This window comes from Amblyomma americanum, chromosome 4 (assembly GCF_052857255.1).
Source record: "Amblyomma americanum isolate KBUSLIRL-KWMA chromosome 4, ASM5285725v1, whole genome shotgun sequence".
Lineage (NCBI taxonomy): Eukaryota > Metazoa > Arthropoda > Arachnida > Ixodida > Ixodidae > Amblyomma > Amblyomma americanum.
Window position 1 is genome coordinate 66361632 of NC_135500.1, and position 144179 is coordinate 66505810.

General features: G+C 47.1%; 3 protein-coding genes and 1 non-coding gene across 4 annotated transcripts; 1 reads left to right on the plus strand and 3 right to left on the minus strand.

The window, feature by feature from the left end:
• Positions 1 to 22689: 22689 nt before the first annotated feature.
• Positions 22690 to 104885, minus strand: LOC144130148 (uncharacterized). Its single transcript, XM_077664160.1, has 6 exons — positions 104378 to 104885; positions 94239 to 94342; positions 79830 to 80022; positions 51119 to 51301; positions 45127 to 45233; positions 22690 to 23051 (listed from the first exon to the last, which is right to left on the minus strand). Exons 1-6 carry the CDS (start codon positions 104477 to 104479, stop codon positions 22763 to 22765), a joined length of 978 nt encoding a protein of 325 aa, XP_077520286.1. The 5' UTR covers positions 104480 to 104885; the 3' UTR covers positions 22690 to 22762.
• LOC144127660 (uncharacterized) lies at positions 59108 to 67115 on the minus strand. Its single transcript, XM_077660606.1, has 4 exons — positions 66754 to 67115; positions 62071 to 63643; positions 61548 to 61713; positions 59108 to 59228 (listed from the first exon to the last, which is right to left on the minus strand). The coding sequence occupies exons 2-4, from the start codon at positions 62126 to 62128 to the stop codon at positions 59108 to 59110; spliced, it is 345 nt and encodes a 114-aa protein (XP_077516732.1). The 5' UTR covers positions 62129 to 63643; positions 66754 to 67115.
• On the plus strand, positions 85688 to 85760 carry TRNAW-CCA (transfer RNA tryptophan (anticodon CCA)). Its single transcript has one exon. It is a non-coding gene; the product is annotated as a tRNA-Trp (tRNA).
• A 4250-nt stretch (positions 104886 to 109135) lies between the features above and the next one.
• On the minus strand, positions 109136 to 110061 carry LOC144129546 (uncharacterized). Its single transcript, XM_077663693.1, has 4 exons — positions 109795 to 110061; positions 109544 to 109723; positions 109279 to 109460; positions 109136 to 109145 (listed from the first exon to the last, which is right to left on the minus strand). The coding sequence occupies exons 1-4, from the start codon at positions 110035 to 110037 to the stop codon at positions 109136 to 109138; spliced, it is 615 nt and encodes a 204-aa protein (XP_077519819.1). The 5' UTR covers positions 110038 to 110061.
• Positions 110062 to 144179: the final 34118 nt, after the last annotated feature.

Consider the following 144179-nt stretch of genomic DNA (forward strand, 5'->3'; position numbering starts at 1 on the left):
TGATACTCATTCCCTTTACCAGATTCTGCAGGGATATTTGGATGCTCTTGGAGTATGGTTGCAGGGTATTAATTTATCCATGAATGTAGACAAATGCGGCGTTTTGGTATTCCCTCCAGACACGCCTTTGTACATTTCATTAGTCCATCGTTATAACCAGATTCCACAAGTGGAATCCGTAAAATATCTAGGTGTTGCTTATCACCCAGCATTAGAATGGAGCCTTCATATAAAGAACAGTGTGTTTAAAGGAGAACGCGCTCTAGGCCGGCTGACAAGAATCGCGAATAAAACGTTTGGGAGGCGCCGCGACACATTATTATTAGTATACAAAGCCTATGTAAGACCTATACTTGAATTTGGTCTCATTCTGTTCTCTGGTAGCGCAAACTACAAGATTCAACCCTTCATTTTACTGGAAAGGCGCGCTCTACGTCTCTGCGTTGGTCTCCCAAAATCAGTTTAAAACGCCCTGCTTTATCTGGAAGTCCGTATCCCTGATCTAAATTCCCGCTTTCAAATACGGTGCGGACCTTCCTACCAAGCAGCGCAAGTATTTGGCCCAACATTGAAACTGTATTGGCAAAGCTGGCCCTACAAAGGACCAGGATGGGACCATCCTCTTGCAAAATTGGGCTGATGACCTGTGCTGCCTGGGCTGAGGTCGATGGACCCGGTGTCTAATATCAGCACTGCTATTTTTGTGTATCAGCCGGCCTTATTCTTTTCTCATCATTGGCCACGGTATCAAATGCCACAAGTTATATTAGCACAGAACATTTTAACACCGATTGGTGATGATCTCAGTTCTTTGCAGTGGGTTGACTACACGCCGGCAGCAGTGGAATTCCATTTTTACCACATCTTCGCATCTCATGCATAACACATGCCCGCAAACATTTTAAACGGCCTTCTCTCTGAACACATAGAGGAATACCCCATCATACGGTGCTTTCTACCGACGTCTCCGTTAACTGCCAAAAAGCTGCAGTTGGCATCTTTTCACAGGATTTGGCCTGGAGCTATTCTGTCCGCATCCCAGATTATATTGCTATATACTATGAGAAATTTTGTCTCTTGGAATGGCCCTGCACAAAATTCTATGTCATGTGTCTCTCGTTATCCTCGCTGATTGTTTGTCAGTTTTAGTCTCCCTTGAAGCTGCACAAAAAAATTTTTTTAACCGTTTTCTGCTGTTTTTTGCCCCATGCCTTTTGAAGGAGGTCTCTTTTGTTTGAGTCTCTGGCCATGCAGGTATTCATTCAAATGAGGTGGCTGATTACTTAGCGAGGTCGGCTCTTGACGGCTGAGTAACACATCTCGTCCAGAATGTCAGTCTGCTCGCGATTTCCAGGTTTCAGCGGTTCCAACACATATCAGCCAGGCTACGTGATCCCTTACTAAATACCACTGATTATCAGCACTTAGCATGTAGTTGGAACGTCGGTTCGTGTAAAACCAGGCTGTTTGAGGTAACAATGACGCGGTTGCGGTGCAGGATTCCCAGTTTTAATTTATATCTATGCAGGTTTGGGTTAGCACCGACAAACCTATGTGACGCATGCGGGGAAGTTGAATCTGTAGACCGTTTTCTCCTCTACTGTCCAAAGTTCGCACTTCAGAGAAAGATTTACCTGGAGGTCCCTCTCTCCAGGTTAGGGCTCCCGTTATATTTACCAGTGTTATTATCGTTTGGTGCGAGCGCCAAAGAATTTGCATTGGGTTCAATTTGTGAGATTCTCCATGGTTACATAATTGCAACTGGTAGGTTGATTTGGTAATTCTTTTAATATTCTTCGAACTCTTCTTTTTCACCAAAATTATGTCTGTTAATTAACTTTAAATATTCTTCTTATATTCTCCTTATTCCGTAACTTGGAAGGGAGGGCTTTGCAAACCCTACTTGATACTTTTAACGAAGTGTGGCTTTCTGGCGTCATGCCGGGAGACTGGAAGCATTATATTGTGGTTCCAATACCCAAGTCAGGTCAGCCTCCAGTATCTCTCTCGGCCCTTCGTCCAATTTCCCGTACGTCTACCATCTGCAACCTTTATGAAAACATTCTAGCCGCACGCTTGTCGTGGAGGCTGGAATCCCATGATTGTTACCCAGATTCCCAAATTGGTTTCTGCCCACAAATTGGAACGGAGGACGGCCTTGCTACTTTGGCTGCTGACGTGCTTGACCACTCTCCGCAGAGTCACCTTGTACGAACCGTAATCGCTACAGACATAACAAAGGCATATGATAACATCCTTCACTCTGCCATTCTTGCCTCCCTTCAAACTCTTGGTCTCCCTCACCGGTTCCTCCTCTCCATTCACGCCTTTTTAGCAAATCGAACCTTCAGCGTGCGTTCCACGGAAAGCCTTTTGGTAATTTCACTTCCAATAGTGGAGTGCCGCAGGGCTCCGTTCTCGCCCCCACATTATTTAATGTGGCTTTAATTCCTCTTTTTCGAGCCCTAGAGACCATCCCTTCTATCCGCGTGCTTGCATATGCCGATGATATCACCTTGTGGTGCTGTCATCCATGCAGATGCGTCTATTCATCAGTCGGTCCTTCAACACGCGCTGGATGTATTGACATCTCGCCTCCCACCTCTGGGTCTAACACTCTCTTCTACTAAATCATGTTTCATTCGAATTGGAAATAAAGCCGCCTTACGGAAAGCTTCCCCTTTAAATTTTACGGTACATAACTCTCTGATTCCTCAGGTAGAAACTGTTCGTATTCTTGGTCTTCTCCATACATCTGGGACTGGCACCCCGTGGCTGACAGCCACCCGTAAATCGGCTCACGCTACTCTAGGTCTGATTCGTCGCGCCGCTATGCGCTCTGGTGGCGCACGTGCTCATACGGCCCGCCAGCTTGTGCGCTCTATCCTTCAGCCACGGATAGTATATCAGGCACAATTTCAACGTCTCACCCGCAGACAGTGGGACTCTCTTGAAGCTATCAATCATGAGGCTATGCGCGTCATAACATATCTGCCTCGTTTAACACCCATACCAGTGCTACAGGAGTTCGCCAATTAATACACTCAGTGAAATCGTCGACCAACGGGTGGCAAATAGATCTCGAAGACAGTCTCTCAAACTTCATCTTTTAAAGTCACTTCCACCGTGGTCCTATTGCCAGCTCACTGACAATCGCCCCACTGTTTTCTCGTCGGTATCAGCAGCGTATCTGCCTGAAGGGTGCATATTATACACGGATGCATAACATTCTGCAGAGAGGGGTGTTACTGCTGTGTATAGTCCATCTCATCCGCATCTCAACTCTCGCGCGACGTATACTGCGGATACGTGCACTCCCCTGGCATTGGAACTTCAAGCCATTTATAATGCCATTGCTTCCCTTCCGCTCGTTCCAACATTCAATACAGTTCATATTTACACCGACTCCCGCGTCGCCCTTAAACAGCTTAAAGCTGTTCGACGAACGTTCCAGATTTCACAATCTATTCATGTGCTCTGCGCAAAGTATCTATGTCCTGTGCGCATACACTGGATTCGCGGCCATGCCCAGGATCCACATAACATTCAAGCGGATGCTATGACTCATCTTCATACATTAGACGATCCGCCACCTTCCCCTCTTCTCCCATATCCGTTCCTGTCCCATGTTTCCGATTCCGAAGTTCTGCGCCAGCGAACACGCGCTCTCATTCCTCCGTGTTCGCACCCTCTCCCCCGTAGTCTTACTCGGCAGGAGGAGGTATCCGTGCGCCGGATTCGGGCAGGGGCGGCTCTGACACCATCTGTCCGTCATCGGTGGCGTACCAAAGATCTGCCAGTACCTGACAGGTGCCCTCACTATAGCGCTGCACCGGACATTTGTGATGTGCGGCACTTGTTGTGGACGTGCCCAGCGACGGCTGCTATCAGAAAACGGCTCCTCAGGGAGGTGGGCCTGCGGTGGAACCGCGAAAGTGACTACGTGAAGGGGACTATGGACAACCGTTTCATTAACAACCTCTGCGACTACCTCAGCGCAACGGTTCTTCACTCCTTCTTTTAACTTTCAATCCCGTGCATTCCTTCCCCCCCCCCTTTCCTTTTTAAACTTATGCCTCATGGCACACTTCTCGAATAAAAAAAAAATATTCTTCTGTCGTTTTTATTGGTACATTTTTCAAAATTCACGCTTAGTGCTAAAATTTTGTCGTAACCTCCTATGGAAATTTCTTTGTTTATGCCACTACACGTTGGCCAATCACCCCGCGTGGGTATGTGCCATGTTTACTGGGGTAAAGAAGAAAAAGAAGCTCCCCTAGTGTCGGTATATCTTGGCCAATCCCCCCCACGTGGGTATGTGCCATATTACTTGAGGAGAAGAAGAAGAAGAAGTGTCGGTATGTGCCATGTTTGGAAAGGCTAACAACAACAATAACAACAACTAGCGCCTACCGAGCAAGGACGAGAACCTATTCCCACGCAACAACGCACCATAGGCTCCTTTAGTTCATCGAAGGATCAAGATATATAGCGCTGGTGGTCGGCAGGCTAGGAAAGACTGCGCAAACTGCATGTAGGCATGTCATAGTGGTCAGATCTTAAGAGCTGCCAATGCTGTCATTCCAATTCACTCTGCATTTGTGTTCACTTCGACACAGCGAATAGGCTTTATGTCGACGTCCTTCTGCCGGTACCTTCCCATAGTCTAAAATAGGGGGAAAAGAAGCGAAAAGAGTTAAGAAAGAAGAAAGTGACCCATGCAATATAAAAAAGCATAGTGCAAACATGGAAAGATAGTCGACACCGGAAGTGATGCAGCGCATCGAAGGGAACAGAGTCGTCACGATGACGAGTGGGGGTACCGCGCGCGACAGCCCGCGCAGAGCTGCCAAGGCGAACGGGCAATCCAGCGGCAGGAAGCTCGTTCGCTGAGAGCCGCAGGTAAAAGGCTGGATTTCTGCCTCTGAGGTTCTCTGAGGCGCAGGGGACTAACTGCAGCCACTTCAGGAACCGCAAGCCATCAGCGGAGTCGCCCCCACCCCGACGACTCCCACCGCTCATAAAGGCTGCTGGGAGCATGCCGCCGCTGCGTCAACCTCGACGAAAAGTGACCGTTAAGACGAAATTTGGTTAAGGACTGACAAATAGCACAGCAGTAGGAGTCGAGCAAAGAGAGAAAGAATAAAGTTTATTGAGAAACTGGACTTGACAGTTGGTTGACGATCAGGCGGGTGGGGTCCTCATTCCAAAACTCCAGTGGCCCGAGCTGCTTTCTGAACCTGGTAGATTATCTTCAGCTGGTCTTCCAAGGATACGCTAGCCATGAATCTCCCACTGCTTGTAAGACGTAAGTGTCGTTTTTAATGGTTCACGCTTGCCCGCGCACCTACGAAACATGAAAAAGTGCCCTGACACCAGGGCAGGTGGGGAAATGAGTAGAACACATTTTTCTGTACTTATGTAGGTTTCGAAACTACTTTTTCGGTATTTGGCGCCAGGCTGCAGCGTTTGCTGTGCTTAAGTAGTGAAGGGTATATCCTGCGGTTGAAAACGTAGTGTTTCTAGTAGTTCGCTATATATGGGCAGAAGGGACTTGAGGTGAGGATGGGAAGGGCCCGCTCGGCTAATTAGAGCCCGAAGTTTTGTCAGGTCATCCCACGCTTGCCATATGCAATCTGCTATTTAAATAGTCACCGCCTGGTTATGGCCAATCCCCCTTGTGGGTATGTGCCATTTTGTGAGGGGAACCACAACAACAACAGTCTCTCGCCTCGCTGGCTTGTAGATCACGTGTGCTAAGGTCTTCGTCGCCGGCGCTTCCAACGTGCCAATAAACCACTCAACATTTGGTGGAGGTTGCTGCGTTCTCCTTTTCCACATCACCATGGACCTTCGCAGCCGCACCATACTGATGTCAACGACCAAGGCCAGTCAACAGCCCGCCGCCCCGTCGCAGCCAATCACCTGCTTCGGTGCCATCCGGCAGCGGGACCCCGCTGTTTTCAGCGGCCACAGCGACCAGGATGTGGAAGATTGGTTGGAATCGTACGAACGGGTGAGCCGTCATAACAACTGGGACGACCGCGTCAAGCTTACCAATGTCATCTTCTACCTCAGCGATGTCGCGAAGCTGTGGTTCCGCAACCACGAGGCCGACATTCCCACTTGGGCCGTTCTAAAGAGCACACTTGCGGAGGTTTTCGGCCGTCCTGCCGTGCGGAAACTGCGCGCTGAGAAAAGGTTGCGAGCCCAAGCTCAGCACACGGACGAGTCTTTCAACAGCTACATTGAAGATGCAGTTGACCTCTGCAAGCATGTTGATCCGGCTATGTCAGAGGCTGACAAGATCAAGCACATCATGAAGGTTATCGACGACAATGCTTTTCAGATGATGTTGGCGAAGAGTACCACCACCGTTGCCTCGGTGTATACCATGTGCCAAGTTTCGACGAGTTGCGCAAGCAACGTCTTTGCGCTCGTCGGCCTCCCCCGCCTGCCGACATCTCCGGCCTGGCCATCAACCCCGATTTACTTGCTACCATCAAAGACTTCGTGCGGGACGAGGTCGCCCGGCAGCTCTCGCTTCTATCTCGCCAACATCAGACACCGACCCCCCTCAGCGCTTAGATCCGGCACGCCATCACGCAGGCGGTCGCTGACGCCCTCCCTCCTCTTCCACAACCAGCCCCCTTGGATCCCCAGGTCGGCATTCCCCCGACCCCGCCACCGCCTGTTGCTGCTCCGCTGAGCTACGGTCCTCCAGTTGAAGTGCCGCCTGCCCCCACTCCAGTGCCTCTCACTTATGCCGAGGCTGTCGCGCGACCACCGCGACCGCCGGCTTATACGTACGTTCCTCAAGTGGTGCCTGCGCCTGCTGCTCCACGGACCCGCTTCACGCCCCCTACCTACAACCCTTGGCGCACGGCTGACAATCGACCGATATGCTACGCCTGCGGTCTTCCGGGCCACGTCGCGCGCCTCTGTCGACGTGCTCTGCATGCGCCTGTCCACCCTCTGCCAGACTACACCGATGTAGACCGCACCTTTCGCCCACCTTTCGGACCACCACCTCAGGAGATCTCTCTGACCGCGAGCTCGGTCGCCAGCCCTACGTTTCCCACCGCTCGCCTTCCCCTCGCCGCCGCTCACTGTCACCCATGAGGCGTCGCAACGTCCCCACCGATTCGGGAAACTAGCAGCCGCAGTTCCTGGGGCAAGAACTGCGCACTCATCGCCCTGCTTAAGTCCTCGCCTTCCTCCGCCGATTCTTCTTGATGTGTTTGTAGACGGTGTCAAGACACTTGTGCTTGTGGACACTGGGGCCACCATTTCTGTAATTCACGAAAACTTTTGCCGCTCGTTTCGCAAGGTTACCACCCAATCTTCTTGACTTTCACTCCGTACAGCCAGCGCCGAGCCCATTCCTCCTTCTGCCGCTTGCACAGCACGCGTCGTCATCGCCGTGTTTTATATGTTGTAGAATTTTTAGTCCTCCCTGCAAGCTCCCATGACGTCATCCTTGGATGGGATTTTCTATCCCTCCACATGCCCGTGCGTACATCGTCTTCTCTCCGCTCTGCGATGCGCCCTTCGACGAGCCCCCGATTCGCCGTGCTGCTAAGCTTGTTGTCGCTGAGGACACTAACATACCCCCCCTCCCCCCACAGTGCCATGCTCGTCCCTTTATGCGCCGCCTCTGTTTCTGACGCCACTGTTCTCTTCACGCCTTCGCCCGTATTTGCCTCTCGCCGACACATATCTCTTCCCTTCGCCGCCCTCGACATTCACCACGGTGCTGCCGCCATCCTCGTCTCTAACACCTCACTCTCCGCGCTCTCCCTGCTCCGTGGCAAGTGCCTCGGCCATATTGAAACCGCTGACACTACCTCTTCCTTGGACACTGATGTGACCTCCTCCAGTGCCGACGTCGCTGCCCGCACCCCATGTCGCGCTACTCTAGATCGCCCGCCGTCTTCGGACACTTTCGACCTCTCCATTGACCGCGCTCTCGACACGGCTCACCGGACGCAGCTCCTTGCCCTGCTCTTCGTTCGTTCATCGTTCGTTTGTTGAAACCAAAACATCATAAGAGAATAAGTTCAGTTTTGAATCATTTAGCGGTCGGAGGTTAATACCACGCTCTGGTCCCTGTATTTCACCGTCTTATAGATCATTATAGAGAAGAAAATACGCAAGTAAAGTTAGTTCTCCATGGTTCTCTCTTGCCCTGCTCAACCAGTTTCGCTCATCGTTTGACTACCAGTCCACTTCTTTGGGCCGTGCGACCACTGTCGAGCACCACATTGACACCGGCACCCATGCTCCTCTCCGCCAGCGCCCCTACTGTGTGTCGCCTCCTGAGCGTCGCGCCATAACTGAGCAAGTTGACGACATGCTACAACGCGGCATTATTCAACCATCCGCCAGTCCTTGGTCATCCACAGTGGTCCTGGTGAAAAATAAGGATGGCTCGATGCGATTTTGCGTGGACTATCGCCGGCTTAACAAAATTACGCGCAAAGACGTCTACCCGCTACCACATATTGATGACGCCCTTGTCTGCTTGCAAGGCGCCGAGTTCTCCTCCCTAGATATCCGTCCCGGCTATTGGCAAATCCCGATGGCTGAGTCCGACCATCCTAAAACGGCGTTCGTCACCCCCGACGGACTCTGAGTTCAACGTGATGCTATTTGGCCTGTGTAGCGCACCCGCAATCGTTGAACGACTGATGGACAGCATCTGGGCAACGGACAACAACATCTGGACAATGATGGACAACGGCCTCAAGTGGAACGTTTGTCCCTGCTATTTAGATGATGTCGTGTTTTCGCCCGATTATCCGACGCATCTCAAGCGGTTGCGCCACGTACTGAGCTGCCTCACCAGTGCTGGTGTTCAACTTAATCTCAAAAAATATCAATTTGGCGCCCGGCAGCTGACAGTACTCGGCCACCTCGTCTCCAATGACGGCGTCCTGCCAGATCCTGACAAACTCCGTGCTGTGGCTGACTTCCCTAAACCGACTTATACAAAACAGGTGCGCCGATTTTTTGGTTTCTGCTCCTATTTTTGGCGATTTGTCCCCAATTTCGCCTCTATCGTCGCGCCCTTTACGAAACCCCTTAATGGTCCCGCCTACCTGTCTACGTGGTACTCGGCCTGCGACGACACTTTTGCTGCGCTTCGTCGTTTTCTAACCTCACCACCTATCCTTCGACACTACGACCCCAGTGCCCCTACTGAAGTGCACACCGACGCAAGCGGAATCGGCCTCCGTGCTGTCCTTGCCCAGCGCAAGCCCGAATTTGCTGAATACGTCATTGCGTACGCCAGCCGTGCCCTCAGCAAGGCTGAGTCGAACTACTCCGTGACGGAAAAGGAGTGTTTCGCCGTAGTGTGGGCTCTAACAAAATTCCGCCCATACTTATATGGCCGCCCGTTCACCGTCGTCACTGACCACCACGCCTTGTGCTGGTTGGCCTCATTCAGATATCCCTCAGGGCGCCTTGGCCGCTGGGCCCTCCGTCTTCAGGAATTCGATATTACCGTAGTTTATCGGTCGGGCCGCAAGCATTCCGACGCAGACGCCTTGTCACGCCGCCACTGCCCTCTCCTGCGACCTTTTCGCCAATATCATATTCTGTACTCCCAGCGCTCACTACCATGGACATTCCCCTTCAACAACGCCAAGATCCATGAATTTCATCCTTGCTTGACGTACTTCGTGCACACTCTACGGCCTCCTTCCCTCTGGCCCTTCGTCGCCAAGCTTCCCATTTTGCCCTCCGCGACGATCTTCTGTACCGCCGTAACTATCGTCCAGACGGCCGAAAGTGGCTTCTTGTGATTCCCCGACATCTCCGATCTGATATTTGTGAACACCACCATGCCGAAACTCAGAGCGCTCACGCTGGCTCGCTGATAACGTACGAGTGACTACGCCAGAGATACTATTAGCGGGGCATGTACAACTTCGTTCGTCGCTACGTTCGCTCCTCCACTGCTTGTCAGCAGAAGGAAGTCGACACCTCGCCCTTCGACTGCCCCCTTACAACCAATACATGATTTGGGCCAGCATGAACTTTGGGACACAAACGAAGAGAGACACGTGGAACACGGAACACACTGCTGACTAACAACTTTAATGAAAAGGCGCGGAAATATATACAGTGGTAAAGGTGGAGAGAAGGATGGAGAGAAGGCAAAGCGCAAGGCGAAAGAAGGCCGCACCAAAAGCAAATGTAACAACAATCCTTAGAACAGATGACGAAACAGCCGTTACCGGGAAAGCGAAATCACTGAGCCACCCACAATCTTAGGCCGAGTTTCAAAGCTGTGCGCACGTGATGGGAACCAAAGCATGATCGAGAATCAGTTCTAAGAATAGTCACAGGATAAGATCTAGGCCACATCAAAGACAGTGAAACAGCAAAAGCCGCGTCATAAAAACAAAACACGAAACAACTGAAAGAATATATGAATGAAAAAACGGCAAGACATCACGCCAAAACAAAGCTAGAAGTTTAACATGAAGATGGACATGAGGCTGCGAAATCATGAAAAGCTCCTTCGCCTTCAGGTGAGACGAGAGTTGAATAAAAACCAAAAACTCCCAACACTAAGAGGGCTAAAACAGGGCTAAAAAACTAAAGTTGAATTAAAACCAAAATGCCAACAATAACACGATTAAAACAGGGCTAAAAACCTAAAACATGATGTGGGAGATTAAAAAAAACAAAAAGCACAAACACGGTGCCGAACAGGACGGGCTAATAATTTGGCCGGTTCATGGGACAGAGCAAACATCATGGAGGAACGTTTTTTCTTTGGTTGAAAGTGCAATTGACGGGGTGCTTACGCAGTCCTTCCCTTTCTTGTGGATGGCTACAGCTTCGATGATTTCCCTGGCCAGCCTATCTTTTTTTCTTCCAAGGATCGAGATGTTGTCGAGGTTGGCCGTGCATGGGTGCTTAGGCTGGCGGCAATGCCAGAAAAATGCCATTTTGCAGTATCTTTCTTGTTCGCTGGGCGCCCCTCTTTTCTTCTCTCTTCTTAAAGCCCCACCTTCTACTTTGACGCTCTTGATTGCGGAAATCACCTGCAGGGCAAGACTGCTATCGCGCCGCATAAAGAAGAAGCTGTGGACACAGGACGTCAGGCAGCTGTTCGGTCTCATCAACCCGTCTCTTGGCCATGGCAAAAGGGTCACGAAGATAGCAAGATTGGAAATGTGGCGGCAAGTACGCTTGCTGAATGATTTTCTGCGTGTCAAGTCCACATCCTTCAGCGCCTTTCAACACCTTTTAGCACTAGCCAAGCACTCAGTGGAGCTCCTATGAACTAGAAGGTACATCCCTGTCCTAAAGCAGGGTAGACCGAAGAACACACCTCCCAACCAAGGCAAGATCCCTGTAGTAACCCTCGGGGAAGTTCAACTCACTTCCAAGTCAAGACAGGTCTTGGAAAATGGCCCAAAATACGCAGTTCAGCCTCGGCAGGACAGAGTCGACAAGGTAGCAATTGTTCGGCGCATTGCGGGAAAAGCTCCGACGGAAGAAGCGCCACGGATCATCAGCGAAAGCCTGGACAGCATTTCTCGGGAAAAGGCCAACGTCATGCCTCAGGTGGGATTCCGTTCCACGGTACTAGAACTTCGCCGTAAGAACCTCAAGCTTTGTATCTTTGACAAAGATGGAGGTTTCGTCGTTTCTGACCTCCAGACATACCAAGTGAAGACCAACGAAGCCATGGAAAAAAAACTTTCGGCCTGCAAACCTCAAGAAGGTCAAAGAAGCAAAAAGGAAAGCCCTCTCCATTCTAGACAGGGAAGGCCTCAGCAGTTTATGCGCGAAAATCAAAGAAACAAAGAATGCAGAGCTTGCGGTTTTTATCACTGCAAAAACGCACAAAGACTGCGTTCCTTTTCGTGCCATAATTTCTGAGAGGGCCACATGGCAGATCAGGCTATCTGATTTCCTGGCAAAGCAGCTGAAACGTCTGCGGCTCGATGATCCTTACAGGATCCCAAACTCGCTCGCCTTACCGCCTTTCTTAAAGAAAAAAGCAGTCAGATATCGTACAGCTTTTCCATCGACATCCAAGAAATGTACTATGCCATTCCTCATCGGGAACTCATGTCGGTTTTGCGATCCACCATCGAAGAAGACGGTGCTGTTTCCTTTCAAAATTCAGCCGGCATTTCAACGGACACCTTCCTTGAACTGTTGACGGTGTACCTTGATTCGACAGTTGTAGCCCACAATCAAAAACACTGCGTACAGAAGAGCGGTATCTGCATTGGATCGAAGGTGGCACCATACCTTTCCGAACTTTACCTTGCATCTTGTGATAGGAAAATCGACAGCATCGTACGCGGCTATCCGGGGACCACAATCTTTCGGTACGTGGACGACTTTCTAATCTCTTGCTCAATAAGTGCTCATGAAGCCGCCGAGAGCAACTTTGTAGGACGAATGCTAACTTTATTTCAAGAAAGCATGCCCGAATTCACTTTCACCCATGAAATCCCCGAAGGGAACCAAATTAGGTTTTTGGATCTCCGGCTTCTGCTCGAAGAAGGACATGCGTGCTGGCGCTATGAGCCTCGCAGCAACAAAGGTTTCCTTCCCCATGAGTCAGCTCATTCTAAGACCGTCAAGAGGGCAAATGCGAAAGGGGCACTGAGGTCAGCGCTTGAAAAATCATGCCCGCACCAAATGGGCCCCAGCTTTTCGAAGCAGATCACTAGATTAAAGGCAGCTGGTTACCCCCAAGAAATGCTGATCACGGTAAGCGAGGCGCCGCTTCACCGGTTGCCTCGCAAGGAATCTGCAACCACGGGGGAAGAAACGTGGACCAGCAAGAACATCGTTGTTGCACCCTACGTCCACGGCTTTACTCACAACCTCAAAAAGATCGCCGCAAAACAAGCTGTCAAGGTGGTTTGCTCTGCACCCAACAAAGCATACAAGATGTGCCGCCAAGTTAACAACGAAGAGCGAAGGATGAGGTGCGCAGTAAACCACCAGACAAGATACGCAGATTGCGACGAAGGTGTAATTTATCATTTCCCTGTCGCATGCGGTAAATGTTATATTGGACAGGCAGGCAGGTGCGTCAATGAAAGAGCTAGAGAACACGCAAATTCATTAGGAGCAACTGCCACATCAGGTTTCCTGGCTCTTCATTGCCGCAAGCCTAAGCACCCATGCACGGCCAACCTCGACAACATCTCGATCCTTGGAAGAAAAAAAGATAGGCTGGCCAGGGAAATCATCGAAGCTGTAGCCATCCACAAGAAAGGGAAGGACTGCGTAAGCACCCCGTCAATTGCACTTTCAACCAAAGAAAAAACGTTCCTCCATGATGTTTGCCCTGTCCCATGAACCGGCCAAATTATTAGCCCGTCCTGTTCGGCACCGTGTTTGTGCTTTTTGTTTTTTTAATCTCCCACATCATGTTTTAGGTTTTTAGCCCTGTTTTAGTCGTGTTATTGTTGGCATTTTGGTTTTAATTCAACTTTAGTTTTTTAGCCCTGTTTTAGCCCTCTTAGTGTTGGGATTTTTTGGTTTTTATTCAACTCTCGTCTCACCTGAAGGCGAAGGAGCTTTTCATGATTTCGCAGCCTCATGTCCATCTTCATGTTAAACTTCTAGCTTTGTTTTGGCGTGATGTCTTGCCGTTTTTTCAGTCATATATTCTTTCAGTTGTTTCGTGTTTTGTTTTTATGACGCGGCTTTTGCTCTTTCACTGTCTTTGATGTGGCCTAGATCTTATCCTGTGACTACTCTTAGAACTTATTCTCGATCATGCTTTGGTTCCCATCACGTGCGCACAGTTTTGCAACGCGGCCTATGATTGTGGGGGGCTCAGTGATTTCGCTTTCCCGGTAACGGCTGTTTCGTCATCTGTTCTAAGGATTGTTGTTACATTTGCTTTTGGTGCGGCCTTCTTTCGCCATGCGCTTTGCCTTCTCTCCATCCTTCTCTCCACCTTTACCACTGTATATATTTCCGCGCCTTTTCATTAAAGTTATTAGTCAGCAGTGTGTTCCGTGTTCCACGTGTCTCTCTTCGTTTGTGTCCCAAAGTTCATGCTGGCCCAAATCATAGATTCATACCAACTGGCCCAGAAAAATGCCATTTTACAACCAATACCATGTCCGGCTCGCCCTTTCGATCGTGTGGGCATCGACCTATATGGGCCACTGCCCTTCACGACCACTGGGAATCGCTGGATCGTAGTCGCCGTGGACCACCTCACTCGGTATGCTGAGACCGCTGAACTACCTGCGGCTACTGCTGGCGACGTAGCCTTCTTCCTTCATCACTTTATCCTGCGGCACGGTGCACCTCGAGAACTTCTTAGTGACCGCGGCCGTGTTTTCTTGTATGAAGTTCTTCGCGAGCTTCTCGCTGCGTGCCACACAGTCCACCGCACCACTACTGCTTACCACCCTCATACCAACGGCCTCACCGAACGATTCAACCAGACTCTTGGGGACATGATGGCCATGTACATTCGCTTCGACAACTCTAATTGGGATCAGGTTCTTCCGTCCGTCACCTATGCATATAACACCGCCTCTCAAGCAATCACTGGCTTTCCCCTTTTCTTTCTTTTATTCGGGCGCGAACCTTCTTGTATGTTGGATACAGTCCTTCCCTACAACCCCGGAAGCTCGAAATATACTTCCCTTTCTGACATTACCCGCCATGCTGAGCAGTGCCGCCAGTTGGCTCGTTCCTTCACCGCCGAACGTTAAGGCCTCCGCAAACATGATTCCCATCAAGACACGCCCAGTATTCATTTCTCCACTGGCTCACTGCTCTGGCTCTCTGTTCCGGCCACGCCCAAATTTTCGGCCAAGCACATCGGCCCTTACCGCATCTTAGAGCGTACGTCACCTGTCAACTGCATTATCGAACTGTAGACTCCTTCTTCGGACCATCGCCGCCGTGGTCGCGACGTCGTTCATGTCAGCCGCTTGAAGCCTTATTACAGCCCCCTCGTCGTCTCCTCGCCTTGAGTCGCCAGGATGGCTCCCTTTTTCCGCCGGGGCAGTTGGAACGAAGATGACCCAGCATCGACGACAGTGACGACAAAGCGCTTGCGCCTTTGTTTACTGAGGTAAAGAAGAAGAAGAAGCCCGTCGGATGCTCGTGCTGGAACGCTGCCGCTTGTGTTCGTCTCTCGCCTAGCTGGCTCGTAGATTACCTGTGCTAAGGTATTCGTCGCCGGTGCTTCCAACGTGCCAATAAACCGCTCTTCAAAACGAATAAAAAATTTCTGACTAATAGCTCGCAGTTTGTTATAGTTAACAATTAAAATTCCAGTTCCCTGCCAGTAACATCAGACAGCCCTCAAGGTTCTGCACTCGGACTGTTTTTAGTCCCAATATGTAAAAAATACTTCCCGACCAATGTAACACTAGCAAGTTCGCTGAATCGTATCTGATTCGTATCTTATCGCGCAGTTACTAAGGTCTCCGACCAAGAATTGCTTCAAGGCACCCTAAACCACATTCAGGAACGGTGTGAAAATTGGTTCATTGCACTTAGCCCTCATAAATATAAGCGCTTGTTGTTCTACTGCCACCGTAACACTCTTTATTTCGCATACGTAATCGCTAATGTCCCTGTGTAGTCTGTTCTTTCATGCAAGTACTTGTCATCTTGTGTAATATCTTGTCCTCGAGTGGGCACGTTACCAACATCTGTTCGACTGCTGGCAAAAAGCTTCGATTTTTACGACGTCATCCCCGCTACGCCTCAAACGAGTGAAATTATTGCCATATAAATTTCTTGTCACATCTAATATAGAATATAGATCACTATCATTAATTAATTAATTCACATTGATCAGTCCAAATTCGAGCAGCCAGATACTTCCTTCATATTCGAACGTCACCAGTGTGTTAACGCGGAATGCGGTTTGTTCCACCTTCGAATTCGTCAACGCATGGCCAGCCATTGCTTATTTGATATTTTTCTAGTTTACTGGGTTACACCGTATACATTTCCCTTCCAGCCGCCGTGTCTCACCGCAGTCGTCATCATTTTCAAGTTTCCAGACCATGCGCACACACTGTCACCTTTGCCGCTTGATTTTTTACTCTTGCTGCTGACTGGAACGATCTACATATATCGACATCGCTACTATCACATGCTCATCTGTAGTTTGTGATGCTGTTACCAGTGATTATTGTTGTGTAAGCGCTTGATAACCATTATGCTTGTGCCTATCTCTGATGTAATATTGCTCAGAAAATCTTTAAGGTGGTAGAATGAAAAATGAAAACTCAGAATTAAAATACGAGGTGAGGCACAGGACCAAGCGCACGCTCGAGGGCAAGGATGGGGTAGCTTAGGAACATTGTATCGCTGTTGAGTTCTCCTGAGGTTCTTATCGAATAAATAGGATGTAATGTCGAAAGAAACTGAGGTTTTTAGAAAGACCTCTATTTAAAACCCCCGAAGCGTTTTATGTGGTTTTGCAATAGAAATTGAGCTCATGGAAACTCGTTAAATATCTTTATGTAATTTAAGTACCAAAATTAATTTTAATATAAATTCCTGAAAGCGGTTGATGAGGTTTCAAAACGTTATTTCTGTCGCATTAAAATTTTAGTTGTCAGTCAGCCTTTTTTCGGGTCTTTCCTTTCTCCTGTGTTGCGTATTTTGGCTGCTTTTAAAATTAAATTCCCCAACCATTTGGGGCGCAGCTTCCCTGCAGAAATTCAGTGTGCAAAACTGCACAATGTTCTTTCATTAAATAAAATTTTTCAAAATTTGTTATGTTTCACTATAGAAAGTAAGTCCGTACAAACTCCTTAAACTTGTTGAAGCAGTTTCCGAACAGATGTTAATTCCATACAAATTCCTCACATATTTTTGATGAGGCGTTACTACAGAAATTCAGTCGGCACAAACTCCTCAAAGATGTTGATGCAATTTCGCGGAAGGAATCTATTTCATACAAAGTCCTCAAATATTTGTGATGACGTTTCACTCTAGACATTCATTCCGCACAAGCTATCCAAATATGTTTACGCTGTTTCAGAACATAAGGGCATTCAATTCAAATTCCTCAAATAACGTAACAGAGAAAAACCACACACCTGGGAGGAATTATTCAGCATCATTGAATAAGAAATGAAAATTCTTGTGGGAAGAGAGCTACCGACGGGACGCTGATGCTCATATCATTTGTTTAATTGACATTGTAGGCCTCTGAGCTGAGCCTCGAGGTCTCACCTGTATACCTGGGGGTGGCTGCGGTTCGATTCAAAACCACTTAACAATTTTAGCATTCAGCACAGTGTATGAGCCAGATGGCCTCGGTGTGACCTGTACTTTATATGATTTTTGTGCTCACTTCCTCGATCGCTGATGGAGCGCCCGGTCTTACCGATATAAAAGTGGGCGTATGATGCTGGAATATGAGATACTACACCAATGCTGCAGTGACCAAACTTTCATTGCTTTTACTGAAAGCTTTTTTTTCCTTGTTTACTTCTTTTCAAAGTCCACCTAGCTTTATGGACTTGGGTAGCCTTGAAAACATCTTCATAGGGTATCCTACAGCGCTTAGCTTTTTCACCTGTGCGGGGACAGTGGTTTTCGTTTTATGCACACATGACGTTTGCAACGCGACTTTTATGCACGATTTTGTGATCCTGCGCTTGACAACACTGAAGTGGGACGACTCAAAAAGCAGTAGGCTTCTCCATGACCACAGCGAGTACACTCAATACGCATGGTCATTAGAAATTACGACTTCTAGATCTGAGTCTATCTTTAGTGGAAAGCTCCGCATTCAATTGTAAATAAAGACCAGTACAGTACACGTCAAAACAAAGGAAATTAAAACAGAACACCATGGAGAATGAACACCTTAATTCAGTAGATTAAGTCAAAAGATGTCTACCTTTCAGCGCATCGAATGCGTGCTGATGCCAGCCATTGGATTTATCTTTCCATGAATGCCAGAATATTGCAAGAAAATCTTCTTGCACACTGCAAAAGCTGTGCGTGCTGACCGATCACTGATGAAGTCGCCAATGTCTATCAAGCAGCAGAAAGAGCAGAAAAGGAAATGAAGGCCTTTTTCTTTTGCCTGGAGAGTTTCTTATATACCAGGTGTTTCAGGGAAGGTGATCACTTGTATTTAAATATAGGGTTTTTGAGATAAGCAGAAGCTTTTTTCGGTATAGTAATGCCGGCGTTGGCGGACGTCAAAAAACAGGCGAATCATCTTAGCTAGGTAAGTGATGAACTAATTTCTAATTACCTTTTTAACTATTACCAATATGCACCTGATTGGAATTAGAGATTTGTAGCCGCTCGTTATTAATAGCCATATCAGCTTTTAGAATTTCGAAGATGGCATTACTCTCACCGCTGTGGCATGAGAAAATTTGGCTACATCGTGCTAAAATACACGCACTTTCGAAAAGTATGCAGGCAAAGCAACCCCTCCACTGGTCGTAATTAGTCGAAATAGCCAAACTTTGTCTTGCCGCAGCGGCGAGAGTAATGGCGTTTTCGGAATTCTAAAAACTGATATGTCTGATTACTAACAGCCGGCTAGAAATCTCTAATTGCAATCAGGTGCCTATTGGCAATAGTTAAAAAGTTTACTATTAGAATTAAGTTAATCGCTTAGCTAGCTTAGATGATTTGCCTATTTTTTAACGTCCGCCAACACTCATATTACTGTGCCGCGAATTTCTTCTCGTTGCCTCAAAAATGCTATTCTTAAACACGAGTGATCACGTTCCCTGAAGCACCCGGTATAAATGATCAGCGAGGAAACAGTTCCCAGTGTACTGGGAAGGGAAAGAGCAGTCTAGGCTTTAACGCGCAATCGCTATTGCTGTAACGAATATTACATCGAATTGAATGAGCAGCAACATTTTTGTGGAAATCTGACAAACCGCACCTTTAGTTACACATCACCATGTTTAAATAAAGGTTTAGTCATGGATTGATCTCCGGCAACGTGACTAACCGTGTAGGTCGTGAAAAGATGTTGCAGGACAGAAATCGGGTAGAAACTTAACTAGTTTTCTTATTGAGAGGGCGAATATTTGTCTGAGCTGGTGTTTACATGAACACATGTTAGCCGCTAATTCCTCGTGTCCTGATGAGGCTGAAAGATTCTTCGTTCCTGTATGAGTGGGTACGAGTATGAGTATGTGATGTCATTAGCTATAGTCCATGCTTGAGTGAGCCCGGCTCACTTCTTAGTATAAAATGTAGGAAGTGTGCATAAAGCTGAAGGAAAATGAATGACTATTTACCAGCTAGTATTGCATGCTGATATGAACTTGCGAACTTAAAATTAAAAAAAATTGTTTGCATGAAATTCTCGACAAGCTTAACAAATTCATCCTGTGCAGAACAGTGCGCGATTAATTGTTCCAGGCTGTTCTGTTCCCTTGCTGCAACTCAAAGGAATGAGTATTTAAAACAGATTCGTATAAAAATTCCTACAACCGGCTGTATTGCTGTGGTTGGTGTGAGAGAGTAAGAGTGAGTTTTGTTTATTTTACCGAAATAACACTGGGGAAAATAAAGCACCTGTAGTCAGCGCTATAGTTCCGATGCGTTCGCTATAGAAAGAGACTCAGTTTTTCCTCAAAGCTGCATGGAACGCTTCCAGCAAAAGTCAGGAGATATTGCTTTCAGTCGTTGCAAATGTGATCAGGTGTGTTAATTTTCTTATAAAGCAAAAAAAATATATATAGCTATGGCGTTAACAACTGCAGCAAGTTTTATTTCGTAATCTTTTTTTTCAACCTTCATTATGCTATGAAAACAGAAGAAGATTTTTTGCGAAAGCAATTACGTTGTATTGCATTGCTACAAAGAACGAGGCAAGTCGTTTGGCGTGTACGGGAAACCTGTGGCGGGGCGACTTCGGAAGCTGGTTAAATCATACAGAATACATTAAAAATGTATATCAAGATTGAATATTTTATTTTGGAAGCCAAAATTCACTCTTGTTATCAATAAATCAAGCTCAAGCATACTCTATTTCACCCGTAACCTGGAAAGATGAAAGGAAAATAAATTAATGCGTTAAGAATGCAGCATGCTTCAAAAGTCATGCAGTTTGTAAAATTTCTGAAACTTTTTCGTGCGAAGAGATAGGCGGTCAACTGGCTATGGATATTGCCTGAGACTGCATTGCAAAGCCTACAATAAATGTAGGAGTGAAATCGCTGCCACTAAAATGATAACGATACAGCGTCGCTTCCAATTATATTCTTCTCGCGGGTGCACTACGGCGATGTCTGTTCTAGCGTATCACGGAACAAATCGAGGCGAGCACTGTTCTAATTATACAGCAGTAGCAATCGATAATATTTTAGCAAGATATTTCTGCGAAGCTGCGCTTACGTGAACCGTAAGAAAAAAATCTCCCCCCCCCCAGGTCAAAATTCACTGCTACTGTTAAACCACATCTGCGCAATCTGCTGCAAGATAAACGAGAATGAATAGCTCTTGATAACTTGCTAAAAAAACAAACAAACTTGGAGGACACTAAAGCAGCATTAAGGGTAGAATGTGATATCATTAGAGATCTCTCTCTCGCAAGCACTCCTTTACTCTGACTTAGGTTACGCCTATACTGTCGCATTGAACGGATGTTGCTCAGTGGTTCAGAGGTAGAGCGAACGCTTCGTGACCTAAAGACAGCGGTTCGATTCGCGCTTGGCCGCCTTTTTTCTTTCGAGGAAAAAGCACCTTTTTTCGGCGGTACTTCCGAATGGTGGTTGGATGAAGTCACGACACTCTCGACCAATCAGAGTTGCCATGACGTCACTACTACATCGCGATTTTCTTGACCTGTTGACTTTTTCGTGACATGGACGGACGAGGTCCGCTTTTTTAGAGAACGGATCTTTTAATGCTATCGCTCTGCTGTAGCTGCTGCAAGCCTTTGGTACATTGTTTCGTTTTTTTATGCTAGCCTTTTTTATATCTCACGTCTTACTTGCGGCGCACGTATCGCTGCAGTTTTTTCCCCACCCCTGCAGCTATTCGCCACGGGTAGCTGCTGCTCCATTTCCCCACTCCCCACCGCCTCCCTCCATCCGGGTCGCGTGGAAGGTGCGCCGCCGTGCGACCTTTGCCTGCGAATGTGGCTTTGCGCGCACATCAGCCTGCGCAGATGGATGCGGCGAACCAGGCAGGTTAGAATTTGTTCCGTTGCAGCGACGAGCAGGACTTTGAATCTACAAAACTCTCATTACAAGTAGGCGCCTAACAGTAATAGTTAATATGTATATCAGCTAGCGATCTTGCAAAAAGTTAACAAAAGGCCCCTGTTTTCGAACGTCTGCCACCAATGACATTACCATGCCACAAAAGCTATGTTTAGACGTAAAAAAACCTACTTTTTAAATTACTGGCTGAATTTCCTTAAGTACCTTGTATAACAGTAAAGGATGTTGCTGGGCTAGTTGGTTTAGCATCTTAAAGTGTGGAAAACCCTGGCACGAGAAAATTCACACACACAATAAAGACGAAGAGACGGCGGACAGACGCCTACTTCCTGCTGATTATTGCACGAGAAAGGCGAAAGTGAAAGTGGGCGAAGCTTGAGGCAGTAAATGTATGTGCTTTTCTCATGCAATAGACAGCTGGAAGTTGGCGCCTGTCCGTCGTCTCCTCCTCTTTATTGCGGGTGTGAATGTTTTGCGCCAGCGGTTTCCGAGTTTCAAGGCCTTGTGTAATTACGCCTTACGTAAATTCCTGACGAAGAAAAGAGGACAGCAGGAAAGGACGCGTTTTATAACAAGGAGCAGACAGGACGATGCCGAAAAGGCTTGCACGAGATAGGGTGTCAGCGTTGTGTTTTCTGCGGCCACAAACTGTCATCCCTGTGCGCCGATAACTCTGCAAATAGGAGCACAAAAAAATGCAATCTCAAGCACCAGAGCATGTTTACCACATGTACAACCATTGTTGTATACTATCCCCTCGTCCTGAGGAAAGGCCTGCATCGCCCCGACTGGATAGTGCATCAACGACAGCTCAAGACAGAGCCGCACATCGCTGCAACCGTATAACGACTTATGTGCCTAAACATTACGACCTTGTTAAACACTGTACCCCCGTTTCGAATACTGTCAGGATCATCGGCCGCGCAAAAACACACGACGAGAAATCAGAGCAACATTTAATATCAAGAAGTTAGGCACTAAACCGGACAGGTTTGTTGCGAGAGAATACACTTTCATGAACGGCACATAGATTGACAGGAGCAAGATGTCAGCACCTGCAGTATAATATGTTTTTGTTGATTTTTTATCGGCGTTGTTTTTGCTTACGCGCTAGTGCGCCCAACTCTTTCATGACAATTTTCACCCATTAATATTCAGTTATGTTTCCAGCTTCATCCTGTCTACTCTTTTGTATTGTGAACGCGTCTTCTCTTTTTTTCAGCTAAAAGTTAGTGACTCTTGCTTCGTATTTTTTATGGAATAAAGCAATAAAGACGCCTGAAACCTGAGGTATAATATGCCGCTTGGTGCCGGACGACGGGCGAAAAGCTGTTTTCACTGAAAGTGATACAGTAAAGAATGGGCGAGAGCCATCGGGAAGCCGTTGCACGACGAGCCTCCAGCATTCGGCCATCGGTCATGAAATAGGCTTTCTCTTGCCCACTTCTTTGGCGATTATGTAAAATTCTACACAAAAGATGAACGCATAAATTTGTATAATATCATTGTCCACGAAATGCACGGCATATTTAACAGGCCACAGAACATCATGTCAACCGTGGTTTTTAAACGAACGTTTTGATGACGCTAACCGCATGAAATTTAGGCCGCTTATAAGTTCTGATCACCACTGGGATGCTCACCGCTTTGTATTCGAATATCTTATCAAAGTTAGAAATTGACAGCCGTACAATAAAAGTTGGCGCTGTTTGGTGAAATTGCGAAGGGTTGCTTCCGCCGTCTTGATAGGTGACGCTGATGCCGTTGAGATAGGCCTTTATGAGAATCGTCATACGCCGTTCTGGTGGGGCGGTGTGCTTCATAACCGTCACTGCGCCCCGCATAACGGTGACTCTGGGGAAGAAAATGCAAAAAAGGAGAGGATAATTGTTACATGTTTGCACAATAAGGGGCTCCACAGTTGTGATCAACAAGTAGCGCCGGTGGTAAGCGGAAAGCAGAAGACGCTGCGAACTTAGAGGTTGGAATGGCGATGAAAACATTTTAATTTGGTCTTTAATTGGTGGTTGGCTCCCCAATTCCGGGAGTCCACTGGATAGTGCAGCCGCTCTTGCCCTTTCGGTCCGCTCCCTCTCAAGATCTGAGCTGGGCAGCAATTCCTCTCACCGCTCAGTTGCCGGTTGTTTTATCGTTTCAACTTCTGTGTTGTAATGGCCTGCCCAAACCATGTGGTATAAGACCACATCGGCGCCATGGTGCGTGCATTGTGACTTATAGCTTTCTGGCTAGATTACGAGAAGTTAAAACTTCTCGGAGGACCGCATGTCTCCGGTGCGAGGTAGGCCCGCCATAATGCAAGGAAATTAGCGACCCACCCACTTTTTGCCAGCGAGGCGAATTGGAATTTCTCTGTAGCGAGGACATTGAATATACTGCTGTTCAGACTTGCCCGTTTTACTTCCATCACTCGAAGGAAGCGCGAAAAGGGACGAGCCCGCAGGTAAGACGATGGCAGAAGATTGCATTTAGAACGTTTGTTGTCTTTTTTCAGTCAACTTATTACGAAAATTAATAAAACTTGTGGTAATAGGTTGCTTTTACTTTCCTTTGGCAGTGGCTGAGGCAGCGGTAGCTTGCACTCAAGCACTGATATTTCATCGTCTTGCACACTACTTGCACACCTTCATTGCTGTACCTTTCAGCAGTCCTTCGTTGCTGCACCTTTGAGCAACTCTTCGTTGCTGAACATTCGTCGACTGCTGCTGCCTCTCCTATTAAGAAGTGATCATCTCCTCTCTGACGTCCCTGTATGCGTAACTTGCCTACTGCATTCTACCGCCAGGGGCAACGTGGCTTAAAAGAACAAGCAAGCACCAGCCCTGTTCACTTTCTAGGCGGCTGCGGCAACTGTAGCTTGCACGCAAGCACTGGCATTTGATCGTCTTTCAGGTTGTGTGTGTGTGTGTGTGTGTGTGTGTGTGTGTGTGTGTGTGTGTGTGTGTGTGTGTGTGTGTGTGTGTGTGTGTGTGTGTGTGTGTGTGTGTGTGTGTGTGTGTGTGTGTGTGTGTGTGTGTGTGTGTGTGTGTGTGTGTGTGTGTGTGTGTGTGTGTGTGTGTGTGTGTGTGTGTGTGTGTGTGTGTGTGTGTGTGTGTGTGTGTGTGTGTGTGTGTGTGTGTGTGTGTGTGTGTGTGTGTGTGCGTGCGTGCGTGCGCGTGTGCGTGCGTGTGCGTGTGCGTGTGCGTGTGCGTGTGTGTGTGTGTGTGTGTGTGTGTGTGGGGGGGGGGGCAGAGGAGGCCTGCGCTTGCACTTCGCCCCCGTGACCAATGATCTTTTGGCTCTCAATGTTCGATTTCCGCTCTTTGGAAGTGGCGCCTCTAAATGGTCAGATTGCAAAGATATACCACGGCACTTTATTTTTCGCAGGCGTTTCGAATCTGAAAGGATTTCGTGACTTTCATTTGAACTTTTCTCAGCAGCGCAGCCACCTTTCCGCGGATTGCTCCCGAAGAATAATCTATGCGTTTTTCCTAGTTCATTCCAGTTTAGTGTCCCTTTAAAACTCTCAACTAGCACCATGAGTGTACTTCTTTTCCCTGGCCGTGTCAGAGTGGCGCTGCTCCTTTCCGTGTTCGCACATGAGTACGGACTGGTCACAGGCTGCCCCAAATAATTATTTGGCCGTTTTCAATCCAGACCACGTCACCGCAGGACTGGGACAGCGAGGAGCCATGATTACTTGTGTTGTTAGTTTTCTGAGTGGCCATTGAGTGGCTAAGGCGCGTTAGTTTTCTTCTGGCGTCACATATTAAGTCAGTATAGTACCACATCAGGAAAGTGACGCGAAAAAAAAAGCGGATGGCAAGTTGAGCGCATTGAGAAGGTCTGCGCGCTCTAGGTCACAAAATGCGGCGCGCTTATTCAATTATGTTGTGCTAGAATTTGCATAGGGCTTTCGTTTTCTCAACAAGCTATGTGGCCCAGGGGTCCGCACTCAGCATTATCATTTACTGCATGCCTGATTGACTCAGTGCTCTTCAGTCATGCTGCTAGAAATCGCAAACTACATCAGTGTTCACGGACAAGGACCTCTATTGATCCGCGCTAAATATCAAAAACGTAGTTTTATTGATCCGCGTAAAAAGGCCGAAGGAAAGCACTGGAGTCAAAAGGGTGTCTTAAAGAATATCGAACAAAAAACTCAGAAGCTTTAGAAAGGGCGTACGAGTTTTGCGACATGGCACAGGCGCGCATTTTGGCACCGATTCACCAAATAAATATCTGCCAAGCAGCGGCACGCACTTCCAGACGAGCGCTGTGGCACAGGCGTGCTATTTGGGCCGAACCGCATACTACTTGATACTCTCGCAGGCACTTTGATCCGCCGCGCTTTTGAAAAACATCTCGAAAAAGTCCCGCAGCTTCCGGAGGAGCATGACACGCCTGTATCGGCAGTTGTACTTCGCCTTCGGGCAGGGATCATTGTGCAGGTCCGCATCGACGTCGTACGCGGCGATGCCGAAATCGACGTCGACGAATTTCGCCTTGGCGGCGCAGAGCTGCGGGAACCAAACAAAAAATACAACATGATCAGCTGTGCACACACTACACTCACTGCGCATTTTTTAATGAAGTTATTTTGCTAAGTCAGTCCGCTGCATGGCCCAAGGAAAGCGGCGATTTTCACGACCTCAAGGGGGACCTTAATTGATTAAATAAGCCGCTGTTACAGAGGACTGCTTCCAGGGTCAGCCTAGAGAAAATTTCTCTTGTTTCATTATGTCACAATAAACTCGCGCTTGCTTTTAGATCATGGCAAACCTCATGTAAACCAAACAATTGTTTTTCTCCAGAGTAGGAAAGAATGAACGACATGCAAGAACTGATTCAGAATATTTTTTGCTTCACTGGCGCCTAAGCAGTTGCTAATACTGTGGCCAAAAATGTTTCTTGTATTATTCGATATGAATCAGGAACAGCGTAAAGGACTCCAATACGTTAGATACGACGTAGAACAAATTCGGGCTTCTCTCGAGTCTGAAATCAAAATATAACACGAGGACAAAAGGAAGAGCTTAGATTTTTTTGGCAACAAATTTGAGGAAATGACAGCTGAACTGCCGGCCATTCGGGAAGAAAATGAGATTCGTGCTCATAATTCCTGACTCGCATCCGAATACGAAATACACAAGACACGAGTGGTAGAAAGAAAGCAGAGGATTTTGCGACTACAGCAATACTACATAAACAAGAACCATGAAATTAAAGGCATCCCGGTGTCTGTATCAGAAAAAGTTGCAAAAATCCTAGGTAAGTTTAGAATGGCAATAAATCAGAATCTGCCACAGAGTGCAAATAAAGCAATGGGAACGAGTCTAACATTAATCTCCACTTCGTCATCCGTTCACGATGAAGTAAAGCAAGGAAAGTACACCTTTCTACCGCTGACACTGGTTTGTAGACTCGTCACAAGCTTTCGTAAACGAACATCTGTGTACAAAACAGGAAAAAAATTGCTAGTAATGACTGCTACAATGAAAAAAGGAAAGGACAAAGAGAAATATTGTTGCAAGAGACTGAATCCTCATGCACTGTCTTATGGGACAATTCACGATGTGTGACGCAGCATAACAGATTTACGTCAGCGCGCCCTTCTAAAGCAAATGGTTCGGGAGAGTTATACTCACCGTGAAGCTGCCGCGACTGTTCGGAAAAAGGGTTCTCGCCGCAAGAAGAACTCAAGATAGTCAATTGAAAAAAGCAACCACACCGACGCGCCCACGGCACCTCCTTCTCAACCTTCTCCCGTGCCGCCACGTCCAAGTTTGTCCACTCAGCGAAATATCGCCAAGGATAATCAGACCTCTTCGTGTCTGATTATCCTTCGTGATGCCTGGCCAGCGCTTCCGCCGCAGCGGCCTGCTGAGCCTCCTCAGAGCAAGCTCCCATCGCCGAGCTCAGCTGGCGTTAGAGAACGGCTCCAAGAGCAAGATCGCCAAGCCCTCGTGATCCTTCGGACGGTGCTAAACTCCATTCGCCCTCTGATACAGGCCCTGCAGTCGTCAACCGCCCGAAGCGTCTTACTGGTGCTGGACTCTCTGGTTCCAGCACTACAAGATCTTTAAAACAGAATGGCTGGCCAGCTTTCCACGTTTCGTGCGGAAGTCAAGGGCGCTGCGGTCTTCCAGTGGAACGCAAGAGCCTAAAGTCACGAATCGCAAGTTTTCGGCAATATGTTTTCGACAAGCACTTCCCGATATTAGTCATCTGCGAACCTAACTTATCCCAAGCAATCAGGCTTTCCAGGTACGAGCCCTTCTTTGCTCCGACATGCGGGGAGCGCAGCAAAATTCTGGTCAACATCCCCACCGGCATTAACGTACGTTTGCTGCCCAGTTCAACCCCACAATGAGAATCAGTACTTGTGTTTCATAGTCAAAAAAGGCTCCAAAGAGTTCACACTTATTACGGCGTATGTCTCCCCCTCCTCTCAATTGGACTTCGAGAGGTTGAAAACCATTATGAAGGCGACCCGGGCTCCTTAGATTAATAGCGGAGATTTCAACGCCCACCGCCTACTGTGGGGAAGTCCTATAGTCAACGCCAGAGGGAGGAATCTGGCCTTTTTGCTTCAGAAAATGAACTTTTCGTAATGAATGACGGCAGCCCGACATACCTGCGAGGCAGATCATCAGCCGTTGCCTAGACTTGACGCTTGTTTCGCGGTCTCTGCGCCGGCGTGTATGTGGCTTTGTGATGTGGAGACCCACGGGAGTGACCACATACCCACCTACCTCAAGATTCCAGGGCTTGGGCCGTCCGCCCAAGCTAAACACGAGCACATCGATTTGACGGCATTTAAAACTCGAATGTAAGAGGCGTGTAAAGAAGCCCTCACTTCTAGTCTGGCGGACATTATAGCAACAGCAATGAAGGCTGCTAGAGGCTTCCTCACATCATCTGAAATGTGCACCGAATTTGGTAGCGAATTAGACCACCTACGTGCTATTCGTCGGCTTGCAGAAAGACGTTAAAGACGGACCAAATGCGTAAGGGACCTCAGAGAGGCGCGTCGTGTCCAGAGGAAAATCAAGCGACGAATGGACACGCTGGCGGAACAACGGTGGCAGTCCTGTCAATCTCTGGATCCTCGAAAGCCCATGTCCCTCACTTGGCCGAGAGTGCGGGGGCTTCTAACGCTCCCACAGCAAAGACAGCCTTTCTATGCGTTGGCTCTACTTTAAAACCGTCACGAGATTGAAGTTTCAACTGACTTCTGCAGGACAGTCGCGGGTGCAGTGACTACCTCGGGTTCCCAGCGTGCTCTTCCTGCATCACGGGATTCAGCGATGAATGTTGTCTTTACTCGTGAGCAGCTTGATGCTGCCCTTGCAGAAAGTGCGCGTTCGTCTGCACCAGGTCCAGACGGCATTACATATGCTGCGCTGTGCCACCTTGGCCACGAAGCGCGTAGAGAGATACTCAGCCTTTACAACCACTCGTGGCAAGACGGAGTTGTCCCTCCCAGTGGAAACCCAGTCGCATGATACCATTACTAAAAGCAGGGAAATCCCCGCTCGACCTGTCATCATACAGGTCAATAGTTTTGGCCAGTTGTGTGGGAAAAGTCATGGAAAGAATGCTTCTGGCGCGTCTTGAGTGGTACCTTGAGCACAATATCGTGTATCCTAATGCTATGGCGGGTTTCCGACTGGGTCGCTCCTCTATAAATCACGTCATTGATCTTGTGTCCACAGTACAGCAACAAAAACGCCAGAAGCGCATGTGCGCGGCAGTTTTTCTTGATATCAAAGGTGCTTACTATAACGTGACACATGAGGTCATCATTTATGCGCTAGAGGCTGTTGGAATCGGTGGACTGATGTATAGGTGGATCCAAGCTATCTGACCAAAAGGACATTTTTTATTATCTGTGAAGATTGCTCCACACCCGTGCATTACACCTACCGGGCGTGCCCCAGGGCGGAGTGCTCAGTCCTACTTCGTTTAACACTTATAAGACTGCCAAGGTACCTACCTAATACCGACCATATCTTTATGTATGCCGACGACATCTGCATCTGGGCCTGCTCTGTGACGCGTCTCCAGGTGCGAGCAAGACTTCAGAGGGCAGCAACAATAACTTCCTCCTATCTCCGAAAGCAAGGTCTGAGAGTGTCGGCCCAGAAGTGCGCTATAGTAGCATTTACGCGCAAAAGTATGACTCGTTATCCACTAACTATTGACGGCCATGTCACTACCTATCGTGCATCTCATCGTTTTTTAGGAATTGTTATATATCTGAATTTATCGTGGAGCAGGCATTGCAGCTTCGTAAAGAAAAAGCTAATCTCCATCACACACCTGCTCAGATTACTTGGCGAAAAATTATGGGGTTTGTCGATTCCAGCAATGATGCAACTGTTTAGAGCACTCTTTCTGGGATTTTTGCGGCATATTCACTAGTGCTTTCAAGCACATGCAAGACGAATTTGGGTGCCCTCCAAACTATACAAGGTCAGGCACTTCGCACATGCCTGGGTCTCCCTCGCAGCGCATCAACAGTTGATACCATTGCAATCGCCCAGGACTACCCACTATCGACGTATATAACCCGTGACACCTTGCGGATCTATATACGGCATATAACAAGGATTCGCCAGCACCACCTTGTGTCAGTAGCGAATAAAAGACCACACGCAGCGTTTTCAAAGGTTATAGCGGCCCACCGGTCCTCCATCCCATCACAGTTCACCCCTGAAGCACGGCCTTCCTCTGCGCTGTGGTGTCTGCGGGAGCCATGCGCGCGCTTACAATTCCGGGCATAACGAAAAAATCGAACTTATCGACATCGGCCAAGTTAATTTTTGCTTGATGTTGAGTGATTGATCGATCGATGTTGGTGACCGACAGATCGATGGTGTTGATCTTGAAGTCTTCTGATGGTTCGGTGATCCGGCGACACGTTGCGGAACAGACTGGACAACTTCTTCGGGACACCAGCTCTTTATTGTGCGGGCGCTCACAGGCGACCTGCCCTCCGATCTCCAATCCTCCGTTCGCGCCAAAAACTCGCCCTTAAATCTCTTCGCCCAGCATTCTGGGGACCCTTTTTGTAACCAATAGGAAATGCGCTTCTCAGAGCCAATCAGGAGAATTTCGTTCCAACTGAAGGAGCCAATAACACGCCGGTGCTCACGTTGTTGTTGTCGCGCGGGCACCGCGCGAATTCCACGAAGACGTTGCGCATTTCCGCTTGGTTACAGCACAGAGACACAAAATCACTAAAAACGCCAGCGGAAGCTCAGGGAAACCGAATACCCAGTCCGAAACACGCACACTGCCCTGGTCGCGCTCCCCACTTCTGCTGCCTGCTCCGAGGCGTCCGGCCCGTCCCGCGGCCGGTCCGCCGTTGAAAGCAATAAATTTACACGCGACCCCCTCTCGAAACGCCAGGGGTCCGCGCGTCGGCCGCGTCTTGCGGCCCGAGTGCGACTTTACCAGGACAGGCCTCCTCACTGCCGGTTAACCGTCGTTGCCGCCATCTGCCGCGTTTGTCTCAAAACAAACCCATTTCGGCGGCGCCTGGATGGCGGCTTCTCGAGGAGCTCTGAAAAACATCCAACACACACAAAACCAAGGGGGCCAAGCCGCCGGCTTCGGGGTGCGCGCGCGATCGGTCCCTGAGCAACAGCTCGACAACTTAACTCCTCCTTACCGAGAATGTTGTGCGTACACTCGCTGTACGCAAAACACTACGCATGTTACAACAATGAAAAAAAAATGCGAAGGGATTTACAAAACAAGACATGCGCAAAAGCACACCGAAAATACACGCAGCTACCACATCTAACAAGAAAAACTCGGGTCTTAACGACAGACTCGACTCTTCGTGCACGGTCACACCCTTCACGAGGACAATGCTAATGACAATGCTAATGACAATGCTAATGACAGTGCTAATGACAAATACTCTCAAACTTGTAACTAAGACAGCACATCGTTCTCGGGGCACCCAAACATCTGTAATATGCAAACAAAGACAATTCCGAGCAGTTTATACCACACTGTCCGTAATCACTGAAGCACGCAAGGTAAAATCGGCATAACTGCCGCACAGGAACATTCGGTCATGTCCATGTCTGTAGTCCCTGAACACTGTGAGTCCTTCCAACTCTCGATCCCCCACACCCACCTACTGCATCCGCGCTTACTCGAGCCTTTTGTTTCATCTCGAAACCTGCTACCGAGGCTAGTTGCGTTGCATATCTAGCGCATGGCTCCGTGTTGCGACATTGCGAGGCGGTTAGGGGTGGAGTGGGCATGGCCAACGCAGCCTACGATTCAGCGGCGTCCTCCCGGGTCGAACACTTGCACTTGCCGTCTACGACCGAATATCGGTGCGGCACAGGCGGTCCGCGCAGTGACCTTCCGTTTGCGCTGCTGTCTATCCAGCTTACGACGCTCGTTGGCGGTCAGCGCACTCAGGCCACTTGCCATCACGATGGACAGACCCATGTTTTCTGAGGGCGTCTTCGTGCTTTGCGTGCTCAGCGGTGGTAGCGTGTTTACGCCAGACGCCAGCCCCTCGAGCTGCATAGGCAAATCCACTCCAGGATCTTGCCGTGATTTGAGATGTTCCGCAAATTTCCACCGTGTTTTCGTGCTCTGCTCACGAGAAATGACGCAGACACTGTCCCTCCCAGCTGATCTGCTTTCGTATGGCAATCTCTCCGCCGTAGCACTGCCCGTGCCTCTGTCCGCTGTCTCAGAGCCGCCTCTAGTCAGCTGCGACCCCTGCGCCTCAAGCGGCGCCGCTACCGCTGAGCTCGATGTTTCATCCGCGTCATTGGTGAAACACCCAAGACGCACTGCTTCCACGTCGATGCGCAAAGAAAGTTCACACTGGACACCTGTGCCTGGCGAGCCGCCTTTCTCCTCATGCCCATGAGGTTCAGCGCAAACACCCTTCGCGCCCTCGCGTGCATCGCCCACCGGATTGGTTTTACCGACGATCTGATTGTTGGCATTCCCGTCCACGGCACTCATCTCCAAGCCAGCAGGTAGGAACTGCTGCTCGCTTTCAGCCTGAATTTCTGACTGCGCAACGTCCGGCAACACAGCGCCAGTGATATCTACATTGTTTGCCGGAATTTGCGCTTCGCTCGAAGCGCTTTCGATCCCCACCGGCTTCAAGCTGCAGCAACTAACCAGCTCCTCTGTTACGCCGCTCAGAGATTCGCTGCCATCTCCTCTACCCGGAGGGGGTGATCGGCTCTGAGCTCGCTCTAGCGGTGCCACCTCCTGCTGCGCACTTTGCTCTTTAAGCAGAGATTCTTTCATCTGCCTGTACTCTTCTTCGGCTATCGCCAGTTCGCGCTCAAGAGATTCCAGGCTGACATCGTCCAGCCTGGACCGTAAGGCGCGCCTGGCGTAATGTCCACTCGAACACCTGAATGCGGCAGCGATCTCTACGTTGTTTTCCGGGACTTGCGCTTTGCTCGAAGCGCTCTCAATCCCTACCGGCTTCAAGCTGCAGCAACCACCCAGCTCCTCCGTTACACCGCTCAGAGATTCGCTGCCATCTCCTCTACCCGGAGGGGGTGATCGGCTCTGAGCTCGCTCTAGCGGTGCCACCTCCTGCTGCGCACTTTGCTCTTTAAGCAGAGATTCTTTCATCTGCCTGTACTCTTCTTCGGCTATCGCCAGTTCGCGCTCAAGAGATTCCAGGCTGACATCGTCCAGCCTGGACCGTAAGGCGCGCCTGGCGTATTGCCCACTCGAACACCTGAATGCGGCCATCACACCCGTTGCTCCCTAACCCTGCGGCTCGAGCGCTACGGAGGCAAGCAAATGGGAAGGGGGACTCACTCTGCCGTCGCGTCGCTGCCCATGGCTCCTGCGACCTCTCCGAACCTCTCAGTCAGATGCCGCCACGTCCTTTCCAACGGCTGCAGCACTCTCTTCCTCGGAGGCCTCTTGTTGCCTCCTCATTGCTCCGCAGATTTGCACCAGTCTTCGTCCAGGACTCTCCTCAGCTGCCGTCCCCTCTTCGACTCCAACAGCTCCAGAGACTCCGCACCAGGATGTCGCCTCTCTTCACTCCCACCAGCCTCCGAAGCCCGTCACCAGGAGCTCGCTTGCCTCCTCCGCAACGGCGCCCACTTCTCGCGATGATCAGCCGCCGCGCCGGGGCCTCTCACCAGGGTGTCGCCTTCCGCTGGTGTCCCATAGTGCCCGTGTCCGTGTCAGCTCCGCAGAAAGCCGCCGGAATCATCCTGCCGACTGCGCCAGTTAATTTTTGCTTGATGTTGAGTGATTGATCGATCGATGTTGGTGACCGACAGATCGATGGTGTTGATCGTGAAGTCTTCTGATGGTTCGGTGATCCGGCGACACGTTGCGGAACAGACTGGACAACTTCTTCGGGACACCAGCTCTTTATTGTACGGGCGCTCACAGGCGACCTGCCCTCCGATCTCCAATCCTCCGTTCGCGCCAAAAACTCGCCCTTAAATCCCTTCGCCCAGCATTCTGGGGACCCTTTTTGTAACCAATAGGAAATGCGCTTCTCAGAGCCAATCAGGAGAATTTCGTTCCAACTGAAGGAGCCAATAACACGCCGGTGCTCACGTTGTTGTTGTCGCGCGGGCACCGCGCGAATTCCACGAAGACGTTGCGCATTTCCGCTTGGTTACAGCACAGAGACACAAAATCACTAAAAACGCCAGCGGAAGCTCCGGGAAACCGAACACCCAGTCCGAAACACGCACACTGCCCTGGTCGCGCTCCCCACTTCTGCTGCCTGCTCCGAGGCGTCCGGCCCGTCCCGCGGCCCGTCCGCCGTTGAAAGCAATAAATTTACACGCGACCCCCTCTCGAAACCCCAGGGGTCCGCGCGTCGGCCGCGTCTTGCGGCCCGAGTGCGACTTTACCAGGACAGGCCTCCTCACTGCCGGTTAACCGTCGTTGCCGTCATCTGCCGCGTTTGTCTCAAAACAAACCCATTTCGGCGGCGCCTGGATGGCGGCTTCTCGAGGAGCTCTGAAAAACATCCAACACACACAAAACCAAGGGGGCCAAGCCGCCGGCTTCGGGGTGCGCGCGATCGGTCCCTGAGCAACAGCTCGACAACTTAACTGGCCATTAAACAGTTGACACTCTACCTACTCCACGCTCATATAGTGGCCACACTAATGTGTATAGAGATGGTTTGGTAACAGGAACAAGTTCAGCCTACGCCGTGGTAATTCCTGCTACACAGACCAGTATTATCTAGCAAACTTTGCATCGGACAACCTCCACCGGGTCAAAATTCGCCTCTCTTCGTGCGGCTGTGCAGTACATCAGTGCACAAACACCCCACAAATGGGCTGTGTTCTGCGACTCAAAGCAGCCCTGCGGTCACGATCAACTCGTAGCTTAATTAAGATATCTTGAACACGAGGCGCAGGAAGAGGGTCAAGACATCGTCTTCCAGTGGATACCGGGACACTGTGGCATTGTCGGAAATGACGCAGCTGACGCTGCAACTCGGGCGGCTCACGGCAGTGCCAACACTGTCCAGATACCGTTGACAAGAGCAGACGCCGCAAGACATCTGCGAATGCTTGGCCGAAAAGAGATATTAGCGTCATGGTCTTCTCCTGGCAACTCCACATGCCGTCTGCACCGCCTAGACGCCTTACTTCAACTCGGTCCTCCGTCCGGCCTCTCCCGCTGCGATGCTAGCTGTTGTGTCGCCTGTGGCTGGGAGCGGCGTTCACAAATGCCTACTCCCACTTAGTCGCAATGGCAGACTCTTCAGCGTGTGAGACGTGCGGGTGCGACGAAACTATAGAACACCTTCGTAACTGCCCTCGGTTTCTGCGTGATCATGCACTCCTGGCTGCAACACTCTGCCGTTTAGATTCTCGGCCCCTTAATGAAGCCAAGATTCTGGGTCCTTGGAGTAAGCCTCCATTGCAGAGAACAGCTTTGAAGGCACTTTTAAAGTTCTTGAAGGTATCAGGACTGAGTGCAAGGTTGTGGGCTATCTGTGTGTGCCCTGCGCACCCTGAAAGTAATGGCCAACGGACATGTGAAGAAGTGCTCATCTCCCTTTGTTCTCTTCCATTACTATCTGTCCCTCCGTTCCCCTTCCCACGTGTAGGGTAGCATACCGGGCGCTGCCTAGTTAACCTCCCTGCCTTTCCGTTTGTCGTTATCTCTCTTATCTTCGCATACTTCCTAATATCGTCCTTCCACCTCACCATCTGCGCCCCTACTGCGCTTTCCTTACATTGGCTTCGCATCAAATGACCTGCCCATACACATTTCTGCTTCATTTTGCACTAGAATATCATCAAATAACGTTTGTTCTGTAAACCAACTCTACTCTCTTCACGTTTCTCAAGATTAGACATATCATTCTGCTTTCTGTAGCTTACTGCTCTGTTTTTAGTTTAAGTTCAGCCCCATTCATCAGCCTCCACGTTTCTGCCCTATAAAGTAGTACCGGTAACGAAGTGCTGTCATGTATATACTTTCCTTCTCAAAGATACGGGTAAACCGCTATTCGTCACCGGACAGTGAATTTTCAATGCACTTCACCCCATTATTCTTCTCGCGGTTGTTTCCTTCTCATGCTACGGGTTTGCGGTCACTATCTGCACTAAGCAGAAGTACTCCGTGACCACCTCCAATGGTTCGCTGTCTATCGCAAACTGTTGTTTGCCCTTCCGAGACTACTGAACACTGCTTTCGATTTCTTCACAATACATTTTAGACGCACCGTTCTGCTTTACATGCATAGGTCCTAGATCATTCTTTGCAGTTCGCCCCGTGAGTTACTAGGAAAGGCAATGACAACCGCAAATTGGAGATTACTAAGGTATTCTACGGTCGCCATGTAACCGCCATGCCTGTATGACTGCTGATGTATGAAATTAGTCTAACGCTATTCGTAATGTTCTACGCCTATTTGTAACAGGGGTAAGTCTCTTATATTTTGCGCATTTATCTAAGACCCGAATGATGTTGTGGATACGGCCCCATGTTGAGTAGTTCCACAAGTCAACCTGGTGCTTTAGTTGACTGAAATCTAAGGTGGATCTAATTCGATTTGTGATTACCTCTTGGATTCCTTTTTTGCCGGTGCTGTCTATCGGATTGCTTGTGGTGGCTGCTGCCAGGTTTATATCGCCGAGGCGCGGAAGTTCCCGTGGAGACTCAAGGAGCCCGAGCATGGCGTAAGAAACGTCTATTATGCTTCAAGTGTTCTTGATGAGCACGCGAAAAAGTCAGGGCATAAGAATGAAAGGGACAACAAACTTCATTAGCCAGCAAACGACTACTACTCCTCGAATTATCGTTGACCTGATCGACGACGGGGGCCATTAATTGCACAGCCGGAAGCATGGCACTTATCTACATGAAGTCACTGCGCCACAATCTTTGGCCCTAAATTTTCATCTGCTCGTCTTGCCTTCCAATTGTGATCGATTTCCTTAAGAGATTCGGAACGAGCCTCATTTCATGACTGCCAGGGACTCTAAATCTTAGTTTTCAGCTTTTACCTTAATAAATACTTTGCAAACAACAGACTGTAAGGTGATTCGTCAGAAATTTTTCAAGCTAAAGAATTCGGTTTCTACGGATTAAGATTAAGCTAACGTCCTTCAAATATTGAGGTATCTACCGAGGTGTTGAAGCACTAAGTGCAAAGGGTGGCATATTTTTCTAGCACAATCTCCCAACTATCCTTCAACAAGCCTACAGGTACCTGATCCTCATCAGCGGCTCTCCTCCTTTGCATTCAGTAGATACTTTATTTACTTCCTGTCTCATTACCCAATGTATGTCGAATTCTTCTTCAACACTTTGCTTTGCTTTATTGAAATTTTAGCAAATACAAGTTTGCCATGAGACCGGGGCTAAAGATGACGTAGAAGTCACCTGACAGGGCCTTCGGCGCCACAGAATACATGTGCAATGCAAGATGGCGGGCATGGAGCAAAACAAAACTGTCAGTCATTGGTCGCGGATACGTTGCACATACAAACTCATTTAAAAAAAATGCAACACTTTACGTACATCAAACAAAGAGATTCAGGATCAGAAAATGTGAGGACACAGCAGGAATAGGGCACAAATAATCACATATATTCCACAAAGTATAGTTTAGTTTTTTTCCTGAGAGATGCCAAGGATGATGATTGTTCAAGAAGATCAAATATGCAAGGGTAACTGTTCAGAAGGTTCGGGATTTGCCAGTGAATTAACTGCTCACCATACACGGTTCTTATACGAGGTTTTGGAAAGCTGACTTTTCTTAAACCATAGTGTGGATCTCTATTGGTAAACGTATTTATAAACGCACTACAATCAGTTTTGCATTGCATGTGTATAAATTCGGACAGTCGTTGATTATATAGCGCTGTTATACTTAATATCTGGCTTATTTTAAACTACGCAGAAACAGAGTCATATTTTGATAGATTTTAAATGAAACGCAAGCCTTTTTTGAAGAATATAAATCTTTTGCATGCTTGTTTTCGTGCCTACTTCCCATACAAGAAACAGTACTGCATGCGAGACTGGACCGTGGAAAAATATAGTTGCTTCCTCAGATGTGTTGGGAGAAGGGGAAGAAATTTATTTAGTATATTAATGTATCTTGCAGTTTTGCTGCGTACAAGGTCTACATGGTAACACCAACGGAGGTTTTCGTGAAACAGCACGCCTAAATATTTATGCACTGAAACACGTTCTAGGAGACTAGAGTGGAAGGAAAGTGGGAGAGAAGTAACTATTGGTTTATTGACAGCTGAAAAAATTACACATTTCGTTTTAATAACATTTAACATCAGCCGGTTGGCACAAAGCCATTCCGACAGATCTTCAAGCCGTTTGTTTGCCACAGACATTAGAGCGGGCAAGTTTTGCGACGCAAAAAAATGCACTAGTGTCATCGACATGCAGCAATAAAGTAGAAGTTCCAGGGATAGCAATGATGTCATTAATATATATAAGAAATAATACAGGGCCTAAGATGGAACCCTGAGGAACCCCATATTTTATGAACTCCGAATCCGAAGCAATATCATTCAAAACGACCAATTGAGAACGGTTGGACAAATATCTGCGAAATAGCTGGAGTGCGATGCCTCTTATTTCGTAGTGCGGTACTTTTTGTAACAGTATTTATGTTTAATTGAATTGAAAGGTTTGTTAAAATCCAGAAAAATTCCCATTGTAAACAATTGCATTTCTATGTTGTATGCTAACTTATTTTTAATGAATACTAGTGCAGATTCAGTTGATTTCCCTTCTGGAAACCATACTGGGCGGCAGAGAGCGCCGAATGTTCAGATAAGTGCCTAGTTAACCTTGTATTAATTACTTTTTCTACTATTTTGGAGTTATTGATAAATTCGACAGCACCGCCTTTGTGAAGAACTATGACTTTAGCGATTTTCATTTTATCTGGAAATATTCCGGTAGATAGTACCTGATTTGTTAAGCGGCGTAGGACTTCAGAGAGAATATCAGAAACAGCTTTGATTGGCACTGCTGAAATGCCATCAAAACCAGAAGAACTGCTATATTTAAGCCCATTGGTTAGGCAAACAATTTCAGTTTCTGTGGTCGGGTAAAGAAACATGGAGTTGGATGGGTTACATTGAATATACTTTTCGAACTCATAAGAACCACGAGCAGTAAAATATCCAAAGGTTAAAAAATGTCTATTGAACTCATTGCTCAGAGCAGCACCGCCAAACATATGGTTATCGATATTTAATTCAGCGGGTATAAAGGTATGACATTTATTAAGTAAACTTTTTACAATGCGCCAAGACTTTTGAGGATCTTAGCAAATGTCAGCAAATTTGTTGGCATAATAGCGAATGCTTCCTTTAAATAGGTACCCTACTTGTTGCGTTTTTTTTTTGTATTCCGCGAACAACCCATTATATCTGCATGATAAAAATTTGTGAAAAAGGGCATTTTGAGCTTTTATTCTTAGCAGTAGCTCGCAAGTGATCCAAGGTTTCCTGGCTCTTTTACCTTTCTTTACTGTTACAAGGGGGAATACGATATCATATAATTCTATTATTTTTCTAGGAATCGTTCGTACAAGTCATTGGGGTTTTGGAGTGCTAAATGTTCGTGCCAGTCTACAGCGGCTACAAGAGATGAAACTGTTCAATACTTCTCTTTGTTATCATTCGAGTCGTGCGTGCAGTATTTGTGCATCGACAATCTGTACACCGCCCTCTTGGTATAAAACAGAAAATAGATAAATGGTCGCTGATGCCACTGGCAAGGACACCAGCCATTGTTTTTTCGTGATCGCAACTTAACAAATAGCGGTCTATTAATGACTCAATAATGACAGTGACACGGGTTGGGGCATCGATAACATTGGAGAAGCCATAACAAGACAGAATATCAACGAAAGTGCCAGATGCATGTGAGGGGCGAAACAAGTTAATGTTAAAAATCACCCATAATTGTAACAGGAAGTCCTAGTACAGAAAGTTTTTCTAGCATTAATTCAAGAATCCTTAAGAATTCTTCGTAAGAACATGACAACGGTCTGCAAACGACGCCACACATGAATGCCCTGGATTTGAAAAAAGCGATTCAATGTTCCGGTTCAAAAGTGTGTAGTCAGATGCAACTTCATAACAAAGGCCTTGTTTAATATAAATTCCAACACCACCGCCTATTTTAGCTTTTCAGCACAAAGCTTCACATCTATAACCATCAAAATGCACTATATCATCAGAATCTCTGAACCAGGATTCTGAAAAACCCAAAACATCAAACTCATGCTCTAACGAAGATAAAAAACTGCAAACCTCTTCATCCTTGTTACGCAAACTGTGCGCATTTAGGTGGTAAAAGGAAAAACGCTTGGACTGCTTTTTCAATGATTAAGAAATGCTGCGAAAGAATTCTATGTCATGATAGAGAAGACCAGCATCAGGACCTGCCATTCTGCTGAAAAACCGGCCACAGCAGTAAACACTCGCCGCTTATCAGTACATTTTTTCCAGATCGTGTTCATCGTAGATCGCCTTCTGCCCTACGAGCGAAAATGCGCCCGTCTTTCTGCCACACGAAGGCATAGTTAAGTTCGGTTCCTTTTGAGCGGGCTAGCCAGAGTAACCGTTTGTTTTCTGCGGTCAAGTTGTCCAGAAGCTTCACATCCGAGTCCTTTGTCATGACAGCATTATGACATTTCATCCATTTCTGTTTTAGAGATGCCAGACGAAATCTAGCAATTATCAATGATTCCTTTTCAACTTTCGCTGGCAAGCGATGCAGGGCTTCAAGATCCGAGTCCTCTAGGTTTGGGAGTTGTAGCGACGCAGCTAGGCTATTCATTACCTCGAGAAGGTTTTCATGCTGTTCCTTAACGATTCCATGCACTTCCATGTTCAGTCTGCGGCTGTACTGCTCTAATTCATTAATCTGAAGACGTATGTGCCTGCTTGCTGGGGATTTTCCAGTTTCAATGTTTTCTACCATTTTCTTTAGGGCAGCCATGCCGTTCTTTTGTTTCTCAAGATTTTCTAGCACGGTATCATACTGGTTGGAAACCAGCTTAATTGAGCTTTCAATTCTATAAACTTTTGCAACAAGTTCACTGAGTGCGTCTACCTTTTCCACAAGAGGAAGAAGCAGAAAAAGTTTGTCATTTCGATCCTTTAGCTGGCGCTCAATGTTAGCATTTTCAGCTGGCGAAAGAGCAACTGGGCCAATTTTCTTTTTCACGGAGTCACAAGTTGGGCATTTTCATGGCGACTTAATAGAGTCACCCTTGTTTCGAAAGCTCGACGCAGACACACCCGAACATTTTCCAAGGTGATAAGGATAGTTACATGTGGAGCATACTAACCACTTTTCATCATCATTCACATCCTCATGGCAGGCTAAATATTCCGACATGATTCTCAAATGAGGGTTGACTGAAGAATACAGCAGGAACCAAAACAGCAGCGGAAGCAGCAGCGGCAGGAGGTATTCTAAAAAACACCAACCTGCAAGAGTGTTGCGTGGCAGTTAGCGTAGATCCGCAGTGTGCTGCCTGCCGCCGCTGCTGTGTGCAAATGTGCTGTGTGCAAATGTCCTGACTCCATCATTACCGTCATGATCATTTTGGCTACTGTAGAGATGTGGTTGTGTCTGTAGGGAGCTTTTCGTCTATTCTAACTCTCTTTTTCATACTAGTAATGACGTTGCCGCCCTAATTTTTGACAATGGCTAATTTCCTATTCAGACCACTTATGCTACCTCGGTTCTTTATAGCATGCTAGATTTTTAGCATTTTACACTTTGTCGTCCTGAGTATTCCTCTTTGTATATGTGCCACAGTTCCCGACAGAATATTATTTTCAAGCTCTCTTGCCTGCTCGCAGTCGCGTGCTCCTCTCTGCTCTCGTCCTCATCCTCCCAACAGCAGCTGTGCACTGGTGGCGATGTCGGCGGGATGCCCAGACGAATCCTTTCAACTTCGAAAGCAGCTTAGCCTCTTGTGAAAGAGGGACACTTAAGGCGATGTATTATGCATTAGTGACTTACTACATAATCTCCTCCACAAAGATGCGTGCAACGCCGATCACACGATGTTTGTTTATGGCAACGATGAAATACGGGCACGCCCCTTAGCTTGCCTTTCCTTAAAAAATTGTTTACGCAATCTGTAGATTGTCCATAGCCTTCAGTCAATAAAGTCTAGATTTTCTACCGGCAAATCTTATAGACTAGTGTGTAGAGAAAATAATACTGTAGACAGTATATATACAGTCTATAGATTTATGGTCATACATATTTAGCAGACATATGTCGATAGACAAGTCTATATAATATGAACATACAAAATTAATGATCTACATGAGGACAACTGAGTGTATAATAAGTCTACAGGCCATTTATATAAGGTTCGGAATGTGCTCATCTGTATATTACGCGTCAAAGCTGCACCCAAGACTGGACCATCTTCTCAGGAAAACGAATCAAGGGAAGCGACAAAGTGGTGGCCTGTTGGGCCGGCCTCGGCCGCCACCTTCGAATAGCTGCACTCACATGGACTACGTAAACGAACCCGCTTTAAGGCACCCTTTGACCCTGGGTGGGCCTAATGACTCTTGCCCGCGGCTACATCATGTTGTGAATCTTTAGAAAGTGGGGTGACTTGGAAAACATTTCCGGCGTTTTCATAGGGCTCCACTCACCGCTCATTACCCCTTTCGTCCTGAATGCGTAAAATGTAAATTTTAGTGAGCTTGCACAACAACCCTCAATCTCAGATGTCGCCGATGATTGTTTTTTCGAAGCCTCTTCGAAGCCTTGTTTTAAGCCAGCATCGCCAGCTACATTGCGACTTTCTGCTTGCAATGACAGCTCGTACAAATCAAGTATGATGGTAAGGCCCCGCACATGACGTTATCAGCGTCAACCGAGGAGACGGCCCCACATCCGGAAAGAGTCAGCAATGGTTCGTTTGAATCTATGCATTCGCTCGGACGCAAACAGTGCGCTAATATTGTGCGAAAATAACAGTTACCGTTTAGGCAGATGTACAAGGTGCAACTATCACGACAGCGAATCGTTCAAAGCCATGTCAGGCAGCGCTCTTGATTCTGCCGTGCAACTATTGAGATATACTCGGGTAGCGAGTGAGCTTGACCAAGCAGTGTTCATGGCCGCAGCCGTAAATTGTGAGCCCGTTTGTTCACGAGCTGAAGGCGGTATCCTCAGAGGTGTGGTGATAGATACGGGATGGGACAACCTCGCAGAAAATATTTACTGAGTGAGCAGTAAATGCCTTTTTCGCCATAAAGGTTATGTTTGCGTGCCCTTGTGAAGCCTCCCCCTTCCAGAGAGCCTCCGGATCCAGAATGTGCTTTCTCCACGGCACCATATCGTGCGTGTATCTTCGGGTAGAGGTAGGCGTACCCCCTTACACCCTTCGCAGGCCCTACGTCCACAGCTCAGCCACCCACGCACGTTCGCATTCCGGAAGCATCCACCAAACATTCACCGACCTACACCATCGAGAAGCCTCCACCTAGCAGAGGCTCAACGTGAAAGCAAATTCAAAGACGCAATGGGAAGTCGATGAACGTAAAGGCGAAATGTAAATCAAATATTATTAACGCAGATTTGTCGCATCGCATTTGCCTCGCGCCAAGCTATGATTTCGAGTCAATGAAGAGCAACGCAGTTTCAATTAAGAAAAATTGCAGTGTGCCTGTTCTTCTATTTTTTCCCCAAAATACAGTAAAATGGTTCGAAAGAGCAAGTATCTCTGAAATGCTGTGAAAGTTTATGGGTACGATAAGAATTAGTGATATCATTTTTTCTGACCATAAAACGTTGAGGCGACAAAACCGGATTCGTTCATTAAATTCTTCGTGGAAAAACATTGTCTTGGAAACTGAGAAATTAGTTGGAAACATATAGACTGGGAAGGTAATGTCAGTTATCTTAAGCGAAACGAGGACCTTACACCAATTATAACTCTGCATGATGCACTGTTAAAGTGAGGTGTATGAAAGTCCTCCACAACTTAGCGGCTGCCAGTCACGGGTCGCACAGGTAAGCATTTTATATCAAAATATTTATCAGTACGGTGAATAGAAAACTGTATTTGATGACGAAGACTAATAATATCATATGTGTGCAATTTAATTGCTCAAAACGCTTCCTTAAGCTCTACTAAAAGAGTAAGTGTAAGCTGAGAATTTCATTGAATATATGAGAAAACTTTGACACGCCGACCTTGCATTTGCTATATGCACAGGTGTCCTGAATATCACTCTATTACTGTCATAGTGGTGCTCTTTCATTACACAAAATTCTTCGTTAAGCTCTCTGCTGAAAGAGTAAGTGTAAGGTGAGCATTTCAATGATTTTGTGAGAAAACCGTGAGAGCCCGACCTTGGATTTGGTATGCGCGCCGCTGCCTAACAATATAACTCAAATACTGTCATAGTTGTGCGCATTCCTTACACAAAATTCTTGCTTAAGCTGTCTGCTGAACGAGTAATTGTAAGGTGAGCCTTTCAATGAATTTGTGAGAAAACTGTGACAGCCCGACCTTGGATTTGGTATGTCACAGCTGTCTTCAATATCACTCTATTACTGTCATACAACTTTAGTTGTGCACTTTTATTGCGCAAAATTCTTCCGTAAACTTTCTGCACGACGAGGAAGTGTAAGGTTAGCATCTAAATGACATTGTGAGAAAACGGTGACAGCCTGAACTTGGATTTGGTACTTGAAAAGCTTTCTCCAATATCACCCTAACACTGTCATAGATGTGCACTTTCATTACACAAAATTCTTCGCTAAGCTCTCTGCTGAAAGATTAAGCGTAAGATGAGCATTTCAATGACTTTTTGAGAAAACCTTAACAGCTTGACCTTGGCTTTGGATTGGGCACAGCTGTCTCCAATATCACTCTATTACTGTCATAGTTCTGCTCTTTCATTACACGAAATTTTCTTTATGCTCTCTGCTGAAAGAGTAAGTTTACGGTGAGCATTTCGATGAATTTGTGAGAAAACCGTGGAAGCCCGACCTGGCATTTGGTATGTGCACAGCTGCCTCCCATAGCACTTTATTACAGACTTAGTTGTGCACTTTCATTACACAGAATTCTTCCTTAAACTCTCTGCTGAAAAGAGTAAGTATAAGGAGAGCATTTAAAGGAATTTGTGAGAAAACCATCAGAGCTTGACCTTCGGTTTGCTATGTGCACAGCTGTCTCGAATGTCACTATACCTTCTTCATGGTATGGAACGATGGCAAAAGTAGGAAATTCAGGAAGAAAGCGAGGAAACCACGCATTCCACAAGACCGTTAAGGAGTGTCATTACATACATTTCAAACTTAAATTCATGCTTGGATTTAATTATAACTCTTATATGACAATGAATGCAATTTCGTCACCTCGATGACATGCAGCCCTACTTACTCTGAGCCTGGAACCCACTCTCCGTCGAATAGTATGAATCCCCCTCTCCCAAGGCGCACCCACTGTGAGAAGAAGAAATTCGGTTTGTACTCGGGGATGCCCACAGCCTGCATGTGAACGCACGCGCAAGTTTCACACTGGTGAGCTTGTTCTGTTTGCGGCAAAAGATTTATCTTGTATGCAACCATGAAGTAGATGAAGTTTTGAGAACACTGAAACAATTTGGCGTTCTGAATGCACGGATTTCTATGCAACAAGAGCAAAAAGCGGCAAAACGTTGCATGCATGGGCAGGGGCCGCTTCTTAGTCACAATAATCGCATTTACACTCTTATCTTAGCATTCCCACTGCGATGCCATAGAGGCCCCACTACAGTGCCAAACTTTAGGACCTCTTTTTGTAACCTTCTTTAAAAACATAACATTTGTATTTATTTATGAATAAACTTTGAAACTCCGGTTCTATATACATTTTATTGGCTCCTCGTAAGCTTGAGCTAAATATTCCTTCAGCATATTTTATTTGCATAAAGATTCGCAGCAGCTTTCAGCGCATCAGATTCACATGAGCAAGACAAGCGTTTGCTGATTCTTTCTTGCCTAGTTAATAGGAACTTAAGTGGACGGCTTTGATTTTAACTGCAAAAGACCTTTCACCGTTTTTTCCACGGTTAATTTATGCGGAACCCACCAGGCTCAAGTTAATTGATGAAAAAATTGTTTTGTGAGAAGGAACGGTGTAGTAACTGTTTCACTTCTCGGTGGAAACATCAACCTAGCCGTGATGGAAGCAAATAATGAGTCAGTGAAAGAAGGAAAAGAAAAGCAGACGTGGTAGTAGAGGATTCTTTTACGTGCAGCGACATGGAACAGCATCCTCGCCAAGAGCCAGACTACGCCCACTGTAGGGCTTCTCCGATATCTCTCCTTGCTCCTTGGATGGATGCGACAATAGAAGCTAATTTAGGCAGTTTTTTTCAGCACCTGACTCTTTCTGGAACCGTTTCTTTAAAAAGAATTAAGCAAAAGTTTAATACGGCTAAACCTAAGTAGAGAAAGTGAAAGCTTAAGGTTATGCGCAGTTATACTTGGCTAAGCTCGGTCTTGCTTTAATGATTTTCATGTCACTTAGTCAAGCCAGGTCGCTTAATCAGGTATACAGCCTGCCGCCTATTCCAAATTTGTCTCGCAGTCACTTCGCGGGGCGTCTATACTGCCGAATCCACGGCAACTGCTCCCGTTTTATGGCGGCACGCTCCTTTTATACTAACCGAAGAGTCTTTAGCGATTGCAAGGCTATGACTCAAGCGCTGCAAGAAGAAAGAGCGCGGCGACGACGGCAGCATGGTGCAGCTGGAGCATAGTGACGTCATGACGGTCACGCTATGATGAAACACACGCCGAACAAGCTACGGAAGGGAGCAGTAAAGCTTCCGCTTTAAAACAAACCTCGCTCGAAACTGTGTCCTCATACGAGAGAAAGAAGTGGGCCACGTTATGTCGAAGTGACCATTCAGGGCACATTCATTGTGTGGGACAGGATATGTCCCAGCATCTACTTCGGGCGAGTTCCCAGCGGCATTGAAAAGGACCAAAGCAAGTACCAGAAAGTGGCACATTGCCCAGATTGCAGCTTTGGTATTTGGTGCGGACTTTCTTCAGAAAGTTTAATGGCGCAAGAGAACGAACACAGGATGACACAGAGACAGAAAGGCGCCCTTTACTTACATTGTTTGCTTCTATGCCAGTTGCAGAGACATACCATTTTTTGTTTGTATTTATGAAGTGCTGCTTTATGCTTGTTTTTATTTACATTGTTTGCTTGTCTGTCAGGTTTCTGTTTCTGTATTTATTCAAGACCACCTCTGCCATGTGCCATAACATCATTTTTTTATTTCCTGTAAGTTCTGCAGGCCCGGACGCTTCACACTGTTTATTTTCTTCCAGTTATGTAACTTAAGCTCTGCCAGGTGTGGATGCTTCCTATACTTTTTTATTTTCCATTCCTTTCAAATGTTTACCTGCAGCTGTGGCAGGTGCACAAAGTGCAATTTCTAGTGCTTGTTTTCTTTCATTGCAATATGTGGGCAAGTGCAATATGTGGGGCAAAGTTGTTCTGAAGTGACTGTAGTTATGAAGGTCATCATAATATGGGGATTATGAATAAATTTTGAACACTTCGATTTTGTGCCTGTGAAGTTTGTTTGCATGTTCCTGAGTCGTTTTTTTCGCATTACTTTTCCTGCTTTTCCGTTCAGTGTCCATTATGTGCATTGTAACATGTTCTATCCTCAATGGACCCGAGGAAAAATGAGGCTTGCCAACATTCGTACAAAGTCACTTCTGAACTAGTGTTGAATGCAGGCAAAAAAAAAATTGGGGGGACGCTTGAGCTCCGCCTTTAAAGGTATGATGCAACAATGTTAATGGCTCTCGTTTGTGGGTCCCTTTACAAGTTCAAACGCAGCCATGTTGGCGTCGTTGTCTGTGATACTTGTGTGCCTTGTACACTTAAGATGGTTTTTTAGTCCAGTAAAATCTACGAAGAGCAATGTCTTGTGTAGCACCTGCTGTGCATTCCACCAGTTATGTAATGTGCTTCAGCAAAGTGCAGACCAGGGCTACATTGGGCCTACAAGTATGTACAACATGCCAAACCTGTGATACTAGCAATCAAGCTGGCAGTCAAGATGAAGCTTTTTTTTTTAAGGGCAAACAGCGCGTAAGACTTAGACGGAAAGCAAAGAAAACATAGGATGAGCGCTCATCCTGCGTTTCCTCTGCTTTCCGGCTATGTCTTTCGCACTGTTCGCCTTAAAAATGCACAGCCAAATCGCCCGTTTGGCCACAGTGTAAGATACAACTGTTCTTGTGCAATATCTGCGGAGCACTCGACAAGGCATATGCAAATCACTGTTGATGCTGCATGCTTTTGTTTCCCTGCTGTATGTTACAGTTGGGAAACTGGTATGAACAGCTGTGGCGAAAAAAAATATTGTGAGCAATGAATAAACGTAGTGCAAAAACAAACGGTTTACTGGTGCCTAGCAGTCTCCACACCACACTTTTTCCTCGTGCACATTCATCAAACACATAGTGACCACAAGCAACTGATTGCCTAATTATACAGATCGACGTAAGCAACGGCAAAAGACGATGTACGAGGATGCATTTCGCTTGTTGGACGAGCTGTTTCGGCGTGTATTTTGACTTGAGAAGGAGAAAGTGCAGTAGCTGTGCGGCAAGCTTGCTGATGCACTGAAAGGCATACTGGTGACCACTGTCGGTGGAGCAGCAGTTGGTGTGTGCACTTGATATCTTGCCACTAGAGGCTTTCAAGCACACGTAAGAAAAAGTAATTTACAAATGCTGGAATGTGGCTACCAGTGGCCAAGGGCATCATATCACACGGGCTCACGCATTAACACAGGGCAATGGCACTGCCCGTAGCAAGAGTGGCTGCGACAACTCGCCACGCCAGCACGGTGAGTCATTGCAGCCACAGCTGCCAGATGGTGTAGGGCTTACTGCCGGTGGAGCTGCTGTTGCCGCTGCTGTTGCTGTCGCAGCACCATCTGCAAGTGTGCTTGCCTCTGCGGACGGGTTGTGCCAAAGAGACCAATGATACGGTCTCGCGTTGCTCTACCACGCACGTAGATCATGCGAGATCCTGTCCCCGCCAAGTACCCGGCAAGCAGAGGTGACCCATTGTTGTCAGGGTCATCAGTTGTGTCGTCTTTGTCTGCTTCCAGGGCTTATTCTAGACAGATGTTGTGCAACGCAGCAGACGCTGCAATGATGACCACCGCCCGCTCCGGCTCGTAGTGGAGTGTCCGGTACCCTTGAAAGCACCGGAAGCGGCTTTTCAGAATACCAATGCAGCGTTCCACAACACATCGCATTGAGGCATGTGCCCTTCTGCAGTGTTTGCACCAGGATGCCCTGACACTGGTGTGAGCAGCCACGGCTCCAGTGGATATCCACTGTCTCCTGCACGACCAAAATTTGCAGTGAAGTGTGTTGTTGCTTATATGTAATAAATGATTCATACCAAGCAGCTCAAAACCAGTATGCTGAACCAGAATTCATAGGCATGCAGAAGATTCATGACTAAGGGGTACCTCTGCAAGCGCAGCCTTCTAGGTTAATGATGTACTTTGATATCCTACACAACAATAACGATGTGCGCACCTCTTTTGCCCGGGTGTTTTACGCTTGAAATACGTTTCACTTTATAACAATGTTTCTTTTGCCTCTGCACCAGCAGTAACAGTAAATACACAAAAATAAATACGATACATCATACTGATGCATGTCATCCATGTTATAACCTGCCTCATTTAGGTATGAGCCACTGCTGTAGCTTAATACGTGCTGTCGAAGTGGCCCGATGATCAATACGCTGCTTACCCAGAAGAAACTCTCCATCCTCCAGCAGCCCGTGCTCCACCTTCCGACGCAGCCGTGAGTAGCGCCAAGACCAGGCATCGTGACAAGACCCCGGGCAGCGAGTGTCGACCGCAAGGATCTTCATGTTTGGGTCGCAGATCTGCGAGAAACACCGGCAGAAAATTTTGGACGTGAACTTCCACTGTCGAGGTAGCGGCTTTCGAGCACATGCGCTCAGAAAACCAGTCTACTCACGATCATGGTATTCATTGCGTATTATCCTTTGCGGCTCCAGAATGCTGCCCGGTTTGCTGGGTCTCCCCGCGGCGCTTTTATGGCAATCAGCGTGCCGTCAACGCAGCCGACGACGCCGGGGATGGTGCCGCGGGGAAGGAAGGTCGCCTTCGCTGCTGCGTTTTCCTCGGGGTGCGCCGGGAAACCCACCCATGCCTTCTGTGTGCCGACTTTGCAGATGGCCTCAGCCACACGCCGCACGCACTTGCTCACCGTCGGTTGTGCGAGGCCGACGGTCTGCTCGTTGCCGACACACACTTGAAAGCCCCCGGAGGCAAAAAAACGGAGAGCGCACAGCACCTGCGGCCGCACCGACAAAGCGCTCCTCCGTACGCCTCGCTGTTCGTCGGCAAGTTTGCCGCACAACCACTCCACTTTCTCCTTATCCAGTCGAAATAACCGACGGAACAGCTCGTCCGGCAAGTCATACGCGTCCTCGACACCGTCCTTCGTCGTTGCTGGCGCCGACGTTGCCGCCTCCGCCACCAATAAATAGCAGACGCCGCCGCAGCCATTTTCCCTCTAAAACTCTTTAGACCGACTCATCGCGCTCGCAAAAAATAGTCTAAAACCGCGGGCACAATTAGGTGTGCACCGTCATGCGTTTTTTCTTGTCCGTGACGGCATTGCAGCTTCCCGTGACGCAACTTTTCAAAATGGCGCAGGCGACCAATAGAAGCGGGCATTTTAGAGCGCTCTCAATTGTAGAGCGGTCGGAGCGAGTTCACTCGGCCAAAGCCCACGGCCTACAACTGAAATTTTGGACCCGCTAAAGGCCTAGAGGAATTCCGCATGTACCAAATGGGCTTCCCGTGTGTTTCCGAGCTAATGCAGTTCACTATAGGCACGCACGCGCAGCCACGTTTTGATGGAAGCGAAATGCGAAAGGCTCCCGTGTACTGTGTGATGTCAGTTCACGTTAAAGAATCCCAGGTGGTCGAAATTATTCCGGAGCCCTCCAATGCGGCACCTGTTTCTTCCTTTCTTCTTTCACTGCCACCTTCGTTTGCTCTCTCACGGCGCGGTTGAGCTGTCCATCGAGAAGTAAGACCGTTACGGCACCATTTCTTTTATGCAAAGATCACTCATTCACAGGTTAATGCTGTAATATCATAAAGTAAACCTTCGGGCGTGCTTTTACACTGAAGCGAGGAAAAAAGGGCATTGAAAATTGTGTTTCCGTTTTCTTCGATTGAGCTGCCAAAGGTGAATATTATAAAATATTATAAATTATATTATAAATATTATAGAATATTATAAAAGGTGAATATTATAAAATTCTCGAACCTCGCCCCTCCTGAGTCGCTTACCGCAGATCTTCTAACGCTGCCTCCGGGGTCAACCATGGTGTAGTGTAGCTCGTGAAAGACAAAAGGGCCTCTTTTATCATCTGGGAGATCTGCCGGAGCTGGGCCAAGAGAGAGGACGATGTGCTCCCAGATGTTATCTTTGATGCTATCCGCAGGCACGAGCAGCGCTCCGTCTAAGTGTACCTGCGGATACGAAACAACTGTAGCGAGGGGTAGGACACTTCCATGTACACAATTTTCTAGCAAATGCAGACTTTGACGCCAATTCCTCCAGTAGCGGTCAGAGGCAAGCCAACTAGGGCATCGTAATGTCGCCACGACAAAAATATCCTGCAGAAAAAAACATCTTCGAGCAGGAATATCAACCACCGCCTTCAAAAAAAGAGTAGCTTCAGATCGCGGTCACTCAGAATATATTCGGTCACTGCCGCAGCATAATCGCGCTACGTGCGTGGGCAGGAATGATTCAATTTTAAGCATCAGTTCACCTTCAGTCACCAGGTGCGCTGATGTAGTTGAAACCAAAACTAACCGGAATTTCCTACCTCTGCTGTAGCTTTTACCGGACCTAAATAAAAGGAGCAGCACCAAAGCATGCAACCACAGACGCAGAAAGAACAATACAGAAGCACTGACTTTTACCTGAACTTTATTGAAGGAAGGCACACCTTAAATAAGGCGAAGAACAGAGGTGAAAAGGCGGAGAGCGAAAAATCGTGAAAGATAACAGCAAGTTCAAGCAAGCAGCAAGACATAAAAACTCATAAGTTAGCTGCTTCGAAAAAGTGGACCTCGGCCGCGAAAAGCGATAATGAGGAAGTGCTGATGGAAGTTCCGCCATTTCTCTTAATATAGTGTGCTTCCAGGCTAACACGCGCAGTCTTGTCAGCACTCTTACCCAGAATCCTAGTCTCACCCAAGCGATCGACGTATCCCCTGCACTTACCTACGTGCGCAACCAAATGCGCGTACCTATTAACTGACTTAAATATCGGGCATGTTCCCCCAATCGTTCGTTGATGCAACGGCTGGTTTCGCCAACATAAACCTTTCCACACGTCATGGGAATCGCATAAATCACGCCTGTTGAGCACTTGACAAACGGAGTGTCATGTCGTATCTGGCATCCTCTTTTTCTTGGAGCCGCAAATGCTGGGAATAACTTTCCCAGCTTGTTGGGTGCCGAAAATACAATAGTCACACCATGCTTGTTAGCCAATTTCTTGATGTTGTGCGATGTGCAAGCATGGCAAAACCACAGGCTTATCGGCCTTCCGACGATCACCATCCATTCTTCTTGTCCCATTCTTCAGCTTCTGAAGCAGGGTTTCAGCGACAGCAATCAAGACAGAAGGGGGAAACCCGCCGCCAAAAGTCGGCTAATCTGATTCTGAAAACTCCTTTGCATCTGATGCGGGCACGATTTTTTTTAGACAGTATTCCATAGAGTGGGACGCAATGGCTCTTTTGACAGTCGTCGAGTGTGCCGAATTATAAGGCAGCAAACCCTTTTTCTTCACGAGAGTAATAACCCCAGCGAACGTGTCTTTCAGAGAAAGTTACTTTCAAGTCCGAAAACTGTAAAACAGTTGAGTCAGGTAGTTGATGCGTACATTTTAGCCAGAGTCTATGTTTGTTAAAACCGCCTAAAAGTTATCTGCTTTGGTGCTGCTCCTTTTTTTAGGTTCAAAATACACCAACGACCCCAAAAAAGGAGTTTTAATGAAGCTTCATAAAGGAAGGGGAGAATGGTATGAGCAAACATCTTCATCATCATCAATCTAGTTACGCCTATTGCAAGTGAAAAGTCTCTCCCATATACCACGAATTAGACGAACCTGCGCCATCTCTGACCATGCTCTTGATGCAAACTTTCTAATCTCATCAACCCACCTGACTGTCGCTGGCTCCTGTCATGCTCACCTTCTCAGAAAACCTGCACTATTGTTCTACCGAAGAACCGGCTATCTCAGCTTCGATTACGTTACCGCTAAGATGGCGAACATGAATGTGAGTAATGTCGAAAAAATTGTGGCCAATCAAGCCAAAAACAACGCAGAATTTTTAAGGGATATGCACACAAAATGACGAATGCAAACCAAATGATGGTATCTTTTCATTGGCGTAAGAAGATCCCTTCTAGCAAGTCTCAGTCACAATCTTTGAATGGAATGTAATTTAATATGATTTAGAAATTTGTCCGAGAAGCCGCTCGGCATTCCCCACACATCGAGTGATGTCAAGCTGCACTGTACCTATTAATTGTGATGTCAGCGAACACAGTGGTTGTTCACGTGAACAGCCAGTGCTTCCCTGTGACGCCGACTTGATCAGGAATGTGGCTGTTCAGGTTGGCCAGTCGACTGTGACGTCAAGGTGCGCATCAGTGCTTGCACTGACCGAGACTGAAGCTGCCGGTGCAAAATCGTTTGTAATGAATTATTAAATCTGCACATTGGTATTTTGAGACCCAATTTTTTTGCGCCTCAAAACAAATTATGGGTCTCAAATTTTTGGGTACACACCAAAAAATTTGTGTCTGTACCTCTTTATGAGATCTTGGCCTGTTTTTTTCTCTTGGTAATATATTCCTTTACGCTTTGCTCTGAAAAGTAAAGCCAGTCAAAAGTACACCTCAGGAATAACGAATTTTGTCCCTCCTACTCCACGGCATCATCAACATCAGTCTGTCTGCGCCCACTGCACGGCGAAGGGCTCTTCCACACCTCTCCAATTAACCCCGTCCTGTGCGAGTGGCAGCCTCCGTATCTCCGCAAACTTGTTAATCTCATACTGCCACCAAACCTTCCACCGCCCCCTGCTACGCTTGCCTTCGGTTGTAATCCACTCTGTTACCCTTAAGGACCAACAGTTATCTTGTTATCGCCTTGCAGCCTCTGCCCAAGTGCATTTCTTCCTCTTGATTTCGACTCGGATATCATTAACAAACTTTTTTCCCTCACTCACTCTGTCCTCTTCCGGTCTCAATGTTACGCCTATCAGTTTTCTTTTATAATCTCGCTACGTCGTCCTCAACTTAAGTTGAACCCTTTTCGTTATCCTCCACGTTTCTGCCCTATAGGCGTGTGCCGGTAAGATATTATATACTTTTCTTTTCAAAGAGATTTCTAAACTGCCACTCATGATCTGAGAGAACCTGCCAAGTGCTCTCCATCCCATTCTTACTCTCGTTATTTCGCTGACGTGATTCCGATCTAGGGTCGCTGCCTGCCCTAAGTAGACGTATTCCATTACGATTTTCGGCACCTCGCTACAAATTGGAAACTGCTATTTCTCTGCTAGACAGTTGAAAATGGCTTTAGTTTTCTGGATATTAACTTTTAGACCCACCGTTCTGATTCGTCTGTCTAGCTCATTGATCGTGCTTTGCAGTTCATCTCCTGAGTAAATTTGCAAAGAAATGTCATCAGCGTATCGCAGATTACAAAGGTATTTTCCATTACCTCTTTGTCCCAACTGTTCTCAATCCAAGGCTCTGAATACCTGCTGTAAACAGGCGGTAAAATAACATTGGCGTGTCATGTTTCCCTGCCTGACACCTTTCTTTACTGAATTTTTATCGCTGTCTTTACGAAGAAATATGGTATCTCTGGAGATGTTAGAGATATCTCAGTATTTCTAACTAAGGCTCTTCTGCACACTAATTTCGCATTGCTTGAAAGACTGCTGATTTTTCTACTGAGTCAAATGCTTTCTCGGAATCTATGAACGCTATATGCAAGGGTTGGTTATATTCTGCACATTAGTCTATAGTCTGATTTATAGTGAAAATATGGCTTCTTATCGTGTATCGTTTACGAAAGCCTGTCTGACCATTTAGTTGATTGAAGTCTAAGGTTGTCCTCACTCGAGTAGCGATTGCTTCAGTAAATACGTATGGGCAAAGCGCAGTGAGCTGAACGGCCTGTAGTTTTTCATAGCTTTGACGTTTCCTTTGCTATGCATTAAGATGAACTCTGGTGCACTCCAGGTCACAAGGCATTGCGTATACAGGGTTGTGGAGGGGAGACTTTACAACGGGCGGATACAGAGGAGCAACCCGAAGCCGCCCGCGGCCTAAACGATGGCCGCTATCCCGTGTATGCAGGGTAGCTAACTTTCCTAGTACAATCTCCGCTTCGCCCTTCAAGAGATGTGCTATTACTTGGATCTCACCAGCTTCTTTCACCCTTTGCATCGCTCCTAAGGCTTTTTATACCCTCTATCGACAGTGGCGGGCTGTACCACTGATGTGTGAAAGTACCTGTCTGACTTACGTCTTGATTACATTTGCTTCTGCATAGATTTGGGCCAAAATCTTGGGCTACTATCTAATCTATATTGCTAATGAGATTGCCATATTTTTCTTATAAGGCATACGCCTGATTTTTGCCTATATCTTCTTATTCACCGGTTTAAGGCTGCCTCCGTTCTTTAGAGCAATATCGTATCTCTCCATAATAAATTTCCTTATGTCGATTAATTTGCGCTTATTGATTAACTTTTTATAGCTCTGCCGGTTAACTTCACTGCACTTCAGAGCATAAGCACAGAAATTGTTGGAAACAGGTAGGCATGTGAAGCCCCACGAAATCTAGGGGGTAAAAGTACGCGCACCACAACTTAGTACGCGCACCACAAATGCGGTTCTTACAGTATTTAGTACTATGAAAAGCAGTGGACAGGACAACGCGTTGTGCACTTGCTTTTGCATATGTATGGAGAACACGCTTCGTCTGAAGTGACAAAGCTTGTAATGCATAGATCTTTGATACCGATGTTTATAGCCTTCAAGGCCAAGGAAAAGATAGCAGTCAGTCCTGTGTAATTCGTCTGCCGTCGGTGTGGAAAGAAAGCGATGCAGAAAAGAAAGGCATGGGCGTCTACTAGCGATCGTGTTCAGTCGGCTACTGTGAACATAAGCACACAGGGGGGGGGGGGGGGGGGCGGAAAAAGCATGAGGAATTATTTTATGGACATCGTTCGTCTTCAGGCGGGCCCACCAATACGAGGAAAATATTTGTTCCTTATAAATAGACCTCCATTATGCCGTGACGTCTCGAAAATGTGGTGGCACTGATGGGAGTTCTGTGATGGTCAATTTTCGAACGTTGGCTGTTATTACCTCGTTCCACTGTTCCGCGTCGTCGTTGTCGTCAGTGTCCGCTACGCCACCTGCGACCGGCGCACTAGGGCAGATGCCAAAACGGAGAGAGGGAAATCCCTCTCCGCTTTCAGAGAAAGGCAGATAGAGGGAAAGTGCGGAAGGACATCGGGTAGGAAGCGGCGAGTTTTCAAAGTGGCTTGGGCGTTCGCCTCGGCTGCGGTAAGTGGTTGGTTCGAACCGCACCGAAGAACAAGGATCGGTACTAACGTCTCCCGGCCCGGCTTATTTCTTTGTGGTCGCAGTAGAGCTAACGCTCAAACATTCGCGTGACAGACTCGTGACCGTCCTGTGAATTCACGGATTTCACCTTTTGTAACGAGATGGCGTTAAAGGTGTCATTATGCAGAAAATCCAGCGCCGGCGCTCTGAGCGAAAAGTCACGAGCATGACTCTGGTAGTTAGGGTCCAGGGAGCAAAATAAGAGGCAGTTAGGTCACCAAGGTCATGTGACCTTGCGACTTCATCACAACCCGCACACCAGATTGTGACCAAACTGCCCACCGCGGGAGGTGGCAGTTAAATCAATGATTGGTCTCTCGGGAAGAGCAACCTGAGTCGCGCAAGGCACCCCTCTGGGAGCACCTGTCATGAGAGGGCAGAGGGGCATCGCTTAACCGCTCCACCGCTGCGCCAGGAGGGGTATGAGTACTTCTAGTGATCTTTGGACGTTAAACAGGGAATGACCCGCGTATGTGTGAACTACCCATTACGTTATCTCGTTATACCAGTAAGGCGAGGCTTAAGTGAACCCTCCACTTTTCGGCCGTGTGTACCACAGCTTCCATGCATGCAGGCTTCGTGGCATCTAATAAAGCATAGGAAACGGAACTCCAATTACAACAATCAGCAGCCTCGACAGCTCCTTCTTCTCCTCACAATATAAAGGCCTTATTCCTTTCACTTTTTCGCCGTTGAACTTTGATGCTGAAGCCGAAGACGTAACTGCTGATTGAAAAATCTTCGGGACAGAAGCATGCAGTTCGCAGCAATACCCACTCTTAATTTAGCGACCGAACAGGCTGCTATGCCACTGCGCACCTCTTCGAATAACATTCGTTGTTGTCGATTGGGACGCGCGGTCGTAAGACGGCACCAAACGCCCTGACGTTCGCATGCCTCCATCAAAATTCGACCGCCGTGGCCGGGACGCGGGTTCGATCCCGACTGCGGCGGTCGAATTTCGATGGAGGCGAAATTCTAGAGGACCGTGTACTGTGCGATGTCAGTGCACGTTACAGGACCCCAGGTCGTCGAAATTTCCGGAGCCCTTCACCACGGCGTTCCTCATATCCTGAGTTTCTTTGGGCCGAACACTTTTAAGAAGTCTTTCTTACCATTGGCCATTGATGACCGGAAATCGATTCTCGAACCCGTCATGAACGAACGCGAGAAGTTTAAATTTATGCAGTCGATACCAGCGCGCATTGCTGCATTGAATATTGACACAGTACCAATCAATCCAGTGGCGCCATACCGCGGCCGAACTGTTTTAGATGGGACTTGCCATGCCTTGCGCACTCGAGGGGATAGGGGATTGTCATCTTCCTCGCTCGAGCTCCCTGCTGTCTTGCACGCCCAGCACGTCTCATTAAACCTCGTCTGTGTGCTTCGACCGTTTATCGGTGACATATTTCCTGGAGCAGGCGAGTAGCGTCCCATATACTCTGACTGCGAGGACACTCTTGACGCCTGTTCTCCACACGTGGACTAAACACCCGTGCACAAGATGAGCCGCCGTCTGCGAGGCCTACAACCGGAGTTCGGCCAACTGACAGCACCGCTAACGGACATGCCATCTACCACGGCTAGCCAGAAAACTCAGAATTCCAGGCATGCCCTGTCATTCCTCCTCCACGCGCCTCGGTCGCCACCACCATTCCACGGGGACAGGTTCGAGGACGTCGAAGACTGGTTGGCCAGCTCTGGCCGAGTGGCGGGTTTCAATGACTGCACTGTAAAAAATTTTTTCCAAAAAAAACAGACATTTTCTGGCAGCTGTCCTGCCAGAAAATGTCTGTACAGTTCTGTTTTCCGTTTTTCAGTTTTTCGGTTATTTTACAATGTTAGATTTTTATCATTTACCGAAAATCCCTGTAAAATTTCTGTGAAATTTCATTTTCTGTTTCAAAGCAAGTCTGTGATTTTCAGGTTTTTCTTTCTCATTATTTACTGAAAGCTTGTAAAATGTCTGTGAAATTCATTTTTCTGTTTTCAGTTATTCTGTTATTTTACAGTGTTTCTTTTCTGTCATGTACAGAAAATCTGTGAAATTCACTTTTCTGTTTTCAGTTATTGTTATTTTACAATGTTTCTTTTCTATCATGTACAGAAAATCTGTGACTGCAAATTGAGTTTAGTTGTCTGTTTTTGGCTGCCCTGTTAATTTACACACAATTTTCTTTTTGGTTTGCAGAAAATATATTTGAAATTCTTGCAATGTTCTGTTTACTATTAGTTGTTCTTTAAATACAATTTTTTTCCCCGCACAAAATACGGTTTCTGTGCAAGCACAAGGGCTCATTAAATTACAAATACGATCTTTGCGTCGTTTATGCCAATGAAAGTGTGATATCACATAATTCGTTGCTCGAGGGAAGTTGCGTGAAGTAATTTAAGAATATTTAAATATGAAACGTTTGCACAACACTGATTTTCATCAGTATAGCATTGCCTGAGAACCAAAAGCCAAGCAGCTTGATATGAATGAACACTTTATTAAATCGAAAGTCACATCAGCATCAGCAGTCTTCTATAGCTCGAAGACTATTTCTGAGCCCAACATAATAAAATGTTATACAACACAAGCAACAGAAACTAAAAATCTAAAGGTCATAGTATTTCAAAGCCGTTGCGAGTGCAGCCACTCTTGGTGACAGGCAGTGCTGCTTCCCGCCATTCTTTCGCACCTTTGTTCCTCTTGCAGGATTAATACCTGCAATAGCCCTGAAACAAAGAGCCACGAGCTATCACTAACGACCAGGCACAAAAACTTAATTTTTATAGTTGAAAGACAAAAATATATTCGTTCTACACTTGCACAACCACTCTGACAAGGGCGGATGTGTTAAAAAAATCAGGTCTCATATATGATCCGCTACGTTGTGAGGGGTAAAAGCTAAGTAAAAAAAAAACACTAATATCTTACCTGTTCCCACCCAGAAATAAAACTCTAGCTTTGTGAGGCATCACTTTGCTGCTCAAACCTTCTTTTCAAGCTCCTCATAGCGATAAAGTAGCAAGATTCGTTTTATCAACAACCACAGATCAGCATGACTCACAGGCAGTGCTGGGCGGAAAGAGCATACGATGCTTCTACAATGTCATTGTTTACGAGGCATGTGTTGGAGTTTCCGGTCATACAGGTACCATTAGAAACAGAAGTATCTAGGATGCTACTGAAGTCATTTAAGCACCTTGCTTCTCAGTGATCACCTCATTTTACTACCACATATTGAATTACTTGAGATCGACTTTCATCTCCACAAGTGAGGTTTTGATCCAGTGGGTAATGATAAAAGTGTCGGACTAGTTCGTAGCTTATGCGCCCTAGGAACTCATAGCCACTACAGTACATGTGGCCCTATGAATGCAGGAGGATTGAACGGATAAAACAAGGAGAAACGTGCTTTAATAAAACGTTAGGTCTCTTTTGCCTACCTTGCTACAACGGTTTGCCATGTCAGGACGCACCCCTCTCTCATAAAAAACAGCCTGAAATCCGTACCCCGATTCCATTACCTTAAGTGTGTGTGTGTGAGATGCGGCAGAAAAAGAGTGGGAGAGACATTTTTTTCCTTCCGATTGATATTTTATATACAGGGTGATTTTTGTCACTTTTGAAGATATGTTTTAAATACTTAGCTACGTCGGTGTGGTCTTCTGAGCTGGACTGTACAGCAAGGCAGACATTAGGTGCCTCAAATGTATCTGTAGTTACATAATTAACTTTGACTGACTTTTCTATTTTTCATCTCAGAAGCAAGGTAGGTTATGTTGCAAAATTGATGGTCGTCAACTTTGAATATGAGCTGTTTTTAAATACTCCTAAATGGCAGTATCATTCCAGACATCGACCAACAAAAATACACATACGAAAGCTCGTTGAGTCAGCTTTCCACCATTGCATATTCATAGAAAAATCGCTTCTCACACTTCTAATGCATGCAGCAAGTACAGGCACAGTTAGTGTATTTTTATGATGTATAAGTTAACTAGATTTCGGCAAGAATACGATGCGCAGTTACGGCATTGTATAGATAGGTAAAGTGGGCCAGCCAATTGAACAAGGTTTCCTCCGATACTTCGAAATACATTGCCGAGTAACAAAATTTAAAAATAAGCTTAACCTTCGATGTTGCCAGATAAATTTTGCAATACAACCTTCCCTTTAAAAAGCAGAAATAGTAAAGTTTGTAAGCTAATTTAAGCTGATTAATCGTCGAATTATTCATCCTTATGAGGTACATAATGTCCACTTTGCAGTACAATCCAGCACAATAGAAAGCACCGGCGCATTTCTCACACTTTTTAAAATAGAAGGCTGCAAAGGTTAAAAAAAAATTAACGTTTATAATACAGTTGCGTGCTTGTCACTTGCTTTGTTTTTGGTGTTGTGCTTTATTATAACAAAACAAACAAAATACCTGATCTCAGACCTCCACATTTACTAGAATGCATCCTTGTCTGTATGCTCTTGCATTAGCCTTCCAGCAGAACTAATAGACAGCACACAGGCGTGATCCCAAGCTGCTGCTGTACTGTTAACTATAGAGATAAAAGGTTTCTTTATGACGTCTCGCTGTTTGACACATATTTTCAAAAATGAGACTGGATAATGAGGGCATGTTATTACGTCAGTCAATGGTAAATCAATTATTAATTTCTTGTACTACAATGTTGCTAAATCTCCCTACCTTAAAGCAAATTTTCTTCGCAGCGGCTCCTATACTACAGCACACTACCAAATATCTTTAGCATTATTGCGTCCCAGTGCTAGTTCAATGCCAAACTGAAGAAATGCCAACTTTCACCTCTATAAGCAAACTTCATTGACAGTATGATATTCTCGATGAACACGCACACTGTTCAAAAAGCTTTTCAGTTGAAGTGCATTTTCTTCACGTACACTCAGTTTAGCAGCGTAGTAACCGCTTTTCTAAATAAGGTTCTGGAAGATTGGCAGACTGCAGTATGCATTTGCACAGGGCGTGCTGTGACGTCAGGCGAGTGTACAGGTGAGTGAACATTGGCTTCAGTTCTTACCTCTGTGTGAATTCCAAGCACAGGCTCGTCTCCTTCTGGTACTGGATGTTAAAAGCAAAATGGGCAAAGAACAGCAGCTTGAAGGCCTCGTCTGGCTTCGATGCATGAAGCACTGGATGGGTGTCCACGCAGATTGTGTATGAATTAGCAGTGAGAAAAGTCCATCCTGGAAAAGAGTTGGAAGGAAGCATTATTATTCGCTTTGTCCTTTTTTTATTATGTCTTTCAGTTACACGTAAAGTCTTTATTCAGAGGGGTGGGTCCATCACCATTAGGTTTAGGAGGATAAGTGAATAACGAGGAAGGGATAACGACGAAGATTGCATTGACCTATATATGATAGGCACATCGAGCCAGCAATACTCATTAAGCATTTCAATCAGCGGGAAGTGTATTTTAATAAATTGCATACATTTGTCTAATAAAATAAAGATTTGCATTTCGGACAAGGTAGCACCATTTAGTGCATTTTTTCAGCAATTTTTTTAAGAACTGCCCCTTTAGTCAGTCATCAGTATCTTACCTTTCACGCAGATGAAAGGACAGCTTGGCAGATCCCCCAAGTCATCGTCGCTGGCCATCTCTTTATATGAAAAATCCAATTCACATGTGCATTAGCATTAGGATCAGTCAATGGCATGTAATAAAAGAAAAATGTTGCCTTAAGTCCTCAACACAGACGCCATTTCACTTAAATATGAGTTACCATTGCGTCGCACGCTAAAACACACCGCAGCAAGTCTGCTGGCTTTGAGGATAAATTTTTGTTTATGGGCAAGGTTGACATAAAACTTCCAGATTTTTCTGTTATCTCAGTACAAATGTTAGAGACGTGGGTAAAACAATCACTGCACTACTGTTATAAAAGGCAGTGCTGACTTGATTATTGGGAGGAATAAATTAATGGGACACTTCACATTGTGCATTAACGTGCGACGACTGCAAGGAAATAATGCAAACTACATTTATCAGTTTTTACCTCTGTTAGCTTGTAAAACAGCTCTTTGTCTTCTGAAGATTGCGAGCAGTAGTAGTGGCATGGCTCCGTATTCAACTGCCATTGACTTCCTGTTAGTTTTGGCAGCTTCTATTTCTTGGAGACAAGACTTCACACATTCTTTTTTTACTTGGCTGTGTGCGTAACGAAAAACTTGCCGTCCAACAGTCTTTAGTCGGTCATCGAAAGTCTTTGCAACATTTGAGCCTAGCAAGATGTTTACGTGGTTGGTCAGGTGCTTTGCCTGAAACAGAAATGGCCAGCTTCGCTCAATGTCTCGAATATTTTTGGATGCATTGATAAGCTGACGTTGTGATGCATAAGTCTCTGACATGAGCTGTGCAACCATGGTCTCATCTGGAAACGCAAGCCTGAACTGCGACAGCAAGTCGTCTTTTTTCTTCTCCTGTGAGTCAGCAGTCTCCTCAGATGGAAGCTTTGGCTGCCATGCCACACACCCATATGAGTCTCTCTGAATATTCACTCGTTTGACACTCAAGTCCAGTTCATCGTCCGGTTCGAACTGATGTGGCTGCTCAGAGCTTGGCCTTCGTTTGTTGTTAACACAGTTTTCAAGTTTCCACAAGAGTGTCTCAATACCCGAGCCAATTACTGCCCCATTTAGGGTGTCCTCGAATGTCTCCGGGTAATGGCTCACAATTTCAGCTGCGATGGCCCTCAAGATCTTGCGACCTGGCTTCCTGTTTATGGCAAGAATATGGTCACTCACAAGTCGTACCATTTCATTCAAGTCGCTCTTTACTGGACGCTTCCCTTCTTGGCAAGCCTTCATAAGCTGTGGTGGGAAAACCTCCCAAGGTGTAGAAAAGCTTGCACACTGTGTGCTTGTAGGCGATTGAATGTCGTTGGGAGAAAGTGACACTGGTGGGTTGGGCGTAGCCGCTGAGTGAAACCTTTCAAGAAGAATCCTTCTGCTGATGGGCTTTAAAAATTGCAAATCCTCTTCAACCACATACTTCAGATGTTCCAGGGACTCTACACCACATTGCTGCAGCTTCTGGACTGTCAGCTCTACAATCTCCTTGTCCAGGGCTGGCAGCCAGTTGGAAATTCGTTGTTCCAACTCCATTGCAGCAATCTGAAACACAGTTCAAACTCCATCAAGTAATCCATGCTTCAAAACACAAACAGGATAACTGCAGCGGGCAAGGTTGTACTGGATTAATGGTGTGTTGTCAAGCAAGCTGTCGAGCTCAATGCACTTGATTGGACCGTCATTACTTAAGATGTTAAAATACTGCATTCCTGGTTCATACGATGTACTAACAGTTTTTACAAGAAAAAAATGCCGGGCATCTTTCGACAGGATCAGCTGTATTTCCCCAAACTTTAGTTCGCCATTCTGCCGTGACATTACAACTAGCATTTTGCACTCATACAACAGACCCCGAATAGTTGCTTGCTGTGTTGAGAAAATTTCCCCTTCATCAGAAACAACTTCCCGAACTTCGTTCTGAATTTCAGGACTGCAAAGGCTGATCATGAAAGTAGATGCATTGTCGAGAACGTCAGTACTGCTTCCTGTGTTCTTGTAAGCTTGGAAAAGCTGATGCCGCTGAGATAAAGTCAACGTCAAATTCTTGAAATTTTGACAATTTCTAGCACATTTCTTGAAGTAGCTGTGTTTGCTCTCGCATCGCATTGTCCACAATCTGATCAGGGGACTAAACTGCATAATAAGCATTGGATAGTGAAGAAGGTAATGGTGTTTTGGCCTCAATGGAATATTTGGGAACAGAGCTGCTCTGCTTGTCATGTAATCTTCGATGATATCTTGGAGCCTCATAGCCATTGCACTTGTAACTGCTGGCGCAGTAACTAAAAGAACAATTTCTGATCAATCATTAATTGGGAGACGCCTCGCATGCTGACTTTCAACCAATTAGTATAGCAGCACCGTAGATACTAATTTGTACTGTGAACAGCATGCATTTGAATACATAAGCTTGAACACACCTGTCCTGAACATGGTAGAAGTCGTTTTCTTTTTTTATACTGAAACCCAAACAGTGCCTTACATAGGAGCTGTTATTTAGGCTTGTTCTCTGATATATGCATCTGTCACGCAAAGTAAATGGATGATCAGTGTTAGCTAGTCCACGTTGTACTTCTATCGTCGCATTTGCTTTGAATACCGCGGCCATGCACTAGTGCGTGATGATTGCGGTTTTATTTTGGCTTAGTTACAGGCTCTCTTGACTGACCTGCAGCGTGATTGCGGATGCCTTAAGTTAGTATCTACTACTTTACAAAGGCCGGGAGCCTTCCGCTCAGGTTGTGAATGCATTTCTGCCAGTTTTATAGCGCGAAAGCACTAATCCGGAGGTTCCTACCCCAAGAAAATTCTGCTCTTGCTTACTTGTGAAGCAGCTGCATAGCAGCAGCTGCATAGGAACACTATAACAGTTAGCCAAGCATAGTGATGACACTGTGCCTATACATGGTAGCCATAACAAGGGCAACCATGACCCGAACATGAGTTAACTTGGAATTTGGTGCCCGGGCCACCGCCAAATTTCAGCATGGTTCACCCAAAAATTGACCTCAGCCAAACTGGACCAAAACTGATTATAAGTAATCAGTTTTATTCAATACAAGTATATTTAGTTCTCTGCAATGTCCAGTTCAAGTACTGTTAATTTGATTACATTCGGAGAATTTTGGTTATTTAAGTCACTAATTACTCTTCACTAATTAGCAGTCACTAGTCAGGTACTACTAATTGTTAAATTATTATGTCAAGTTCAAGTACTGTTGATTTGGTTGATTTTCTGGTAATTTAATTCCCTAATTGCTTTTGACTAATGAAGGGTCACTTATCAGAGGTCACCATTTCTCCTTTACTACCTTTAGGTCAAATACCGTTCGTCTGATTACATTCGGAGCATTTATAGCCATTTTATTCACTAATTGTTTATCGCCAATTAAGGGTCGGTAATTAAGTGTCAGTATTTAGTCCTTTACTACCTCGAGTTCAGGTAGTGTTCATTTCATTGTAATTTAAGCATGCTGTCAAGCATCTACGCCGTTTGCATTTCTGCGCCAGCCTCCGAAGAGAACTGACACGTGCGGGTGACCGACGACCCGTTCCCCGCATAACATGCATCTCACCGTCCAGAACTGTCCGTAATACGTGATATAGTCCAATATGGTTGTTCTCATTACCCGGCAAACAGAGCAAACAGGATATTCAACATTAAAATTTTCAGATTATATTTCACAGCCATAGCAAAAGCCGTGTGGAATCTATTTGACGCTTATGCCGATACAGCGGCGGCGACCAGGCCGCCGAGCCTACTGAGGCGAAGACATGCTCCACCGCAATACACGGGGGAGCGCAGGCCGCGTAGCAACCGCAAAGCTGGAAACGAACGATCCACCTCCGGGTCGACGTTGCTTGTCGACAGCTAGGCAAGGGCCAAGACCGCAGCTTTGTTTACTCGAGAAATTTCGCGTACGCATGCAGAGTCTGAACACTCGTGAGTTCAAAGATACCGTGAGCCGAACGGCCTCCGCTCAGCCGTAGCTCCGCGTGAGCAAGATGCGATGCCGCTGCATTCGAAACGACAAGCTGGTTCGGCTCGCGCGAGTGGCCGGTGCGCCGGCCGAATGACGACAGTTGGCGCGGCGGCCAATGCCGCGAGTCGAAGCTCAAGCGAGAACCCGAGCCCTGGCAGATCTCAAATTTAACGCACACACCACGTTAAAACACGCTGCAAAGATTTCAGATAGCCTTTAGATGCTATCGTGAATGCGATGAAAATTAAGGGCTGCGTGGTTGCGGTAGCGAGGCCGCGGCACGATTTAGAAGCTAGCACAATGAAATATGGAATAGACACACGACGCTTGCCGCTACGGCGGCGTCCGCGGCGGCAAGTGATTCGCGCGTGAGCGCTCGTCCTGTTCGTTTTAACTTTTAACTGCGTGTCAAAGCTGCACCTTCACCATGAACAGTTTACGGAGCGTAGGCAGCTTGAAACCGCAAGGCGGAGGATGAAAGTTACGCAGGGCTAGGGCTTTCCCGCTATTTAGTGAGATGCGAGCTATGTGCCCATGCCTTAATATTTCGCTACAGTAATCCACCTCCATCGCACGCAACATCTACAATATAGTTTAGAGATTTCCACCGGTGACACAAAGCAAATCACACTCTCTGTATCAAGTGGCAGAGGTTGTTTGTTCACTCACCTTTCCAAATGAAACGAATAAATCGATGCACGAAGACACCAAGCCCCTCTTCATGCGGAAGTCATCTTGCGAAGTGCAGCTCCGCATCAAAAGCAACCACATAGTACTAGTTGTGCGAAAAATTTAGTTTACTACACTCTAGGCTTTAAAAAATAAACGGATGTTTTTTAAGGTGTTCAGGTGCATTATTCGTAGCTTACTTCTTAATAGAGACGCACGTGACTAGACCACGGCGGTCAAAAACAGAAAATGTCTGTTTTTTTGCTTGATCACCTTTCTGTTTTTTCCAGTAACAGATTTTTTCCGTGCGGCAACAGTAAATTTCTGCAAAAACGCCTGTAATTTTACACACTTTTTTTACAGTGTGGTGCGGATAGCGCAAGTTGCGAAACGTCTGCTTTGCACTGCACGACTCGGCCAAAACCTGGTTTGAGAACCACGAAGCTTCATTTACCACCTGGGAGGCTTTTCGACGAGAGCTGCTAGCGACATTTACCAGTAGCGAAAGAAAAGAGAAAGCTGAAATCGCCCTGCAGTCGAGATCACAGCAGCCGAACGAGAGTGTCGCGATGTTCATAGAGGACATGACCCGACTGTTCAATCGGGCCGACCCTGCTATGCCCGAAGCCCAGAAGGTGCACCACTTAATGCGTGGCGTAAAAGAGCAGCTGTTTGCCGGACTGGTCCGTGACCCGCCACGAACAGTGTCCGACTTCACCAAGGAGGCAATGAGTATCGAGCGCTCTTTACAGGAACGGGGCGCCCACTACGGACGTCAGCCTACTGTAGCAGCCGCTTCCCAGTACACGCCTACGTCGCTGACCGCCGAGGAGCTTTGGGAGCTTGTAAGAATCCTTGTGCGCGAGGAACTGGCGAAACGTCAACTTGAAGCTCCACAGGCCAGCGTCGCTGCCGTAACGGACGTGGTCCTGAAGAAATCCGACGAGTTGTGCAGCCGCCCCCAGCTCCACACCCGGCGCCCTCCGTTATGACGTACAGCGACGTACTCTGAAGTCCTGGGCCAGCGATGTGACCCTTTTCCCCCGTCGCTCCTGTGCCATCTCTGCGGTACCCAATCGCAGCAGTACTCTCCGTGCCGCCGGAGTCCAGGCCCCCCATGAGCAAAGCGCACGCGTGGCGTGCGCAGAACAATCGGCCGCTCTATTACCACTGCGGGGAGCCCGGCCACGTCCTCCGCCACTGCCCCTACAGCAGAATGGGTTTAAGGGTGTTTTCACCTGACGCACCTCGGCCGCGCTACGGTGAACTACCACAGCATATCGAGCAGTACTTGGCTGATAACGTGCAGTCTTCGACCTTGCAGCGACGCCAGTCCCGATCACCATCCCCAAGACGGCTCTCTTCGCCCAGCCGCCCGTCGTCCTCTGTCCAGTTCAGAGGTACATCCCCACGTCGGGAAAACTGAAGACGGCGTCCTCCGGGTATAGGTCTGCGGTACTGGACCGAGTCAAGAGCCGCAACCCGACGATTCGCCGCCACGCTCCGACCGACGATGACCATACCCGTCCACGTCGACGACGCGCTGCGACCGACTAGTCTCCGCCGAAATTCCGGTATCCGCCGACAACCACGACGTTAACGCACTCGTGGATACCGGCGCTGATTTTTCTGTAATGAGCAGACGGTTAGCCACGGCCTTAAGGAAGGTTCCGACCCCTTTGTCGGGGCCGCAGATCCGGACAGCCGGTGGCCATGTGGTAACTCCGATCGGTGTCTGCACTTCGCGAATCCAGATCCGCGGAGTTACTTTCCCTGGTTGCTTTGCTGTGTTACCTGAGTGCTTCAAGTACCTCATACTCGGTTTGGATTTCCTTCAGCAGTACGGTGCCGTTATCAACCTTCAGAAGCTAATCGTGTCTTTTTTGCACACAAGGTCCTGTCGACGACGATGCCGAGCCACGCAGAGCTAGGTTATGCGTCTTTGACGACCACGTATTGATCCCGTCAAGAGCGAGCATGTTTGTTACCGTAGAGTGCGATAACAGCCCAAGCCCTCGTGGCATCGCTGGAACCAACATCTCGCTGCTCCTGGGTGGGCAAAGTATGTGTGGCTCGCGGAATTATTGAACAGTGGGTGAACCGAACTTTTGGTGACCAATTTTGGTTCTCGACCTCAGTGTTTGCCTGGCAAAACACCTATTGCGTATTCGAATAACTTAGCGCATTCGCGCGACAGCACGCGTTGTCCGGAATCCCGGCATACGTGGAGGCACCAACCACTCCCATAAAAACCGCCGTGAACCCGAACCTCTCGTCTAATCATAAACGCTGCCTAGGGAGAATTACCGAATCTCTCCGCGACTGTTTTGCCTCGGCCTCCAAGTTTAGGCAGACTCCGCTCACAAAGCATCGCATTACAGTTGACGCCAACCAGCGGCCGTTACGTCAGCCGCCTTATCAAATCCCTTCGAAGGAACGGGATGCCATTCACCGACAATTTCAAGAAATGCTCCAAGACGACGTGATACAGCCGTCGACAAGCCCGTGGGCATCGCCTGTTCTAGTGGCGAAGAAATATGGAACCCTACGGTTCTGTGTCTATTCATCATCATCATCAGCCTTACTACACCCACTGCAGGGCAAAGGCCTCTCCCATGTCTCTCGAATTAACCCTATCCTTTGCCAGCTGCATCCACCCTTCGACTACAAACTTTTTAATCTCATCCGCCCACCTAACCTTCTGCCGCCCCCTGCTGCGCTTACTTTCTCTTGGAATCCACTCCGTTACTCTTAAGGACCAGCGGTTATCTTGCCTTCGCATTACATGCCCTGCCCAAGCCCATTTCTTTCTCTTGATTTCGACTACGATGTCATTAACCCGTGTTTGTTCCGTCACCTACTCTGCCCGCTTGGTATCTCTTAGCGTTACACCTATCATTTTTCTTTCCATGGCTCGCTGCGTTGTCCTTAACTTAAGCTGAACTCTTTTCGTTAGCCTCCACGTTTCTGCACCGTAGGTGAGCACCGGTAAGATTTTGCTGTTGTACACTTTCCTCTTGAGGGAAATTGGTAAACTGCCACTCATGATCTGCGAGAATTTTTCATATGCGCTCCACTCCATTCTTATCCTTCTAGTTATCTCCCTCTCATGATCCGGATCAGCTGTCACTACCTGCACTAAGTAGACGTATTCCGTCACAATTTCTAGTCTCTCGCTGCCAATTGTGAACTGTTGTTCCCTTGCTAGGCTGTTGGACATTACCTTGGTTTTCTGCATGTTAATTTTTAGACCCATCGATCTGCTCTGCCTGTCTAACTCATTGATCATGATTTGCAGTTCACCTCCTGAGTGACTCAGCAAGGCAATGTCATCAGCAAATCGCAGATTATTTAGGTATTCTCCCTTTATTCTTATTCCCAACTGTTCCCAATTCAGGCCTCGAGATACCTCCTGTAAACATGCGGTAAACAGCATTGGCGAGATCGTGTCTCCTTGCCTGACGCCCTTCCTTATTGGAATTTTATTGCTGACTTTATGGAGGACTATAGTAGCTGTACAGTTATATATACCTTCCAGTATTTGGACATAAGGCTCTTCTACCCCCGATTACGCAATGCCTGTATGACTGCTGAGGTTTCCACTTAGTCGAATGCTTTCTCGTAATCAATGAAAGCTATATATAGAGGTTGATTATATTCTGGGCATTTCTCTATCACCTGATTGATAGTGTGAATATGATCTATTGTGGAATATCCTTTACGAAAGCCTGCCTTATCATTTGGTTGATTAAAGTCCAGCGTTACCCTGACTCTATTAGCGATTACCTTAGTAAATACTTTGTAGGCAACGGATAGTAAGCTGATTGGCCTGTAATTTTTCAAGTCCTTGGCGTCTCCCTTATTATGAATTAAGATAATGTTTGCATTCTTCCAAGCTTCTGGTACAGTCGAGGTCAGAAGGCATTGCGTATACAAGGTGGCTAGTTTTTCTAGCACGATGTCCCCTCCATCCTTCAACAGATCTGCTGTTACCTGATCCTCCCCAGCTGCTTTTCCCCTTTTTATTGCTTCTAAGGCTGTCTTTACTTATCTTTCGTTACTGGCGGGATGACGCATTGCTGTGCACTGCTGTCTTTCTCATTAGCGCTCTGATTACATTGGCTACTGTACAGGTCTGTGTTGAACTCTTCGGATACGTTAACTATCTTATCCATATTGCTAATGACATTGCCCTGCTTGTCTCTTAATGCATACATCTGGTTTATACCTATGCCTAGTTTCCTCTTCACTGCTTTTAGGCTACCTCCGTTCTTTAGAGCATGCTCGATTCTCTCCATATTAAATTTCCTTATGTCGGCTACCTTGCGCTTATTTATTAACTTTGAAAGCTCTGTTAGTTCTATTTTATCGGTAGGGTTAGACGACCTCATGCTTTGGCGCTTCTTAATCAGATCTTTCGTCACCTGAGATAGCTTCCCGGCATCTTTTCGAACTGTCCTACCGGCTACTTCTACTGCGCACTCCGTAATTATTGATGTCAGATTATCGTGCATTGAATGAACATCAAGATCGTCTTCCTCAGTTAAGGCCGAATATCTGTTTTGCAGCGCTATAAACTCCTGTGCTTTCCCTCTTATGGCTAACTCGTTAATGGTCTTCTTATTCTTTAGCTTCTTCCGTTCCCTCTTCACGTCTAAGCTAATTCTAGACCTTACCATTCTGTGGTCGCTACAACGCACCTTTCCGAGGACTGCCACATCCTGAATGATGCCGGGTTTAGCGCATAGTATGAAGTCGATTTCATTTTTAGTCTCACCATTGGGGCTCTTCCAGGTCCACTTCCTGTTTTCTCGTTTGCGGAAGAAGGTATTCATGATCCGTAAATTATTTCTATCCGCGAATTCGACTAATAACTCTCCCCTGCTATTTCTAGAGCCTATCCCATAGTCACCTACCGCGTGGTCGTCAGCCTGCTTCTTGCCCACCTTCGCATTGAAGTCGCCCATCAGTACAGTGTACTGCGATTTTACTTTATTCATTGCCGATTCTACGTCCTCATAGAAACTTTCAACGGTCTGGTCATCATGGCTGGATGTGGGTGCCTAGGTCTGTTCTACTTTCAGCTTGTACCTTCTATTCAGCCTAATTACTATAGCTGCTGCCCTCTCGTTAATACTATAGAACTCCTCCACGTTGCCCGCTATATCCTTATTAATGAGGGATCCCACACCTAGTTCTCGTCTATCCCCTAATCCGCGATAGCACAGTCTGTGTCCGTCCTTTAGTACTGTATACACCTCACCTGTCCTCCTAACTTCGCTAATCCCTGTCACATCCCATTTAATTCCCGCTAGTTCTTCGAACAGCACTGCTAGGCTAGCCTCACTAGATAAAGTTCTAGCGTTAAACGTTGCCAGGTTCAGATTCCAATGGCGGCCTGTCCGGAGCCAGAGATTCTTAGCACCCTCCGCTGCGTCACAGGTCTGACCGCCGCCGTGGTCAGTTGCTCCGCAGCCGCAGGGGACTGAGGGCCGAGGGTTAATTGGTTTGATCATAGAAGGTTGTGGCCAAGTACTACACCAGGGTGGCCAAATCCTGCTCTGGTGAGAGAATGCGTTGTCGGTTCTGGTCACCGAGATCAGGCCGCACTCCAGGCCTGGTTATGCAATTCCATCGACACGCGGATTTTATTTTGAAACCCGGTGGAGAATTGCGTGGCACCAGGATTTGAGCCCCGGTCCTCTTGCACGCGAGGCGGACGTTCTACCTCTACGCCATCGCTGCATCCTGTGTCTATTACAGACGTCTAAATAAATTCACCAAGAAAGACATTTATACTCTGCCACGCATTGATGACTCCCTGGACCGGCTACACCACGCCACGTACTTCTCGTTACTAGATTTACGCAGTGGCTATTGGCAAATCGAGGTGGACGAACGTGATCGGGTAAAGACCGCCTTTATTACACCTGATGGTCTCTACGAATTCCGGGTGCTCCCTTTCAGTCAGTGCTTGGCTCCTGCCACCTTCCAGCGGATAAGGGACACCGTGCTTGCCATTCTAAAATGGCAGTCCTGCCTCGTGTACCTGGATGACGTAGTCATCTTCTCCGCCACGTTCGAAGAGTACCTAAGGCGCCTGCGCGCTGCGTTCGCAGCAATTTGTTCGGCCGGTCTTTCCCTCAAGCCCGAAAAGTGTCACTTTGCTTTGCAGAAGTTGAAGTTTCTCGGCCACATCGTGAGCGCTAAGAGAGTCAGCCCTGACCTCGATAAGACCGCCGCCGTCACTGCTTTGCCCGTGCCCACCAATAGGCGAAGTGTGCACCGCTTTGTGGGTTCCTGCACCTATTATCGGCGTTTTGTGCCGAACTTCTCCCAGACCGCTGAGCCTCTCACTCGCCTCACGAAAGATGCCGAACCGTTCCTCTGGGGTCAGGAGCAACAACAGACCTTTGAAGACCTCCGCACTCGTCTCCAGAGTATGCCCATCTTTTGCCACTTCGACGAGTCAGCCGACACTGAACTGCACACAGACGCGAGCAACATCGGCCTGGGTGCGGTCCTTGTGCAGTGGCAGGATGGTCCCGAACGCGTCATCGCACACGCAAGCCGCACCTTGTCACGCTCGGAGGTGAACTGTTCTACTACTGAAAAAGAATGCCTGGCAATTGTGTGAAAATAATAATTGGTTTCTTGGTGGAAAGGAAATGGCGGAGTATCTGTCTCATATATCGTTGGACACCTGAACCGCGCCGTAAGGGAAAGGATAAAGGAGGGAGTGAAAGAAGAGAGGAACAAATAGGTCCGCAGTGGAGGGCTCCGGAATAATTTAGACCACCTGGGGATCTTTAACGCACAGCACACGGGCGCCTTAGCGTTTTTCCTCCATAAAAACGCAGCCGCCGCGGTCGGGTTCGAACCCGGGAACTCCGTATCAGGAGTCGAGCGCCCTAACCACTGAGCCACCGCGGCGGGGCGCAATTGTGTGGGCAGTGACCAAATTTCGCCCGTATTTATACGGCCGCCATTTTAGAGTCGTCAGTGATCACCATTCGCTTTGTTGGCTGGCGAACCTCAAAGATCCCTCGGAACGGCTTGCACGCTGGAGCCTTCGCCTTCAAGAGTTCGATGTCACCATCGTTTATAAGTCCAGGAGGAAGCACAGTGATGCCTACTGTCTGTATAGTGCTCCTATCGAGGACAACCAAGCTGATCCCGACGAGGATTCTGTTTTTTTCGGCACCATCTCTACGTCCGTCCTCACTCAACACCTAAGAGACGACAGTGAATTACGGCACCTCATTGATTATCTTGAAGTAAGCGTGAATCTTCTCACGTGGACTGTCGTCCTTCTGTTTGCGCGATGGCGTTCTGTATAAGAAAAACTACAACCCCACGGCAGCTGCTTATCTGCTCGTCGTACCTGCGGCCTTGCGCGACGGAGACCTGCCGGCGTGCCATGATGACCCATCTTCTGGTCACCGGGGTTTTTCCTGCACTTTGGCGTGGATACGCCAAATGTACTACTTGCCCAGGGTTGCTGCAATTGTCCAGCGTTACGCCAGAACTTGCCGCGAGTGCCAACGTCGCAAGACGCCGCCGAATTAGCCAGCCGGACTACTGCAGCCTATTCATCCGCCACAAGTCCCCTTCCACCAAGTCGGCATGGACTTAGTCGGCCCATTTCCGGAGTCTTCGCTGGGTAACCGCTACATTGTGGTCCCCACCGACTACCTCAGCCGGTGCTGTGAAACTAAAGCCTTCCCTCGAGGTACCGCTGACGAAATTGCAAACTTTTTCGTTCAAAATATTGTGCTTCGTCACGGTGCACCCATCATCGTTGTAACTGACAGGGGACCGGCGTTTACCTCGGCCCTTACGCAGGAGGTTATGAGCCCTAGCGGCAAAAGTCACCGCAAAACAACCGCTTATCACCCTCAAACGAACGGACTCACCCAACGGCTCAACAAGACGATCGCCGACATGATTTCCATGTATGTTGACGCTGACCACCGGAACAGGGACACCATACTCCGTTACGTTACATTTGCCTATAATACTGCTCTACAAAAAACGACGCGCTTCACTTCAGTTCGTTCAGTGCATGATGGCGAAGCCACAACCATGCTGGACGCAATATTGCTTTCGACTGGTCCTATCTCATCTGTTATGGGTGCTGCCCCAACTTGTTCGTCACGCCGAGGCCGCCCGTCAACTCGCCCGAATGCGCATCCGACACCAGCAAGGAAATTACGACGCTCGCCGAGGTTTTAGTTACCAGCCCAGCGAACAAGTCTAGGTTTGGAGCCCAATCCGCCTGCGTGGGCGCTCCGAAAGGTTTTGCGCCGATATTCTGGCCCCTACGAGGTACTTCGACAAGTCAGTGTGGTGAACTAGAGGTTTTCCCCCAGTGAACAGTTCACTCCTCTAGACGGACGACCTTCGAAGTCGTTCATGTCGCACGGATGAAGCCGTACCTCGCCCGCTAGCGTTTCAGGCGTGTCTGCACTAGCCGCCAGACACATGCGACGTACCTTGTCTTCCTGCTTCTCATTGCTGCGGCACCGAGTCGTTACCCTTCAGAGGGGGAGTAATGCCACAGTACCAATAAATCCAGTGGCGCCATACCGCGGCCGAACTGTTTTAGATGGGACTTGTCATGCCTTGCGCACTCGAGGGGCTAGGGGATTGTCATCTTCCTCGCTCGAGCTCTCTGCTGTCTTGCACGCCCAGCACGTCTTATTAAACCTGGTCTGCGTGCTTCGACCGTTTATGGGTGACAATATATAAACAGTGATAGCTCAGAATAATGTTTCCTTCCCCTACCCCTACTGGACCGTGCAGCCAACCATGTATGTATATATATATATATATATATATATGTGTGTGTGTGTGTGTGTGTGTGTGTGTGTGTGTGTGTGTGTGTGTGTGTGTGTGTGTGTGTGTGTGTGTGTGTGTGTGTGTGTGTGTGTGTGTGTGTGTGTGTGTGTGTGTGTGTGTGTGTGTGTGTGTGTGTGTGTGTGTGTGTGTGTGTGTGTGTGTGTGTGTGTGTGTGTGTGTGTAAAGTTGAGAAACGCTTCATTTAGACAGATTTATTTTCAGTCGGCGTTTCGGACAGAGCCTGTCCTTTCTCAAGACTGAAGGAGTTAGCATTGGCACACATGTCCGACACATGGACGAACCCACAAGCAAACGAATGCTGGAAAGAACCTCGGCTGAAAAGAAAAAAATACTAGAAAAGGAATAAATAGAGAAACAGAAGAAAAGAGAAAGAAAAAAGGAAAACGAGGAGCGGGAGGGGAGAATAGGCACCCCTCAAGTACAGTGAACTGTAATATTGGGTAGTGTGCTGACAGGCACGGCTCGTGGTGACCCCGCCGGTGTCGAGAGGGCGCGGCGGCGTGTGGTGGCGCTGCACGCGTCCTCACTGGTAAAAACGAGTGGCGCATTCGGCAAGCGTCGCAGTAGGCGTGGTAGCCACGCCGACGAATTATCGCGACATTCGCGTGGGTGTCACCGAAATGGCTAAGCGGACATTGAATGGAACTTTATTTCTGTCCTGTGCACATGTTTACTCATTCCTCAAAGGTTCACAAGTTACATAGCATGAGGGAATATTGCTGGATATTATAATGCGCTGCACACGGGTTGTACAGCTTTTTCTATTAACACTTAACGTCAATAGTAGTAGCATGTGGTGTAGCGCAATTTGATACATGACGGGGCAAACGCGGGATGAAACGAGTGACGGCGGCAAAAATTATTTTTATTCGCAAAGAGCCGAGATGCACAGAAAAGAGATGGGTAGGAAAACGATAGGTAGAAGGAATTCGGCACGTAGACACATATCCGCAAGTCATTTAGACACAACAGTAACAGTGACTTCTTATTTATTTGGGCAGCCATGCAGCCACTGCTGTTTGAAACAAATGAGGCAGATTTGTCACCACTGCATATATATGCTCACTCATTTCCTCAGATCTCCCCCTTTTCCTACAACTTGTTCTAGCAAGTCACGGCATAGTTAGCAACGGCTCAGTTTGAGGTGCTTGGCCCGTGCGCGTTTTTCTGTATTTTTTTAGTGAACTCCTTTCACATAGAGAAAGAAGTTCAGTCAAATTATTATGTAGACCCGTATTAATTCTTCAGACAGGCCTTCCGCGTGAACGGGGTAACCAACTTTTTCTGCAGTCTACTTCTAACCACATCCAACACATTTCGGAATGCAATTCATTTCAGCTAGACCATTCTGTGAAGAAGTTTTCAAGTTTCAACACAAAGCCATAAAGATGCGCCGATGGGTACAGCGCAATCCTCCGTGGTCGCGGTATTTTGTCAGCCTCGCAGGAAAAAAGTTTTCATCGGGCGACTGCATTGTAAGCAAGGTTAGGCACAATTGGTAATTTGTCTTCAATACACATTTCCATGAAGCATACCCTGCTAGGTAAAAAACGAGTCTACAGTCACCTTCAGCTACGTGCTCATCGTGGTCATGTGCTGGCAAACAAGCTGAATTCGGTTCTTGATGGAAGGCCTTTACACTGCATTTAAAGGCTGCTTATCTGGGCATTCTCCATCACATCTGTCTTCAAAGGCTAGCAGAGAATCTGGCACTGTCTCAGGAGGATTACCTTGAGATACTCACTTTATGAGCCCATAAAATGAAAGGCAATTGCCTAGAATTAAAAATTGGGTCAGTTTATGGTGCTGGTTGCACCCTAAAGGCTGCCTTATGATTCCGAACAGATTCTCAAGAGGATTTTGGCTAAGCTTTGAAGTCATCAGATATCTGCACTTTAGCTTTTCTGTCAGGTATGCCAACAGCTGGAGTGTGCATAAAATATTCAAACGAAGAACAGCGGCTGTTGAAGCGCTCAGAAAACCACGACCAGTTTTTACAAGCCTAGTCAAAAAATGATAAAAATGTCTGCATTCATGAGCATCCCATATGTGAACAAAAACGTGGAGTGACCCCGAGAAGCGCGCGAACCAGCGCAAAACCGCACAAACGAGCAACAACGAGACCCGTTGCGGTGGCTCAGTGGTTAAGGCGCTCGGCTTCTGATCCGGAGTACCCGAGTTCGAACCCGACCGCGGCGGCGGGGTTTCGATGGAGGCGAAATGCAAAAGGCGTCCGTACGTGGTGTGCGATGTCAGTGCACGTTAAAGATCCCCCCGTGGTCGAAATTATTCTGGAGCCCTCCACTACGGCACCAATTTCATCTTTTCTTCTTTCAGCCCCTCCTTTAACCCCCCCCCCCCCTTTTGACGCGGCTCAGGTGTCCGCCGATATGTGAGACATATACTGCGCCATTTCCTTTCGCCAAAAAACCAATTTAATTTAATTTAATTTACAACAACGAGCCCGCAAATTCAAACACGGCGCAGCTGCAGTGACGGCACATCTTACCGTGATGTCTACTGTGGCGCCACCTCGTGTCGGCGCCGCGAAGCAGAAGCCTGTCGACATTCGCGGGGCCACCACCCCCCATTGAGCCGCCGCGGGGTGACCACACTACCCAATATTCAACAAGGTTGAGGACTGGGCGAGTTGGTAAGTATTCATTTTAAACCAGCCAGAAGACGCGACACAAAGGAAGAAGCAAACAAGACGAGGCTGTAGCGACACTACTGTAGTTTATAGAAATGAAAAACAAATCTGTCGCGAGATAGTTGAAGCCTTCTACATTGCTAAGGCTAAGGACACGTGTGTGGCTAAGCCGTCGGTAAACCTTCACGCTAAGGAATTTGCCTTTTTAGATAACTTGTTAGTAAGACCCTGACATTGGAAAAAAATTTTTGTGTGCCCTTTCACTGATACGGCTTATGTGCGCGCGCATCTCAGTGCGAGTCTTCGTTGTTTTCTTCCTTTCAATAAAACTTCAGTTGTTAGTCCAGCCTCGGCTTGTTTGCTTCTTCCTTTGTGTCGCGTCTTCTGGCTGGTTTAAAATGAATACCCAATATTCTAGTTCACTGTACCTCAAGGCAACAAAAGAGCGGCGGCGAGTAAGGTGCACGGAACCAGACGGTGGCGGAATCGCCGAACAGATAAGAATTAGAGATGCATACACTAGCGTGCCGCCGGACAAAAAGGATAAACAAATAAAGAAAATAAAATGCAGACAGGGCAGGAGACTTCCGTCATCTGGAGCCCACTCGGCACGAAGTGTCAAGGCGGAATCATAGGCGCGGTGAGCTTAACTAGACACACGTCTGATGGGCAAGCGAGACTGATGGGCAAGTTGGTATGACATACTGAGGTTAAACAGCGCACCTGAACAAAGACGCTGGAAGAAGAGGTTAGACACAAGGCGGTGTCTGGTCTCTTCTTCGCTCGTCCTTGTTCAGGTGCGCTGTTTTAGCCTTATTACCGCGTAGGGTAAGCGTATTTAAGCTGTTTTCAGCCGTGAAATAAGGTGATGGGAAAATAAACGAACTAAAGATGAAATGCCACATTCCCCTTGCTTTGTATAAGCAGCAAATTATTAAGTAGCAGCGGTGCCGGCCAAGCGATAGCGCGTTGGTCATGCACACAGGTGAAGATGCGGGCACAAGGTTGTCTGCCAATTGTAGCCAGCGACCACTCCATGCTCGCACCTTTCCCTCCCCAGCGCTACATGCGCTTTTCTTCCCTTCTACTCAACCCCCGACTGTTCCCCCTGTGGGGCCCCGAAAGCCACATTCGACCCCATTATGTTCATCTGCCGATAACTACAGCCGCCGGCCCAATGGGCCCTCGCGGACTCGGAGGGGTGGGAGGTAGTGGTCTCTAGCTCCGACCCGGCTTCGCAACAGAGGCTGGTGCAGTGGTCGGAGAAAGTCGTCGTCAGACACCGGCTGGCTGCTACCACCCGTGACCAGAAGGCAGCCTACCTCTGAAATTTTGAACTATAAGGGCTGTGCCAATAATAAATTTTTTGGTCATCACCACCGGCTGATTGGTGGAGTGGCGCAATCCTTTATCTTTGGTTTTCAGAAGCACCGCTTATCTGTGCTCATCGCGCGTTGCAATTCATATTGATAGAGACCGAACTTAGCGGATAGAAGTGCTCGGCTGAATGTACAACCAGAGGTAGAACGTTATATATTAGAATTCGTCAAAAGGGCCTTCTTACCTGAATTTTATTGTTAACAGCGGAGTATTGAAGCACGTGTGGTCCTTGCACAGGAGTTGTGATGTTATTCACCTGAACACTGGTACTTGATCCTTGGTTCATCACACTGAAGGCGTAGTGGTCAGTGAAGTCGAGAGCTGCATACGTGACTGTGCTTTGGTTGACCCTTCCAAGGTATATACCTGCATCGTTGCTTGAAAAAGGAAATAAAGGAAAGCGCATTGTACTCGCCGTAAAGCACAACATAAAGAACGGTCTCTAGACTAGCCGCCGTAAAGGAAATTAATAATAATAATAATAATAATAATAATAATAATAATAATAATAATAATAATAATAATAATTGGTTTTTGGTGCAAAGGAAATGGCGCAGGATCTGTCTCATATATCGTTGGACACCTGAACCGCGCCGTAAGGGAAGGGATAAAGGAGGGAGTGAAAGAAGAGAGGAACAAATAGGTCCGTAGTGGAGGGCTCCGGAATAATTTCGACCACCTGGGGATCTTTAACGTGCACTGACATCGCACAGCACACGGGCGCTTTAGCGTTTTTCCTCCATAAAAACGCAGCCGCCGCGGTCGGGTTCGAACCCGGGAACAAAATTGAAAATCGGTTTTTGAGGAAAGAAAATGGTGCAGTATCTGTCTCATATCGTTGGACATCTGAAGCGCGCCGCAACGGAAGCGATATTGGAGGGAGTGAAAGAATAAAGGAAGAAAGAGATGCCGTAGTGGAGGGCTCCGGAATAATTTCGGCCACCTGGGGATCTTCAACGTGCACTGCCATCGCACAGCACGGGCGCCTTTGCTTTTAGCCTCCATCAAAACACGGCCACCGCGGTCGGGTTCGAACCCTGGTACTCCGGCTCAGTAAACGAGCGCTTATTTCTTTCACAGTTTTGCAGGTCAACCGGTCAATCCCCATTTGCAGCCATACTGCCTGGACAAGACCTTCAAGTTCATGCTCGCCATCCTAACACGCTTACTACTTTACACCCTCCTCCTCTTCACCAGGCCTTCCTCCTAGGAGGGATGACCCTATGATGAATGTTAAATAATGAACGCTTTGCCCAGAAGGAGACAACTCCTCTTGTCGAAACGTTGGCAGTCACTCTGGGGCATTACTCTACATTGTTGACTTTGTGTATGTCGGATGGATGCATGGGTGGAAGATGGGAGCGTCCCCTCTCAAAAACGGTGCTCGCAGTTGGATGACGCTCAGCTTTTTTTTAATTGTTTTTTAAATGGTATTCAAATTCGCCGTTTTCCTGAATTACGTTTTTAGTCCTACCCTTCTAACTTTATTTCACCTCTCTGCTTTTGAGCCACCAATCTTCCAATCGCTTTTAGCAAACTTGCACCGCAGATTCATTCACATATGACCACTGTTATTTCGAAACCCTAGGGCCTCAGAGAGCGTGACTGTGCCTGCATCGACATCCGGATGTATACCATGACATTTGAGTATCAGGTGCTCAATTGTTCCTACAGATTTACCACAAACATCACATGTGTCATCTTCGTTAAATTTCTTTTTGTAGCTCCGCGTTCTAAGACACCCTGATCTAGCTTCAAAGAGAAGGGCACTAACTCTTGATTTATCATAAAATGCTTCAGTAACGATCTCCCTTTTCTAGTATCGATTTAGTTCTACACTATGCTTCTCTTCCACTGAAATAATCAAGTTTTTACCTCCCGCTTTTTTTTGCCTGTCGTTTAATGCTCTTTCTTTCTCTGTCCTCGTGTCCAGCATACTAACTGGTTAGTTTCCTAGTTCCTTTCCGCCATTGCGAGTCAACTCTCTTTCTGCATAAGTATTTAAATACATTAGCTGCCAACCTTTTACCGTCCAATTTCCTCAGGCGTTATTCGTATATTATTTTACTCTGAGCTTCCCGTGCTTCGAACGATGCCGGGCCTATGTTCCCCTGTACTGCCTCATTTTGGTTTTGCCGGGGGCACCTAGTGCTAATCTTTCAACAGCTCTATGATTTAATTCGAACATCGACGGAACTTCTGCCCTTAAGCACGGAACCGCATTCCCAAAAGTAATCCCCGGCATCATTATTCCTTTCCAAATAGCTCTCAGTGTTTCATATCTGTCATACCTCCACAATGCCCTATGTTTTCAAGGTGAAAAACGTAGCGCAAAGAAACGAGGACACAGAAAGACGGACAACACACAAAGCGCCGTGTGCTGTCCGTCTTTCTGTGTCCTCGTTTCTTTGCGCTACGTTTTTCACCTTGAAGTTATGAACCAACAAGCCCAAGCATATACCCTTCTGCCCTATGTTTCATTATCCCGGCATCTCTTGGCCCTTTTTCTACGAGAGACTGTTCGTGCTTTTCCGTGTACATCTGCCCTTCGTTTCCCATACCCCGAGATTTTTGTATTCGGCCACTCCGGGTATTTCATGGCCTTGCATAGTAAGCACGTGATCACTTGTATCGTTGAAAATGATCACACCTAGCTTAGTTGCGCTGAAACTGAAATCCAGAGCGCCCCCTTCGTTTACAAGCAATTAACCACAGTTTGCAAATCTTCCTGGCTATCTGCTAACAGTTCTATATCGTCTGCATACATTAAACCCGGTAGCCTGTGCTCAACGACCTTTCCGCTTAATCTGTACGACAGATTACAACCTAGATTGCTTTCTTTATGCATAGTAGCAGCGCAAGAAACACACACACACAAAAGAAGAACTAGAAACCTGGAGACACGCACAGACGCTGCTGACACGCACAGACTGACAGACACGCACAGATTGCTTTCTTGTATCCTTCTTTTCATATTTATGGTATAAAGCATGAACAGCAGCGTTGATAGAGGACAACCTGGCCTTAATCATTTGCGTACCTCGACAGTTAGAATGCTTTTTATCCCTTCCCATGTAATTTCAATTTTATCTCGGAATATTTTCTGTAGAAAATCACCGACCTCATGACCTATACCTTCATCTTCGAACATGTTCTAGAGGACTTCTCTGTTGACGTTGTAGTATTCACCGCTTAAGGCGTAAGCACCGCTTAGGAAGGCTCAATGCAGAGGTCTGTTTTCCGCCTTAGCTATTTCTATGCACTGGGTGAGCACGAACAGAATGTCATCTAAGCAGCTACACCTTCTGAATACGTTCTGAAGTTCTCTGAGTATCTTATTGCTTTCTACCCACGACAGCGTTTTTAATTTCACCACCTGCTTTGCCAGCTTGTATAAAACAGGTGTTAATGTAATCGGTCGGAAGGATTTTATGTTCATCTTATCTCAAATCCGTTTATCAATCAAACTTAATTTTACTCTGTCTGCAGCTGTGCGGAATTGGCTTATTTGTTATGACTATCTTCAATGCTTCTAATAATGTTTGCTTGCTTCTTGGTCCAACTTCATTAATCTGCTGGATTGTAATGTCCATCCGCAGGGATGTGCATTTAGGAACAATCGCTTCCGCGTTTATTCACTTAAAGACTTGTCAGTTCTGATCTGCTCTCTATTGTGCGGTCCTGTGTTGCTCCCTCGTTTAGGGAGATTACCCTATCGTCGCTCTTAAATGAATGAGCTGTGACTTATGTTATGCAGTTAACAGCGTCGTCTCCCTATAAACATTTTCCCTCGGCATCGTGAATCGGTTCCTGCTTTCTGTGATTCGCTTTGTCCAGCCAGGTTATATGCTTTCAGAATTTTCTTGGCCCCCTTTAGTAGCATCGTGAACTTGAGCCAGCCAACGAACAGAGGGCGGCTTTGTTTTAGCCTGGACGAGGGCCTGGGCTTGCTGTTTCTTTTTTCGATAAGATTCCCATTGTTGGCAAACCATCTGCCTGGCCTCTCTCTACAATGAATTCCTGAAAAAAGGCCTAACAATGACCTGACAAAACCGTATTCTGGTTGTAAGGGTCGCCGAATTGAAAGAATTTCGGCCATTCAAGGTTCTTCGACGCTCCTTACAAGCTGAATATCTCCATAGAAATGCTGTCACACCAACATGGTATTAAATCCTCCTCCTAACACCTAGCAGCAGAGCTCAGCCGCTTAACTATCGCGAAGCATTGCTCAGCACTTGCTATAGTGGGGCGATGGCTGGTCTTTTCTACACCGACACACTGAAGACGCGCGGAGGGTGCGAGTGCTGTACCGAGAAGCTCTCAATGAATACGAACTCCTGGCAGAAAGCGTTTTGGGAAGGACTGACTTGGCCAATTTACCACTCGCCTGCACTGATCTAGGGCGCCCGTTGTCTTGTGCAGCCGTACGACGAACGAGCTACCGCTGCTGTTAGGAACTTCCTCGGTCTTCGGCGCCTCTTGGCAACAGCCACTCTTTAGTAACTGAACACTGTAAGACAGAGCACGTGCACAATTGGGATAGCAAAAAACTGTGTGTTTTAGGAAAGCCTGCCACTAATTTTGAGGAACAGAGTATATGGGGTAAACAGGTTTTTCCGGCATTAAAAATAATAGAGTTGGCTGAATTAAAAAAGTTGGGCTGAGGCTTAGCTAAAGTGTTAAACCTGGATATTTCGAAGCGAAAAGCGTTTAGCAAGGCGTGCCTCTCGTGATTCTGGCGTTTCAGCCGCTTATCTAGCCTTGCACTCTTCACATCTTCGCTGCTTTTGAGCCAACTCGCACGCTACCACTTCTGGGTCTTCTTCTCCTCCTTCCATGGCGAAAGATCAGACAACGGAGGCCGCGCGCGACGACGGCTGCGGCAGCAGCGGCCACCTGCGCTCCGCGTGACGTGACTTGGTTTCACGGTCAGACGAAGGAGTTGGCTACGACGGCTGCGGCAGCAGCGACCACCTGCGCTCCGCGTGACGTCACTCGGCTTCGCGCATGCGCAGCTGTGGCAAATCTGTAGTGTGGCTCACGCGAAGCGTGGCGTTGACTAGCCTAGTGAAGCTTCTCACTTCAAAAAGAAAAAAAGGACGAATTATGTTAGCTAGTAAAAGGATTAACTAATTAACGATAGTTAACTTTTTAGCTATTACCGAGAGATGCTGATAGCGATTAGTTCCTTGTAGCCGGCTGTTAGTGGTAGCAATATCAGTTTTTATAATTTCGAAAACGCCCTTATCCTCGCCGCAAAGGCTCAACCAATTTGGTCCATTTCTCGCGCCTTTCGAAAAGTGCGCGCCTGTGGGCGCGCCACTCCAAGTCAATCAAATCGCGACGCTCAGTGACGCGCGCACCACGCGACCATTTTTCGGTGGTAACCAGGCGAGATCCTAGGGCGTTAATCAGGCGGCGCCCCCCCCCCCCCCCCCCTTCAGTGCACTGAGCTAAGCGGTATGAGCAGCAGTGGCAAGCAGGAGAACATGATCCTAATGGGGCTTGCAGAGTAGCTAAACGGATTAAAAAGATGGGGTGGTAATTAGGTAGCAGCCTGGTAGCACCTATTACGTCGTAGCTCCAACTGCACGCTGACATCATGCTAGCGCACTTATTCGCATTTGGCGTAAATACACAGAGTGATATTTTTCCTTCTGCTTTCTAATGAATAGTCTTCAAAAATAAACCTAGTAAGCCCTATGCATGGACACAACAAATTAAAAAAATCCCCTATGCTGGTTGGTGTCGAAGACTGCTGGCTTCCGTCATGTATGTCATAACAAGCCCCTCTTTCGCCTTCCATGGTGTGCGCAATAGCTAAAACGACTGTCTCGATTCTGGCAGTCTTTATGTCATAGGTAGCTTAAGAGGTCCTCGCACAGCTTTCGACCTCGCCGTTCGATCATGTTCCTACGTGGAACTCGCAGTAATACAGGACGTGCTACGTCCGGCACTATGAACGAGGGTGGCGCTGCTGATCACTCTGAAGGTTCGCTTGCACTACACTTAAGCACCCCGAAACCGGTAGGTTGGATAGCCGTCGCCGTAGCTCAGTTGGTTGAGCACCGGACGCCATATTCGGAGGTCGTGGGCTCGAATCCCACCGGCGGCATGTGGTTGTTTTTCTCCTGGTTTTATTATCCTCCCATTCATGAAAAACTTCAAAAGAAAACATCCGTTATGCTCCTTGCGCTCGGTGGCTGTTCGCTTCCATCATATACGTCATAACGAGCACCAATTTTCCCGGGACTTGTCTGCTTATACATATATTTTTATATATTGGGAACAGCAGTTCAGAATTGGTAGCGACGTGCTGGAAGTCGTAAAGGAATATGTCTACTTAGGGCAGGTAGTGACCGCTGATCCGGATCATGATATGGAAATAACTAGTAGACTAAGAATGGGGTGGAGCTCATGTGGCATGTTTTCTCACACCAGGAATGCCAGTTTAGCAACATGCTTGAGGAGAAAGGTATACAACAGCTGTATCTTACCGGTACTCATCTTTAAGGCAGAAACGTGGAGGCTAACGACAAGGGTTAAGCTCAAGTTAAGGACAACGTAGCGAGCCATCGAAAGAAAAATTACAGGTTTAACGCTAAGAGACCGGGAGCGGGCAGAGTGGGTGAGGGAACAAACGCGGGTTAATGACATCCTTGTCGACATCAAGAGGAAGAAATGGGCTCGGGCAGGGCATGTAATGCGAAGGCAAATTAGCTGGTGGCCATTAAGGGTAACGGAGTAGATTCCAAGAAAAGACAAGCGTAGCAGAGGGTGGCAGAAGGTTAGGTGGGTAGATGAGATTGAGAAGTTTACAGGCATACGGTGGGCGCAGCTGGCGAGGGACAGTGCGAATCGGAGACATGGGAGATGCCTTTGCCCTACTGTGGGCGTAGCCAGGCTGATTATATATATATATATATATATATATATATATATATATATATATATATATATATATATATATATATATATATATATATATATATATATATATATATATATATATATATATATATATGTGTGTGTGTGTGTGGGTTCATAAATATATATATATATATATATATATATATATATATATATATATATATATATATATATATATATATATATATATTTATGAAGGGAGCCAACAGTCACCGAAACAAAGGTGCATAGGGGAACGTTAATTTTTTTTTTATTAATGCGTTACGCTTATCAGTGGGATAATAATACTAAGATTAATAAATCGCTTAAAGAAAATTACTTATAAAGCAGCAGAAAAAACAACCATGCCGCCGGTGGGATCCGAACCCACGACCTCCGAATATCGCGTCCGGTGCTCTTACCAACTGAGCTACGGCGACGGCTGTCCAACCTGCTGCTCTCGTGGGTATTATGTTTACTGGGTGTAAGCGAGCCTTGAGAGTGTTCACCAGCGCCACCCTCGACCATAGCGGCGGACGTAGCACGCCCTCTAATACCGCGAGCGTGACGTAGAACGTCATCTAACGGTGAGGGCGGAAACTGTGCGAGAGCCCTCTTATGCTACCTGTGGCATCAAGACTGCCAGAACCGAGACCCTCGTTAAGCTATTTATATATATATATATATATATATATATATATATATATATATATATATATATATATATATATATATATATATATATATATATATATATATATATATAGAGAGAGAGAGAGAGAGAGAGAGAGAGTAGGGAGGGAGGGAGTAGTGGCGAGGTGGGGATGTTGAAAAGGAGAGGGTTCCGGCTGGCTACCCGGCACGTGTTAAGATGTAGAGGAAAAGACAAAATAGAGAGGCGAACCGATGATGACAAATGTAATTACATGACTGCCATGACCGTTGTTTCCATAACTTTACAATGCACAACGAGGCAGCTTTCATTAGTGCGCATATGCTGCGCTGACACAGGCTCTGAGCTTGGGCTTGCGCTTGGCGATCTTCAAGAGTTCCAAGAATATTAAGAATGTTGCATCAAGACACATGACGCCGTGTCTGGAAGAGCAAGCCTTTCGGTTCGTTACGAATGCGGCATCACTCGCGCCACAAACGTGAGGTGTGCTCATCAGCCCAGGCTATTCAATGCATCGGTTATACTCCAATTATTGTATAGCGCGCTCTGGGGCTCATAATAAGTCATTATTGCTACGTAGGTTCGTCCACAGCGCGATCAAATATGTCGTGAATTAATATATATGTCGTGAATATGTCGTGAATATATATATATATATATATATATATATATATATATAGAGAGAGAGAGAGAGAGAGAGAGAGTAGGGAGGGAGGGAGTAGTGGCGAGGTGGGGATGTTGAAAAGGAGAGGGTTCCGGCTGGCTACCCGGCACGTGTTAAGATGTAGAGGAAAAGACAAAATAGAGAGGCGAACCGATGATGACAAATGTAATTACATGACTGCCATGACCGTTGTTTCCATAACTTTACAATGCACAACGAGGCAGCTTTCATTAGTGCGCATATGCTGCGCTGACACAGGCTCTGAGCTTGGGCTTGCGCTTGGCGATCTTCAAGAGTTCCAAGAATATTAAGAATGTTGCATCAAGACACATGACGCCGTGTCTGGAAGAGCAAGCCTTTCGGTTCGTTACGAATGCGGCATCACTCGCGTTATCATGTTACACTTATCAAGTGAAGCTTGGGTTACGTCGGGAACCTTTTTTGCACGTGATCGTTGTCTAAGATCTGTGCACATCCTCAACACACTTTACCGTCATACTCACCACAACGCTTCACTTCGAGCCCCTGTAGCACGTTTGAACCAACGACCCTTAGTAGTGTATGTGTTGCGTACCCGCCTGGCACACACAGAGCCTGGGCTCGAACCGCAATGCCGGCGAATTTCTGTCTTCGAATGGTCATTATCGTGCTGACATGCTCTGATGACACGCTCAGCGGCACGCTCTGCTGAGAGGTCCTGTACACGCCCCTTATGAGACAAGAAATGTTTTCGCATTAAACAAAAATTACGCACTGTTTATGCTCTACTGCGTATCGCTCTCAAGTCAGCAGAAGCTGAGCAGACGCAATTGATGACGCTCTTCAACCGGGCAGATGCGGTGCAAGCGCTCAAATTACTCTGTTTGCAGTGGCACCAAATTTCACTCTAGCCGGTTTGTCTCGCACGGAGCATGAGTGGCCGAACAGGTTCGCATGCATTTAATGCTCATATTCGCTGGGTGATTTTGCTGTGCACGTCATGTTTCGTAGAGCGACGCTTTTCGGTGCGTCGGCCTCAACGACCAATTCCTCGCATTTGCGGAAACATTGGGACTTACTTAGGACAGTCTGTGCCCTTCGAGGAGGCCGTCCCTCTGCGCCACGCAAAGCCGCTCTCCCTGGAGAGCATCGCTCAACGCCGGAGTCCCCGAGTGGCGAGAGGGGAGGTGTCTGGGGGCTTAGACCGTGGGAGCGACGAGACAACCACGAAAGCGTCAGTCGCAAAACAAACCTTGTACGCATCAAATCTTTTTGTAAGCAGTCGACTTCGACGCGTTCAGTGCTGTGCACGGAGACGAGCGAGAGCCGCTCCCGAGTCGTTCTCCTGCTGCTGCTGCGGCGGCGGCTATGTATTCATCGTGCCGATATCCGAGAAAATGCTGCGCCTGCAGCAGCAGGGCATGGTTACTCAGCTGTGGTATCCCATCAACCGCAGCCTTTTTCCGCGTTAAGCACGCACACCTGCGCCATCCTGCTCTGTCCCCAGCTGTGCACGCTGCGGCGGAGCAGCTGTGACGTCACGTCAGCCGCAGCGCCATCTCCGCCTGTTGTTCTAGTAAGCCTTGCATGGCTGTGCTCTTGCCGGTCTGCTGTGAAGCTTCCCTCTGGAATGTTTTGCGGTGTCGATCGCCGCGGCATAACACACGGCCAAGCAGTGAAGCAAGCATTTTTTAGGCGGACCGGTTGGAAATTAGCACGCCACCTGCCTGCGCTTAGGGCATAAGCATCCGCGCTCTATCGAAACCACACGGGGCTCGCGTCAGCTAACTGTGGTACGCCGAGGGCTCCTACGGAAGGAATAATAGCAGCAAAACGCGCCTCTAATTTTTCGGACTATGATATCGCGGCTCACGTGGCTCACAGGAGCAGTTTGAAGGCACGCAGTGGAACAATTCAAGCGCCCCCAGGGCACTGCAGCTTGCCTATAACCGCCCATATCAACTCTCGGTGTAAGACAATCGGTGTGCATGTTGACCTCTTTATACCTTGCCCGAAACTGGCACAGCCAGAATGATTATTGGTTGAAGCGAAAGAACACGCCTCCAGGTTTTTAGAAATAAAATTTGTAAGACTGGTCTTGTGTCTTTGTACAATGTTGACTCTTAATTAACGCGAATGCTCCTTGACACACACAAAGTGAAGAATGGAGGGATAACCCTCAGGCTGCCTGCCAACGTTTCGAGAGGTCTTGTCTTCGTCTGGGCGAAGGGTTCAACATTGGCCGGGTTTAAATAGGGCCTTCACTGCTTGGACAAGTTCACACTCCACATCCTAACACCCTTCCGAATTCACGCACTCCTCCCCCTCACCGGACCTTTCCCCAGCAGCATGGCTAATCGGTCCAATATTGGAAGTATATTTTCAAAGGCAGGTCTTACAAAGGGGCAAAGTGAAACCATCCATTTCCAACGTTGGGCAATTACCTGTGCTGCTTGGGTCCCCCTCGTAGCGATGGCCCTATGTAAGCTCCCCCCACTCCCTCCATGATGAACGTTTTGCCCTATGGAAGACAAGTGCGCTTTTCGAGAGATTAGAAACCACCCTGAGGCCTTTACCTTCCTTGTTAAGGGTTGGGAATGTTATATAAAGGATGGGAAACATTATAAAAAGAAATTACTTACAAAATAAAAATAAAGTAGTTATGCATATCTGCATGAGTGTTCTAAAGTTTAAAAATGCGGATGAGTAGGTGATTGCAGCGACGACGCGTGGAAGGACATTACAGTCGAAGGGTGAGCTGTGAAGAATGATGCGACAATGTATTATTGTATACATGTTTGTGGACAACTCGAAGAGAACGACCACTGCGGAGTGCAATGCGCCCCAGAGGGCTGATGCAGGGCGGTTCATGAAATTAACTGTATAAAAAATTATGAGATAAGCACTTGCTAACGATTACAAGTCATAAAAGCCAGGCTTGTAATGCCGGACTCTGCTTTAAACGATGTTATGGCTACTATTGTGTCCTGTGTTTCTGTTTCGGTTTGTTCGAATTGAACTGGATTTGGCCTTGTTTACGTCATCTGTTCTTCATTAGTGCTTAGATTACCACGTGATTGTTTTATATAAAAACTATCCTGCCATTAATAAAACGTCATTAGTCATGTTATGCTGAGGCACGACTAACTTCTTGGGAGGCCCTCCAGGCCGACACCACAGTTATATTGTAGTAATGATATAAATGAATAAATTTTGTGCTCGGTCCTCTACAGATACCAGAGAGCTTTAGATATATTTGTTTAAGGCTCCAGATGGCAGATGCATATGCCAGCTATGATCTGAAGAGTGACTTGTACACAAACAGTTTTAGGATTGTCAGCGCGTTACGTGCATGACGTTTTAGAATCCAAGGCGTCTGATAGCGCTGAAATGACCTTAGCGACTTGCATGTTTCAGGTACCAGCGTCCCAACGGGGCAGTTCACCCAGAGCACGTTGGCAATCTGGCCACGCCGGTGGGAAGAGCTGTAGCATCGCGGCATCGCCAGCGGTGCTGATGAAGATGAAGTTAGCGTGACCTCCCTCGCGCAGACCAGAAGCTCTCGCTCGGGCAACAGAGAACGCTTTCGGCAACCGGCCTGGCCAGCAACGTGAATAGCCCACTCCGCCGGCTCACCAGCCGCGGCTACCGGGACTCCAATAAATGTGGACCTTCCACCACATCTAGTGACACCGGACGACAGCTTCGCAGCACGCAACGCAGATCCCACCGGCTCTGCGCTCCTGCCCGTCCTGTCCCTCCACTTAGCCTTGCCGCTGCACGACCGCTGTTTGCACCAGGACATCGGCAGTTTCTTCTCGCCGCCATGTCCGCGCCTACAAGCGCACGCGATGAGCTCCTCCAGCCCTATCAGCGCTCCTTCCTTCCTCGGCTGCCCGGCCTGCTCGCTTTTTATGCCAGGGACACCGTTTTGTGGATGGCGCTGCTGGACTCGAATGTGTGTATGGAGTGTGGCACTACAATGGCCTATGTTCTACTGTGACTGAATATGTGCATAGATGGTGACTTCTGGAGTGGACTGTGATGCGGACTGTGTGGATTGATTGTGTGCATAGATGGTGACTGCGGGAGAGAATGTGTGCTATTATAAGAGACTGTGCGCTTAGCGGGGTAGATGCGGCATTATTAATATCGAAGGGACGCTGTGGTGGAGCAATTGCCGGCTGATAAAGCAAGGCTAACCCCACCTGCAGCATTCAACACCTCAACTCAACTCAACTCGCACTTTTATGTCAACAACGTGTTCAGCAAGCTGCTGCGCTATCAGCACACCAGCCGCGAACTACCACCCGGTCTTTTGGCACCGCTGCGGTTGCCGCTTCCCTGCCCCGACATATACGCAGACTTAAGAAGTGCCTGACGGCGTACTTTAGCTTGGAGCTCCCGCCGACTCTCTGCGCTTCTGTTCTCGACTCAGAAGCTGCGGCGGCACTCTACCCACCACCCCTGGCCGCATTCTCTATCCGAGCTGTTTGGACTTTCCCTCCGCCCGCTCCTACGTCGCCGCCCCTCCCCACACCGGTCTCTACACTATCGCCGAGACCATATGTGCCCCACCCACGGTTCGGCAAGTGCCACGTCAGCACGCGTAGGTCTCTTGTCCACCTTCACACCCAGCTGCCTCGTGCGCTACACCCCGGTCTCTCACAAGTTTGCTGCGACGGCCCCTACGAACGCCCATCTACCTGCGAGCTCCCGTCCCTGTGCGCCTCCTGCCCAGCCGTGCTTCTCAACTGTGGCGCCTGTACTTGAGCCATCACCGGCAGCACCCTCTCTCGACCCAAACCCGAACTCGCTTCTAGTCCCAAATTCGCCTGCTCCTCCATGCCCAACCACAGTGAGCACAACTGTCATTCCCGTTGCGAGGCACGCATGAACGCCAACCCAGGGCCTTGTCGTGCCTAACGCGCCACCCGACACGCCTTCCACGCATCCCTGCCCACCTGGAGCCTTCACCGGTGCCTGTGCGTCCGCGACAGACGAGACAGCCCTACGATATCCTTCCAATTCCGACAACTACGCCCCGGACTTGCTTCTTGTGCCCCCAGCCACCCGTCCCACTGTCACAGTTAGCTCGTTTTTGCATAAAACCGGTCCACCTCGTCGACCACTACGACCACTTCCTTACACGGCAGCCCGAGTCAAACGCAGCAGACCTCCGGCCCAGTGTCACGTGCCGTCGTTTCACCGTCGCCAGCGGCTGAGGCATCCTCTCCTCTTTTACGGCAGAGGTTTCCGCACACCATCCCTTCGTCTGCACCCGCTGGGCCAGCGCAAAGCCCATATCGCCCGTAACTCCCGCCGCGGGTGTATTTTCTGCAATCACATTTTCCGGCCCGCTTTAACCCAACTGGCGGTTCCACGAGTAGCTAGACCTTCCGACTGCAGCACGCCTAGCTCGCCTCCTTTTTCTCGACTTCTCCCGCCTGTTCCTTACGTCATCATCCCCATCCTTTGGCTCCCCTCGCCCTTTGCGCAGCAGCCAGGCTCGACCACCTGAGTTTGTTTCAGCCACCCGGCGGCCTTCAGGAACCTAACTGTGTCCTGGACTTGACCCACCTGTACAAACTTGTACATAGCGTTCTTTTCCTTTATCGCGCCCCGCGAAAGGGGGGGGGGGGGGGTGGAGCATTTGTAGCGGCGCTGGCATCGTCAGCGGCGCTGATGAAGATGAAGTTGGCATGACCTCCCTCGCGCAGACCAGAAGCACTTGCTCGTGCAATAGAAAACGCTTTCGGCAACCGGCCTGGCCAAACAACGTCAACAGCCCGCTCCGTTGGCTCACCAGCCGCGGCTACCGTGACTCCAATAAATGTGGACCTTCCACCTCAGAGTCATAGCTCCGGCGTTCCAGGCACGTCATAGCCACGCGGACGCTGAAGAGTCAGCAAGTACGTGGCTACTCCAGAGTGGTCCAAGGATGTCTCGGCAGGTGGCTCGAGTATTCCTCCTAGCAACATGGCCACACCGCCAACCTGCTCCAGCCGAACTCTCCTGGTCGAACACTCGCATGGTCCTTGTCTTCTCTAATGCAACCTCCAGGTACGTTTTATGTTCCGCCACTTCTCAATATCGCGCTTGGCATGCGCGGTACCGCCAAATCGGCGCGCGTGGTACGGGGACATGAACCCTATAATTCCTACCTCTTTGAAGAGCAACTTACTCAAATCATGTTCCTGGCTGAACATAAAGCATGGATGTTTTCCATACGCTAAGTGGCCGTTGCTATACACAACCAATAGAGGCAGCTGTGTACAGGCACACGAATGTTTTGGGCTCCCGTTGAAAGGGCGTCGGCGTTGCACTCCTAGAAGGGAAGTCTAACAAGAATTGCCATGTGGACTCACCTTGTATCACCTATGAATTCGAAGAACACCGTCAACTTATTGCCGTTCTCCATAAGAGAAGGCAAGATTACATAAATGCCGCTTTTTCTAGCATCCAATCCTCCCTGCAAAGACAGAACACCAAAGAGCTATAGTAAAAATAGACGAAACTTAGTCTGCGTGTCACAATTTTTGAAAAGCACTGACGACATTTTTATCCCTGTCCGGAGGGCATTTTGAGAGCTCGCCGAAAGGCATATCGCGAAATATTTTCTCAATCGTCTTTTCTTCAAAGAAAATGCTTTCGGAGCACTGCGTTCTTGTTACCCGCCGCAGTGGCTCAGTGGTTAGCGTGCTCAGCTACTGAACCAGAGTACCCAGGTTCGAACGCGGCAACCGCGCTTCGACGGAGGCGAAACGCTAAGGCGCCCGAGTCCTGTGCGATGTCAGTGCACGTCAAAGATCTCCAGGGGGTCGAAATTATTCCAGAGCCCTCCACTATGGTACCACTTTCTTCCTTTCTTCTCTCAGTCCCTCCTATATCCCTTCCCCTAAGGCGAGGTTCAGGTGTCCGCCGAGATGTGAGAAAGATACTGCGCCATTTCATTTCCCCGAAAAGGAATTTATATTTCATTTTACTGGGTCGTTGGCTAAATAGGGAGTAATTGCTTTTTTGCCAAAACACTGCAAAACAAAAGTGCAATACTGCCGTCAGGTTATCTGCGGATATATCTATTGTTAGAGTGAACTGTTACATTATATTTTAAAAATTACGTTCATCAACGGTTTTCCACTCAAAAATGTTTTTGTACAGAATTGTTGGGCATAGTGTTCTATAGGACAAAATTATCATGAACGTGAGCCAAAATATTTGCCTCCCTGATTACAACACTGCTTAATTCTTGTGAAATGCGTTTTTTTCGATTTTATGCTCAAAACAATGCCTTAAGGCAATGGTAGAGGTTGGGAGGGTAGTTTGTTGGCCTATACGAATATAGATGCAAGTCTGAAACAGCCTTCGTCCTTACCAATAGGTGCAAGTCTTCGTAATCAATCCTAACAAAAAGCATAAACTGAAGGTGGTGCGGGTGTATGCATCGATATGCAGTCGCACTGACGAAATAGTCGGAATGCTCTGAGAATATATTAACTCAGTGGCGAATAAAGTAAAAACGCAGCACATGACACTAATCGTCGACATTGTTTTGAAAGTAAGGAAGAAGACAGGCATGCAAGCAGTGGGAAAATGATGAGACTTCTGGTACAGCAGATGATAGTATTAAGTGAAATGCGCAAAAGAAAATTTAGGAATAATTTAACATCATTTCCTGCAAGGCCCGGAAATAAAGCTGAAGAGTGCGAACGGGGAGACTCTAATTCACATAGATTCTAAATGCTGCTACCCCCCAGAAATCGTCTACTATGTAGAAGAGATGTACAAGGTGAAAGCAGCGACAACCGGTTTTGTGAGGCACGTAAGCTACGTACAGCTGAGAAGGGAGCAATCAAAAATGTACCAGGAAGAAGCAGACAAATATTTAAGCAGGCACAAGAGTGTAACAGCAGTTGAGGGTCTAGGACAGCTATTCTGCTTTAGCAGCAGAAGACAAGCCCTGCCTAGTGGGCACGAATGACAGGCAAAGCAAATTCAGACTGTTGGCTAAAGGAGTGCCTAATTAAACGTTGCCGTGTCACCTTTTCTGCAACGAAGCAACACGGAAGTTTCTTGGTTTTAATTGAACCGCATTCATCAAGCTGCATAGCTCGGTGTTATTAGCGTTAGCTTGCAGTCGACAGCAGTCATATAATTTCCAATCTTGAGAAGTGATTTCAAATAAGAGGCGAAGAACAATTCTCGAGTTCAAGATGTGTAGCGGCTAATCATTATTAAATACTTGAACGCAAGGGTGGTTCTAAGTGAGAGCCTTGATGCAGTCCTAACGTTGACAAAAACTTGTCGGGCACACAGCCGGAGGATCTACTTCATAGCCACGGTTATTAAGGTAGCAGTATAATGGGTTGTGTCCATTTTTTTTCCTGCTTTATTAAAAGCACTTCACGTGATGTTATGTTGAAGGATTCACTCATGACAAAATAGAGCATGTTTGTGTCACCGAAATGGAACACGTGCGGCCTCTGCATTCAATAAAAATGCATAGATTCGACGTGGCTTTCAAATCATGAAAACCTAAAAAAAACTGATTATTAGAAAACACCAAGTTTCGTATCTATAAGAGGTTTCCAATAATACCCCTAAAAAATTTGCAGCAAACTGCAGAGAAGGTAATTTAACGAACGTTTTTGTGAGCGCAGGTAGCAAGAAACTCGCTGAAATCGCAAAGAAAATGCTAGTTTTCTTAAGTGCTTTTAATCTTACAGGCCCGCTTGCCTGAAGCGTAGCACGGCAGTGAGACTCCCATTTGAGCTAGTTGGTTGTAACTTGTCATGGTTTACGCAAAAGCGTACTGGCGCGAAAAGACAGAGTCAACACGCACAAGACAGGACTGGCGCCAACTTCCAACTAAGTTTATTCATGGAAAAACCACTTAATAGCAGCAGGAGCAGGTAAAAAGATACAAGCAAAATAATACAAAGGGTGACAGCAAAAGGAACTCGTGCAAAAAAGACCAAAGCAATGTTTGCACCGTTGACGATGACCCACTAAGAAAAAACGGGACGAAAGAGGCATTAGCTGCAATGATTTCTTAATACTTTTAGAATTTTACCTTTCATCGGCAGCTTTCTCTTTCAACAATCAGTTTTATGTTCAGCGTGATGGCGTTTGTATTGGGTGGTCGCTTGCACTTATTTTGAGTGACATTTACTTATCGTGTGTTGGCAATCGTGTTAATGACCGGCTTTTATTGACTTCTAACGTTGTTAGAGTATCAGATATGTGGATTACTATCTAAGTGTGCTAACTGATCACATAGGTATCAAACCAAGTGCCATCCTTGAAGACATTGTCACCATTTTCAGCACTGAATCTAAGGGGCTTCTTTTCACTGAAAAAGTTCCACACACAACAGCCTGCAGTTTCTTGACTTGATACTTGTATAAAAGCAGGGCAGATGCGTTTTTTGGTTCTACAGTCCTAGATCGTGCAGCGTTACTGCCTTTCAGTAGTGCACATTCTAAGCTAATCAAGAGTGGAATCGTTGCGATATGCCTGAATGCAGCCTTGGAAAGTCTTGAACATGAAATGGCACAGAGCTTTGATGCGCAAACTGAACGCATTCACCAAGCCGGGTACCCAGAACACCTCGTCACGAGTATTTGTGAGAACCTTGTCAAGAAGCGTAAGCCGACATCAAGAGGTGATCAGGGTAAAAAAAAACAAAAAGAAACAAGGATAATGGAAAACAACCGACGGTTGTGATTCCCTATATTCATCGGCTTTCGCACAACCTGAAGAAAGTGGCCAGCAGGTATAGGATAAATGTAGTTCTTTCTGCTCCTTGCAAGATGTGGCGCGTTGACACCCTGAACAAAGAAAGACTGGTTAGTCATTGCAAAAAGAATCACCAAATCTGCGCCACTGAATGCACGGCTGACGTTGTGTAGGCTGTGCGTCTAAGGTGCGGTCAGGAATATATTGGCCAGACAGTTCCGTTCTTTAACGGAAGATTGAGGCAGCACACGATTGCTATAAAAAATGGTTATGGCAGCCGCATGGCCACTCACTGCAAAAGCTGCAAATGCTGGCCGTGTTTTGAAAACACAAAATTCATTGTAAGATCTAAAGAAAGATTAGAACGTGAAATAACCGAAGTATATTACATCAAGCAGAGGGGCCATATGTGCATAAGCAAGCCATCTGTGTCGCTGTCAGAAGAAGAAATTAGTTTTCTTAGTGGGCCATTGTCAAAGTTGTAATCATTGCTTTGGTCGTTTATGGCATATGTGCATTTTTTAAGTCTCCCTTTGTATCGTGTTTGCTTGTATCTTCTTGCCTGCTCGTGTGATTAATAAGTGTTGTTTTTTTCATCAATAAACTTAGTTGGAAGTTGGCGCCAGTCCTGTCTTGTGTGTGTCGTCTCCGTCTTTTCGCGCCAGTGCGCTTTTGCGCAAATAATGTCAAACACGACAGTGGCTATACACAAATTTTCATGAGGCTTGTTGCATTGTCTTCCTTGATAATGTTTTTGCAGAGACATGCCTTTGTTTCAAATCAATTTTTAGTTCCTTAATCTGCACTAAATGGACATGACGATAATGAATGAATTTTGTAAGTGTGGATGCAACATTCTGTAGAAAAAATCAGGCTGCTAAATATATTTACAGAATATCAGTGCATCAACCATTCGTTTGGGTAAAACTTGAAAGCAACTGCAGACTCCTGCCGTGTTTTGCTGTTACACCTTGCTTTCTGCAAGTTTGGTATAGCAGTGATCCATATAAAAATTAATAACATCTAAACTACTTAAGTTGTTTAGAACTTCTTGTTGGGCTAGTTCGTGCATTGCTTTGAAGAACCATGTTGCGCATTCTAAAGAGAGAAACACAGGAAAAGGCCAAGAAGACGGAAAGAGCGCAATTTGCGCTCGTTCCGGCGGTGAGCCTGCGGAAAGTCGGAAGAATAGCTCCGAAGGAAGAGCGTGTGGATACTCTTACTTGACAGAGAGTGGTGGAGCATTTGTTTTTGTTTTGGTTTGTGTTGTTAACGAGACCCTGGGCTCGTGTCTAAGCCCAATCCACTGGGTAGTCCCCATCTCGCATGCAATTCTTCATTGGAGAATTGATGCTTAGTGCGGGCCATTGAAAATGACCGCCCTTCACCATTGTTAATTAAGGGTTTAAAATTACAAGTTAACGGACGGAGGGCAGTCCAGTCTGAGCTTGGGCCCCATACTTAACATGTAACGTGGTGCTACTTAGGCTCTAACCGGCCCGGTCGATAAGTAAATTGGCGCAAGGTTTGTTCTTTTATAAATTCATTTCTGCTTCTTCCGGTTTTACTCTCTGTATATATATGCTGTAAATATATGCTCTGCTGTCATCATCTGCAAGCTCGCCTCCTGTCCATCTTCCAAGCCGAACGACACTAGAGGAAGGGTTAGTAAACCTTCCTCGAAGAAACGAACGACCTGAAATTCTACTGTAAAAACTGTTCATATCGCTAGGGTTGCCAAAATAAACACAAGAATAAACAGTGATAATTTGCAACACTATGTAAAAAGTCCAGTGCGCAAAGATAAGATGAGCAAACACGCCCAATGTGAAACAAAAATGTCAGTACATTCTTTGATTATGAAGCAGGGAAGTTCAACCACTCCTCGTGAAAGTTGTTTCTTAAATTTTGGGATTTCAGATGAACTTTCCAGTTCTGGGGCACTCTTATATGCTATAAAGTCACCGGTGTCCTCTGTGGCGATAACAGCCGCTGTGCTCTCTGGGCGCACAAAACAAAGGCTAAAGTCGTCAGTGAAATCCTGGCATAAATCTTGGGGCTTTGAACAACTAAAGAGTTTATTTTCCTGAGACAAATGCAGAAACTGCAACTAAGTCAATCTTTGCTGTAATGAATCTGAGCATGGCGCTTGATAGTCTTGGATGCTGAGCTCGAAGTCTCGAACAATGGGAGGCCGTGTTGGTCAGCTTCGACCTGGGCGTTCAAACCCGGGCCATTGAATGGGCTACTTAGGTGGCTGCCAACAGCCACCTATCACGGACCATCTGCATTTCGCGCTCTCACGAAATAAATGTTTTGCAATATGTACCAAAAAACCCAACACAACACAACTCTTGCTGTAATGTAAACCTCGGTTACAAATCGTAACTTTTGAAAAAGCTGCGAGAACGAAAAGTGCCCAGGAACACATAGAAAGCCTGCGTGAAATTTCTAAGTGAAATGAGAAACGAGCCAAATCCGCTCGCGAGGAGCCTTGTTCGTCAGCCTCAGCCTCGTAGGCCGGACTGTTTGAAGCGTGGCTTCATTTATTCCTCCCAAGCGCTACGAAGCATACGAAGAGATCAGCGAAAGATCTGAGCCCAGAGGGCGACGCTAACGGTAGAATCATTAGCCCATTCGTTGTTGAAGCAGAGGTTGCCTGGGCTACGGTGACCGTTAAAGCGGGTAGATTGAGTAGTTTGCAGTGGCTTTCTTAATTCAATATTACAAGCGCTGTAGCAGAGATGGCAGGAATCGATAATACTAGCCGTTGTCTTGTCATTTTGCGTCTTCTGTGCGTCTACCATTTAGCTACTACTCGGGTATTCAGAATGCTCTCACATCAGTGCTTCTGACAGAAGCCCGGTATTCGCCTTTACATGCTTGTGTTGAAGCACAGCCGTGCCTATGATTGCGCAGAATGAATGTTCTAAATGTTTTTTTACCTTATTCACAGGATAAAGATTTTTAAGCATTATTTGCATACACAGAGCAGAAACAACTGTAGAATTAAGGTTTCTGAACAAAACTGGGTTAAATAAAGAGGCTATATAATTTCAAAAAGCGGCCGATCCAGATTTTACGCGCTCATATTAAATAAATTTTTTCTACAAAGTTTATTAAATCATTGTGTACAGCACATCGTGAAAAGCTTGCGTAGCGCTGCGGTTTCAGCGGATAACAAGTTTTTCGCGTTTTTGTCTCGAAAGCACTGTTATGAAAGGCCAAGCCCGAGCAAGATCGTGGGATGTTGTATCCTCGCGGCGTTCCACGACTGGGGTTCGTAGACGCGACGGCGCTAACTGATGAGCTTCGAAGGCCGCTGCGCGAGGGCACTATAGGCTACATCCGCAGCAGAACATGCCTCGTGCTAAACTGAACACACTCTCGCGCTGTTCATTGCACATCCTTTTCTTCATTCACTGATAGGGACTTCACACTAGTATTGGCACTTTCAGCTATGCGGCGGTAGCGACATTAAGATGTGCGTAGCATGCGTTGGCGTGGACAGCGTTGTGGCAGAAACACGGCACTGGAGCATATCGGCCGCCTGCGTACATTGGGCAAATTGGCACTGATGGTGAAAAAGTTAAAGCGCATATGTAAGGAATCGGTGGATGCCAGCGGCTTTATTAGAGCCATCCGTCCTTCTGTTGCTGTCCCGGCGCTTTGAAGTGCTGATTTCTTTGGTAACCCCCGTCTGTGTTTCGGCAAGAAGCGTGAAGGGCGAGGCAGCCGGACGTTGAGCAGCGAAGGCCGTGATAATTAGAGAGAAGGAGGGGGAACGTTTTCCCAGAAATTCCCGAGGTCCCCGTTTGCGAGGAAGATGCTGCTGCTCGCGGAGATGCGGAATGGGCCGCACGGCTTGCTATTTTCCCTCCGCGGAGTTGCTTCGCGTCTAGCAAAGACCCGCTAGGTGGGAAGGTCGGCAGAGCCTTTGAAGGGTCAACACCACCGGGCGAGACGGGTCCGGGCGCTCGCTCTTTACTGGGAACAATTAAGCGTATCCTATAGGACGCGTCTAGCAGGCGCCGCGACGGCTCCAACGCCCGAGGACGTTGTATGCCAACAGCTCTCGGGAAGCGTGCTGGCATAACCAAACGTAGCTGGACAACAGGGATGCAACGTCACGTTCAAGGACAGATTCGGGGGACGCCTGTCAAACAGGTGTCACAAAGACGAGTAATTAGGAACAGGGTTCAACGCGGTACTCGCGGCGGTAGGGGCTCGGTTGAGATTGATAATTGCCGTAATGCTGGGAGCCGCCAGGGTCATGAAATTTCAGGAAGCCTGCGACATGTGAGAGTGTTTTTGGGTATTTTCATGTGTTTCTCGTTTTACTTAGTAAGGTAGAGAATTTGAATAATACTGTGGAAGTATGGGGCCCAGCACGTAACCTAGTGGGGTCTATTATGAGGGTCCATTCCCGAAATGGCAGTTTTTTTAAGCAATTTTCATCTTCTTTTCGTATAGTGTGTTTTAGGGCAAGGGTTTTGAACCTAGCGGAAACTGGACGGCGTGCCATGCAGTTTGTAAACAAACCATGTGTTATATTTTTGCGATTGGGTGATGCGAAATGTAGGCCAGGCTCCTAGGTCTTTAAAACCGGGCCACAGAGCCTTGAAAGTTGTTCTGGGCTAGACTTGGATTCCTTGCATCTTTGGCGATGCCAAGGAGAGAAGATTTTCCTTTAGCCAGTCCCATGTAATTGTACTCGCTATTTAATTTCTTGTAAATATATAAATTCCTTTATAAAGCTTCGGTTTACCTTCCGTCAAGTCAAGTGTTGCCTCATCTCGTCTGTTATACCGTCTCGGATGGTGGGATACCCTTTGGTGGAGCCCGAGTTAAGAACCGCCCCAACCTTCTGTGCATACCCCAATCGCGCTTTCAGGAAATTGGCAGTGGTGCCTACGAGCAAAAAACCGTGTTTCCGCACTACATTTTGTGCTTAATGCTAGACCGCTAGCAATTTTTTAGAGCACAGCACTTATAGTGGCCATTCCCCACATTCAGCCGTTGCGTGTTGGTCCGTTTGTTTTCTGTCTGTGTTTATCTGAAGACGGTTTTGTGGCAGTTTACTCACCTGCCCACCGTGTAGTGAGCAGATGAGCAGTCTGCCCACCGTGTCAGGATGGCAGTTCAACTGAACGTGAGAGGCTGCTCGGGGACAACAACGTGGATAGCAATCCAACCCTAGCAACCAAAGTCTCACACAAGGGCAGTGGCGCATCGCTTGACCGCTGCACCACTGCGCCAGGAGGGGCAGGAAGACTCCCAGGAATCTGAGTGGAGAGAGTGATCAATTCCGCATGTATTGATTATAAACCATTATCGCTATCCGAGCGCCTGCCATTCGTGAACAGTGGATATGAACACCGAAACCAAAGTGAAAACCGAACTGCTAGCGTACCTAATTTGCATTTGGCCTCTAAGAATATGAAGCATCATTTGTTTTTCTGTTTCAAGTGGCTTTGGTTCAGTTCCAAAAAAAAGCTCTTCAGATAATTCCACAAAATTTTAACACAACATGTAAACGAATGCGGCAAGAAGAGCGGTGAGATAAATATCCTTGACAGTAGATGCAAGATGAAATCCGCCCGACTTTTGGGACGCGAAAAAGTGTGCTATGACCAACGGTCATAATGCTCTTTCAGCTTCTCTGATCTGCTTGAAATTATTTGATTATGTGCAACAGCGCAGCTAGTTTGCAATGCGAGGAAACCAACTGGATCAAGTTGAGTCTATCCTCATTGTTGAAGGAAGGTATTTACGAGAGAACAGTCAGCCGCTCCGCTCACCGGTCGTGAAGTACAGCCGGCCTCACAGTTTTTTCACCCCAACTCGTCTCGGTGCCCCTTCTTTCGGAGACCTCGACTAGAGGACGGTGAATTTTGCAAAGAACGGCCTTCGAAAACCGCGTTATGGGGATTTTTTTAAAGTGCTGCTTTTTTCGTCTTGGCAATTGCGTTTTCTGTTGCTGTCGGCAGAAAGAAGAATGGCTAGCTTCGATGAAAATTTGATCCTTGCTCTGAATTAGGCACGCACTGTACATTACCTTAATTCCGTACGTGATGGCTGTACGGTGATCGCGATTACGAACAGAGAATGCTGAACTGCTCGAGGCTGTTTGCCGTGATGCATTGGGGTCTGCATAACACTTAATACTGCGTGCAGTGCCAGTGGATTCTGTTACCGTGACATCTTATGTTCCATATTGTTCCCTGCGCTGCCGGTTCAGGGCCATTCCTTGGTGAAATGCAGTTCACCGAATAAATAGACTTACGCGCCTTGGCGGCTCTGCGACTATGGCTCTCGGGTAGTGAGCACGAGTTCGCAGGTTTAAACCTGGCCACTGCAGTGGTATTTCAAGAGGAAGGCAGGCGAGAAAACGCTCATGTTCTCATATTTCCGCATGCTTGAGTGTGCCATGTGCTAAAAATTAATATGCAGGCTTGCATTACCGCGTGGATCACAGCCTTAGTGCAAGTTTTTGCAGTTAATAATCGAAGCACATTTTCTTTACAATGTTCTTCAAGCCTGCCTGGGCGTCATCACCGAAAGGCTACAATATACGCTTTCCCTCAGGAGTGCATCAGTTACGACCCTCCCCTTATTTACTGACTTTCATGCCTTTACCCGTGATCCTATGAACCTTTTTTGAAAAGTATACCCGACAATTCTAAGCATTCCGATTTTCCCAGTATTGGAATAGACAACGCATGCCTAATATTGCAACAACAGGAAGACAAAAATTCACCTTACTTACTGTATAATAGCAGTGAAAGCCCAATTTGATTCGTTGCTCTGAGATCGAGTCTCGCTGCGCGGCGGTGCACTTCAGCAACGACGCCGACAATGAGAAAGCCATGTTAAGATATTTAATACTATCTACGTGTTAAGTATTGACAAAAAGTAACGCTCTGTTAAGCTTCAGGGCTATTGCAGGGAATACAGAAAGCTCGCCTCGTGGCTCACAGAGCTGCTTCGTGAGTGTCGTAAAATCTGGAGCGTCTGCTGCTTCTACCGCTCAGGACTGCCCAACTGCAAACAATAACAGCACAGCTTGAGATTACGCCGCTCAGCTGCTGGAAGTGACAACGCACATTGCTCACACGGGCTGCTTTTGTGCAATTTCTCGCACGGTGTTGCAATTACGCTACTTGAGGTTTACCAGTGCTTCTCTCTAGTTAAAAATGCCGCGTTATTGAAGGCAGTTTCTATTGAAACAGGCGTGCGAAAGGGTAACGTGCGGAACATTGCGTTAAAAATGCAAAAACAAAATGGTTTTTGCGCTGAATGTTGCAGAGTAAGGAAGTAAAATCAGGAGATGTAGTGGAGACTTCTGAAATATTTTATATTGCGCACACGATTTTAACGCGCACGGACATTGCGGAGCACGCGGACGTTTTTGCATTTCACCTAAACCGAAATGCAACACTGCGGTTGAGATTCGATCTCGCGAACACCCATTTGGGCTGTGTGAACAGAAAAAATTTCGGTTGTAATTAATGCTGGTGACATTGCGCAGCGGCTTGTTCATGCCAAAACATTATTAGGCTACGTTTTGTCCGCAAAACTTGTCAGCAGAATGTGTCGCAGGTAGTGACGTCATCTCCTGGTGGCGTTACTTCAGTCACTCTGCAGTATTCTCTAATAAATTCACCACAATTTTGAGCCACTGATTGTCGCACAGCATTGCGGGTGTTGTCATATCACTTCTCCTTGCTTATAGCTCATGTTTTGTCAAGTTGGAAGCCTGCGTGCTGCAAGGGTTCAGACCAAAGTCATATGCGTTGCATGGGTTGAGTTGCATGCTATAAGGCGCGGTTGAGGTGTCCACCGAGATGTCGAGATCTGAGAGCTACTGCGCCCTTTCCTTTCCTCAAAGACGTTTCCTTTCCTCAAAACACATCATTTCGCATTCCTCCGCGTAAGCAGACTTAAGTGCCCTCAAGATGTTAAAAGCCGGGCTGCACGAGATCTGCCCAGGTATGTGTTTTTGTTCTGCAGTTTCGGTTTCTGCATGCCTGAGCGTAGAAAACTCACAGAACAGAAACGAATTCTCTGCTGTGCCTTCTGCTGCGAGCGCAGGTGAAGCTTAATAAGGTGTGGGTTGGTTTAGTTGGTAATCCATTCTTAACAAAAATGCGCAGAAAACGAAGAAGAGAAAAATCACAGAAAAGAGCTAACTTCCAACTGAATTTTATTCTAAACATTGGTCGAAATATATAGGAACATGACGGTTAGTCTGTCTCTTCTCGCCCTTGCATTTTCTGTGCATAATGGTGTTAAGAGCGCAAGTGATCTGTAGCGGTTCTGTCTCATATATGAAAAGCTGAAGCAGCAGCAGTACAGGTGCGCGAATATTCGACAGTTCCGAATTGCCAATCGAACATCGTCCTATTGGGTTATTCGAAGGACTCAAACAGTGCTTGTTCAAAATAAAACATTCTAAAGTCGTCTGTCTGGTACGGAAAGGAATTTAAATTAGAAAATAACGCCAACTGAAAAATGCAAGAAACACGAGGCGCCCGAGGTTGTGGTGCCGCAGGGTAGGAGAGATATTGGTGTGACTAGGGGTCAAGGGATCAACCTGGCAAGAAGGAGTAGAGCGTCAAGGTCGAAGAGTAGGTCCACTGGCTCTATACGGGCCGCGCCCTCCCCATGAAGCAATTTGGGGGAGACGAAAGGGTATTGGTCACCAGAAGTGTGCTGGCACCATTGCGCATGTCACGCACGGCGAGCGGCAGCGAGACCTGGCGGCGGCGGCAATCAGCGTTGGAGTGTAAAAATAGAACAATGGCGTCGGCGGCAGAAGCGGAGGAGAGATGATTGAGAACAGGTGTGATGGGTGCGATAGTGGTGTGCTGAGCTATGAAGAGTTTGGTAGCAACACGAGGACCCGTCTCTTCAAGCACGGTAGCGGATGGCAGAACACACGGCACGGAGAGTTCGAAATGAGGACGGGCGCAGTCAATCAGGGCATGATTCTGAGACAGGAAATCTCGGCCGAGAATGACACGATGAGAACAAGTAAGGAGGACGGGGAATACACTAAAATAGAGAGCGTGGTCAATTACCACCCGGGCGGTGCCGAGAGCGATCGGCTAGAGATGCGGAGCGCTTGCGGTACGCAGCGACAGGCCTGAAAGGAGCGTCGTCACTTTGAGAAAGGAGCGACAATTTTTTACTCATGATTGGACCGGCGTCGCCAGTGTCCACGAGCGCATGCGTTGAAACACCTTCAAGGGAGCGGCAATAACGTTCGTTTGGAAAAGACGAGGACTTTGATGTTAAGACAAATGAGCAGTTCGTGCCTCGTGAACTGCGGCGGTTAGTTTCTATACTTGGCATAGGGGGGTCGGCGGCTCATCGGAGAAATAGATTGGCGACGAGGTGAAGGTGAACGACGGGACGGGAAGGCCTGATTATCAGAAGACTGTGCCGGCGGCCCCGGCGGAACTCGGATCTGATGTGCCGACTAAGACAACGCAAGTGGTGCAGGGACGGACAGCGACATGCGGCGTCAGCAATGCCTGCGATGTGTCGTCCCGGGGATGCCGCAAACAAAGAAAATTGTGTGGTTGCCCGATGTGCGCCATAGAGCTGCGGGAGGGGGTTAGGCCGAGCAAATATTGACGGGAGCACTTGAAGGGGCTCTGAAAGGGGTTCCGAATAAAGCTGTGGTGCCCCTACGAAGTGAAAAGACGCAAATAACCTCCTGCAATAAATTTTTGAATGCGTTTTGTGGAAGCTGAGTTATCTTAGTCGAAAATTGAAGTTACGCGTCACAGCGTCTTTCTATCTACTCTCGTCACTTTTTGCACGCTAAAATGTCGGCGTTCCTGCGCCGGCCCCACCCACTCGGTACCTCCGACGGCTGCCGACGCGCGCTGGAGGAGGGGGAGGGGGCGCCGCTTCCGGCCGCAAGCATAGGAGGTGTGTGACGTCAGAAAGAGACTTTTCAATTCAATCCATTTTCCCATGTACACATGGTGAGGGCCGAGGGAAAAAAGCCAGAAAGTGTGGCTTACCATGCCCCTCGGCCCCTACATTGCAGGGCAGCAGGCAACAGGCAAATTACATACACAAGTAACGACACAAAATGCGAACAGTGGTTGTCAAGAACGGTTGGCGCATCATTAGAAAAAAAACAATAAGGAATAAAACGTACACAAATGATAACAAAAAAGCAACAGAAAAATATACTCCATAGAAAAACATGTCGTTGGTTATCCAAATCGGGTCAACACTTTGTTCAACCAAAAAGATAAAGAAGCACGGTGAAATCTGAAATGAAATCCAAGGTTTGAGGGAGACCCGTCTGGTTGGGCATGTTCATGACTGAAATTCTTCAAGCGTCGACCAATCGTTTAAAAAATGACGATCCGGCCCTGGCTTAAGGGGCCCCTGTGAACAATCCCCCCCCTCCCCCCAAGGCCACATTCTCACAGCCGGTTTTTCGCTTCCTTCGTCGCCTCCGTCGCCGCCGGAGGGGGATGTTTTTGGACCAGTTTCCCCCCCAAATCGGGCGGCCGGTGCCGCTGGGCCCTGCTCTACGTTTCCGTCGAGCGGCGGCGACGAAGCCACGCCCCACAAAAAACGTGCCACTCACAGCGCAAGCTTGCCTCACGTGACCCACGGCTCGGTTGCGGCTCTTTGGACGGAATCCGGAAACGACTGAAAAGAATAAAAGTAACGAGCAAACAAAGGTGCGCTGCATACAAGTTAGAACGCAAAGAAACGAAGGCGCGCTGCGCTAATGCTGTAGCGAGGACTAATTTGTAAATTTTCACGGCTGGCGTCGATTTCTACAAAGCGCGAGTAGTCGCCACGGAAATAAACAAAGGCGCACTGGAGCTGGCTAAGTCTGTAGCTACAAGCACGGCCTTTTGTCTACCGCCGATTTCCACACCGCGCAATCGTCATAACTTTTCTCGGACTTGCTGTTGAAGCTGATAGCGATCATAAAATTAAGGGCGCCAACTGTAGTGGCAGAGGATTGCCATTGAAAGGAACAAAGCCGTGCACTTTGTCAACCCGCAACGAGGCCTAGCGCGAGTTTTAGAGCCGACTTGGACAAAGCGCGAGACGGCGCGCGCTTCTAACGCTTGCCAACGCAAAGAAAAAAAAACGCGCTAATGCTGTAGCGAGGCCTAACATGTAAATTTTCATGGCTGCCATCGATTTCGATAAAGCGCGATAAGTCTCTAAGGAATTAAACAAGGCTGCACTGCACTGGGTGAATGATGTATACCTACGCCAAGCACGATTTCCACAATGCGCGAGCGGAACTTCTGGTCTTACCGTTGAAGCTGATAGCGATCCTAAATGGCCGATTATAGTGGCAGAATCATCGCGGCAACTTTTACCCTGGACTTGCCACTGCAAAGGAACAATGGCGCACTGCACTCTGCTAACCCTTCAACAAGGGCTAGCGCGAGTTTTGACGCCTGGCGCCGATTTCGACAAAGAGAGGGAACACGGGCACGAAACAGGACACTCGCGATCTGCCAGGAAACAATTAGGTGGCCCTAAAAAGGGCCGTTGTCAGGAGCACTTCAACATCGACCTGCAGCGGCGTGGCGGCGCGGTGAGCAGTAGGCCCAGCAGTGGTCCGTCTTGTGCCCTTTTGCTCCGCACCGACGACACCGGTGTACGACGTACACGACGTACACCTCTCCTGGTCTTGCCCTTGAATCCGACGCGATCCCTGGTCCGTAGATCTTGACGAGGGCCGCGACGATAATCTTTGACATCTGGTCGATGCCCCGGCCTCTCGCCACGTGGTATCGGTCCGCGGCAAATAAGGACAGCATCGGCTCGCCAGAAGCATCCAGGAAACGATGCTGCAAAAAAAGTTACGTTACAAGCGCCGCAATTTGGTGAGTTCTGCACGAGAAAACTTGCGAAAACGTTGTTCAACCCTTACCTCGGGACTGAGAACGTGCACGCCCGACAAGCGCTTCATCGTGGCTGTCAGACGGCGGTTCAGCTGGCAACGACGGCGGTCCTCAAACCGCGCCTTATGTGGGTCGTCGCAATGGCGCGGCAAAACTTTGAACACCAGCACGACACTAGCCACGTGCTCCTGCAGCAGCAAAACGAGGTCCTGGAATGCGCAAGACATGTAGGTAAGCGGTACAGCACTTCATGAAGCGAACTTTGAGATAAAATGCGTACCTTTATGTGGCTGGCGATTTCTCGCGGGTCATCCCCTCTGTCGAGATCGTTGCCGCCAACATATAGGACAACAAAATCGGCGTGCCGAAAGCATGTCTCTCGAATCATTTCAGCTAGGCTGATTGCGTCGTGGCCGCTAAAGCTGAAAGTGCATGTTCTCACTAACGGCGAAAGCCGTAAGCGAGAACTGCACAGAAATTTCAGCTGGCTGTCGCCGACGAGCGCACCACGCAAAAAAGCCATACCTGGACAGCTCCCGAAACGCTCCCGCCGCCGCCTAGGTTCACGAAGCGAATGCCCGCGCACCACGCAAGCACGGCGGACGGCCGGACCTAGCGATTCCCTAGGCCGTCTAGGGACAGGCCGAGAGAGGCGCGGCGACCCCACATCCGGTTAAGAACGAAGGCGAAGCGAAAAAAACGTCACGCAGACACGCTTCCCGCCGACCAATCGGCGTTTCCAGCCCACCGACACGCAAATGCTTCTTTCCTATCACTGCTTCGGCGCCGGCGATGCGCTGGTGCGTGGGTGCGCGTGCGCAAAACAAGAAGCCCCCTCTTTTTTTTTTTTTTCGCCGTCGGGAGATGCACGCGTCTTGCGCCCTAAAAGCGCCCGCTGCCAAGGAACAGAGCGCGGCGTTCCAGGCAGACGAGTCTCCGATGAGTTTTTTGTTTGCACTGGGCGCGGGATATACGATAAGCGAATTTGCATCTGTTGCGCTCAAGTAGCACAACTGTTTTGTATTTGGATTTCTCGCGCTATCTTTTAGAGCTTGAAGAAAAAAATACTCGGCCGGTACCTTGCTGCGAACAAGAAGTTAATAATTAAAAAGCTAGCTTGTCAGTCTAAACTAATTAATCGACTGTGAAGTGCGAAAAAGAAAGTTAGGCAGGGTTTAATCATGGTTATACCAAAGGTCGAGTGAAGGTATTTTGGCAATGGCCCGGACGAGATTTGGAAGTCGTCATCGTGTCGGGCACGCTCACTTATGGTTGCACGCTCAGTATGGTTGTACACTCAGTTATGGTTGGTCCAAATCAGCCGAAGTCAAATTTCGGGGCTGGCCCGGGTAGAATTTAGAGACTGCCATTGTATCAAGCACATTGAAATTAACCTGAAAAGAGATTTTCATCCAAATCAATGAAGGTCAAATTTCGGGTGTGGGATGGGCAACATTTCGGAAACGACCCGAGTCTAATTTGGAGACACCATCGTATTGGCCATAGTCGAAATATGCTTGTCATCTCGCTTAAAGCTGTTGCTATGAAATCGCTAAGTGCAAAGGTCACTTCAATATCATATACGCACACCGGACGGAAATTCAAGTTTTGTCTTGAATAGACACTGCAGAGTAGGCCGCACGAGCCTCTACAGTACTGAACCAATTTTACGCGCCTCGGACACTCCCTCAATTGTCAAAAACGTGGTTACATTTAGCTGGACACCTGTTCTATTTACATAGAGAGAGAGAGAGAGAAACGTAGGGCAAAACTTCATCTCTTTACTCAACAAAACATTGGCTAGTTCGTGCACATACATAAAGTAAATACAGAACTGTAAAATACAAGCATTTGCGATAGACATGGTTGTACACACAGATGCATATCAGAATCAAATGCATTAAAACAGACAGGAATGTCAGCAAAAGAATCCGGTGTGGAATGTTACTAGCACGACTGATTTATCTCTTTCAGACACTCATTGAGTTCTGCTGTCGTGGAAAATCTGAAAATTTCCATGTGTATTAGCCGATACTGGTAAAATATTCTCCAAACTGTTTTGCTAGACGAATTATCGAACGTTAGTATAAAGACCAATCTAGCAAGCCCTGGCAAGCCATTCCTGTATTGATAACGGAGTTCATTACCCGCTACATATGTTCGATTTCGTTCATATTGGCTAGAATAATGTGACTGAAGTGCGCGCAGCGCTTTCATAGTGGCTTGCTATATTCGTGTAAAAATGTTTTGTTGCTGTACGCGTGGTGTTTCGCTGTAAAAACTGTGGATTTGCGCAAAGTTATTCATCTAACTTCAAACCTTCAATTGCCACCGCTAGCGAGATCGCATTGTTTTTTCTGCGATAACAGTCAAGCAAAGCAAAGCAAGCAGACGGCAGACTACTTTCACCACACCTTCGGCATCTCCTTCGGACCTCACCGCCACTGCTGTTTTTTTTTTTTTCCACGCGCGAGAAAAAAAAAATAACGCACTGGCGTAGTAGAGTTACGTGGGAGAAGCGAGCGCCCGCCAACTGGTTTGCCGATGTCCGGCGCCCCTTTCGATTAGAACACCGCGCCGCTCCGTTGCTGCCGCGGTTTTCGGTTCCATCGCCGCCGCGCCGTAGAGGAAGCCGGCTGTGAGAAGGTGGCCTAAGCCGGGCCGAAACATCATTTTTAAAACGATTGGTCGGCGCTTGAAGAATTTCCACCATGGTGAAATCTAATAAGTAGCACATACATCCTCTATATCTTTGCGGCATGCTCGTGATACATCAACTTTTGCAGAATTTAACATAGTTAAAAGACGGGGCAACGTGTTTGCTAGGCTAAATGTACAATATATTGTGCGGCATGTTGGAATATGCCGTAGTTGGCTGTGTCTGCTAGGGTAAACTTCAAGACATCACGGCGAACCACTAAAAGCCCTTCGCTGCTGATGTAACGAGAGCGGATTCGGATGAACGATCGGCACCGCAGGTCGCCGCGAGGTGTTAAAGCAGGTATTTTTAAAAATGTATTGTAAATGACCCGTTCGCTTTTGAAGTACTGTAAGCGGCATGAACTTTCGCTGGCCTCTACTCTTTATAATGCAAGGCTATTATAAATAACCTCAGACACCCTTTCTACGGACGCTTTAAGTCACCTTACGCGCGTCAAGACGAAAGCCTGTGTCGCCCTCTGGAGCTCTCTAGCTCAACACGATCGCCTCACGCTTCTCGAATTAGTTTAGGTTTCAAGTTGCGACGCACTACACCTTTGTTACATTCGGTGTGTTGGTTTTATCCGGTTTTATGCTGCTACATGCTACACGTTCGCCATATCAGAGGTGTTCGCTATATGCAGTTTGATGTTACGACACAGGCCTTCTAAAAACACCCTCGTTTCTTCGAACTAGGTGGCCGAGTAATTCAGGCGATGGACTGCTAATCCATTCGGTTCTGCCCGTGTGGGTTCGAATCCCATCGTCGTCAAAGTTTCTCTTTCATTTTATTTGATTGACAGGTGGAACGGACGCCACTTGTACACGTTTCCTGCGGACAGGTCTTGCCCACACTGATTAGGCAAGAAAGGCTTTCGCCTTAAAAGTGCGTGGCGAGCGTAGCAGGGCCAAAGAATACGCCGCGGAGGAAGCTGCGCGAACCACGGCTTCGGCATTGCTGCGAGGCGCCACCTGAACGGGGTACGGCGCGAAGGCGTCGGCGTAATTAAGAGGCGCAGCGGCTGGGGCAGGAGGACTGAGGGCGGCCTCAGAAGACGGCCGCGGGACAGCAACAGGAGCTGAAGGATGGCCAGAAGAGAGAGCTTCCGATACCTGCGAATGTTTCCGGGGCCCAAGACGCGGCGCAAGGAATGATGTTGGGTCCGGTGCAGAGGGCGGCAGAGACAGCTAACGGGCTACGTCCTCGCGCAAAAACTTCTTCATTTCGGTGGAGAGGCAAGAGGGCTCGGTGTCCGCTTCCAGTCCTGCGATCGAGCGACGCGTCAGCCGGGCGGCGAACCAAAACACGCCGCCTGCGTAGCCCGTCAAAGCTCTGGCAGAGTTCCCAGATCGTCGCGATGGTAGTCGGACTTTTGGCAATGAGCATGCTGAAGGTGCATCATTTATTCTTTTCAAGACGCGCCACATTTTATGTTTCTCCGCCATAGCGAGGCTGATGCGTTTGGACAAGTCCACGACGTCGACGATGTAACTGGTGAAGCTTTCTCCTGCCGGCTGCGCGCACGAGCGCAGACGCTCGCTGCTCAGCACAAAGTTTGCGAACAGCAGGGCGACCGAACACCTGTGCAACGACAGTCTTGAATGCATGCTAGGTGGTGATGTCCGACTCGTGGCTGCGACACCACAGACTGGCGACGTCACTTAAGTGGAATATCACGTTGTGCAGCTTCAGGGCGTCATCTCACTTGTTGTGCCGGCTCACCCGGTCGCATGCCAACCACTAGTCCTCGACGTTTTGGTCGCTGCTGCCACTGAACATCGCGGTGGCCCGTTGACAAAAGGCGGGCTGGTGACAGACAGGGACGGGCCAGCAGCTTCTGCCATGGAAACGGATACCGTGCGACTGCGGATTTCAAGTGTGATTTCGGAGGAGTGGACCATGGCACCTCCACTGAGTGAAAGGCGTTTTATTGATGATCACGGCGACCAACAAAAACAGCAGTTAGGGCGCAGCAGAACAGAATAGCCTGCCAGAGAAAGCTGATTCAGCACGATACTCGCGCCCTGGCCACCAGTGATAGCGACGAAGCGTGGCAACGCCAAGTGGTCTTCATCTTCTGCTTACACACAGCCACGGTGTAAAAATATTTTAGGCGCTGAAAATGACCGCCCGCTGCGCGGAGAACGCGCACAAATCATGTTCGACTTCTAGTCGTGGTAATTTAGAGGCCATCCATTCGCTTGCGGAGCGGCGGACGCGGCTAAGCGGTGTGCCGGGCTTTCGGTCCCATTTTAGGCTGTGTTTGTCGGTGTTTGGCGCTGCCAGAGTGAATAACAAGGTGTTGACGTTATGTTTCCGGCTTGCGCGTTGTGATAGGGACCGTGCAGGAACAATGCTTGCTAGAAGTAGCTTATGTGTCGCGGTTTGGGCCAGCCGCAGTTATCGTTGTGCAAACGCACGTGATGGCGGAGACCGATATCGTGGATGGTCATCGCTGTCTATGTACATTGTGGCTGTGATGTGCTGGTTGTTGCTGTGGCACACCTGAGGAGTGCAGCTGTGTCCAGAAGCCGACTAGACGCGATTATGGGTACGAACTGCTTCGTACCCAACTGCAGATCGGGCTCCCAGAGTTGTTCGGTCCAAGTGTCACTTTTTAAAGCTCCGTCGAGCCTGCTCGCCTAGAACTTTGGCGCTCAGAAATCCCCAGAGTAGATAGGATATTGCAACCGAGTGACCACGCCTGCGCGAAGAACTTACCCTAGCATATGATATAAAAATCGCTCTACGCCGAGCTCAGTGACCAGGTAGTCTTAAATGTACCCAAGAAACTGGAGCTTTTCGCGAATGCTCTGTATTCAAAAGGTGTCCGAAATATCTGACAAAACAGACAAGTTCAAGAAAGTCTCCTACAAAACAGCGGTCAGCAGCCACGTGTGCCAAACAGCCAAGCAATTCGTCCTCACCTGCCGCTGTCGCACGGCCCTCGGGTACACCGTGTAATAATAATAATAATAATAATAATAATAATAATAATAATAATAATAATAATAATAATAATAATAATAATAATAATAATAATAATAATAATAATAATAATATAATAATAATAATAATAATAATAATAATAATAATAATAATATAATAATAATAATAATAATAATAATAATAATAATAATAATAATAATAATAATAATAATAAATTCGTTTTTAGGGTAAGGAAATGCGGAGTATCTGTCTCATACATCGTTGAACACCTGAAATGCGCCGTAAGGGAAGGTATAAAGTAGGGAGTGAAAGAAGAAAGGAAGAGGTGCCGTAGTGGAGGGCTTCGGAATAATTTCGACCACCTGGGCATCTTTAACGTGCTCTGACAACGCTCAGCACACGGGCGCCTTAGCGTTTTGCCTCCATAAAAACGCAGCCGCCGGGGTCGGGTTCGAACCCCGGAACTCCGGATCAGTGGCCGAGTGCCCAAACAACTGAGCCACCGCGGCGGGTGGACGGCGTGTGAAAAAAAAAAGACGCCGGACCTGTCAAACCGCGCACAGGTGCCCGGAGTACGTCATGTGTGTCAGCTGATGAAAGAGCATGCCCTTCTTCTGCCATGAAACTTGGAGGCGCCTCCTCACATGAAAGCTCCGTCTTCCTCGGCATTCATGACGCTATAGGCTTTGTTCTTTTCTGCACTGCTCCGGGTGCCTATTATTTTAGGTAGTCAGCGTTCAATGCACATGAATTTCACTTAACCGTATCTGTAATCCCAGCATACCGTAGATACTCAGATGTGCGAGGTGCACAAAAGATCCTCGGAGGATTTGTGAACGCGGTGCGTCCACAGTGGTGCGTCAGACAGCAGATCGCTGCGCATGCTAGCCCAGCGTTGCGCGTGTGCGCGTGCGAAGGGTGTGTGCGAAGCAACAGCGGCAAAGAGCGTGGCGAGCATGAGGAGCGGAGAGCTGACGTGTCAGAAAACGGAAGTGTTAAGGAAGACAGCGCAGCGGAGATCGTGTCATTCAAGCGTGGAGATGGCAGCCGTCGGACGTTGGGTCTCTGCTGCCGTGACCTCCCTTGGATCACCGACGTAAGCCTCCTGCGTTCTTTGCAAGTGTGGAGGTGGCAGCCGATGGACTGAGGGTCCGTGCTGCCTAAAGGCACCATTGGATAGCCTGATTTAAGCCTCTGGCGTTTTGTAACGTCGTCGACGCGGCCTGGCTAGGTTTTTTCTGATGCTGCCAAGTTCTTCGTGCTCTTGACGGGAGACCACCGGCGTCTCCCTGTGTTCCTCTCCGCTCCTGCTACCACCAGGCTCCCTTCCGTCGCTTCCTTCGATGCAACGGAAGCGACCTGTCGCACTACATCCACCCGCATCCGGCCTGTCTGCAAGGCATACCCGCCTCACCTTGGACACCCAGTACCTGGTGAACTCTTTCTTTTTATTCTGTAGTGTTGTACGCGTGTTGAGTCTGTGTTTTTCTGTTTTCGTGTCCGTTTCTTATTGGCCCCTTTTCCTTTAAATTATAAATAAGGCTTCGCTTTGTTTTCTTTGATCTCTTTTTCCTCTTGTCCTCTTGTTCGAATCTCCACTCGATAGCGTTCCCCTGCAAAAAGTCGGGGACGCGTCACCATTCGCGACAAGGTTCTCCTGGGCAATGACATGCAGTTGCTTGCAGTACAGGCTAAAAGTAACTGCACAGCCCAGGATATTAAAAAGTTTAAGCCGTGTTAACGTAGGCCTCCGCATGCTTAAGCTTTTAGCTTTCGAAGAAGTCTGGAAAACCTTTGCCTGCAGCTTTTTTCGCCCGGTTGCTTTGGATAATTTTTTTTATAACACAATAACTTAAATTAATTTCAATTCACATAATATCTTTCCCTTTTCCTCAGGATAACAGCACGAGTCCAGATCGGGTTGGTCGAGGCGTATTATGTAGCGTCCAGACAAGCATCATTAGCAGTATGCGGCAGCCCCGGATAAGACGAGGAAAGTCACGAGGGAGTGTCTGTTAGCAGCAAAAATACAAAAGGAGCCGCTCATGTTTTCAGCTCTCTCCAGCATTCAACTTCCAGGAATCGCGTGGGCAACACATGTTGTTGATAGCTTTTGAGTGGATGATGTCGTCTTCACATAAGTGGCTTTGGCGAGGAAGCGCGCCCCGGAGCTTCCATGAGGAAGGCACTAGATGTAACAGTTTTATCCAGCGCAATTCTGTCACTGTGGGCTTTGATTTATGGGCACCCTATAACTGTCAACGCCGCATGTGGTGATATTGCTTCATGCGGGTACGACTTGGAGAATATGATTCACAAGTTTCACAACCTGCACGTATGCGCTAGTGGCCCAGGTAAGGATAAGTACCACAACATCCAACCCGAGTGCGCATATATGGACTCATGTGGTGCGAGGCGGCACAAAAAGTGCGTGTTATTTTCTCAACCAGCGAGTTGCGACCGTTACGAAATTTTGAGACACACTCCGCCTAGAACACTCCCGCATGCAGAAGAGAGGAGAAATGAAGCACATTGACTTTTTGCGGAAGGCTCTGATTACCAGCTACAGGTCCAAAATTTGACTTCTAAATACAAGGACGAATTTAAACAAATGTGTAATGAAGAACTTCACCCGATTTCTCGTGATACGAACCTTTCTGATGCACAGTAGCTTGTGTTAAGTAAATGTGTGGCTGCTGCCATGAGTGGTTCTAAAAATGGACGACAACACTCGGACAACTGGATCTTGCTTTGTTTGCTCCTTCATATCAGGCCGCCAGCAGGGTGTAGGTTCCTGATGGAGAACGAAGTACTCGCACTGTCGTCCGGGTATGACAGCAGGTTTTTTCTGGCCTCAAAAGAAAAATTTAAACAAAAATGGACTTCAAGCGATATGGGATTATTGTTTGATGAATTCCAGGTTTTAAAAAGCACGAGCCAATTCTCGTACAATTACGATCACATATGCACCCGAGCGGCGCAGGCCGACTGTCGACCATCCATCGGCTGTTCAGTGGCTCCCGGTCTGCAGCCGACTAGATTATGCCAAAGTAGGTCGGCAACTAATTGGGCAGCGAGCACATGCCAGGCTGCTTGGCTCAAGGCTGGCATCAAAGGTCGGGCCAGCCTTCCGCCCTGACGTAAAACCAGCTGCCCCTCAAAAAGCTTGGCACATTGTGATGCGCACACGAAATCATCGGAGGATTTTCGACAGTGGTGCGTCTACAGCAGAGCTCTGCGCGTGAGCGAATGGTGTGTGCGAGGCGGGAGAGCGTGGCGAGCAGGAGGAGCAGAGAGCTGACGTGCCAGAAACCCGAGGTGCGAAGGAAGACAGAGCAGCGGAGATCGTGTCATTCAAGCATGGAGTTGGCAGATGTCGGACGTTGGGTCCGTGCTGCCGCGGACCTCCCTTGGATCACCGACGCAAGCCCCCCGCGTTCCTTTCAAGTTTGGAGGTGGCAGCCGATGGACTGAGGGTCCGTGCTGCTGAAGGGCACTATTGGATAGCCTGTTTTAAGCCTACGGCGTTTCGGGACGCCGTCGACGGGTCTCGGCTGCGTTTTTTTTTCGGCTGCTGCCAAGTTCTTCGGGCTGTTGACGGGATACCACCGACGTCTTCCTGCAATGCTCTCCGCTCCTATACTACCACCTGGCTCCCTTTCGCTGCTTCCTTTGACGCACCGTCAGCTACGTGTTTCACTACATCCACCCGTATCCGATCTGTCTGCAAGGTGTCCCCGCCCCACCTGGAACGCTCCGTACCTGGTGAACTCTTCCCTTTATTCTGCAGTGTTTTACGCGTGTCGAGCGTGTGTTTTGCTTGTTTTCGTTTTCGTTTCTTATTGGCCCCTTTCCTTCAAATCATAAATACTGCTTCGTTTTGTTTTGTCTAATCTATGTTGTTTCGTTCGAACCGGCACGCGATAGCATTCCCCTTCGGCTGTCAGGGACGCGTGCTACCAATTCGCGACAATTGGCGTCCGCGCGACAGGATGAAGCCGTGGTTTTGGTCCGTAAAAAGAAACGATGAGCACGCTAAAGGGGTTAACTGAATTAGGCAAAGAGTTGGGGTTGAAAGACGTCGAGCTGCGTTCGTGGGTTGCCGCCGAAAAAACGAAGGAACGCGTAGCACGTGCGGTCGAACGAGAGGCTCTACGCGAGCATGAAAAAGCGCTAGCAGAGGCTGAAGAGCGCAAAGCACTAACCGAACGCGAGCACGCCAAGGCGCAAGCAGAAGCTGAGGAGCGCAAAGCACAAGCCGAACGCGAGCGTGCAAAGTCGCTAGCAGAGGCTGAAGGCGTAGATTGCAGCTCCAATTAAGACTCGCTGAACCTGGTGGGTGTAATAGAGAACCCGTACCAGGGCCCTCAGTAGCCGTTAGCCCACACAAATTAATCCCGCCTTTCGACGATCGCAGCGATGACTTGGATGCATACCTCAAACGTTTTTAGCGTATCGCAGAAGGGAACAGCTGGCCCAAAGAGAATTGGGTTACAGCTCTCAGTATGTCTTTGTTTGGGGAGGCTCTTCTTGTGTTCGGTAGATTGTCTCCCACAGATTCAATGGATTATGATAAGGCAAAACTAGCCCTGCTCCAACATTTTCGGTTTACAATAGAGGGTTATCGCGAAAGGTTTCGTGAAAGTAAGCCGATAGATAGATAGATAGATAGATAGATAGATAGATAGATAGATAGATAGATAGATAGATAGATAGATAGATAGATAGATAGACAGACAGACAGACAGACAGACAGACAGACAGACAGACAGACAGACAGACAGACAGACAGACAGACAGACAGACAGACAGACAGACAGACAGACAGACAGACAGACAGACAGACAGACAGACAGACAGACAGACAGACAGACAGATAGATAGATAGATAGATAGATAGACAGATAGATAGATAGATAGATAGATAGATAGATAGATAGATAGATAGATAGATAGATAGATAGATAGATAGATAGATAGATACATAGATAGATAGATAGATAGATAGATAGATAGATAGATAGATAGATAGATAGATAGATAGATAGATAGATAGATAGATAGATAGATAGATAGATAGATAGATAGATAGATAGATAGATAGATAGATAGATAGATAGATAGATAGATAGATAGATAGATAGATAGATAGATAGATAGATAGATAGATAGATAGATAGATAGATAGATAGATAGATAGATAGATAGATAGATAGATAGATAGATAGATAGATAGATAGATAGATAGATAGATAGATAGATAGATAGATAGATAGATAGATAGATAGATAGATAGATAGATAGATAGATAGATAGATAGATAGATAGATAGATAGATAGATAGATAGATAGATAGATAGATAGATAGATAGATAGATAGATAGATAGATAAAGAGGAGGAGGGAAAAACAGCCGCTAGATAAAGAAACAGGCAAACAATACGCAGCACGATTGCTCAGTATTTTTGATCGATGGGTCGAGATGTCGGGAACGGCCACAACGTACAATAATTTACGTCACTTGTGGTGACCGAACAATTCATGAGGAACTGTCATAGTCGTCTGGCGATTTTCCTTCGAGAAAAAGAGTGCAACACGCTGGACAAAATAGCTGAGGCTGCAGACAACTTTCTAGAGGCCCAGCGACAAATTTTGTCTTCGTTCAAAAAATCGTTAAAGGTGGCCATTTCGAGAGAGAAGGATGTTCCATCAAGTAGACAGTTAGGAAGGTGCCTCATTTGTAATCGACCTGGACATAAGGCGGCCGACTGTCGCTCTAAGCCAAAACAGCTTTATTGCGTTTATTGTCGAAAAACAGGACATGGTGTAAGTTCCTGCTCAAGAAAACACGATAACCAGAAGCAATCGTCCTATTGTGTTCAGCCAGAGAGTGTAGCGCCTGAAACTGTGTCCACCACAGCAGACAGGCTTGAACCAGCTGAGGATAAGGTGGTGGTCGGACTAGTCCAGAAAAAGCCTGCAAACGCCCAACACATGCTTGTGCAAGAGAGCGAGCTCCGAGGCCTACCCGTGCGTGTTTTACGAGACACAGGGAGTAATACAATGATGGTGCGGAGAGCCCTAGTTCCTGACTCAGCTCTCGCCAGCTCGAGATCTACGTTGTTCCTTGTTGATGGCAGTAGTCTGGAAGTTCCTGCGGCAGAAGTGTATATCGGGTCCCCTTATTTCACTCACACGTCCCTGGTAAACTGCATGGAGACACCATTGTACGATGTTCCTAAATTAAGGGGAGTAATTAGTATTTAATTTTGCGCGCTATCCGGTAAAAGAGGTTGACCCCGGCCTCATAATAACAGGGCGGCGCTGTAGTAATAACCCTGTCGAAAATAAAAAAAAAACATAAAAATGAAAGAAAACCTAGACTAGCACTGAATTTCGCGCTTAAATTGAATTACAGATAAATTCAGCCAAAGGCTAAAAATAAATAACCAAGAAGAGAATTAAGAAATAAACCATCCTTAGGTCCAGAGCGAAACTATCCACTGCATGCTTGTAAAATAAGGAGGAAGTAGAAGTGCAGAGATCATCGCCAAAATTCAGACGAAATGAGGATGAATAGCAGGATGAACAACAGGTGATGTGAGAAACAAAGAAAAAAAATTAAAGGCGATGCCGAGTACAAAACGCAAAGGAGAACGATTATAAAGCAATGAACATTGAGAAAACATAAAGAAAACATGAAACAAAAATATTCAGCTAAAAATATGCCTGCATGTTCACATGTTTGCAGAATGAGGAAAAAAAAGGCAACGGACAGTAAAAGACTGCACCATCCGAAAAAAGGAAAGGATAGCACAAAAATACAGAAGCAACAGGAAAGAAATAGGAAAGAGAAAGTTGTAGAAGGCAATAAAAAACAATTAGAAAGCACTGATAGGAGGACAAGAGAAATAAATTTGAGAAGGACAAGAGAAATGAGGCCGTATTTAGTTTTTAAGCGCATTGTAAAGGAAGAAAGTTCGGAATAAAACTAATAAATCAGATATGGCGTGAATACACAGTTTTACAGCTTTGTCGCATAAAATAATAGGAAAAAGCAAATAGAAGAAAAAGCCTAGACACGGGCGAAAGTAAAAAGTAGAGGCACAGCGCAGGAAAAAAGCAAAGAAATGGTGGCTAAAAAAACTGCCAGAAAGATAAAGAAGGAAGAAAAGAAAAATGGTCCCTGTTACCGACAACCCTTGTGAGACATTTGTCGCTTCTTTCTGGTGCATTATGTATTGTATCCTGGAGGGGGGGAGGGGGGGGGGGGACTGTGGGTAGCCTAAGTGGCATGCAATTAGCGACGAGTCACTCCCCTCTGGTCAAACCGGTCCACCAAATCCCACTTGCGGAGTAACGCGCTTTATGGCACATTATCTTGGTTTAGATGCGAGAAATATGACACAATGTTGTTGCTATACGCTTCAGGGGGCATTCATGTAAAGGCGGCTTCTTTTGCCGTGCTCAAGCGGAAATATCGTCTGCCTGCTGCGGTGGCTTAGTTGTCTAGCGTGCGGCTGCTGATGCCATGGCTGCGGAATCGCATCACGGCAAGGACGGCTGCATTTCGATGGAGGTGAAATTTCAGATGCCTGTGAGCTGTGCGATGTCAGCGCACAAAGAACCGCAGGTCGACTAAATTATCCGAAGCTTGCCACTTGGACATCCCCAGCGCACCGCTCATTTGTAACTTCGCAACGTTAAAGCCCATATATCGGAAGCACTTCTTGTGAGACAAATTACGCGCGTTAAAATTCACTTTCTTTTGCTCGGCAGAGCGTAGCTCGAACGTTCGAGACAAGTGTGCTCATGACTCTATATACAGACACAAGCGCGCTTGACTACAGCGCTGGAGCGATCTTCAACGGGACAAACAAAGGAAAATACTATACCGCATCTGCTTTGCTTTGAACTTAGCGCTTCTGTCTTCGTCGTTCACACAGCTATGTGGCGGCGCAGGAGTGCAACCATTGCAACTGCGAACGACTACGCATTTTAAAACATCGCACCTTTAGCCGCGGACAACACAGCTCGAATGCTGGAGCGCCCTCTCACCTCTCGTGGTAGGAAGCGAAACTATCTTTCAAGGCTGTTGCGTGGCTAATATTATCTATTTAAAATCTACGCAAGCGCTAATAGCTTAAGAAAGCCCTAATAGCTGCTACATGCCGAAAACAAGGACACGCACTCTACGAACCTTCTTCCGTTCATCAGGCTCGTTTTCGCGTTGGCTATCTCTCTCCTGTGCTTCTTCCTCCACCCAGTCACTTCATTGTTTCTCTGCGGATAAATGCGAGCGTTACAAATGATCTTTCCCTTCTCATTCCACGTAAATGCGCTTAGCAGCAACGGGAACTTGCCGGCCAATTGGATGATGCGGGCAATGTAGATAGCCGTTGCTCGTGTTGTCCCCGTCCCAGAACACTTCATTGTTCTGACCAAGTCTTCGATGTCTAATGGGGAGTTCAGCACTGCGTCTTCGCGGACGATGTATGCAGCTAGCGCTCACTTGCGTACTGAACAAGCGGCTACATGTCCATAGCACAGCACTAACACACCACTATACCGACACGCAAAACAAAGGGCGCCCTACCGCGGCCTGCGAGTCCAGCAGCTCATCCGCCCGGCTCTCCCGGCGTCCATCTTGCCAAAAGGCTTTTCCTCCCAGCGAGAGAGAAGGAGGAAGAGTGACTAGAGCAAAAGCAGGCTTGGTGTATGTACAGTCTTAAGAGGCCATAGTGGTTACCAGCGCCATCCACATACGCGGCGAGCGCTGTTGAGCAGGGACATACTGAAGAGCAGTGACCGTAATGCGACGGTATCCGATTTGCGCATCGCGATGCATGCGATGTAACGCAGAAAAAAGTACGCTGCCGAGAAGCTTTTGTTCCTTATTTTTAGCACTATCCTCAGAGACCGGGGGCGTGTTCGGACGCCATTTTTACTTCGAGCTCGATCTGCCCTCGCCCCTATCTTTTCCCCCTCCCCCTTTCACTGCCACCGCGGCCGCTCTAGGAGAAAATATACAATGAAAAAAAAAAAAAACATTTCCCTACCCGCCCAGCAAGTTTCCTTTCCCTTGCCCTCCCGGAGGCTTTCAGGCCCCATTTCCCGCTCCCGCCTTGCTTGTCACCCCTTCCCTTTCAAGCGGACGCCAGTGTGAAAATACCTTTAATGTCATCTTTCTTGTTCAGAAAGTCCCCCACTCGGACACACTGTTATACCCCTGTCACACGGACACTGTATAGGTACTTTGAAGTAATGCTCTATTACTCTGAGGACGAACGCGCGCTGCCACACGGACGCGCCAAGGGACACCTAGCTCAAAGGAGCTTCGAAACAGGGCAGCTCGAGTTCGTCCTCTGAGGCTTCATGGGAGTACTCTCTCTCCCAGCGAGTTAACAGCATAAATAAATTGAGAAAAGAAACGTTCAATTTTCATTTTATAAATTCACTTCATAAGGTTAGGGGTTCATAAGATTAAGAAAACAACCGAAGAACGAAGCTGAGCCTGAGCCAGACTGAGCGAGTTGGGCTCAGTGCGGCCAGCACTGTGATGTTATGCTCTGTACTTGGAAAATCATGTCATTATTGCAGTTAAAATCGCGTTGCTTTAACATAATACGGTTATAAAACTGATTTACTAAAAAAATGTGACATTTCGGTATTTACGTGTGCAGCAAGGTTTGCAATTTTATTAACGCTTTTCGCCGATGAGGGCGCTAAAAACTTCTTGCGAAGGTCGTTCCGCGACCGTGTAGCACGGACGAACTCCCTTGAATTAGTGCTCCTTCGGTAGCGTAAAGGAGCATTAGTTCAAAGTGCCTTTAAGAGTGCCCGTGTGACAGGGGTATTAGCCTGTTCCAAGCACTTCTGTGCATTGCCTCTGCTGAAGGAATGAATCCTTTGTGCACGTGCCGCCATGGCTGCTGCTTTTGAGCCAGCCAGCAGTTGCCGCGGGTTGTGTCCGCTGGTTTTCTGTGCCATTGACCCCCATGTGGTATCGTTGAGGCATTTCGCGCATTTTGCCTCTTGCAGTGTTTTCCTCTTTTGTTTGCCATTTCCGCCAGCTTGTGTGCTTACATTCGCCATTTGCGGAATAAGCGTTTAGGCTTTAGTAAGCCCTCTGGGAGTGTCCTCTCAGTACTGTCGTGTTTAACTGCGCTGCTCTATGTCGCTTAGGTGTACTGCCAGCTGCGTTCACTCGTTTTCTTTAAAATGCCCCGCAAATGGTCATTCCGCCTGCGCTTGTTTTTGGTTTTATATCTGGCAAGGATCCCCCCCCCCCCCCCCCCCCCAACATTCTACGCGCGCTGCGCATAGAGCAAATGGCCCATGGCCCGTTTTCCTTTTGAGGCGCCGTTATAACTAGATATCGTAAACGCAGAGCGCGATGCCGGGATGAGCGTTGACGTTGCCTCCACGTCGCGCTCTCCGTACGCTGGTGTCGGTCAGAGCCAGGGATATGGACCCTTTCAATAGTACGCCGCATCGCTTCCAACTACAGAAGCTTCATGGACGCTTTGAAGAATGTTTTGCTTGGACTGCACTGCAGAGGTTGAAAAAAGACGTTTCAGCAGTGGGCACCTGTGAGAGTTCAGGATGACACGAAGATAATTTTAATGAGTTTAAGGTGCCCGCCTGCCGGGCTGAGTGTTTAGTTTTCAAGCTGTTAAGTATTTAGGGTTGTGAGGAATGCCTGGATGGGTTTGCCCTTACCGGAAACTGTATGCAGATCTGGCGCCTTGTGCCTCGTATGACTTCTGGTACTATTACCAACAGGTAGGCGAGGGGGGGCGGCGACATTTGGCGCCGCCCACATGTTGTCTACTGTTCCTAATATGCTATATACTATTGGTGGAAATGCGCACAAGCGCCCATTCTCAGAGCCACTCCCAAATATTGAAGCCTGTAAGGAGTTGCAAACAAAGAATTCTAAATGAAGTAGTGCGCGGACCTTCTATCTGAATATTTAAAAATAAATAAAAGCGTTCTTTCAAATTAAGATGAAGTGAAGGTTGTGAGAAGACGTGTAACGTTTTGGTTAGTATTTTTCGTTCACTCTACTCTAATAAATAGTAAACAAATATTATTTTCAATAAGGCTTAGACTAGCATCAGCGGCTGATGATGCGTAGCACAGCTCTTGGCGCTCTCGGAACTGGCAACAACGCGAAGTTCTGTCGTGGACAAAGGAGAAATTGCGCTAAGCTGCTAGCGTTTTACCAAAACCGCGAAAAACAGAACTGCGACTCCTGCGCATTCATACGCATGAAACGAGCTGTAACAGTCTATAATTAATTTTCGCGGGCTTTCATCTTCGAGAAATAAAAAGGCGTACGCTAAAATTACCTTGTCGGAAATTAATTGCTGCTACTTTACCCACTGCGTAACAATTAGTTACTTCATTTCAATTCAGAAGAAAGCTAGCATTTGGTTTTCCAAATATTGATTTATTTTAGATTGGAAAACTTACAAGTATATGCGATGAAGCTCTCATGGTCGCATTTGTTGCTCTCATGCTTTGTCTTGGAGCATCGGCGCTTCTGTCGCACGACCGAAACTTCTGTTGTCGCTACAGAACAGTCTGTAGCGTGTGTTATGTCTTCTTTCGCCGCTACCGAGCTTCTGTTGTCGCTACAGAACGCTCTGTAGCGTGCCTTCTGTAGTCGCAACAGAACGTTCGGTCGTCGCAACGGATTACTCTGTATTAACAACAAATTGTTCTGTCGTCGGAACAGAATGTTCTGTTCCGACAATAGAAATATCTTTAGCGCACCAGAAATTTCGCTGCCGCAACAGAAATTCCTCTAGTGCAACAGAAATGTCCGTTGGACTACAGAAATTTTTGTAGTTTTTTATTACTTGGATGGTGGAGAAATTTAACGGCACACTCAAACAGGTGCTGGGGAAGCTCAGTCAGGAGCAGCGGAAAACCTGGGATCAATATATCGCTCTGCTTCTGTTCGCATACAGACAGGCACCGCTGGCGACTCTGGGGTTTTCTCCGTTTGAGTTGATATTTGGACGACATGTGCGAGTACCGATCGCAGTCCTCAGAGAGCTGTGGACAAGAGAAGAGCTGGGAGAAGACACGAAGACGACATATGGTTATGTTCTCGATCTAAGAGAACTCTCGAGGAAACAGTGAGAGCGGCACATCAAAATTTGTTGCGTGCCAAACAGTCTCGGAAGAGACACTATGACAGGAACAGCAATAAGAGTCATTTAAGGGTTGGAGATCATGCCCTCATTCTTTTGCCAAGCAGCCACAATAAACTGCTAAGGCAGTGGAAAGGTCCATTTGTGCTTTGTGGAAAAAAGAACGACGTGGATTATTGGATCGACTTGGGCAACACTAAAAAGCTATTCCACATCAAAATGCTGAAAAGATACAAAGAGCGCGCGCCCCAAGAGACCGTGCAGGCGTCATCTTTCGTCATATTCGAAGAAGTTGACTCAGAAGAACAACTTCCTAACCTTAGCATGGACCACGGTGAAAGAACTGAAGCAGTGCAGATCTCCACCAAGCTCGATGAACACAAACAGCAGGAGATTCGGAGCTTACTTGACACGTATGCAGACATCTTTTCCCAGATTACCGGGAAGACTAATCCGGTGGAGTGTCAACTCAGGCTCTCGACTTCTGAAGTCATGAATACCCCGCAATACCCGTTGCCTTTTGCCATGAAGGACATGGTCGAAAAGGAGATAGACGAGATGATCAAATTGGGGTCATTAAATAACGTTCAAAATCTTCATACAATTCCCCCCTCGTTCTGATTAAAAAGAACGAGAACACTTATCGGACTTGCATTGACTTTGGGCGCGTCAATGATGTTCTTGTGTCTGATGCAGAGCCCCTACCAAGAACAGATGTAATATTTTACCGAGGTTGGAATCGAGGTGTACTGTTCAAAATTTTACCTTGCTAAAGGCAACTGGCAAGTACCCTTAGAGGAAGCTTCAAGGTCGAAAACAGCGTTCTCTGCTCAATCCGGTCACCATCAGTTAGTCTATATTCCCTGGCATTAAGACAGCATCGGCTATCTTTACGCGCCTCATGCGCATTCTTTTACAAGACACAGACAGTGTCGTTCATTACATCGATGATGTTCTCGTAGCGACCTCTACTTGGGAACAACATCTTTGGACTTTAAACAGGCTATTTACCAGAGTGCGCGAGGCCGGCCTCACAATCAAGCCCTAGAAGAGTGAATTCAGTGCCACTAACAACTCCTTTTTTGGACATCAGCTTGGAGAAAGGACCATCCGACCATTGGAAACGGTGGTGGAAATGCTTGTCAACGTACCGCTTCCAATGACAAAGAAGCAAGTGCGTTTCTTTTTAGGGCTTGATGAATACTACCGCGATTTCATCCCTGGCTATGCCGACAAAGTCCAACCGCTCGTGCAGATGACAAGCAAAAATGAAAGCAACCTTGTCTCTTGGAGACCGCAGCGGCAGGCCGCTTTTGCCAAGCTCAAGAACGCATTAACCTCCAGGCCCGTATTAAGAGCTCCAATTCTCAGTAATCAGTTCGTGCTTCGAACAGATGCTTCCGAGGTCAGCAAAGGCGCCGTTCTCCTGCAGGAGCATGATGGAATCCTCCACCCAGTATCATATGCAAGTCGACAGTTGTTACCCCGTGAATCTCGCTACTCAGCGATTGAACGCGAGTGTTAGGTATAGTTTGGGTGGTTGAAAAATTCCACATATACTTGTACGGGTCGTTCATCATTCAGACTCACCACCAACCCTTGCAATATATTTAACAAAGGCAAAGCACTTGTACCGCAGGGTACTGCGTTGGGGCTTAAATATACCTTTCGTGTGGAGTACATGAAGGGCTCCGAAAACGTAGGGGCCGATTGCATGAGTCGTTTGTAAATTGCCGGAGGGTGATGCAGAATGTACAGTGCTAATATCTGGTGTCTGCAAAGGTTACCTGTGCAAATGCAATGCGGCAGTGTTTTGCGGGTTGCTTTTCTTTTTCTTCCTTCGTTCTCCGGTTATGGGTTGTTCAGTGTGTACTTATTCACCTTTATGGTACAGACGTGTTTAAAGTTTTGTGTCTGAGGTTCGTATGGGTTTTATTTTCCCTTTTTCTAGATGTATAATGTTTGACCCAATGTTTGCGCTGTGCGTGTTTCCATGTGCCTCCATGTGTCGCTGTGTAAAGTGCCTTCGGCGACTTCGGCATCCTCTAACTTTTCTGTTTATCACATGAACATAAGTGCTGTGTGCACCAACGGCAGTTTTTTCTATGTGTAAAAAGTTTTCTGAAGGAGGGGCATATATGTGATGTACACACGAAATCCTCGGAGAACTTGTGAACGCGGTGCGTCGACAGTGGTGCGTCGGACAGCGTAGCGCTGCGCGCGTGCGCGCGCGAATGGTGTGTGCGAGGCGACGGCGACGAAGAGCGTGGCCAGCACGAGGAGCGGAGAGCTGACGTGTCATAAAACCGAGCTGTTAAGGAAAACAGCGCAGCGGAGATTGGGTCATTCAAGAGGGGAGGTGGCAGCCGTCGGACGTTGGGTCCGTGCTGCCATGACCTCCCTTGGATCACCGACGCAAGCCTCCCGCTTTCATTCCAAGTTTGGAGGTGGCAGCCGATGGACTGAGGGTCCGTGCTGCCGATAGGTACTCTTGGATAGCCTGTTTTAAGCCTCCGGCGTTTCGGGACGCCGTCGACGGGTCTCGGCTACGCTTTTTCTTTCTGCTGCTGCCAAGTTCTTCGTGCTCTTGACGGGAGACCACCGGCGTGTTCCTGCAGTTCTCTCCGCTCTTACTATCACCTGGCTCCCTTCTGCCGCTTCCTTCGACGCAACGCCAGCGACGCGTCGCAGTTCATGAACCCGCATCCGCCTTGTCTGCAAGGCATCCCCGCTACACCTGGGACGCTTAGTACCTAGTGAACTCTCCCCTTTATTCTGTAGTGTTTTACGCGTGTTGAGTGTGTGTTCTTCTTGTTTTCGTTTCCGTTTCTTATTGGATCCTTTCCTTTAAATTATATATGCGGCTTCGTTTTGTTTTGTCTGATCTGTTGTTTCGTTCGAACCTGCACACGACAGCGTTCCCCTTCGGCAGTCGGGGACGCGTTACCAATTCGCGACACATATGCAGGTGGCCCGACGTGCAGGCTAGATGCACCGCCAGGCTACATTTACCGCGACGCCTAAACACTGCGCTTTGGTTTTATTCATGACTGTTGGAGATACCTTGTTCTTTTATTTGTTCATTATCGGAGTTTAAAAGACAATGGTATTGTTTCCGGCGTTATTATCTAGCTGTTTTGGCTCGAAGCGACGATTGCAGAGTTTTGCTGTTTTTGGCGCAAGGTTAGATGCTCAAAGGCAACCATGCACCCTCCCGCCGGAGAAGCGCGCACGCTTCAACATGTGCTATATACTTTCGCCAGTTCTCATCCCGAGTGCAGCTTTCTTTTGAGAATTCGGCTCGACCGCGCTGCAAGTTGGGCCTATACTTGAAAATTAAATGCCTTTGTGTGCGCCAGTGGTAAATGGGCTTGTGAAATATATTCGGGATGATTATTTTGTTCTCAACGCTTTCAGCACCTCTCTTTTAGGATGCAACAACGTACAATCACCCGTGCGCGCCTGAAGGCCTGTTGCTTCGCCATGGCGCGCTACAACATCGTTTGGAACGGGGGCAGCGATGGCGGTTCTGTTCTCAGACAGTATCAGGTGATACCGGTTCAGGCGCAGAGTAGGTTTCCTTTATGACGGCGCCACCCGCTTCTTTTACAGCCAATGCAGCGTTGCGCACAATATATTGTACTCTGTGCTCCCCAGTGTGCAGCTGCATTGGACAGGCAGGCGCCGTTCAGCAGTTCGTGATATCGTTCTGCAGTTTTGCGGCAATGTGCACACGCAGCTTTTGGGGCCTAGCTTTGGGGGTTTGTGTGCCGTGCGATTTCCAATGCTTCCGCTTCTACTTTGGACCCATAACATAACTGAGTGTCAATAGCTCTTGGTGCGTAACTTTCACTGCGCCGTGATGTAAAACATGGGCGGCAATTCATCACTTCCTGAATTAGCAAGTATGGAATTGAGAACACTTTTTTTGCGGGCGGTCTCCCAGAACCGGTTAAGGCTTACAGATTGCTATAGCTGTTAATGTGCCGTTCAATCCGATACGTTTGCGGTGTTCCAAAGCTAGCTGACTGAAGGCACTGCGGTAAGCCTTTTGTATTCTGAATGCAGTCAAAATGCTAACGAAAATTTACGCTTGCTAGCTTTATAAAAACGTCCTTTGATACTGCTTCCTCCACTGCATTTCACGCAAAGAGTGCCGTGTAATGCAAGCTTAAACCGTCATGAGTTGGTTGCTCACTATATACTACAGAACACTAACACATGGAAACCGTTTGCGTTTGGCTTGAGCCTTTGCCGTCATATCTTTGGCCGCCAGCTCTCGGTCGCTGACTAATGTAGGACTCGTTATTACTGTGCGCATAATTGCGCATTAAGCACTTTGTGAGCTGCTACCGCTTTTCTTCCCACCATACTGCATTGGCTTAGATGGAAAAGTTCCCCTCCATGCATCAGGCACATAAACTTATGAGGCTCCGCTAAGTATGTCTCGACCGCTTGAGTTTACAAAGTATATATCATAGTTTTGTTAGCTACAGGCTACCATCCAGGTTTGATATGAAAATAATTTATTTGCATCGTTTGTCATAAACGTGATTGCGGACATGTTGATGCGATTCTCTGCTGCGCCTGCATCTTCCATTTTTTGTAATATTGTGTGCTAAGAACGAGGGGGGGGGGGGCAGTGAAGTTTTTTTTAATGAGCCGAACCGATGTGTTAAAAAAAATCTTACGCCTATGGAAGTGCGTGCTCTAAAGCCATTTTCATTTATTTGCATCAACGCAGGGTAGATAAAAAGGAAGTAATTATTTTTTTTGAGGTTTTGGTATCGCAAATAGACACCTCCTGATTCTTTATTGCCACTGCATTTAACTAAGGGCAGTGTCTAGAGTATGCCGTCCAATGGTAGCGTATTCAGCATTAAAGTGTTATGCTGCAGTGCACAAAGCACGCCTACCAGCAGCATCCGATGCTTGTCAACAGCAGCCTGTGTGATTTCTAAGATCAGGTTGGAACAGCAAAGCCATCTTTCGTCATGCCACGGTAGAGCTTTGAGTAAAATAAAAAAAATCTAAATCCTGGTATTGAAATTTAGAGGGCCTATTTATTCTCCCTCTGCTTGCAATTTATGTTGTTTATGAATTATTCAGCGGCTGGGTGTCTAGTTAATGGTAATCTTCAAGGGAAGTAAGCTTACTATTCCTGATTGTTGGAATGCGACCAGTGTTAATGTGACTTTGAGTGCTGTTCATACAAGATCACTGTCACGTGTAAGCAGCAACAATATGGTGTCTCATGCAAGTATTTTCATTAATCTAATGGGCATCTGTGGCCGCAACAAAGTTATCGCTGCTTAGTTCTCTTAGGCAAAAACTTACTTAGCGTTATCAAGTAGCAGCTGAGCACACGAGACAAGGCTCATACAATATGGAAATGAAATGAAGATTTAATTTAGAACTGGAGTGCTGAAATCCCTCATTACCTTAAAATAGTTTGTTTTAGTGGTGTCATTACCTTAATCCGAAAGCCATGCATTTTCAGTGCAGCGATCCTGGCTGCCGCTAAAACCTGGACTCTATTTTTAGTAGTGTGGTCATTTTTTTCCACGAACAACGCACTCGACACTGACCAAGGTTCTCGACTCGTTACAGCACTAACCGCAGTAAAGGTGTAGTCACTTACATGTTGCCTATCTAGCTCAGTGAAAGGCTAGGCCATGAAGCCTGCTTCATGCCTCAGGGTTCATAAATCTCTAGAACCTGGGCCTTTTCTTGAGCGGATATCCAAGAGTGCATATTTGTTTTCAGGAATCTAAATGCACTACTATCATGCAATTACTAAATTTAAAGGAGTATACACCTAATTTTAGTTTCATGTTTACTTCCCTGTAATGATGCTCAAGATAATGGATCGGCACTGTGGATTTTTGCCTGCAGCCGCTAAATAACTATTTAAATTTCTTCTCTTATACTGTTTCGGTTTCATCAACCCAAGAATGGCTGTAAGGGCAAAGGTGACTTGTCATGCGAGGCATGAGAAAACCGCAACATTCAATATAATTGCTGCTTCGTTAGTTATCATTCCGTCTCTTGAAGAAGTGCTGGGTAAAGCGTTGAAGTGAATTATAACAGTGCCAGAGATTGTTCAGTAAAATTTAATAAACTGAGCTGGCACAAAGGTCTATTCACGCGAGAATGGGAGTAGGGAAAGGGAGGTCACATTCGGAGGAAAATTCCTGCTTCACGACCGTATTGCAGTAATTTTATTGTGTAGAATTGGTTTGAAGTGGGTGTATTGCAGTTTTTCATGCCTCAGGTGACCTAAACTAACCTTTCACGTCGCAGCTAGTGTTCGGTCCTTGAAACTGAATCGGCATCAAGAAGAAATTGAATTATAAATAATCTAGCGCTAACAAAGGGATACCAGGGAGTGGTCGCTGCATACTGCTGTCTAATGCATCAGTTCAAAGAAGGAAACACTCAAGCAGCGTCTTTACTGCAAGGAAAGTCATAGAAATAAAATTATTACTACCATGAACTAGATTCTCTGTAAGAGTGCATATTGGGAGGCGTCAATGTTCCTGCAAGTCTCTTAAGTTTCTTCCCCAACACACTGTACAGTCTGCGGCCCGATTGTGCCGCAGGCCCACCTTTTGTACTTAAGAGCAGGCATAGTTAAATATGCTCTCAGCATTCGTGCGAATGAACGAAAAAAAAACTCTGCTGTGAACGCACTTCGATAACGAGCTCGGAAGGAACGCAGGTCCGCGTCCTCTATGCTGTTCCACCCATCCATGCCGTTCCAGCAAGTAAAACACGAAGTAGCCCAAGATTGTTCAGTGTCGACAGCAGTTTCAATCCTTCTGTCTTGTCCAGCTTAACAAAGCGCTCGTTAACAAAGCGCCCCCCCCCCCCCCCCTTCACGTGGAGCCAACTGTCCATGTTCGAGAGCAGTGCATAAATATATTCTTACACCGAGCACACAGATAACTGACGCTATCAACGCTTTTTTCCTGTCTCCACCGATTTTATCATGCACCCAAGCATTAGTCGAAGAATAGTGGGCATCATTCAAAAGTAAGGCAGTGGATGTAATAAAAAACATATTCCTTTAAAAATTGCTTATTATTCATCCAACACGCCGTGGTACACTGGACATAACAACCGATAGCCTAACAAAAATTCATTATTTTTCTTCCTGAAAAACCGCCACCAACTGCTGAAAAGTGATCCGGTTATGCTGTCGCAGCGAAAGCCTACACCAGTGCTCTAACTGAAGCAAAATTTTTTTTCTGCAAACTCTATTCTTGAATCGTTACTCAGAACTAACCCAACGCGCTTTTGAAATGTCATGAAAAGCCGCGAAAGTCAAGCCGTCACTTTTGCTAGCGGTTGGGCTGCCGCGGTGGCTAAGTGGTCATGGCTCTCGCTTGCTGACCTAAAAGACGCGCGTTCGACCCAGGCTGCAGCGGCCGAACTTCGATGCAGGCGTAATTCTAGAGGCCCGTGTTCTGTGCGATGTCAGCGCACGTTGAAGAACCCTGGAAATTATTCTGGAGCCCTTCACTACAGCATCACTCATAGCCAGAGTACCGTTTGGACGTTAAGCCCTCATAAACCATGAACCAAATCTTTACTAGCGATTTATGTTACGTAATGCCGATAAGTCAGTTTGATTTTGAATTTGACTTTGCTTTCACCTATTCATTTTGCCCCACATATTCTAGCTAATTTGCCCCGCATACCGTTCACTACACCTAACTTCCTTCAATGAACCTGATTTTACTTGACTCTTCTGATGTACGCTCTGTTATTAACAATCAAGAAGATCCTCTTCGTTGTGGCGCCGATGGCATTTTATCATAATTCTTGTAAGGTATTATTTAACATCGCTAAATTATTGTAAACCACGTTTTCGCAAAATCACTGAATCATAGCCCTTCATTCTAAGAGTAGAAAACAGACAATGTGTTTGCACTTCATTAGTCGGAGGACAAAGCATCACCCATAGAACCAGAGACCTATTTCCTTGACATTACTATCATGCTAAAAATTTCAAGACGTCGTTTCCTCTCTTCTCTTTAAATTTTTGATATGAGACAGATTTTTTACCACCATCAAAATAGACTCCGAACATTTATTTTATGCGAAACACAATTATTGATTTTGTTTAATATTCTCCACGCCTCTCTGGGCATTGGTTCTATAATAGACTATAATTTTCCTACATTTTACGAAACCTTTTGACAGAGTTAACCACCACTTCTTCTAAAAGTCGCAACAGTAATCATTTACTTTTTAACTGGATTCCAGTTTTTTTCTGACCGTACACAATATTTTAGCACTAGCCATAGCGATTCTCCTGAAGTACCCTCAGTTGGGGGATATCTAAGGGTTCTGTTTTAACACGCCTACTTTTTAATTTAGTACATCAAATACGTCCCTAATTAAATCGTAAATTCCATATGTCTATTTGTTGGCGCATGTGTTATATAGCAACGATACATTAACACTCCGGATGACCACAATGACATCGCATCCTGGTGCACAGTTTGGCTAGTGGAACCAAACAGATTTAAATAAAAAACAATGACAATTACCTGTAATCGATCAGTTTGCCCGCTTATGTACTTAATAATTAAATACACGCCTTGACAAGGTAGCTTCTTACAGAGACCTAAGTGCGCGTATTATTAACAACCTCGAACATCGGCACATCGAGTATATTACGTCATACATTACGTCAAAAGCTAAACGCATGCTTGGATTATCTTAAACTTGCCCAGCTTTCTGGGATATCTACTACTTGCGCCATCTACCGGCAGTGGCGGAGACAGGGAGCGTAACTGAATGGGAAGGGGTACAAAAAAAATCGTAAAACGTGAACAAAAGCACCAACAAAAAATGCTTCGGGGATTTGTGTAATATACACTTAGCTGAGGAATGTGCCGAAGTTTCAGTCATGTGCTATTAATACACGAGCTTCCCAGCGCGTTTGAATACTATACGATGCTGCCTACGGGAGGGAGCCAAAGTTTTGGCATTTTTCCTGACTTTGAAACTGTATAGCACCGTAACACGGATAGATATCGAAAATGCTTCCCTGTTTTAGGTACCCAAATATATGGTGTTTAAAATGGTGTGCAACGATCTGGCATAGCTTTGATCAAGAAGCTTCCTGAGGCCTTTTAACTGAAACCTGATATTGCCTAAAATATGAAAGATGGCGCCCGGTAGCGAGCTACGCTGCAGAAATGGTTCGGACTGCTGAAGATGCGTCCATTTCGACGCTTACCTTTTTATCGGGTGACTTTTGCCTTGCAGACAAGAACACATGTCAGAGCTCGAACCCAGTGTCTCGACCGGAGCTTTAAATAAAGAAGGTTGTTACGATAACCATGCATTAACGCAGCTACATAAAGTATTCGCGCCTGTTCATATATGCTTGTCGTGGAGCAACTTTGCAAATTGTCAGCCCTTTGCTATTATCTAAAAAGTTTATTGGGGCGTGTGATCATGATATATTAGGGTACGAGAGTAGCTCGCCTGAATTTTAGCTATTCTTGTTACTTTTAAAGAGCGTAGCGGCATTCGAACGGCCGACATCAAAAAGTATTCGCGGATATAAATGTTTAGGTTTATTCTTTTAATACTTATTTAAGAAAATTTGATATAGCTTTACTCAGAAACATTCTGAAGCTGTTCATCTGTTGTCGGGCAGAACACAGAATTTGGAGTCTAGAAGCAAATAGCGTCTAGATAGAAGTTCCGGTTGTTACTGTCACATTCACCTGTAATGCTTTCAAATTAGTGGCTCTAGCGTTGTCCGAATATGTGACTCATGTTTGCACTTAGAGTTCTAACCTGGGTTCAGAACCTTTTGTTTTGGTCAACTAATTTTAATAAATGTGCTCGTTTCTATAGAAAATATATAAGTATGAATGTATGAACGAAAAATTTCACGCATGATCACTATTCATACTTTTATTGCTGCAGCTGTTGGCGACTTTTTTTTGCTGTTCTTTCATTCTGACTTCTGTAATATGCATGCATTATGTATTGCCGGGATCCATCCTGTGTAACACTACTGAAAAATGAGGCTTGGCTTCTGAGGTACGAAACTTCGCTTTTAGATACCGCAAGATACCGCCAACTTTGTTCAATTTTTGCAAACAAATTGGTGAATTTAATTGTGTCCACTTCTGTGCAACGAAAAAGCGCTTTTACATGGACGTCATCAAGGAAGCAGTTCATAACGTTATATATAAATGGTAAATATGGTGGCTGTCGCAATTTGCGACGCTGCCAGCCGCTACGCTGCCAGTCGCTGCTACGCTGCTTCGTCGGCCGATTGTCATGATATCGTAGTTAATTCTCCCGCACCTCCCAGAGTGACATCGCAAGGGGCCGCCAGGTGGAAGAGGGTTAACCACGGATTAACAGAGTTAGTCGCGATGTCATATCAATCGTCTGAAGCGACTGTCTTGAGAGCCTCCTTTGAAGAAAGTTTGCATCTGTCCTTTGCGGCTGGGCTGTAATCATTCTAAGCAATAAATTTTTCTCTTTCACCAGTATAATAGATGAGTTGCGTTATCGCAAGCAGCTTGCTTTTAAGATTCATATTCTTCAAAATGCTATGAAAACGTGTAAAAAATTGACCGCCAATAGCAAGATCAAAGGATGTCAAGGGGTATAAATTAGAGGGACAAGAAAAATAAAAAACAACTAAGTGTCCTGCCCACGCCAGTACAAATACTACATTGAGACTGTTAAAAGAATGAAAACTAGAAGTGCCCCCCGTTAGGACGGCCAATAAAAATCAAGAGAAACACCCCCGCAAATACATTCAAAGAGAGAGAGAGAGAGGCGGGTGGGGGGGGGGGGGGGGTGTGGCAAAGTCTTGCACAGGATGCCGGGTGATGTAAGGCCGGTTCAGGACCCAGCCGCTATGCCCACATTTCAGCGTACGCGAAATGCAACAACGCTCCGGCTGTTTACCCCCGGGGTGTCGAATTAGTTCGAAGCGCTCCAGTGCGCTGTCCCTCATAGCCCGTAATGGAACGAATTTGTATTATTTCATTGTAGCTTTTCCCAGTTCCCAGGTTACTCTGCCTGCAGCAGCTTTGATTTCTGTGGTCACGTGAAAAACTAATTATACTGCACTGAACAATACTATCGCTTACTTTGGAAGCAGCAGCGTTTGGTAAATCAAACCAAATACAATTGTAATAGAGAGGTAGAGCGCAACAAAAATAACCAGACGCTAAAAAGGAATGTATACCAATAAAATAAGTCATGAATTGCATTCTATGTTACAAAGTTAATGAGAATATCAAATAGGCAAGGATGTCATTATAGCAGGCGGGGATGTCATTATAGCGCGTAGCGGAAAGCACAATGTCAGCAAATTACCATGAATGAAGGGGAAGCCTTCGTAACGATAACACCCATGGGAAGTGATCTGTTACGTTTACAGTAATATTCGAAGCACTGGAGGTTATATTTCTTTTCTCCTTTGCACCTTTGGGGAGGAAATCGAGCAGATGTAATAGGTCTATTTTCATGGCGTCGCTGTCAATAAACTTGCACTTGTCACACTATCTGATAGCTGGTGCGGAAGGGGTTATAACTTCCCCGCAAAAAGGCAAGGACAAGGGCTATAGTGCCGACATAAAATATTTTATTATACACATTTTTATACAACATTTGGAAACAAAATGTGTACAGTCAGAATCACATAGCATCATTACTTTGTGTTCATGTTACATGTACAACCAGAACGATGCACTCCAAACGTAACGAATATGAATATAACTAAACACACTTCACAGCAACATGGCATACAAAAGAAGCAATACTTTGCGAAAAGAATAAAGAACAAGGCAAACTTTTAATCGGTTGCCAAACAAAATGAATCAGCAATGAAGGACATACAAATGAACATAAATGATGGCATTGAATGTGCGTAGTACTGCTGTCGTCACTTTTCTCGAGCCTGTTTGTGCGCATTGTGCACTTGATGCCAGTATCATATGATCTACGCCCGATGCGCCCAATCAGTTTTCTTAAATTCGTTGCCAAATTTTTTCCTGCTGCCCCGCAGAACTTAAAGGCGTGTGTGCATGTTCCTTTTCAAAGCACACCCCCCCCCCCCCCCCAAGTACTTTTCCTAGCTGTACTGATTGCGTTATAAATCGGTTATGCACGGTTTGTTTACATAAAAGAATTTTCTTACGCAAAAGACAAGCCAAAAGATCATTTTAAAAGTGTCAACGGCACTACTTACAAAACACACATATCACATTTATATTACACCAAAAAATTGCTCAGGGCATTTATTGCAGGTAAACAGTCGCATAATACAAATACACTATTTTTAGTACACACCGAACACTCCTTTAGGGGCAGGTTACATAAGGAATCAGGAACAGTACTCTTCATCTTCAAGCAGTGATTCACTTTCTAAACTAGAGGTACAACACAGCACTATAAATATAGGAGGAAACACGCAAAACTAAAAGGCACATAGCACATAGCACACATAGCTGTTATCTCCTCCTATGGCTACAATCATTGCCTTTCTCTTTCTTTCCTTACAAGGTTGCAAAGTTTTTCTATTGATTTAACTTTCGTCGACATTCCCATAGCCCGAAGCTCCGTGCGCAATTCTCCTGCATCCATGTCGTCCACATTTTGTAGACAGTTTCCTTCGCTCACTTTTTCTTCTGCACAGCGTAGCCTCTTCGCCCGTGTCTCTTGAATAAGTCCCTCAAACCAATACTCTTGGTCCCGCTTTTTGTATGCACGGCTTAGTCTGATATTCTCACTCACTTCAAGCGTTTTCGCCAGCTTGAGAGCGTCAGCGGCTGCATTCCACTTGTTAAACTTCCCATGGTGTAGATGCTTTAGCACGTCGTTTTTTTTTCTCTAATCCTTGGCTTGAAAACCAAACAAGGCACTTGAACCTTTCGTGCTTTGCGGAAGCGTGGTGCGCGAGAATATGAATGTATGGCGTAACTCTATCGCCACCATAGCCTTTGCAACCTTGAGCTCCTAATTTTAAGAACGTGTGAAAGAATTCTGAGGTTTCTCTTTCTATGCTGCGACCTTCAACATCATTTTCCAGGTGGTACAAAATTTTCCGCATAAGCTTCCAAAGGAGCAAAGTTTTTTCCTCTGTTTGAGGGTGCAATTTCCCGGCCAGTTTTTCAGGCAAAGCCTTCAGCAGGCGCTCACAATCGCCCCCCGATACCGACGTGAATGTTTTTCCCTTGTTTCCTTCATTGGCTTCCCAGACGTGAAATTTAATCCCACAGTTATTTATGGCGTCAACGATGTCCTGAAAGTGTATGGTCATACAACGTGGGTTGCGGACTTTTTCACGGTAATCTCTGTCTTCTGCTTCTGAAAGCAATCCATCAACAAGGCGGTTAACTATTCTTAACTTCATGTGCAATACATCACGAATTATTATATCAGAGTCGAAGTTAAACAATGGCACGTTTTTCATCCCGTTCGCCTCTGCGCAGCAATCAGCTTTCATGTTGTCAAGAATGCGGATCAAAGGAGGCTCATTAAAGCTCCTGTTACTTGTCAGAACTGAGCACCTTATCTGTGGGTTTGCTCGACAAAATGGACAAGGATAGTGTGATGCAGCAGACTGCACACCCTGAACAACAAGCGAAAATTTCAAAACTGACCCTAGACAGATGCGAATCGGAATCTCGTGGTCCCCTACAGATATGATACCCCTTCGTGCGACAACATTAATTTCTTTTATCATATCCCGAAAAGCCTCTCCTATTTCAAAATAACCCTCCGAGATCTCCGCCACACCGAGAAGGCGATGAAGGTTATGGCTTTGTAGCTTCCGCGTTTTGCAAATGATGACGAATGATAAAGTTGTCCAGGTCGTGCGTCTATTCACAACGCAGCCATCACCCTCTATTTTTACAAGGAGTGCCTCGGTGGAGATCTCTGTCACACTTATGCCTACATCTTTAGCTAGCTCTTGCGCAGCTAACGCCAAGTCTTCCTCAAATGAAACCTGAGCGCCAGGTGAGGTACCTGGTGTTTTGAAGACAGTTATCCTGCTATCTAGGTGCTCTCTGTAAGAATTTATTAGCCTTATGGTAGGCAGATTAGGGACGCTCGCGGAGAGGTGCTCCCAGAAAATGTTACTGACAAAATGTACGTCCAACAGGGCTGCAACTTCTCGCAAGATTTGTTTATGTGGAGAAGAAAGGGCATTATAGTTAACTTGACCATTGCTGCAGAAACCTCTTTTTACACCGCAATTACAAATAATTTCTCCATTTTCCTTGAATGTTACTTTATGCAGCAGGCTTTTTAAGCCAGTTACGAGAAGCTGGCATACATCTAAGCCGTAGCTCTCCAGTACAGCGTCAAGTGCTTGCGCGATGGAATATCCAGCGGCGTTAAGCTTCCTTCGGTCTGATTTTTTTGCACTCCTCGCCGACCATTACTTCTTTTTTCAGTAGCATTGTACTTTTTTTCGGATTTCAGCCTTTCATTCTCCTGCTCTAGGTTAAGAAGCTTAGCCTTATAGGCAGAGACGGTGTCTCTGAGCTCATGTATGGCATTTTCTGAAACTGTTCCTACTCTTTCGAGTTCTTTTTGCAGAGCAGAAATTATGATGTTCCCTATGGATTCTCCGGTATTCGTTTCAGGTGGGCTAGATTGAGACTCGAAGTGAATCTTTATGAACCTTTTATTTTTTAAGAAGGACGCTTTCACACGGCCTGTCAAATTCCTGTAGCGCCTATCCGCAAAATTGCACAGTGACGTAAACCGGTCATCAAAATATTTACCGATAATGGGAAGCCTTACATTCGGGGGCAAAAATGATTGCACAGTTTCAAAGTATGTCTTTCGAAGAAAGTCCTTCTCGTGTCTTGTCTTTATAGCTGTCTTGTCTTTATAGCTGTGACACTGCAACTGTCAAAGGTAGCAGACATGATTATATGGTTATCTGGCGTGGCCATTTCGTGGAGCTATAAACAACAAACTAAATAAAAACTAGAAAATTGGACGAACAAGAAGTCATAGCAGTGGAATAGAGACAGTAACACTAAGTGAGCTAAACAGGTGACACGTTGTACAAAACAAGCCAAAATAACGCGAAAACAAGACAAATAGAACAAATGTAGAACTCCATGGGAATAAACACTTATCACTGTATTACGATGCGCCAGCAATGATCTTTGTCACGATAAAAACCTGCAAGGTCTCACGAGGAAATCCGCAAGGAAACCTCTCGCAGGACTTCTGAAGTGTTACCCCACCCTTAATTCTGATTGGAAACTCAATCGCCACCGTGTTCCCAAGTTTCGTTTCCCGTATCGACCATGCAGACGGAAGTTGGAGCCTGGAGAAGTCTTGTTCCTCACAGAGTAGCCATTTTTTTTCAAATGGTTGGCCTTTCCCGTGAAGAGCCCATCGATAAATGTCCTGGTCAAGTTTCACCTTCAGGAGACCGCTTGATCGACGGCAGTTGGACAGCTTTTTTTTTTATTTTCGTACACGATCTCTTCAGAGGCAGACTGGAGGCGTCGATTCGATGGTTTCCTTGGGGATGTGAACTCGCGCAGACAGGCCTAGTTGAGATTCCTCTTAGGCTCCAGGGTACAATGACATTTGGAGTACCCTTTCCAATGGATCAGGTATCCTTTGCGCTAAATGAAAGACAAATGGAGACATTTTGTCAATACTTTAGGAAACGATTTCATTTATCTGAAGATAGCGGGAGGGGGGGGGGGGGGGGTGAAACCAAAAGTAGAGATACTGAAACTGAGTCTCAGGATTTTATTTGTTGTGGTACTTATTAGGTTTATAAGATCCGCAAGCGCACGTGCACCTTATTACGAGGAAAATTGGCATGTTATCTCTATGAAACAAAAAAGTGCTGCTGCTAATATGAAGGCGGCAGAGCGTCATCACGACAAACGCTAATAGAAATCGTCCTTGGCAGTCGCGAGAAAGGCTAATACCTGTGCTACACGGGCACGTTCGAATGACACCTGAGGCGAATGACATTCGCAACTTGGAATGGCATTCGGACTCGACGGACTTCCGCGGCGATACACGACACTTTCCAAACGCATTTCAAATTTCCTCAGCTCGTTTTCAGTGTACGATGACGACGGCGGCGGTGGTCACACTAGTGCGACAACGACACTATCACGGTCAGCAGCAGCATATATGACTGTAGTGGGCAAGTTTTTGAGGCCAACGACACCGACGAATCCGACCGGCGGACTGTCAGCCTTCATGTCCTCGGCAGGCCGACGGCTGAGCGAAAACACGCTGATGAGGCGACGGTGTGAATATATTCGCCCTTCTACCTTATCCATATTGTTAATAAGCGAAAGGAACGGGTATATTTCACATGTGCACACTCGAACACTCACCAGCTATAAGCGCTTTCCAAATTAATTTTAATCGACGGCGACTCCCTTCCCTTCCGCGACGACTATGCCTAGCGAGTCCGCAGGGTTACGTCTTCGAATTCGGCGGTTGTGAAGAGTGAATTCACAAGTTTGAGCGAACGCAAATAATCGACGAGTGTAGTTTTGACAACAGTGACCTCAAATCAACTATTGCTCACATCGCAGAGCGCGCATACGATGAACGGGAAGCGCCGGTGTGACCCAAACCGCCGAGCACTGCTTTACGACCAGCAGCAGTCGTCGCCGTTGCTATTTTGTGGATAACAAGTTATGCCTTTTCAATTACCGCGAACGGTCCCCAATCATACTTCTGAATAAAGCAGTTTAAAATAAACTACTGATCGCGTCGGACGAAGTCGGGACAATTAGCGACAAGCGCCGATCGTACACGATGTCAGTAGCCCAGCTGTCGTTCTCAGGCTAGC

Bases quoted from the DNA above. Each gene is read 5' to 3' on its own strand.
- LOC144127660 (XM_077660606.1), bottom strand. From the start codon at position 62,128: ATGGCCAGCGACGATGACTTGGGGGATCTGCCAAGCTGTCCTTTCATC. The intron at 61,714-62,070 runs GTAAGATACTGA...ACTCTTTTCCAG, and splicing joins TCCTTTCATCTGCGTGAAAG to GATGGACTTTTCTCACTGCT. The intron at 59,229-61,547 runs GTAAGAACTGAA...TCTTTGTTTCAG, and splicing joins TGCTTGGAATTCACACAGAG to GGCTATTGCAGGTATTAATC.
- LOC144130148 (XM_077664160.1), bottom strand. From the start codon at position 104,479: ATGGCTTTCTCATTGTCGGCGTCGTTGCTGAAGTGCACCGCCGCGCAG. The intron at 94,343-104,377 runs GTAAGTAAGGTG...CTGTCTTTGCAG, and splicing joins GCTTTCACTGCTATTATACA to GGAGGATTGGATGCTAGAAA. The intron at 45,234-51,118 runs GTAAGCGACTCA...GTTCACATGCAG, and splicing joins GCAGCGTTAGAAGATCTGCG to GCTGTGGGCATCCCCGAGTA.
- LOC144129546 (XM_077663693.1), bottom strand. From the start codon at position 110,037: ATGGCTTTTTTGCGTGGTGCGCTCGTCGGCGACAGCCAGCTGAAATTT. The intron at 109,724-109,794 runs GTACGCATTTTA...TGCGCATTCCAG, and splicing joins AAATCGCCAGCCACATAAAG to GACCTCGTTTTGCTGCTGCA. The intron at 109,461-109,543 runs GTAAGGGTTGAA...CTTTTTTTGCAG, and splicing joins TGCACGTTCTCAGTCCCGAG to CATCGTTTCCTGGATGCTTC.